This window comes from Scardinius erythrophthalmus, assembly GCF_964197995.2.
Source record: "Scardinius erythrophthalmus genome assembly, chromosome: 11".
Lineage (NCBI taxonomy): Eukaryota > Metazoa > Chordata > Actinopteri > Cypriniformes > Leuciscidae > Scardinius > Scardinius erythrophthalmus.
In genome coordinates, this window is record NC_138231.1 from 4,819,596 (window position 1) to 4,954,500 (window position 134,905).

General features: G+C 37.3%; 5 protein-coding genes across 5 annotated transcripts in view; 3 read left to right on the plus strand and 2 right to left on the minus strand.

Moving 5' to 3' along the window:
• The window catches only part of cfap61 (cilia and flagella associated protein 61), a gene marked incomplete at both ends in the record, with an annotated part of 30,477 nt that extends 9,024 nt beyond the window's left edge, over nucleotides 1-21,453 (plus strand). The window contains 11 exons of the mRNA XM_081378122.1: nucleotides 188-316; nucleotides 8,700-8,827; nucleotides 12,685-12,777; nucleotides 13,860-14,028; nucleotides 15,267-15,441; nucleotides 16,877-17,169; nucleotides 18,031-18,358; nucleotides 18,696-18,778; nucleotides 19,447-19,652; nucleotides 20,793-20,889; nucleotides 21,256-21,453. Of these exons, the coding sequence (XP_081234248.1) occupies nucleotides 188-316; nucleotides 8,700-8,827; nucleotides 12,685-12,777; nucleotides 13,860-14,028; nucleotides 15,267-15,441; nucleotides 16,877-17,169; nucleotides 18,031-18,358; nucleotides 18,696-18,778; nucleotides 19,447-19,652; nucleotides 20,793-20,889; nucleotides 21,256-21,453 (1,899 nt within the window). The remainder of the gene's footprint in view (nucleotides 1-187; nucleotides 317-8,699; nucleotides 8,828-12,684; nucleotides 12,778-13,859; nucleotides 14,029-15,266; nucleotides 15,442-16,876; nucleotides 17,170-18,030; nucleotides 18,359-18,695; nucleotides 18,779-19,446; nucleotides 19,653-20,792; nucleotides 20,890-21,255) is intronic.
• A 1,610-nt stretch (nucleotides 21,454-23,063) lies between these two features.
• On the plus strand, nucleotides 23,064-24,236 carry insm1a (insulinoma-associated 1a; the record flags this gene model as incomplete). The annotated part of the gene is made up of 1 exon (XM_081378386.1): nucleotides 23,064-24,236. The coding sequence occupies one exon, from the start codon at nucleotides 23,064-23,066 to the stop codon at nucleotides 24,234-24,236; it is 1,173 nt and encodes a 390-aa protein (XP_081234512.1).
• A 58,915-nt stretch (nucleotides 24,237-83,151) lies between these two features.
• On the plus strand, nucleotides 83,152-115,819 carry xrn2 (5'-3' exoribonuclease 2). The gene is made up of 30 exons (XM_081378723.1): nucleotides 83,152-83,375; nucleotides 83,906-84,033; nucleotides 85,416-85,527; nucleotides 86,166-86,277; nucleotides 88,089-88,147; nucleotides 88,263-88,352; nucleotides 88,444-88,516; nucleotides 88,718-88,768; nucleotides 89,355-89,512; nucleotides 89,597-89,671; nucleotides 90,236-90,369; nucleotides 90,446-90,503; nucleotides 90,692-90,799; nucleotides 90,934-90,978; nucleotides 91,717-91,854; nucleotides 92,683-92,724; nucleotides 92,865-92,959; nucleotides 95,621-95,756; nucleotides 99,101-99,208; nucleotides 99,330-99,419; nucleotides 99,818-99,890; nucleotides 99,978-100,061; nucleotides 100,895-100,992; nucleotides 101,184-101,263; nucleotides 102,327-102,383; nucleotides 102,797-102,865; nucleotides 103,017-103,148; nucleotides 104,457-104,614; nucleotides 113,970-114,009; nucleotides 115,538-115,819. The coding sequence occupies exons 1-30, from the start codon at nucleotides 83,301-83,303 to the stop codon at nucleotides 115,668-115,670; spliced, it is 2,811 nt and encodes a 936-aa protein (XP_081234849.1). The 5' UTR covers nucleotides 83,152-83,300; the 3' UTR covers nucleotides 115,671-115,819.
• Nucleotides 115,820-116,569: 750 nt separating this feature from the next.
• On the minus strand, nucleotides 116,570-119,200 carry nkx2.4b (NK2 homeobox 4b). Its single transcript, XM_081378388.1, has 2 exons — nucleotides 118,746-119,200; nucleotides 116,570-117,487 (listed from the first exon to the last, which is right to left on the minus strand). The coding sequence occupies exons 1-2, from the start codon at nucleotides 119,086-119,088 to the stop codon at nucleotides 116,928-116,930; spliced, it is 903 nt and encodes a 300-aa protein (XP_081234514.1). The 5' UTR covers nucleotides 119,089-119,200; the 3' UTR covers nucleotides 116,570-116,927.
• Nucleotides 119,201-129,999: 10,799 nt separating this feature from the next.
• nkx2.2b (NK2 homeobox 2b) lies at nucleotides 130,000-131,126 on the minus strand (the record flags this gene model as incomplete). The annotated part of the gene is made up of 2 exons (XM_081378263.1): nucleotides 130,000-130,508; nucleotides 130,937-131,126. The coding sequence occupies 2 exons, from the start codon at nucleotides 131,124-131,126 to the stop codon at nucleotides 130,000-130,002; spliced, it is 699 nt and encodes a 232-aa protein (XP_081234389.1).
• Between the last annotated feature and the right edge of the window lie 3,779 nt (nucleotides 131,127-134,905).

Below are 134,905 nucleotides of genomic sequence, written 5' to 3' on the forward strand. Positions count from 1 at the left end.
GCGTACTTCAAGTAAATATTAATGTCTAAGGGGTTCGTCTGAGAAACAACTTTTGGGACCCTTGCTTTAGAGTTTCAGAAGTTTGCAATCAAAAGTCTTTATTTCTGGCTCAGAGTTTAAACCAGGGACCTTTTCATTCCACGTTATCTGCTCAAACATTTCTTAATTTGTCCTTCTTTGCTCTCAGAATGTCAGTTATCACTCTCTGACAACAGTGCTGAATTACATGGTGCCGGTGAGCCCGAGACGACAGATAATCTACCCGCTGGAAGAGCTGGGTATCAACGCGCCGTCCCAGCAGATCACCAAACAACAGGTCAGACCGAAACCAGATTCCTGAAATATGAACATAATTGTGCATTTAAAGCAATTTTACAATTAAATACTGAAACAATGTAAACAATGGTAGCATCTAGTTCCATGCAACTCACCACCATAATGCTTGGCTGTTGAATTTGTATCTATATATGTAGCACAAACAGTGGCAGATTGAATAGACATGTTAGTCATCAAATTTTTGTCTGTAAGACTGGTCGTAACTTTTTTAAGTCAGTTGCATAAAACATAGATTGGTCTATAAGATTGGTCTAATTTGTATCCGAAAAGTAAGACTTAACTGGTCAGACTAGTTCTTAAAAAGGTCCTATTATGCCCCTTTACAAAGTCTTGATTTTGTTTTTGGGGTCTACTAGGTTTTCATGCTTGAATGTTCAAAAAACACATTATTTGTCCCATATTCTGCATTGTTGCTGCTCCTCTCTTCCCAGTCTGTCAGTAACGCTCTGTTTAGTTCCTGACTCTATGAAGCCCCTCCTTCAGAAAAGCACACTGTGCTCTGATTGGTCGGCTGGACCAATGTGTTGTGATTGGTCAAGCGCTTCAAGTGCATTTGGGAAATGTCCCACCCCTCACTATAACTGTGAGTTTCAACCATAGACTGTAAAAAAATATGGACGACGCCCCTTCGCTCTCTTCCATTGGTGAGAACTGAAGCCGCCAGAGTCCCGATATGGCGCTGACATATTGGAACTTGAGTCTGCGCAGTAGCGATTTCGGGACCAGACCTGCGCAGTAGTGAGCAGGAAGTAAAGCCGCGAAATCAACGCTCCACCAGAGCTCCACCCTCACTCTCGCAGGGAAAGTGCATTCTGCACACTTTTTAAAAAAAAATTGATTGCAGTACGACAAGAGGTTTGTTAAAATAAAGTAAATACAATCTCCTCAGTCCTCCGAAGATCCCGAAAAAAATGTCCGTTGGTGCTTCAGTGACCACTTCGCTCGGAGAACCTGTCAATCACAGCTGTCAATCATGACGTTACACCACCTCATCACGTAACTAACTAAAAACCAACTTATTTTGGAAACAGATACTAGAACTTACATCAGCGTGATAAAAACGACAGCAAATGAAAGAAACCACCTTTGGAAAAAAGATATTTGAAGTGTAATTTAATTATTTAGTTGGTCTCGCGTCCCGTTGAATAACGGGGAGGCGGGGCTTATGACCTATACTAGGACCAGTCACCGGGGGGCGATCGAGACGTTTTGGCTTCACTTTTCAGGGCTTGTGCGGCACGCTTGGTTTCAACACACTACCAGGCCCCGCCCCTTTATTCTGCGGATGAATTATTTAAATGAGAAATATTGTGACTTGTTCATTCCCGGAAGGAACTCAAGACTACAATGGAGGCGTTTCATGGAGTTCAGAAACACTGACACTGATATAGAGAATAACTCCCGCTGGAGGGACTTTGTGCTTTATAACTTTGCAGATATTTTTCATGCTCAAACAGCAACATTAAACAAGAAAGACAGTAGGGTTGGGAATCTTAAGAAATTTTCCGGTTCCGGTTCCGGTTCCCATTCAATAAAAAATATTAAAACAACTAATAAAAAATAGTAAGGGAAAAATCCACAATCCTTTTTGTGTTTATTTCTTATACTTGTCAAATGAGTTTAACAGACTGAACAAATTCAACATATTGTTAAGCAATTTTTGCAAAAAAAATATTAGTTTTTCTGAAGGAAAATAAAAATTTCTGCATTGTCTAGAATAATTTGGGACCTCTCAGAGCTTATTGTATCTCCAGCAGTGGAGAATACCCTCTCAGAAGGGGTAGAATATACTTGAATGTAAGATGTGTGTAGAACAGATTATTTTTTAAATCGTTTTGAATGATTGATTCATAAAGACTTGTTTTATTACTGGATAAATCAGCGCTCATCTAGCAGTTAATAAACAGAACTGCATGCGTCTTGCGGAAGAACATTGTTGCCGGAGCTACTTCTCTCTATTTATGTCTATGACGAGTCACACAGGTACTACTCCGCAGCGGCTGCGATCCGCCAGTTTAAAGTATAGTCCGAGTATAAACGCTTATTGCAGGCTTAACGTAGTAATTCTGGATAAGACAAAAACACGGTTTGAAAAAAAGGCATTCATGATCCACTCGCTCATTGTATAGGTGATTGATGCTACATTTTGTAAATTCTGAACACAAAAAAGTTACGGACTGCGTCTTTATGAATGTTTTGAAGATGTAATCGATACACTCGTTATTTGAAGGCAGCGACTTTCAAAAGGTGATTTACTCTATTTTGGTTGCTACCGTAGACATCAGTTTATACTCGAATTATAAACTTTTATCTCAGTGCTTCTGTGATCATTTGAATATTTGTAACAGAAATATCAATAGCCTAATTACTGTGTGATTGTAAAGCTGTTTCATTTATCATTTTGACAACTGCTCTCTCTGGGTCAACAACAGCGCAAACATTGGAATGTTCAGGGGTGAGGTTTTTGTAATTTAGGAATAAGATCGCGTGGGTGTTTGAATCGAGATCTTTTAAAGATTAATCATGCAGCTCTACTCTCTCTCTCTCTCTCTCTCTCTCTCTCTCTCTCTCTCTCTCTCTCTCTCTCTCTCTGTTGATATCTGACGCAAAACGTATTTTTAGTAGCGCGAGGGCTTTTCAGTGCATTCATTACTATTTTAATATGAGGTGAGACGTCGTTATTAAAGGATAAGCTCACAGCACTGAGCACTTCGCCCACACAGCGCACCAGAACCGTTTTCGGAACCGAAACTTAGGAATTTCGCACGGTTCCGGTATTTTTTCAAAAACACTAACGGTTCTGGATAAGAACCGGTTCTCGGTTCCCAACCCTAAAAGACAGACATAGAAAAAAGCATAATAGGCCCTCTTTAAGACACAATCTTACATAGTGGCTGTGTTTATGCAGCTGCCCCCAGTTTTGGACTAGTTACATGCTGAACTGTACTACAGGGATGGGCAACTTAGGTCCTGGAGGGCCACTGTCCTACAGAGTTTAGCTCCAACCCTGAAAAAATCACCTGCCTGTAACTTTCTAGTAATCTTGAGGACCTTGATTAGCTTGTTTAGGTGTGTTTGATTAGGGTTGGAGCTAAACTCTGTAGGACATTGGCCCTCCAGGACCGAAGTTGCCCATCCTGGGCTAGGGGTTTGTTTAACTCCCTAACCCTCAATATTTCAAATAATAATAACAATGCACATTGAGTAGATAATGATATGCCACAAGAGGGTGCTGTGCAGTAAATGAATGTGCCATGATCACACTTGTAATTTGACACACTTGTAACTCTCCATCCCTAAACTGTCAAGGGACAGCATGACATCTTTGTTTCTCACACTTACGTTTATCAATAATTAATGTTGTAGCTGTCTGCATTATTCCACTCATTATGCGTTTTGTGTATCAGAATCGTTAGCCGCATATGAAGCAGACCACAGGGCCGTTGTTGCCTGAGGTTATTGAACATCTAGTTGTAAAGAAACAGATGGATGGATGGTGGCAGATGGCGGTGAATGTTTACGCTGGTTTCTAACAGGTAAAGCAGCAGCGTTCTTATCCAGCCATCATCAGAACAAGCAACATCTGCTGTAGACGTGCTTGTGTGTGTGTGTGTGTGTGTACTCCTGAGTGAGATTCCACACACCCCTAGCCAGAGGGGGGATTTCACTTCACACAATGTTTCTTCATCAATACAATCTAAATGAGCTAAATTAATCATGAGGCGTTATAAAAGCACATTCAGCCCACATTAATTCACAGTTTTCTTCAATAAAACACCTCAGTAGAGCATGAATAGAGCATTTGAGGTGCTGTCTATCCAGCTGGCGAAACACAAACACAAGTCTAAAAGAGCTTGTATAGGTGGGTTGCAAACCCTAAATACCATTTTAAGGACTCATAGGTACGTTCACAACTTGTTTATGGAACGCTTTTCATCTGACGGTACTCAAATCACAGGGCGGACAAGAGGATATGCGTTTCATGCGTTGCGTTTATGTAACACAAGAAGAAAGACTTTTTCTCTGCTGACACAGATCACACATATACACATGCATATATCTCAGCATGAGATAGAGGAGGGGACAGCTTTCACAGGTAAAAGATGAACGACCCACTTATTACTTATTGGGAGGTCACACAACAATTATTAACTGAGCAAAAGGTATTTTCTTGTAGTCAGTCAGATGCTAAAGTTGCATCTTATTCATTCTTCACAAAGCCAATCGCTGCATGCACTTCTATGAAGTCAATCCAAGATGGTAGACAACATTAATGAAATGCTTATTATAAAAGCCATTTATTATTAAAAAATAGTTCTGGCACCTGAAATATCAGCTTTGCCATCGCAAATAAATTACTTTTTAAAATATATTCAAATACAAACCAGTTATTTTAAACTGTTATTACATTTGACTGTATTTTTGATCAAATATATGCAGCCTTATTGAGCATAAGAGACTTCTTTCAAAAACATTACAAATACGACAATGATTTACATTTAATAACGACAAGATTTTGGAACTGAGCTGCTGTGTCATATGCAGTTTTTTGTGTGTGTAGTGCATTAGCAAGAAACACAAGCTGTCACCCTTCAGTCCACTTTAGAAAGCTCCATTTGGTAGCGCAGCAACGCCGGTGTCCAGGCAGCCCTGCAGATAAGAGCGCAATGACTGCGTTAATCCTCCGTCTGGTTCAGATGAATTAATCAGAGTTAAAGCACCTGTTCGGTCTTCGTCAATAGAGTGTTGTGTTACGAAGGGCATTATGTCTGCATATAGAAGTCCTGCACGTCCACCAGTGTTTGATACGGACGCACCTGTGCTGGCCTTACCTGAGCAGAGAGGACAGGGTCAGCTCCGGTTTGACATCCTGTTACTGTCATATCATTATCAGGAGCAGATGAACACCATCTAAGAACAGTTTTGTAGTTTTGAAGAAATGAACAGAATCACAAAAATACGGGCCGTTTTCAAACACTTTCACAGTTATGTTAAAGATGTACAAGAGAGAAAGACACATCACAATTCAGTATGTAAACTATTACAATGACATCATATTTTACTTGGTTGAATATGATGAATCATCAAATATCATCATTTAAATTTTGAATACTGAGCATTCTATCGATATCAGTGGGTGATTTTCAAATGTTAGTCTTTAATCTCTTTTTTTATTATTATAAAAAAGAAAAGACCAAAATAGATAGAACAAAAATAGATAGCAAAATCAATATATGCATTCAAAAGTTTAGGTTAGTGAGAGCTTTAAAGAAATTAATACTTTAATTCAGTAAGAATACATTTAGTTAATCAAAAGTTGCAGTAAAGATTTTAATATTATAAGCAAAGATTTCAAATAAATGTTGTTCTTTTGAATATTTCTATTCGAAAGAAAGCTTTGATCACAGGAATAAATTACACTACAGATACAATTACACAGAAAACAGTTATTTTAAATTTTAATAATATTTCACAATAAAACAGTTTTTACATGTATTTGTTTTTTTATCAAATAAATGCATGCCTTGGTGAGCAGAAGAGACTTCATTCAAAAACATTACAAAATCTGAACAACTCCAAATTTTTAAAGGTAGAGTACGGTATATATATATATATACACACACACACACACTCACCGGCCACTTTATTAGGTACACCTTGCTAGTACACTGTTGGACCCATTTTGCCTTCCGAACTGCCTTAATTCTTCATGTCATTGATTCAACAAGGTGCTGGAAACATTCCTCAGAGATTTTGCTCCATATTGTCATGATAGCATCACAAAGTTATCAGTAGATGGTCCACTGTGGTCATTAAGGATGGACATGGTCAGTAGGAATACTTTTTAATAAATACATTTTTTTTGTACAATTCTTTATGACATTCAAAACTTCAGAAAATGTGTGATTTTCGTGCACATGATTCCTGTTGTGCGTTTTCTGATTTCTGCCTTCAAGTGGCCCAACATGTCCAGAATTTAAACCTCCTCGAGTCCCAGCCATTGATTACAGCAATTAATGAATGACTTTGAAGAGCCAATCATTGATGGCCGTGTAATCAGCTACGTTTCCTTAAATTACAATGACAATTTGGGCCTCTCCCTTCCCAGAGTCCACCGCGTCTCTATTCTTTCATGTTAAATCAGATAAGGTGTACCACAGAACAAATCCCTCAAATTATTCATGCTCAAGGGCCAATTAGAGAAGCAGAGAGAGAATGATTAGGAGAACACGGCAGCTGTTCGCTTTCAATTGATTCAGAGACGGCCAAACATGTCCCTCTCTGTAAATCTGCTCGAAGAATTGACCATTTCAATGCTTCATATTAGGTGCAGAGCCTATTGAAGTGGTCTACACTGTTTTTTATAGAGTGGGTTTCCATTCTTTCAATGGAACTCGGCACATTTCAATATTTTAGACGAGTTATAGTGTTCGCTAATGCAATGCTTTTTCCTGTTTGCTGGTATCTTTCTAGCTCAATAAGTGCTCAGTGAAACATACTGTCACTCTCGCGCTGATTAAACTATTGTCATGCAGGGAAACCCTTCCAAATGGACTAGTCTGTGTGTAGGACATCAGCAGTGCTTTTAGGAAAACTGCAATTACCGTTAGCTGCTAAGTAAGATTAGCTGTTAGCTGTTAACTCACTGGTTAAAGGACAAACATACACCTGAAATCCAACACACGACCATTTCGCTGCATTGACAAGCAAAGGCTTATGAGATTATCCAGGGTTCAACAATAAGGCCCGCTTGAGCTGCTAGTTCAAATGACCACAAATATGATAAACCGCGTGTTAGGAAAACAAATGTGTAGTTTTCATTATATTTTTTGTCTCTTCTGCTCACCAAGACTGCATTTATGTGATTAAAATACAATAAAAGCAGTAATATTGTGAATGTGAAATATTTCAATTTAAAAGAACTGTTTGAATTAGGGTGGTCGTTATTTTTAATGTCTCCAATTGTCATGCTCTTAACCCTTCAAATTGTTCCTTTATATAAGAAAATACAGCATGCCAATTTTTATGGCAGTAACATAATAATTACTGGTAGCTCAATAGCTTTAAACTTTCTGAGATTTTGATGATTTTCGTAAAAACAGATCATTTGAATTGGTATTGTACCTGGCTAGTAAAATTCCAAAAAAATCTCCATAAAAGCATCTAATGCACCATATATTCCTAAATATGTATTTTAGATACATATCTCAGTTTACTTATTGTAGAAACTAAATCCAAATTAATCCATCCATGACCCGGTTTAGCAGAATTACCTTTGCTGGTGGAATCAATACATATTTCTATTGATGATCACCTTGGTTACTGTTTGGGTTTAGAGCACATTTTTTGGTTTAAAAAATGACATTACGTTCCTTGAAATTGAATCAAGCAGATTATCAGGAGGCACAGGCAACCATACATGCAATGAAAGTAGTCAATGATCACGCCGAGAGAGGAGTGGCTCTGATTCAGGAATACAGTGACTATCTCACACACTTTGAAGAACAATTGCAGTTTCTCCTTCATGTGGTGGAGGATCATCTATCCAGACTGCAAAAAGTCAACACTGGCTGCTGAGCATCAGAAATGAGGGATTGTTGAAAACTTTGTGCTTTTTTTGAGATTGTTGTCATTGTTGTCATGTCAGTGTTGCTCTGATTTCAATAAAATGTAGTTCATTTGCAGCAACTTTTAATATTACTTGCATATCACAGTAACGCCGCACAGCCTAACATAGGCAATCTTCCACATGATTGAGCTACCTCTAAATATACATTTTTTTGTCAACATTTTTGCCTATTTCTAATTTTGAAGTTAAAAGAAACAGTTTAAGAGGTTAAGACACTAACATTTTGCAAAACAAATTTTAATTTATTATATTTATTATGTTAAATGTAATTTATTCCTGTGATCAAAGCTGCATTTTCAGCATCATTACTCCAGTGTCACATGATCCTTCAGAAATCATTCTAATATGATGATTTTCTGCTCAAGAAAAATTTCTGATTATTATTATCCATGTTGAAAACAGTTGTGCTGCTTCATATTTTTGTGGAAACTGGGATACCTACATTTTTCAGGATTCTTTGAATAGAAAGTTCAAAAGAACATATATTTTCAAACTTTACTGTCACGTTTGATCAATTAAATGCATCCTTGCTGAATGAAATTATTAATTAACATCCCATTTGCTGTAATTAAATTGAATTGCCCTTTATATATATATATATATTGACCGCCCCACTCTCTAGGTGTCAATATCAGCATTAGCCACTGAAAAACCCATTCCAGTTAACCACCGGTGAGCATTTATATGGGTTAGATGACACTAAAGATATTGTTTTCTCATTTGTTCCTCACAGGCTCATTTTGCCCTGTACCACACAAACAGAAAACTCACCATGGAGCCGAAGGTCACCATCAATGCCAGAATCGTGGTAGTGGGAGCATCTGACACTGGTTTAGCTTTTCTTGAAGCACTGACATTCAGGTAAGCATGCCGTTTTTGAAACGCTACTTCAATCAAATGGTCGACACAGGTAAAGAAGCCCTAAATAGCATTTATGATTTCTTTTTGAAGACACAGCAAGACATTTCTGTCTGAAACAGGGTTTTTTCCAGGGGGGGTGGGGGAACATCGTCTCAAGTGTAGTTATAATTAGTGAGAGTGACCCTCAGGGATTTGAGCGAAACAATGATTGCATGAAATCTGAGCTTAGGGCTTTATATAATAACACTCAGCCCAACACACGCCAATTAATACCTGTATTCTGGATCCTTCTGCCTCTGGACAGAGATCTCTTTGTGTTCTAAAGAAAGACAATGCATTGAATTTGAAAAACAGCCATTTATAGATTCTTCAAATAAAATATTGATTATCTTTATTAAAAGATGATTCCCAACCAAGGGTTGGTTCTGAGGGGAAAGACGGGAAATAATTCTGGTTTTAAAAAAAAAGTGATTCTAGATTGAGAGAAAACAGATATTTAAACAGTTATTTAAATGTCATTTTAGAAAAAAAGAACTGTTTTCTATTTGAATATATTGTAAAATGTAATTTATTCCTGTGATCAAAGCTGAATTTTCAGCATCATTACTCCAGTGTCACATGATCTTTCAGAACCATTCTAATATGCTGATCTGATGCTCAAGAAGCATTTATTATCAAGGTTGAAAACAGTTGTGCTGCTTTATATTTTTGTGGAAACTGTGATGGATTTAGTCAAGTCAAGTCACCTTTTCAAAGCAGCTTTACAGTGATAATAGGAAATTAAAGTAACAGAGACCGTCTTGGCTCTACAGCAGCTCCAGGATAAAGTTATTGTCCAGCTAAAGTTAGTTTTGATTGATTCACTTCCGTCGCAACGATCATTAGTTATTAACTTATGGGCCGCTAACAAGACACCCTTAAGTTCTCTCTGCGCAAACTTTAAAAACACGAATCTGAGAACGCTGATGGCGCACACATGCGTATCACGTGTTTAGTCTATAGGTATGCACGTTAGAATATATATGCAGGCGTGTAGTCCTTCTTTACAATCCAACCCTCAACAAACTACTTGTCTGGCCTTAAAATTTCTAATAAAGAATTTTTAGCGCTTCCGCATAGCCACGTGAACCGGAATTATCCCGACAACGTTTTATCTGTACAGAGGTAAAGGGAAGGGAAGGAGGCTGTCACAGGGGAGAGAGTTGCTGACACTTCAGGACTGCGTTGTGGTCATGTCCAGGCGCAGGTCCTTCATCAGATCTGGATACGGCCTTTACGGATTTAATAGGAAGTTCAAAAGTACATAATTTATTTAAAATTATAAATATTTTGTATCATTATAAATGTCTTTACTGTCGCTTTTGATCAATTTCATGCATCCTTGCAGAATAAAAGTATTAATTTCTTTGAGAAAAAAATCGTACTATTAGTGTACACAAGACATACGTTTAACTTTTGAGAATGTCATTTTATCGAGAGGATTTCAGGAGATGTCAGGAGTTCGAATGCAGCTTCTCGCAGAGCACTTGAACAAACAAAGCTGTGATTTAAGGCTGTTCTTGTTTCCTGAAAGCTGATAACTGCCTGGCAACCAGGGGTCGCTCTGCGGTTGTGTGTGTGTGTGTGTGTGTGTTAACTCCTGCTGCTTTGGCAGGCACTGTGGGCACGCAGCTGTCTAGAGCTGGCAGTGTGCGGAGGTCACGCGCTGGCCCTTTAATTAGCCCTGCCACTGTTCTCTAGGCTGCAATTGGTGTTTGCTGTCGCTAATGACTTGACTAATGAGGCAGTTAGTGTCCACTAAACTTATGGCCGGTCAGCCCCTGTAGAGGCCGCCTGACTAATGGAGAATGTGGAGGCCATGGCCGACAGCGCTTATCTGTCAAGCCAAAACCGTAGGCCCCCCTCACGCTCGCTCACTTGTCCTTTATCACCCCTGAGGATGGGGTGAAACGCGGGACCATAGAGGACCGATAAAGATGCTTGGCCCCTGCTTGGCCCCTAAACTTAGCAGTCAGACACTGGCCACAATAGAGGCCTGTCAGCTGCTGATAAGACCAGAACGCTGTGAGCTGGTGGTCAAGAACAGCCTGTGGAGAGAAAACACACACACAAGATTAACATTTCACATTGACACACATTCTGGGTTTCTTTTTTTCTAATATAAAAGATGGGCAAATTCTGTTCTTCAAGTAATTTTATAATTTATTACTGAGAGAATATTAATAAAAATAGTCAAAAAGTTAGTAAATAATCACATTTTCTTAAATTTTCACAAACCGTAGTGTGTACTGCATTTTTCAAGCTAAAAACAAACAAAACAAAAACACTTATTGTATGAAAAATTGTATGATCAAACAAATGTTTCTTTAAATTGTGTTTATCAATAACTACAACATTTGGTCCCAAACTAGCTAACTTCTTCTGAATATATCATTTAGGCTAAATGTGCAATTTTCATTTTATTTGTGTTAGTAATATTTTCATATATTTGTATAAATGTTTAAAAAAATTATTTGAAATTAAATTATTAACATTAAATGATTAAATAAAATAATTAACATTACTTTAAGGTTATTTTAGCAATAAACATTAATTTAACATCAATGTAGTGTATTTCTATTTATTATTAAGTGTATTTAGACATGTCCCAAATTAAATATTTTAATGTATACATGGTCTTAAACTTAATTTTAATGTTATTGATTACGTTTTATTGATTATGTATTGAAATATTTTAAATGTTATAATAGATACATATTTTAGATACATATTTTAAAATGTTAATGTTATTTTAGCAATAAACATTAATTAAACAATTTAATAAAACACAAATCAGTTTATTCTTAGGCATGTCCCAAATTGTGTTAACTATTTTATTTCAACCCCATATTAAATAAATAGAAAATAAAATGCAAAATAGAATGAATCCATTTGTTGAAAATAAATAAACTGACTTCATTTAAGTTTTAAACCCTATTTTGTGCATTGCTCGAGGTGCTGTTATAAAATGGCCATTTCTCTGAAACATTTGCATGTAAATGTTTGCGCAAAAAAATCAAACATGCAGGAGGGAGTTAAGTGAATGAAAGACAGATATCTGAAGATGACAGTAGCAGCTCTGTCTGTCTGTCTGCATGGCTTAGAGCGCTAGAACGCAGACCTGCGGGTGTGTGTCCAGCGTCTCCCGTCTGATCAATCGTGACGGTCCGCAGGCCTCACACACTCCTCTTTCTACACACGCTAGCCTGATTTCCTCTCCCGCCACTGATAGAGATCATGTCTTTCTTGCACATACAAAACAGGTCATTTACATGACAAGAGACCTTTTTACACTCCTGAGGGGACGGGAGGAGGGTGACGGGGGGAGACCTCTACACACAGGAAACAAAACAAGAGGGGGAAAAAAGACAAAACAAAAGGAAAGGCTTTTACTGTGATGGTTGGAGAAGAAAGCGCTTTAATGCAGGCCAGCGCTGCGCTGGAAATTAAGGGATTTCAGCATCTGTCCGTCGAGTGTTTGCAGAATAACCTCACACACCCCGCATGCTTTTGTTCAGACGTCGTCACTGTCCTCTCTTCATTCAATGGTATTCATTTCTGGACAGAAAAAAAACGAACAAAAAACTGGACAAAAATAGCCTCATTATCCAAAATGGACAAGATCTGTTCTACACAGGGTCTGTTCTTCAAAAGAGCACAAATCAAATATAGCCAGACACGTTTTCTATACCTGAAAGAGTATGAGCATCAGTGTTACTCGTTTATATAATGTCAAAATGCAGAAAGTTGATAAAAAGATGTTTGATTCTCACTTGTCTACTGTAACACATTTCTTTCTCGTGCTTGTATTGGACCAGTCCTCATCTTCGATTCAACAATCTCACTCTCATCTCCACTCACGGTCTTCCAGATCGCTGCTCTGATGATAACACAAGATTTCTGGCTACAAGGTGAGCGATGCATTACAAACGAGAGGCATTTAGACTCCGAGCGGCATATTTCCACTCTACTAGAGAGGGGGAAAAATGCGTTATTTCCCTTCTGTCATACAGATGTGAAGTGCTAAAGCATTAAAGCTGTTCTGGCACCTCTTTGAAGTCCAAACTTGAAATATTGACTTATATTTTAATATTGCAATCCAGAAAGTCAATTATTTATAATAAATATTATTAATAATTTCTTAGGAGACCAGTTTAGATGGCAGAATTGCATAGCTCTAAAAAAAAGACCCCCAAAAAAGTACCATAAAATAAGTGGAAAATTGCAAAAATGTATACAATTTGTTGACTGATCAAAATGCAGAAAGTTTGAAAATGATTTATAGTTTTGGACCGCTTTCATTAAACACATTTATACAGTGTAAAACATTTTTGAGTTTATGCCTAAAACAAGAAAAGAAAAAAAACAGTCTTAAGTATAAACTTAATTTTGAAAAAAAAAAAAAAAAAAATCAGAAAACAACACTTAAGACTAAGTCATTTGACTTCTTAAGTGTATCTTGACTAAAGAATGTTTAGATATTTCTACTGGAAAACATAATCATCATTTTTGGCAGAACATCTTGTGTTTTTCTTCAAAGAGGAACAAATAATACTTGGCTGGAACGGATAAATCAAGATAAAATTGGGTGAAGTGTTACTTTAAAAATGCTTTGGTCTCTCAGGAGATTCTGACCAAGAGGTCTTACCTTAAATTTGACATTAGTGCGGTTTCACTTCCTGGTGCTCGTGATGAAAAGCAGGAACTGAGCTGTTTATCATCACTTCTGTTAGTGGTTCTGCATGACTGGCACATCTAATCCAATCCACCGATCCAAACAACTGATAAGACACACTGTATCAGAGCTCTGGAGGAAGAGCTTAGACATGAACCTTGATTCTCAGCATCTCAATTATAGCGTGAAACAGTGAATGAGTCAGTTAACCTTGAGCATTGAGAATCTAAAGCGCTTTCCCTGAAAGATTTCCTGATGTCCTTCTGGCCGCTCTTGAAGACTGCTCTTTTCACGGATGCTGGATGTGTTCCTCTACAGTCACTGCTACAGCGATCAGGATCAAGCCCAGCTGTCTTTGCGCTCCTGGGTCAGTGTGGTGACGGGTAAGATGAAGGCCATCGACCGCGAGGACAAACACGTGGAGCTGATGGCAAATGGTAGAGTGAACTATGACTATCTGATCCTCTGCACCGGCCTGCAGTATCAGGTCAGAGACGCGCGACACAACATTAACAATTCAAATGAACCAAGATGTTGCTATGAATTATGAAATGTGTATTATGTGCCAGCTTAGCTCAGTGTTTGCAAATTAATGCAATGCTAATTTGTTATCCATGCCGAGCACAATAATTAGTACATGAGAAATCAGCTTGTGTGGATGCTGCTGTATTTGAGTCTGACAATACATTTGCAGAGAGAAGCTGGAAATATATAATCAATGAATTATATGAAATGAATTGAAATAAATTTTAAATACTTTAAATATAGGGAAATCATTTAAATACAATAAATATTTATGTTTATATCTCTCTGACAGCGAGTTGACACACATACCCTCACTTGGCTTGAATTTCAGCGTGGGATTGCGCATAATTTTACTCATTATTTTTCACTGCTTATTGCGATTCATGAGTCAAACACACACAAAATAATGTCAAAATGCCGATCTTGGCGAGTATTAACGCAAACACAGTCATTGTTTCAAGTGAACATAAACAGTTGAGATTGAGAAAGAAAACGCATATCTATACTTAATATGGGGATACTTAAATTGATTAATCGATTCACCAGTGCTATTGATCTGCATTACCAAACGTGGATGTTTTACACCAGAAACAAACACTGATGTACTATTTTATTTAATACTGTGAAGCTGCTTTGATACAATCTGTATTGTGAAAAGCGCTATATAAATAAAGTTGACTTGACTTGACTTGACATGTAACAGTATAATGGACCCATGCGCCAGGTCTTAAAGTGACAGCAGCCTAATATACCTGATGCCATATTATATTAAAAATATCTAAATGGCAGTTTTTCCCCATGGTATCAATATCAAAATTGTGGCCAGTGCAAATGCTGACCGGCTAGTAACTCTAGAAAACCACTAGCCTCAGTGGCTGGTGAGCAAAAAAGTTAATGTCAAGCCCTGTATAGATGTATATATATATATATATATATATGAGATAGAGAGATTTGGTTACACTTTATTTTAAGGTGTCATTGTTACAGTGTAATTATACATGTAAGTAGTGAGTAATATTAATTAACTACATGTATTTACTATAGGGTTTGGGTAGGATTAGGATTTGGCTGAGGGTTAGTTGCATGTAATTATTCATAATTTACTGTTATTACAATAGTAAGTACATGTAACATATGTAACAAGGACACTGTAAAATAGTGTTACCAGAGATTTTTTTATTTTTTCTAATGAACCTTCAGATGCCCAGTCTCACCAGTATCGACGTCATTGAACAGACCCCCAGCAGTCTGAACCTACATCATCCCAGGCACAGATCCACGTGGCCCGTTCCGTCTAACCTCTTCACCCTCAACGACCAGCACGACTGCTCAAACCTCCACCAGTGGCTCATGGACAACTTCGTGGAACTGACAGGTGCATTTATTGCCAATTTAAATAGAGCCGAGTCTAAATCAGTGTGACATGGCAGAACTCTCTCATGCATAATCTCATTCACCAAGCCACTGTTATTCTAAAGCTGCATCCAACTGTCAGAGCATAACAAGTAGCTAATTAGCGTGAGTGAAATCTAATCTCCTTCCATCCATTTACAGGGGAATATTAATATTAGCAGGGTGAGCTAAGAATTAATCTCCACAGGCCGAGATGAGCCACCGCTATCTGTCTGATTAAGCCTATTATATTTACTAATTACAGCATCCTTTAATAATCCGGGAAGTAGCGCAATTATCAGTGAATGCTAATTATACCGTCTGCATATGAAAGATATCAATTTAGTAGTATGAGAATTTGTATTTGGGTCAACCAGAGAGGCATCGCTGGGCCTGGCTCCGAATAAGTTGTCAACAGAAATGAGCTGATAATAGTTTTGGCAGGAATCCTGTAGTGGTTGAAAACATCCCTGTGCTCTGAGGTTGAGTGCTGTGCGATGTGGCTGTGGTTCAGCACCATGGACAGGGCATTGAGCGGTGCATTCATTCACCACACAGATGATATGTAAATGACCACCATTACATCATCCTGGCATCAATATGGCATTGCAGACAGAAGCTACAGGACTGCATGTGTGAGAGATGTGTAGAAGACAACACCACATTTATAAAAAGTTCTGGCTCTCAAATGTGATTGGATGTGCCACGTTCAAAGCCACACGCACACGCGTGACTGTTTTGATCCACATTCAATATTATTTTGTATACATATTTGTTTTATTCTGATAATGGTAACAGCAATATGATGCTTTAGTTTTAACACAGCCAAACTAATCCTCGTGTATAAAATGATTTTACAAACCAACCATCTGTCATTATACAGGATCATGCATGTGCGCTCTGTGTCATTTTGTTATGTGAGCTCAAACTGATTAGTTTTATACTTGAGGACTCTAATATTAACATCAAAGGCCGTCCTTCACAAAAGATCTCAATTAAATCAATCCAGCACTAAGAGGGTTTCTGACACTGTTTAGATGCAGCAGTGAAAGGACATCACTTCCTTCATCTTCTCTTCCTTCTTTCTTTCCTATCCTCAAACCTAATGGACCTTCTCCAGGTTGCTAAGTGACCCTTCTCTGTTTCATAGCCACTGATATTATCTCTCCAAACGGCCGTAATAAATTGCTTCCCCTTCCCCCTTGTGGAGGGTAAATGGCCTTAAGTTTATTTTACTGTTAAGTAAACCATCTTTCTATTGAAGGGAATGTAACTTGATGAATTATCTTTGGTGTGGATGTGGAGGAAGTCTAGTGGCTTTTTACAATTATGTTGTCAAATCAGGCCACTTTATTAAATGCGAAGTGTGTAAATGAAGCAGCACCAAACGGAATTGAATTGCGTGTGTCTGTCCGCAGGCGATGCTGTGGTATATGGAAACACCATAGACGTGTTCACCTGTGTGGAAACGCTCATGCGCCTCGGTGTCAGCGGCCGCCGGATTCACGTAGTCCATCCTCCCAAAGACGACACATCTTCCTGTTTCCATGATGGCTCAGTGGATCACGCAGTGAAACAGGCTCTGGAAAAGGAGGAAGTCCAAGTTCATCATGGCTGCCTGTTGAAGCAACTCAACGATGGACAACACACAGATCCTGTGACATCGGTGTCCTTCAGCACTGATGGTCCGACCCTACGGCTGGAGTGTGCGGTTAGGAACAGAAAACATTCTTAAACATCAGTTCACATGTATAAAGGAGTCGTATTACACATGTTAATAATGTTTGTAAAGGATTTGGTGCCAAAAAACACAGTACCATTCAAAAGTTTGGGGGTTAGTGAGATTTTTACTTACAAAAGTCTCTTCTGCTCACCAAAAAGCATTTATTTGATCAAAAATACAGTAAAAACAGTAATATTGTGACATTTATCACAATTTCAAGTGATTGTTTTCTATTTGAATATATTGTAAAATGTAATTTATTCCTGTGATAAGCTGAATTTTCAGCATCATTACTCCAGTCTTCAGTGTCACATGATCCTTCAGAAATCATTCTATTATGCTGATTTGCTGCTCGAGAAACATTTCTGATTATTATTGATGTTGCTGCTTCATATTTCCGTGAAAAACCGGGATGAATAAAAAGTTATTAAAAACAGCATTTATTTTAAATAGAAATCTGTAACATTAAATGTTTTTACTGTCACGTTTGATCAATTTAATACATCCTTGCTGAATAAAAGTAAAAATAAAAGAATCATACTGACCCCAAACATGTTCATATTTCAGTTTTAAGACTAAATTGATTTTTATTAAACATTTCCTTTATCTTCCTGCTGTGCCTTTAAAATATTCTTTCACCCAAAAATGGACATTTTGATTTGAACAGAATGATTTCATAGATCCTCAAAGTATTTTAAAAGATCAAGGACATTTACGCTCTTCATGATACGAGCTGTTGACATGCGTCCATCAAATCTTTGTGTAATGGTTGTGGGATGTTTAGTCCATCATGATGTGGAAAACACTTTAAATGCTGCATGTTTGTCACTTGCATTCAATTTTTTACAGGTGTTCTTCAGCTTCTCTTGTAAAACTGTCGACCGCGACGCCTTCAAGGCCGTCAATGATGCCTGTTTAGTGTTCGATGGCCGTTTGGTGGTAGATACCACCTTTCATACCAACGACCCCTCCATATACGCCGCTGGCCCTTTGACCAAATACTCCCGCCGTTACCATGCTGACCAATGGAGCGATTCCTGCTTTAATTCCAAGGAGGTGGGGCAGAGTTTGGCATCTGTTCTCCTGCCCTTATGTGACCCGACCCTGGAGCGTCCCGCCGACCCACCGTCTGATGAGGAACAGCTCATTCCTCTCTACACTCAAGCCAAGATCCAAGGTCACTATTCTCCTTCTGAATTTCTGAATCACAAGCCCTGTACATTCAAGCAGGCGTTTAAGACGTTTAGCATGTGTTGTGTCACCCAGTCCCCCCCCCCATTTCATCTAATTCTGACCGACACCACACTATTGACAGTTAATTTGCATAATCTAATCACAGGCTAAGTGATTAAAGCATAATGGACCATCTGTTACACAGAAACACAGTGTCTGATATGAGATAAACTGCTTTATAATCATATTTGTGGTGTTTGGTGGGGAAATGCTATTAATTCTGTGTTTGTAAAAACAAGAGTTATTAGGAATAACTTGTAAAAAATACTCTGAATTCACAGGGGGAAGATTACCAGGTGGCTACAATTATCTCCATGTCGCAAAACCGACATCCAAAGGCCACGAAGCTCCATCAGCTCAGAAAGTACGTTTAAATTCTGCAGGTCAAAATCAAATATTAGTTTGCATCATATCAGAGAACAATCCTAGTAGATTACCAGGGTGTGTTCACACTTGTAGTTTGTTTCTTTTGGTCCAGACCAAAAAAGAAAATGATACATTTAGGACTGGTTTACTAAGCATTCACAATGTCTTTTTTAACACCGAACCTAAAGATATAAAAATTAAAAGACAATGCTGTGTGTGGGGCTAAATGAACGTACATATGATGGAGCTGAGAATTCATGAAGAGCTTATAAACTGTGTAAAGGAGTCAAAATAGTGACAATCCCTCCGTCACACACACAAATGAAGATCTGCTGCGAGGAGACGCGGTTCTGATGCCTGTACCGAACTGTGATGTACTGAACTATGACCCTTTTTAGGGTCGCATCTTGTGACATGGTGTCCCGTTCTTGGTTTGTTTACATGTCATTGGTCTGTTGTGTTCATATCAAACCGCACAAGAGTTAGTTTGGAACCATCTTTACAGTGGTCTCGGTCCGTTGTTTGGTGCACCAGGGTTTGGATGGCAGCGTGAACCGCACTAACAGATCAATCGCAGCAGAGTCCGCTTTAATCGAACCAAACATGACAAGTGTGAACACACCCTAAGAGTTGCAAAAACATCCATCTTTATTATCTGTCCTGCAGGGTCGTGACATGGTGACGGGCCGCACTGAAACGGGGAACTACTTTCATCTGCATCTCAGCCAGGATGACGTGGTGGAGAGCATCACATGCCTCTCGAAGAATGCACTTCCTGTCTCCAACCTCCTGTGTCTCTACAGGAAACACCAGCTGCTGCTGAATCACCTCTGCTCACGCTACCACGAGGGTTTGGTCCATGACATGTACAGGTCCAGCCTTGTCACATAAATCTTGTTACAAAAATTCATTTTTCTGTTACAGTCTAAATCAGGCCTGATCCTAAATTACAAGGTACAGCTTTCAAATCAAAGACTAATTTCAAATCTACAAATGAAGCAAAATTATACAATGAAAATTCTACACTACAACATTCTTAAAACCAATTTAACATGATACTCACCTTATTCGTGCTGGAAAAACGAGGAATCTAACAAGAAAGTCAAATTTCACCCTAAAAACAAAAGGGGACAATTACAAATTTGTAATAGGTCTGGATGTTTTACTGATAAGTTATTTTAGATTATTCTCAGTGCGCATTATATACATATATATATATGTGTGTGTGTGTGTGTGTATAGTTTCCCCCCTTTTTTTTGTGGAGATATTTGGCCTACACATGTTCTTGTTAGATTCACCCTAGAACCAGTTTTGATTGTTCATTTCAATACGGAAACAGCAAATCTAACAACTAATTCCCTTGAATTAATGCACAGGATAATTTATGACACTCCAACCCGTAATCATATCTGTCCTCATCTGGTCACACTTTATATGAAGATTCATTTCCAACAGTGTGACCTCTGCTCCAAAACTTTCCCACCACTGACCCTTCACCACCAGAGCCTTTGTCCTGCATTAGTAATCTGTTTATGCAGGTGTGCAATCCGCTTCACCACACCACCAGGAGACAATAGTTAAGCCACCCACCCATCAGTGCTGATCACACTTATTAAAATGGGATTCTTCACTGGTCTTTTGTCGTGGCTGAATGTGGTCGGCGCTCAATGTCATTACGGAGAACGGCCGATCTTAAAGACGATCATGAACATAATTTATCAACCGTGCTGCTAAATGGAGGATGTTAGATGAACATTGTGAACATCCAGAGTTAAAGTGACAGTTCAGCCAAAAATTAAAGTTCTGTAATTATTTACTCACCCTCATGTCGTTCCACACCTGTCGGCTGTTTTCCATGGAATGCAAAAGGAACAATTATCTTTATACAGATATATCCAGACCATTTCAAACATGACATTACATGGTCTTTACTGTCACTTTAAATTTAATTCATCCTTGTTGAACATTTCGTTTAAATCCAAAAGTAACTTTTTTATTTCCTCTTTCCCCAGTTATTTTAAAGAGAGCTGGTGCTTGGCTCTTTATCACGACCGCTTTGCTGACTTTGAACAGGAGGTGCGCCAAATCATGGACTCGGCCAAACTAGAGGTCGGTTTGCTTTACATCTATGTTATCTATGTTTAAAGCATTTACCCTCTTTCCAAAACATCTGTTGAAGTCAGATAAACACGGTAATGCAAATACGTAACATGGTTGCACATGTACACGTCATGCACCGATCATTTTAATGCAATGTATTTTATGCATTTATCTCTGGTGGGCAGAAATGCAACCAGATCGGATGTTAAAAATAAAACAAACTACAGAATAAAAAATGTGTTTGTCCACGTCTGGCAAAAAATTGGGTCTTGAATATGGAAATAAATGTGTCACCCAAAAAAATTTTTTTTTTAGAAGGAAGACAAGATTTGCATATTTTAAAAACAAGACTTGTATTGTGTTTTGTCCTGACAGGGTGAGAGTGGTTTGGTGTCAATTCAAGAGGCTCTTCAGAAGATAGTGGACGATAAAGCAGAGTCCGATCAGCTGACGGGTCTCAGCGAGGGGTTTCAGAAAAGCGAGGCTTATTCTGCTCTGAGAAAGAGTGTTCTGGATTATCTGAGGTACAACAGATACCATCTGACTATGTACGCCCGGCCGGGACTGCTCTAATCAATATCCATTTTACATTTAGGGGCATTTATTCAGTACTTTATCTTTTGTTTCTTTATTTCTTTACATTTGCTGCACCATATGTTTGTGTGTGTGGGGGGGGGGGCACATTGTGGGGGGTTGGGGTCAAAGAAGTTGAGCAAATAAATAAAGCTTCTGGTTTTGTCAAATGCAAATATTCGGTGTGTACTGAGTGACAATTCATTAAAAATAACTGACTTTGCTGGTTTGAATACTCGGTGTATGTGCTATCCAGTATAGGGTTGTATATTAAGTGGAGATCTGAAGGCAGCAGAGATAAGAGCAGCAGAATGAGAGCGCAGCAGCAGCTGTATGATAATGAATGTGGGGCAGAAAATCACAGGCGCATGATCCAACAGTCCACCGTCATATAGCTCATGTAATGCAACCAGATCTGATGTTTAAAAAAATAATAATAAAATGAAACAATTTCAGATGCAACAAATGTGTTTTTCTAAAAGCTGGGTCTTGAATTCGGAAATAACTAAAAATGTAAAAGGGCAATAAAAAAAAACTACACAGGTTTCTCTAAAATCCAAATCAAGTGAAATAGTAACATAAAATAAAAGGTTTGCACATCAGATATCAGGTGCAACAAATGTGCTTGTCTAAGTTAGGCATGTAAACCATCTGGCCCCCAAAAAAGATCTTGTATGTGGAAAGGCAAATACGTTCCTCTAAAACCCTCACAACGAGTTATGAAATCACATACAACAAATGTGCTAGTCTGGAGCTACAATAACGCCGGAGACTACGCGAAATTCCGCTATTACGAGACCGTTGCATTGGAATGACATCATCACATGCACGAGCACAATGATGATGCTGCTGCTGATGATGATGGCACGGGTGAGTCTGAGACCGGAATGAGTCCGTTTGAACAGAAGGATGATGTGCGTCTGTCCCGGCAGCTCGCGCAAGCGTGTCTTTTGTGATGCAAACGAGAGGAGCCTCTTTTATGAATTATGTATGCGCGCAAAGAGTGATTAATACGTCCCGCATTCAACTGTCGCACATGTCCTAAGCCTGCAGGCGTCTGATTTATACATTTAATTAGTTTCGAGACAAATTACGCATGCACCTTGCAGCCCTTTTCGCCGCACAAACTGATTTCAAGACTGATTTTTGTTAAACCGCGCTGCTTGTCAAACGCGAGTATGGGCCTATTAAAAATTGAACATTGCACGACTTCTTTGTTGCCATTTCCCCCTTTTTAATTTGAAATTCTGATGCTCTAAGAGTGAAGGAGCCCCTAAAGGATGCTGACAAAGGCAGGGCACGTGCGCATTGACGGGACGCATCAAAGCGTGAAAAGAGGAGGAACCAGCGTGTGCCTAAAGCATCCTAATATAATAAACCTCAGGTACATCTGCCCGAGCAATCTGCAGACCCTCCCATCTCCAAATCCATAGGGATTCCAGCTCCATCTGATTGGACGAGGCAGCGAGGGGCGAGAACAATGTCATCATTCCTGCTTAAAAAGACTGCTGCTATGCCTCCGTGATGGAAAGATCACCGCGCGCGTCCAAATATAGTACCAGGTGTGCCTCTGATTTCAACCCGTCTGAAGTGCCTTTCAGCTGGCGAAGATGCCCAGAGGATTTTTAGTCAAAAGAAACAAGAAAGCGACACCTGTTTCCTACCGCGTCCGCTCGGATGAGGATGAGCAGGGCGCGTTTCCAGCCGCGCAGCAGGACGCGCTGTGCGCGCGCCGCCCGGTATCACCGGTGCAGTTCGGGAACCCCGAGACCGTCTACCGATCCATGTACAGCCCGACCCGGCCCGTGAGCAGAGAGCACGAGAGGGCATGTTTGGAAAGGCGCTTCAATCTCGGCTCGCCTATTTCAGCGGAGTCCTTCCCGGCGGCGCCCAACAGCTCCGATCTCGCGCCGTTCGCGCCCGTGGATCTTAAAATCGGCACCAGCAACAGCAACCGAACCGGCACCACGACAACCACGAAAAGACCCGCACCAGACGCAGAGCGCAAAGGCAAAGCCGCGTCCAAGAAAGCCAAAGCTATGCGGAAACTGCAGTTTGAGGACGAGATGACCACTTCTCCAGTGCTGGGCTTGAAGATTAAAGAAGGTCCACTGGAGCAGAAGCCCAGATCTCAGTGCGCAGGAGGAGACAAGCCGCTCGGAGAGTTCGTGTGTCAGCTGTGCAGAGAGGCGTACGCTGATCCCTTCTCTCTGGCCCAGCACAAGTGCTCCAGGATCGTCCGGATCGAGTACAGATGCCCCGAATGCGACAAGCTCTTCAGCTGCCCGGCGAACCTGGCCTCGCACCGGCGCTGGCACAAGCCCAAACCGGGGAACCCGGAAAGCAATAAGACGCCCGCGCCTGAAAAAGAGCACGAGACCTCCAGCGACAGGGACACTCCTAGTCCTGGACTTTCCGAGTCTGGATCGGAAGACGGTCTGTATGATTGCCCGCACTGTGGGAAGAAGTTCAAACGTCAAGCGTACCTGAAAAAGCACGTGACGGCGCTTCACGAAGCGTGCGATAAACCCCAAAGCCAAGCGCCTCTGAATCTCAGCGCGTCCGAGTGCCACTTGTGCCCGGTGTGCGGGGAAAACTTCCCGAGCAGACTGAGCCAGGAGAGGCACATCCGACTGCAGCACTCGGCGCAGGTGTACCCGTGCAAGTACTGTCCCGCCATGTTTTACAGCTCACCGGGACTTACGAGACACATCAACAAATGCCACCCGTCGGAGAACAGGCAGGTCATCCTGCTTCAGATGCCGGTGCGTCCAGCCTGCTGAAGCTGTGCCTTAAACCAGTGCTTCCCAGTCCCAGAACAGTGCACATTTAGGATCTGACTCAACTGTTTGATTATGGGAGGAAGAAGACGTCCAAAACGGGTCTGGAAGCACTGCCTTAACCCACAGAATCCTCCTGGATGAGCACCTGGATGCGAATCCGCACTCTTAAAAACAAAGGTTCCGAAAGGAGGTTTTCGCAGCAACCACCATTTTTGGTTCCACAGAAGAAGAAAAAAGGAAGAAAAAAAAAGGAAGCAGTTTTTTTCCTAGCGTGAAGAACATTTTAAAGTTCTCCATGATGTCAATGCAGAACCTTGATTTTGAACAGTGTAAGGTAGTTTATCTGGAGGAGGTACAACAGGTTAGACTGTTTGCTTATTTTTCTAGGATCTCCGCACAAGTGCTTTTAGCTTTTAGACCTAAGAATCCTAGAACATGCCTTGAATTCACAGGCTGTACATACGTTTCCATCGTTTCTAGCTTTAATAGAGCTTGTGAATCTGTGGACTTTGACTGTAGCTTTCAACACAACCTACTGACAAGGGTTTCTCCCTTTAGTGTAGCCAGAAATGCCTTGAGTTAGATCTCGACATGCTGTAAAACTGCCTTAATCATGTAAATGTTGGAGTGATTGCAGTTGCTGATATTCATTTTTATATTGTTATTGTTATTATTATTATTATTATTGTGTGTGTAAATGTTTGTGATTATTTATCTTATCATTATTATTTATTTATTTCAAATGTTTTATTTAAATTATTTGCTCGCCTAATTCATTTGTGATTGATTTTTAAATTTGTCTCGACAGCCAAATGTTTCATTCATTGATCTAAAGATCGATCTTCGTCTGCTGAAAGTCTGAAATTCACCTTGCATTAGATACAATCGTTTATTAATTTATTTGTTACGTTTTTCATGTTCGGCGCTTGTGTGTTTCTGCAGTTGCTATTTGTCCAAAAATGCTTAAAATAATAATAATAATAATAAACAGTCCAAAAAGTCAAAATGGGATCCACTTTTGATGTGACATTCCAGTGCGTGTTGTCATGTGGAAACCCAGACACTGTGAACACAGAGAAATATCATCATCATCTTATACAATGAAATGTGTCCAACTGGATTCTGTACCAAGATACGTCTGCACTTAATAAAACACATCAACCTAAAACAGTCTGTGTGTCCGTGATTAATGACATCCTCATCACAACTGATTATTAACCATCATAACTTTTGAAAACAGTTTTAAAAAAATATAGAATTCCAGTAGAATGTGTGACATCATATGGAGAACAAATGGAATATTTGTACTTTTTAAATGGCCAGTTAAAAAGCTGAAAGGTGATGGTCAGACGTTTTACTTTTCCACTGGTACAGGGCAGGAAATAGTTCTATTAAAGACGTTATTGATGCAATTCTTCATCTAAAACTATTTGAAAAATTTTTCTAATTCCTATAGAATTCGTGACATCATACGGACACTAAACTGAACTTTTTAAATGATACTTTAAAAAGCTAAAAGGTGAATAGAAATGGTGAAAAACTCAACGGTGGGCAGGTACAGTATTTCTATGTTAATTATAAACTATCCAAAAAATATTAGCATATATATTTTTTATTGAATAATTAAAATGATACATTTTTAAGTATTTGAATTTATTAATGATCAGTTAAACCATATAATGTGCTGTAATAATGTTAATGTACTAATGAAAGTTAATAAATGGGGATGCAGAGAAAATATAAAAAAATAATTTATACTGGTAGTTTTTGGGTTGGTTGGTTGGAAGAAGGGAAATTATGGTTGAAATTCTTTGAAAATACTGTAATGAAAACAGAAAATAGCCTTGCTTGGTGTCGGCATGCAGGGGACTTTCTGCAGATCTGAAGAGAGAGTTCACCATAGACACCAAATCCCACAATGCAGCACCTCAGACACACTGCTGTTATGCAGACGCCTCCCAAAGGTCATGAGTCTTCACACACACGCACACACTCACGGCCACAAACCTCCTCACTTCACAGCTGAGAAATAGAGCCTTACAGATCTGACAGAAACTCATACAAAAATAACGTTATATGAGAGCCCGGGGCTAGTTGTCACATTTTGAATCCCAATGAATGACTTTTCCACTGTTACAGGGCAGGATATGGTGATTGATCACATGTTGAGCCTTATACTGGGGCAAGTCGTCACAACAGGAGCATGCTGTTAATTGACACGGATTGGAGAAGAATTTGCTTGTTTGAAAAATGAAATGTTATCTAGAGTGTAAAACAAATCTCTGTGTGTTTAAATGTGCTGCCAGTTATTTAATAGCCTTTTAATCAAATATAAACAGTAAAACAAAAATGTAAACAGTAATACAATGAAGTGCAAAACTCGAATTTTAATAAAATAAAAAAATAAAAGTAAATTAAAAATTAAAAATCAAACCATTGATTTGGTAGACCAAAATTTGTGATTAATAAACTGTATAAAATGTACACATATAACACACAAGTGACATCTTGGCCCGGCCTCATATTTATGATAAATGTTCTCGTCTACTATTTAACCGAAAATCTGTTAATTATATAGTAGGCCTATATCTCGTTTACATTTACATCTTGTAGAAAACCTGTTAGTGTAAACAGCAAAAAAAACTGATAAGGATATTTAAAAATAAATAAATACTGTAAAATAAGTATTATCTTTACAAATAAATATTATTGTTCCACATATAATTTTATATGGCATTGTCTATATTAAAAATGTATATAAAAGTTAAGTACAAATATTCCATGCAGTCTCCTAAGTAGCATAAACTAAAGTAGCAAAAAACTATTAATATTAATCACTTGCATAAGAATTAAAAAAAAATGTTGTAAATCACTGCTTGAAATTACACATGCAATACTCATCTTCAGTATTAATTAATGTTTGCATGCATTCCATCAGTGTATTTTATTACAGAATGCAACCCTCTGCGACCCTGTAATCACAAACTCACAGACGCGCATGTATGCGCATGCACACACACACACACACACACACACACAGCTCAGACCACGAGCACCACTCCCTGTGTGAGTGACAGGTGGAGAGCAGCTGCAGAGCGGGCCGGCGGAGATAACAGCAGATAAAGCCTTTCACACACACACACACACACGGAGGCCGACATTTACAAACCAGAACAAAACAAGGTAAAGGCATCTGAAGATACAGCAAACAACAAGCTGGTATGATTTACAGCTGAAACCGATCACACTCACACACACACACACAGTGTGGCAGTGATCAATCAGCGTTAGTTCAGCATCATTGAGAGGGCTGGATGTTGACTTTACTTGCCTCTCTGAATGACTGGCCTGTAGTGTGTGTCCTAATGATTTAACTGGACACATTTCAGCTGGTATCCATCATCTGAGGCCGGATCCAGGGAGCTGGTGCATGCTGGGAGAGAGAATGAGACTGATTAATTGCACTTCCTTCACTAACAATAAAATACCAACAACCACCACGGTAGTACCATCTTTCTTTTTCCGTTTGGATGTGTACCACAAGTTTGGGGTCAGTAATTTTTTATTTTTTGAAAGAAATTAATTTTATTCAGCAAGGATGAATTAAATTGATCAAAAGTGACAGTGAATATATTTATAATGTAAAATAAGATTTATATTTCAAATAAATGCTGTTCTTTTGAACTTTCTATTAATCAAAGAATCCCGAAAAACAGTTTCCACAAAAGCAGCACAACATTTTTCAACATTGATTATAATAATAATAATAATAAATAAATAAAAAATGTTTCTTGAGCAGCAAATTCTCATATTAGAATGATTTGTGAAGGATCATGTGACACTGAAGACTGGAGTAATGATGCTGAAAATTCAGCTTTGATCACATTGCATTTTAAAATATATTACAATAGAAAACAACTATTTAGACTGTAATAATATTTTACAATATTACTGTGATTACTGTATATGTGATCAAATAAAAGCAGCCTTGGTGAGCAGAAGAGACTTCTTTCCAAAACCCCAAACCTGTGAACAATAACAAGAGCAAACAGCTTTCCGCATTCACTTTACAGCTCGACACTGTTATTGTGTGTCAACAAATATCTCATTTCTGTCTATATTTTATTCCCACAAGTACAAAAGTGATACAATGAAACAGAACTGAGATCAGCAATTAGCATCCTCCGCTATGAAAGCGCATTACAATGCATGCGTTTGTGATTGGTGTGTCACAACAATGTGTCATTATGAAAAGAAACGTGTCTGTTCATCTGAGGCGGTGTCGTGTGTGTAAGCGTGTCTTGTGCAGGTCACACCTGCCTGCTGCAGGTCACACTCGTCTGTTTGTCCTCCCTCTCTCCTCCTCAGAAGTAAACACTGGTCTGCTCTTATCTGGCCTGCGCTCAGACAAAGACACGGAGAGGAAAGTAAACACTTGCACTTTCAGGCTCACAGTAAAGCACACAAACCTCAAGGCATTTTCCAGTATGGCAGGTGTTGCTGTTGTGAACTAACACACACACACACACACACACACAGGCAACAAAAACTTACTGTATGGTGAAAATACACAGCATGGTGTGGCTGTGAAAGAGAATGAAGGCTTTTTTAGACACGGTATTTAAACTTTCCATCCGATTCAACATGCAGATAAAGGTGTAATTCACAGTGCTGTAGCTCAGAGATTCTTAAAAACGTGGATGGATGGATGAACAGACAGACGGAAGGACGAACAGAAAGATGGACGGATGGATGGATGATAAACAGATAGAGGAATGGATGAACAGATAGAGGGATGAATGAACAGATGGATGGATGAACAGATGGATGAATGGATGAACAGATGGATGAATGGATGAATGGATGAACAGATGGATGGATGGATGGATGGATGGATGGATGGATGAACAGATAGAGGGATGGATGAACAGATGGATGGATGGAGGGATGAACAGATAGAGGGATGGATGAACAGATGGATGGATGGATGAACAGATAGAGGAATGGATGAACAGATAGAGGGATGGATGAACAGATGGATGGATGGATGAACAGATAGAGGGATGGATGAACAGATAGAGGGATGGATGAACAGATGGATGGATGGATGGATGAACAGATAGAGGAATGGATGAACAGATAGAGGGATGGATGAACAGGTAGAGGGATGGATGAACAGATGGATGAATGGATGAACAGATGGATGAATGGATGAACAGATGGATGGATGGATGAACAGATAGAGGGATGGATGAACAGATGGATGGATGGATGGATGAACAGATAGAGGGGTGGATGAACAGATGGATGGATGGATGGATGGATAGATAGAGGGATGGATAAACAGATGGATGGATGGATGGATGGATGGATGGATGGATAAACAGATGGATGGATGGATGGATGGATGGATGGATGGATGGATGGATGGATGGATGGATGGATGGATGGATGGATGGATGGATGGATGGATGGATGGATGGATGGATGGATGGATGGATGGATGGATGGATGGATGGATGATGGATAAACAGATGGATGGATGGATGAACAGATGGAGGGATGGATGAACAGATGGAGGTATGAACAGATGGATGAATGGATGAACAGATAGAGGGATGGATGAACAGATAGATGGATGGATGGATGAACAGATAGAGGGATGGATGAAGAGATAAAGGGATGGATAAACAAATGGATGGATGGCTAGATAGACAAAAGGATGGATGGATGGATGGATGGATGGATGGATGGATGGATGGATGGATGGATGGATGGATGGATGGATGGATGGATGGATGGATGGATGGATGGATGGATGGATGGATGGATGGATGGATGGATGGATGGATGAACAGATGGATGGATGAACAGATGGATGGATGGATGGATGGCTAGATAGACAAAAGGATGGATGGGTGGATGAACAGATAGAGGGATGGATGAACAGATGGATGGATGGCTAGACAGACAAAAGGATGGATGGATGGATGGATGAATGAACAGATAGAGGGATGGATGAACAGATGGATGGATGGATGGCTAGACAGACAAAAGGATGGATGAATGAACAGATAGAGGGATGGATGGATGGATGAATGAACAGATAGAGGGATGGATGGATGGATGGATGGATGAACAGATAGAGGGATGGATAAACAGATGGATGGATGGCTAGATAGACAAAAGGATGGATGGATGGATGAACAGATAGAGGGATGGATGGATGGATGGATGGATGAACAGATGGATGGATGGCTAGATAGACAAAAGGATGGATGGATGGATGAATGAACAGATAGAGGAATGGATGGATTGATGGATGCTAGATAGACAAAAGGATGGATGGATGGATGGATGGATGGATGGATGAACAGATAAAGGGATGGATGGATGGACAGCTAGATAGACAAAAGGATGGATGGATGGATGAATGAACAGATAGAGGGATGGATGAACAGATGGATGGATGGATGGATGGCTAGACAGACAAAAGGATGGATGAATGAACAGATAGAGGGATGGATGGATGAATGAACAGATAGAGGGATGGATGGATGGATGGATGGATGAACAGATAGAGGGATGGATAAACAGATGGATGGATGGATGGCTAGATAGACAAAAGGATGGATGGATGGATGAACAGATAGAGGGATGGATGGATGGATGGATGGATGGATGGATGGATGGATGGATGGATGGATGGCTAGATAGACAAAAGGATGGATGGATGGATGAATGAACAGATAGAGGAATGGATGGATTGATGGATGCTAGATAGACAAAAGGATGGATGGATGGATGGATGGATGGATGGATAGATGGATGGATGAACAGATAAAGGGATGGATGGATGGACAGCTAGATAGACAAAAGGATGGATGGATGGATAGATGGATGGACAGACAAACAGATCTTTTTCATGCTCAAACAGCATCATTACACACTAAAGAAAGTTAAAAATGTAATAAATAAACTAAAACATAATAGGACCCCTTTAAACAAAAGTCCCTCCACGGCCTTGGAGAAACAAGTCTGAAATCAAAGAGATCATTTCTCTACAGAAGGCTGACATTCTTGAACATGCGTATCAGTAAAAATAACCTTATGTGTGTCTGTGTGTGTGTGTGCGCGCATGTGTGTGTGTGTGTGTGTTAAGTGTTGGCCAGTTTGGAGTGTCAGTTAAACGTGGCACATGTCTATTGTGTTTTGGGACCCCGGACCCTCGGCACAGTCCAGCAGGAGGTTTGCAGACAGCTTTCTGTGGGGGGGGGGAACAGCTGATCCACACAAAAGACTGGGACCTCCTGTTCACAAGCCGCACACAATACCCCGACCCTAATGCTTGTAAATCTATTCACTGATCAGAGTGCATGGCAGCACGCCGGTCCCGATGCACTCACCAAACCAGACCGCAGGAGCCCAGAACCACCACAGGACACACATTTCAAGTGTGAAAGCGTGTAGTTTCAGAAAGCGACAAACAAAACTAGATAACACTTTACAGTGAGGTCTCATATAGCTAACGTCAACTAACAATTAACACTACATTTTTTAAAGCATTTATTATTCTTTGTTAACATTAGTAAAAAAAAAGTTCACAGTGCGTTAACAAATGCCAACAAATTATTCAAAAATGTATTAGTAAATGTTGAAATTCAAGTATTGTTCATTGCTAGTTCATGTTAACTGATGTAAGGCACTGATTTAAGGCTGCTCTGTGCCGGCTCACAATTCTGTGGAAAGACATAATGCTGCGTAAAAGCCAGACTAAATCATGCCTTCTCTGACACACCTCAGCTTTTATAGTACAAAAGTAAACTATTAAAACTGCTGTGTAAATGCATTTATGTGTAAAGACATTGAATTGCCACTTCAGAAGCACTTCTGTGCCACCTTAAATTGTAAATTTAACAAATGAAATGACACTAATAGTAGATAAAACTAATGATAAAAAACCCTAGAACTGAGAACAACCTCAGAAGAATCTACAAGCATCAACACACACACACACACACACACACACACTCACTGCTGTGTGTTTCTGAGCTGTTCAGTATTCGGGTTGATGAAAGGTCGTCGGTGGGCGTGGCCTGTGTTTCAGGAAGCGAAACCATAATTATGCAGATGAACCTGGAGCTCCCGCCTCCTCCAGTCACTGTCAGACTGCACGCACACACACACACACACACACACAGATGAGGTCTCTCCCCAAAGTGCTTGGAGCGATTACATCAGACTATGTGATCCATGACATCAACCTGTGTGTGTTTCATGTGTTCGGTTTGGTTGAACATGCAACAGAGGCTGAAATGCATCTTGCCGAAAAAACAAAAATATAGAGGAAAGAGAGACATATTTCCACTAGCCTGAGGATAAAATGCTGATAAATCCTCCGAGGTCTTTATTATTCATAAATAAAAGTATATCATGCTTTTTCTTGCCTTTGTAAACTTTGGGGTTTAGGATTGTTGGCTGAGAAGTGTTTGGTATTTCCTCATTTACATACCTCTGTAAACGTGTGTGTGTGCGTGTGTGTGTGTGTGTGTGTGTGTTCTTTTCTCCAGTTGAGTTTCAGCTGCTGTTTAATGAATGCATGGAAACAAACACTCACCCGTCCGTCACCCCTCCTCTTCACCAGCAACAAAGAATTCATTACTCATTTACTGTACAAGAAAGAAAGAAAGAGAAAAAGAAAGAAATATTTAAACTGCTTTAAAAAAATTATTTTTAAAATGCAAGAGGTTGTGTGTTTTGAACATTTTATTGTAGTATCATTTATATACTATTATAGATTTTATTAATATTTTGAATTAGCTTTTTTTATCTAGTATTAAGTCATTTCTTTTTATTTGTATTTCACTTTCTTTTTATTTCAGTTTTAGTTTCAGTTACAAGAAAATAAGAAATGTTGTCTTACTGAAATAAATAAATATCTATTTTTTATTTTATTTTCACTTTATTTTAATTACCAAAAATGATTTTTAATGGTTTCAGTTTTAGACACAACACCACTGGTTTATAGGCACAATGCTCTTAGAAAACAGCAGCAACAGAAATATGATTCAACAATAAATAAATACTAGTTACATTATTAATAATAATCACAATAAACCACGGTTCTGACATTACGTGTAGACTATTTATAATTCCCAATGCATTCATGCAATAATAGGCCAATAGTATTAGTGTTTGTACCATTGTGTGTAAAATGTGCGACTTGCCTTGCCTTTGTATATCTATATTTTACAATGGCTTTAAGAGAGCCTCATCCAATCACAATCTAGAATCAGAATTATCACTTTTAATTATTATGGAACATTGATGAAACCATAAAGTTGGAAGCTGTGCCTGAATCTGACCTTGTCTCATCCCGACTCGAGCAAATGAACAGTCTGCAGAGCTGCAGGGTACAGCGTGCGTGTGTGTGTGTGTGTGTGTGTGTGTCCTGTGGGGGTTTCTGTCTGGCCCCTGTGCCTGCATCTATTCTGGGTAGGGGTTGTGTGTGCTTGCGTTGGCAGGGCTGGAGCCGGTGCCCGGGTGACAGCAGTGCTGGGCCGTCTGGCACACAGGGAGCAGAACGCTGTGGTGGAGATCTGGCACGTGCCGTCGCAGCAGGGCCCAACAGAACCGTGACAAATCGCTGAAAGAGCCGATTCAAGAGCGCAACACCATGCACCTGAGGACGCTGTCAGAGGAGACACACACACACACACACACACGTCAGAATTCCAGCATCATTAAAAACACATGCATCCTGTTCAAAAACACAAACCAGCCTAAAACTTGCCATGCATTTTTCATTCATATTTTACAGCTCAGAGACTGCTCTTTGATAGTCCATAATTCCTTGTTGGTTCTGTATGTAGTTGCACTGTGGGACAAAGAACTAAGAGAAAAAAAACATTGGTTTATTTGGTTGAACTTCATTTTACAGTGTCCTTGATACATATGTTACATGCACTTACCATAGTAATAACAGTAAATGATGCATAATTACATGCAACTAACCCTCAACCAAACCCTAACCCTATAGTAAGTACATAATTAATATTGCTCAGGACTTAAATATATAATTACACTGTAACAATGACACCTTAAAATAAAGTGTAACCCTTTATTTTAAGGTGTTTTTGTTACACCGTAACTATACATTTAAGTACTGAGTAATATTGAAGAAGTATTTACTATAGGGTTAGGGTTTGGTTGAGGGTTAGTTGCATGTAATTATGCATCATTTATAGCTATTACTACACCAACCACATGTAATAAAAATAAGTAACAGTGACACTGTAAAATAAAGTGTAACCAAAACATTTCACTTGCATCACGTGTACGTGACAAATAAAGAACATTATTTTAGACGTCGGTATCTTGGCAAACCCGAGCAGTTTGAGACAAGTCTGAAACCCTGTCCGAGACACATCACCAGTCTCCGAATGTTTCCTTTTGCTCGCCAACTAGGATAAATAACAGAAATTGTAAAGAGATCTCACTTGTGACCCGTCTTTCCTGCAGACATGCACAGACAGACTCAGCGGTGTGTCCTGAACACATTTCCACACAAACCTTTCTTCTTTATTAGCTGGGGGAGAACAGAATATCTGCCATCCATTGAAGACAGCAGACCAAAGGTTCACGACGGACCTCCCACCTAAAGCAATTTCATTAAAAATATGTTGCGTTCTGTTGGGAATGGGAAGTGTATCACTATCCACGCTGCCATAGCAACAAGGACCATGTCATAAAGGGTCATTTCCTGAGTACCGTGGTATTCAGCACAGAATACAATGTGAGGACAGCTGAAAGGGCTCTCACACTCACAAACAAAAAGCAATGCTCATTTGCTGATTGTGTCTTTGTTTTGAGTTTTATATATTTATTTATGCATTTAGTCAATGTATTAATGACTTGTGCTGCAACAGATTGAAAGCATCAAAGCTATATGGAAGTTCATTGTTGATTAAGTGCCTCGGTTTTAGAGAATTTCTGTAACATCTGATTCAATTCTATTGTGCTTGAGAAAGAAAAAATATTCTGTTTTAGAACCTTTCAAATGCAATAGTTTATGAATATGGTAATCATTCAGTAACCTAGCTTTTAATCAAAGTACTATCTGATACCATTACTATGTTATCACCAAACATTAAAGTCCCCATGAAATCAAAATTGATGTTTTTTGGCTTTTAGTATGATTATGTTAGCCTTACTGTTATCTATAAGAGTGCTCTAAAACAATTACAGAATTCGCATTTAAAGAAGATAAGCGTTCCAAACTTACAGTCTCTCACTCCCGCCAATATGGATCAATGATTTTGATGACATCACTTCACTTCAGCTTCCCATCAGATTTTCTGTCCAATCAAATGCTCTCTAGAATCTGAAGCTCCGCCCCTCACACTATAAAAGCAGGTGAAATCGGTCACTTATTCACACATTTACTATTTTCATGGTGAATGGCACATAGTGCACTATATAGGGGATAGGGAACGATTCAGACAGTGTAAATATGCTCATGGGGGCGAATGAAGTCTGGTTTCATGTTAGTGTAACGCGAACCGCAGAGCGGTAACACAGAGCGGATCATATGCGCGAGTCGGCGCAGACCACAAAGCGTATCAGACCCAATTGAATTCTGCACAAAATGTTTTATTTTAAAGTGATATGGAGGAGATTATGAGGAGAAACTGTTAGAGATTAGGAGGAAACTGCGGCTTTACCGAGCTCAACGACTCTGGCCGAGCTGTGATATAAACAAAACGCTATTGGCTATATTAAAAAGGGGAGGAGCTGCTCGATATGCCCCGCCCTGTCTTCCTATTTCAGTGGAAATTACGTCAACACACTGAATAAAGCGGAACGCATCTGAAATGTGTTGTAAAATGCTCAGCGTGGTCACAAGGGGCGCTATAGTGGCCATTAGTCAGTTTTCTCCTTTAGGTCAACTATTGTCATGGCAGAGCAATGGTTTGTTAAACTGTTGACATGTTTATATCTGGCTACCTGAATATCAACACATTATGTATACTTGGGTACCGACTTCAGGTACTGAAGTAAAGCACAAAAATGAATTACGAGCAATATTAGCTACAAGCAGTTTAGCAATTTCATCTCTAATTTGCTTGGAACAAAAACCAAGCCAGCTCTCTCAAAATGCGTAATTGCTAATTTTGTGAAAAGAACATTAAGGACTAAGGCTTAATTATCTTACACAGACCAGTACTTAAATCCAAATATTAGCTTCACTATTAGTTCTTTGAGTGAAATATACTAAGCATGCATGTAACGTTTCACCATGGACCATGGACAGCGCAAAGCAATGCATCCATTTACCATTACTATTGAACATATTTAAGTGAAGCAAAGCCCTTTGAATTCATTGTTCACTTCATATTGTTTGTCCTTTTGGAGATGGATGACTTAACGTTCGTGAGGGTCATGAAGGGTCAGCAACGGTCTACTCTGACATTCAATGTGGTCTAGAGTGGGTGTGTTGACCAGACGCAAGGCACAAGCCCAAGACAGAAGACCCTACAAATCTATTATAGATGCGTGATAGTTTAAGAGGGATAGCATTCAGAATACAAAGACGCAGCTATTAACAAAAAACAGACACAATTTTAGCAAAGAAGGTCAGGGCTCAGAGAAAAGGACTACAACATCCCAGCACATGGAAAAACGGCAGCTACCTTCACAAGTTATCCTCCATTGGATGAGGTCAGCTAATTAACCTCTACGGATCAAGATGCCCTTCCCTGGCGCTCCTCAACTGGGCCGACCTGAATCCCTGCGGATAATTGCCTTGTTGACATTCAGCCAATCACAAGATCCAAGCCTATGAGAATTGGGTCTGTGCGGACGTGCCACGCGTTCTGCCAGTCGCGAGATTTGCCCCTTCGAGTCATTAAAGCCACGCTGAAAGACTCCAATTAACCTCATCAGCTCCTGCTTCTTAACAAGGTGCTAAAAGCGGACAAGAAAATGCGTCCGCTGTCATGATGAGGACGGAATCAGAGCCTGCTAATCCAATCTCATCTCCATTACTCAAAATAAGCGCACTAATTACATTTTCATATGCATTTCAGGGCCGGTGTAGATCAGTTTACGGCTAGCACCAACAGGCACAGCTTGATTATGCAGCAAGCGTTTTCTTTTTTTCAGGAAGAAGTCCACGATGCGTCAGCACGAGGGTGAGTGTGTCGGGGAAAATGAATGCTGTTAAAGTAATTACACTCGTGAGTAATCACATTTGGGCTAAATAAATCTGACATGGACACCGCATTAGTCAGGGAAAGATGTTTTGTGCACGTACCTTAAAACATGACACCTCAAAACTGTGTGACTCATTTTCTCTCTCATGAATGACAAGGAGAAAGTGTTACCGTGTTTGTCCAAAAAGTTGCAGAAGACTCGGAGGACTCCGGTGCACTCTCAGAAAACACCTTTGCACCTTATTTACTCCATAAATAGCTTTCCTGTAGCTCAAACAGTAGAGCGTTGGCGCTTGCAACGCCAAAGTCATGGGTTCGATTCCCAGGGAAAGCAAGAACTGATAAGAATGTAAATGTGTAGTTTGAAATGCAATGTAAGTCGCTTTGGATAAAATGCATAAATGTAAATAAAGAGTGCATATTAGTTCCTCAAAGGTACATATCACTATCGAAAGATTGCATATTAGTTCCTTATGAAAGGGTAGCTTTTGTACCATTTTTTTCTGAGAGCGTGGGATGTCTGCAGGCTAGGAAGGTTTTGTCTTTGTCTCATTACCTTGAAATGGGGTGCATCCGGAATTGAGCTGGAATCAGGAGTTAGTTACCATTCCTGCTTTAGAGATGACCTCAGTGGGCATCTGTGGGAGGGGAGTGTCCCGCGGCCCAGTTCTTGCGCAGCGACGTCTCAGCGCTGTTCTGGCAGGCACTGGAGCCATCTAATTAACACAGGGGGAAGAGAGCACTGTGCTGGCAGGTTAATTGAGCCTATGGGGCATTCTCTTACAGTAAGGGCTGAGTCAATTTCCCAGAATGTTCATTCCGCAATGTGGAAAAGAAGTGAGGAAAAAGAGGTGGTTATGGTGGAGATGCTTGGTCTGAATCTCGAGACCAATTCCACCATTTTTGGTCACCACAGGTGTTTTTCCCCACTATATTATTTGGTCATCACGGCACCCTTGTGTCATCAACATGTGTGAGTGCCATTGTTTAGCACCAGCAGCAGCCGTTTACCACTGTAACTAGGTAACAACTCAGAGGGGGAAGACAACAGAATCCCATGGTTTTGTCTCTTTGGTTTAACTATCAAAACAAGCATCCTGAAATAGATGCAACCAATGCATTGTACTAAACAGGCAAATTATGTCATCAGAAGCACAAATTTCTTGCATACCAATTCAAGAGTCCACATTAATCCAACCTTTAACCAGTGATTCCTAACCAGGAGGTACTCGAGCAGGTTCCAGGTAAGATTTTGATATTGTTTAAACCTGTAAAACCAAGAGCACAACTTAAAGGGATAGTTAACCCAAAGTGAAAATTCTCTCATTATTTATGTCAGCCAGGGGTATTGAAGGACCACTGTCCTACAGAGTTTAGCTCTGACTTGATTCAACACACCTGCCTGGAAGTTTCCAGTATGCCTGAAGACCTTGATTAGCAGGTTCAGGTGTGGTTAATTGGGGTTGGAGCTGAAGTCTGCAGGACAGTAGCCACGTTTCCATTTTAGATTTAAGCAAAACTATTTTTTTTTTTTTGTCAATAAAAAGCTATTGCGAAAGAATGGCATTTTCATAAACCAATGTTATGCGACTGAAACATAATTTTTTCCTCTAGCGATAAGTCATTCCAAAAATCATGACGACGGATTTGGTAGGTTTACGAATAACGCAGCCACCGCACTAGCCATTATTTTTAATCAAAGGAGATGTAGGCTTGTTATCCAAGCATTAATGGCAAGGAAAGACCCTTACACTTGGGAGTGGCACATATGAGGTGTTTCTCCCTCTTATCTGCTTAAAGGTCTTGATTGTGGCATTTCTTTGTGGTTTAGAATCCAGTATTTACATTATTCTTTAATCTTTTATGAGTTTGATAAAGAGCTCTGTCTCGTCTTCTGTTCAAATATATGGCGCCATCTACGTCAGTAAATGCGCAAAATCTGTTTCCATTGCAGTTTTGCAAAATATTCCTTTTTGAACTGTCTGAAAAACCTCATGGGAGCGCAAAAACTTTTTTGCGATATATGGGAGTTTTTTGCGAAATTGACGTGTTTCCATTTCGCAATTTGAAGGGTAATGGAAATTCGGCTTGAGGCCCTCCAGGAGTAGTGTCACTTTATGCAATACAGATTGTTTCAAAGGAGCTTCACAGTAATAAACAGAAATAATAGAATGAATGATGCAAACTTCATCAAATATGAGAGTAATTCTGCTGTAACGCAGCTCTAAAAAGACAATAGTGTCATTATTCAGGTCAAGTCAGGAGCAGGATTGGACACCACGGATTTATGTAGATCCAAACCTGCATGACCTTTTCATTTTCGGAAAAGACACTTAACATTGGATACCATTGAAGTTCAGTGTATGGACAAAAACAATAAAACAGACATCTTTTGTGTTCAACATGACTGTGATTCAATGATGTCAGAATTTGTATGAACTATCCCTTAATAGTATAATGTCTTAATATTTATTTTTAGGTCTAGTTTCTCTATGGTTGTCCCCCAGAACCAAGGAAACATGTGATAGATAAGGCTGAAAAGGTGGAGGAAAACCTGATCCAGATACAGCTCAAAGGGTGATGTGCATTTGAGTTTGTAAAACAGCTTGCACACCAACCAGACAAACCGAACTCTGACTTCAAAATCTCTAGTGTGAAATCAGCCTGAGGCTAACTTGTCACCTTTATTTCTAGTTGAGTGCCTACCCATGATGTCAGTGGATGAAGAGGTGTGTCTGTGATGTCAGTAGGCCAGGCCTGTCGCTGAAAGCTCAGGGGACCGTCTCTGCCACCGCACCACATGGTCCCACGTCAGCCCAACGCCCAATGGACCACAGTGATTCAGCAGATGTGCGCATACCATCTTGCAGATGGTAAACACACACACACACACAGAGGCCAATTGACATGGAGTCTGCTCGTTAGATGGACCTAACGATGCCAGATTATCGCCCCTTCGGACCTGGCACCGCAAACCCAGCTCGATTTTTTCATTCCTAGGGCCTTTTGTAAATAAATAACAACAACAAACAGCAACAAGAGTGCTATCCCCAGCGGGGCTTCTTGTGACATATGGGATGTCCCTGCTTTGGCCGCACGGAGCGACACGGACACAGATGGCGGCTCTCAATATGGCCTCCCTCTCTGTCTCGCTCTGAAAGCCCCCCGTTCGCTGCATATTCAAATTAGCACGCTCGCGCTGACAACTGCTACCCTGCGACTGCGTTTCCAATTGTTGAGTGCTGTCAGAGGCTCAGATGGGTTAAACACAATGGCGAACAATTAGACGAACGGTTCTAAGAGCAGCGTTGCATTAAACACAAGTTGTAACGAGCTTGAAAGGACAGAGGAGAGGTTGACTCGCGTCTCTCCACGGGCTTTGACGGAGTCTCCCGAGGCCAGTGGGGGAAAGGGTGGGCTAACAAGTAAAAGCGCTGCGTGTTTGCAGAGACAGGGGTTGTCATTCTCACATTAAGCTTTAGACGGAGATCTCCAGAGGACCGCAGACATTACAGCACTGAGTATGGTGTTCACACCACTTACACACATGGATGCAGATGGCCTTAAAGTGCATTCACAATACAACACACACAAAAAATACAATACAAACACTTCTATGCACATCATAACTTATGTTGGTTGGGGTAAAAAAGTGCTATTCATTCTTTCCCCGCCATTGACAGAATTTTTTTGTCACTTATGAGACAACGCTCCCCTGCCATTGACGGGATTTTCCGACTTTCCGTGTTTCCACTGTTATACAGTAGAGGGCGCTATTACGCATCTTCTGAAAAAGTACCGAATCTCCTGATCAAAACACAGGTGAAGAAGCAAAAAACAATGATAAAAGCTTTGCTTATACACGTTGTAGTCTATGAAAAAAGAAATGCGATTTCCGAATGCGAATTTTTTTTTAGTTTTTGTGAAACTTACCCACATTCAAGTATTTATAAAAAAATAATGCATGAAGCTAAGAATAAAACATTTTGTTGTTGTTGTTGTTGTTGTTGTTGTTGTTGTTTTAAAGCAGAGGCTTTGTTCTTTATTTTGACATATTGCATGTTCAGATATTCCTGGGGCCACGAAAATTTCAGGCAGCGACTGCCAAGTTTTTTAACAAACACTGCTGGGGAAAGAGTTAAATGCTATTTTATATTGTTCATGAGTATCAAATTTGCTTAAGAGTTTCTACAAAAATTATTTAGGAGAAATGAAAACACAAATGAGACGATTCTTGACATGCAGTAATAAGTTAAGTGTATATAAAGCTATATAATTTGTACACAATAATCTGGTTTTGAGAGAACTTAAAGAGAGATTTGTTTGAGTTCATATTAGAATATCCAAGTTTTGATTCCAGAGTTTTTGGAGCAAGAGTAACCCATCAAAATCTCCAATTGAGCATTTTTTCATTCGTCTCGAGGTTCAGAGATTTACAGTCGACTGTATTTTAATGAGGTTAAGGAGTGTCTCGGTCTCCGATGAGTTTCAGAGTCATCAAGCTCGTAAACAGATGGAGCCAATATCTCGCTTTCTCAAAATCCACTCCAGGTCTCCACCTCCAGTGTATTAAACAATACGGCCGGGTTCTCTCCCTCTGTCTGTCCGCCCTCATCCCTAGGTCTTTCTTGGGAGGAGTGCCGGGATTGTGGAGGATAGGGGGTGGGGCGGGGGATCTTGAAAGAAAGAAAGAAAATGGACTTCTGTGTCAGCAACAGCGTCTTTCTTTGCTCTAATCCTCTCGCCCCAAGCCTCACTGTGCAGTCAAGCGCGCTGTTACATGGCAACAATTAGGAGAGCCGAATCTCAGCACCTGGTCCTCCCCAATCTACGGCAGCTGACTGTACACACACACACACACACACACAGCCAGGTGGCACCTCTTCAATCACATTAGCTGGCCACTGTAGGGTTAATAAAGACTCGGCCCCCTCCCTGATCTGCCTGCCGCCCAGCCTTTTCACCCCAGGGCAGACACTATGTATTCTTTACAGGCCCAGAAACAATGTTGTTTAAACCCGGTTGAGGAGCTGAAACCTTGCGAGGAGGGCCGGGCCGAATGTTTAAGGGGCCTCTGTGGTTTCTTCAGGTCTATTTATGCCAAGTGTACTGTATAACAATGAGGCCTTTACAAGAACAAACAAAACCTAAAACACTACATTTTTACATTTTCAGAAGAAAAGGTAAGTGGTGCTTGCCGTTAAAAACCCACTGGTGAAATCTGACTAATAATTTCCCCAGCATTCGTTAAATCCATCGCTAATAATTCTGAGTGGTTACTTTGGTGTTGCTAGCGTACTACTAAAGAGTTTCCAAGGTATTCTGAGTGGTTTCTAAGGCATTCGAAGGGGTTCTGAGTGGCTGCAAGGGTTTTCTGATTGGGCATTCCTCTGAATTTCTGGTAGGTTGCTAGGGTGTTGCTAAGGTGCTCTGACTGGTTGCTAGGCAGTTTCTAAGGCAGTCTGAGTGGTCTCTTTTCTGGGCAGTTGCTAAGCAATTGCTAAGATGTTCTGAGTGGTTTGGCTGTTGCAAGGGCATTATGGGTTGTTGTTTGGATGATGCTAGGTGGTCGCTAAGGTGTTTCTAGGGCGTTGCTTGGCTGTTGATAAGTAGATGTTAATGTGTTCTGATAGGGAGATTCTACAGATTTCTGGATGCTGTTCTGTGTTGTCGCTACGTTATTCTGGGTGGTGTTTAGGGTGTTGCTAAAGTGTTCTAAATGGTTTCTAGGCCATTGCTGGGTGGTTGTTAGGGTGACGTGGGTCATTACTGATCCAAATCTCTCTAATCATTCTAGGCTATGGCTTGGGACCCTCTTTCGTTGTATATCTGTGTGTTTATCTGTTGGACAAAAGTCATAAAAATAATGAGGTAATATCAATATACCATACTTTGAGAGATACCTTACTAATTTAACTTCATGTAACACGATATTTACATGGCATTCCAAGGTACTTCAAAGCATATTTTAGTATATGTTAAAAACATTGTAATTCCCCAGTAGACTACTTAGTGACACGGCCGTTGGAAAGTCATTACATAGAAATGTTAAAAGAATAAGCCCAACACCTTTTGTTTGACCTTTTGTTTCCCTTAGTTTTTTGTTTGCTTTCTTTTGTTTCTTGTCATTGCAATGAGAGCAGAGAGAACAGCGCTCATTTTAATAACAATACCTGTAGATTTATACGCTAGGGTCGTGATCAACGGCGATTTGTGAACACAAATTACAAGTGCGAATTAAGCAGCCTCGGCTTGAGCTGAATGCTATCGGCGATCAGAACGCCTGTTGCTTTGTGTTGCAGTAAGACGCCACAGAGCCAATGAATGAGTAAACAGACATACAGAAAGATTAATTGAGCAAACGAACCTCTCCTGAATGCTGATGAATTCAAATGGAAGCACAAACGAACGGAAAAAAAACACGGCTAATCCTTCTATCTGCCAGGCTGATGATATTCTACATGTGTCAAGCGCTGAGGGAACTTTAATGGTTTACACAGGCTGTGCGCTCCATTAGACCCATGATTCATTTCTTCACATGCATTTCTACATCCTCTCTGCTCTCCCCTGCCTTTCAGGTTGACACACACACACACACACACAGAAGACGCGCCATTTAACACATCAAAGCTTGGGGACTGAAAGCTGCAAGCTGGAGGACAGACAGATGCAGCGCTGCATCACTTTAATCCTCTTTACCCAGCCACGTGTGGAGAGAGAGACAGGGAGAGAGACAGAGACTAACAAATTCCACTCAGAGTAAACATGCTAAGGTGCAAGAGGTGAGGAACGCTCACACACACACACACACACACACACACACACACACACACACACACACACACACACACACACAGTCGTTTCACGAGCCTTTGAACTATGGAAAGAGGCATAATGCACATCCTATTAATGATTAATCAGTTCTGGTTCAAAATAAAAATTCGCTTTTGGCTTGTCAAGACAGAGAGACCATGTATGATGGATGGAAGGAAGGAAGGAAGGAAGGAAGGAAGGAAGGAAGGAAGGAAGGAAGGAAGGAAGGAAGGAAGGAAGGAAGGAAGGAAGGAAGGAATGGAGGGAGGGAGGGAGGGAGGGAGGGAGGGAGAGAGGGAGGGAGGAACGGAAGGAAGGAAGGAAGGAAGGAACAAACGAACGAATGAATGGCGGGAGGGAGGGAGGAAGGAAGGAAAAAGAAAGAAAGAAAGAAAGAAAGAAAGAAAGAAAGAAAGAAAGAAAGAAAGAAAGAAAGAAAGAAAGAAAGAAAGAAAGAAAGAAAGAAAGAAAGAAAGAAAGAAAGAGGGAGGGAGGGAGGGAAAAAGGAAAAAGGAAGGGAGGTAATATTTACCTTAAGTAAAACAATAATAATAATAATAATAATAATAAAAGTAATAATAATAATAAATAAATAAATAAAATAAAAAATAAATAAAATTGTTAAAAAGTGACAAAAAATAAACATGATAGATCACAACAGAACTTTACAATGAATAAATGTTAAATAAATCAATAAAATGTAAAAAATGTAAAAAAATATAAAAAATTTAAATGAATGTTTATTTAAATAAATAAATAAAATTGCTTAATTGTTAAAAATGTTATTAGATGCAGAGAAAAAACATCAATTGAACATTATAGATCATGACAGAACATTATAATAAATAAAGTTAAATAAATAAAATAAATTGAATTAAAAGAAAGAATAAATAAATGAATACCAGCAAAATTGTTTAAAAAAAGTTATTAGATGCAGAAACAAAGGATCAAAATTACAGAATATTACAGTGAATAAATGTTACTACATGTACTTACTACATGTATGACAGTGAAATTTGCATAATTACATGTAACTAACCCTAAACCTAACTCTAACTCTATAGAAAGAACATGTAGTTAATTAATATTACTCATACTTATCTGAGTATGTAACTACGTCACCTTAAAATAAAGTGTAACCAAATAAATTAATCAAATAAATTAATAAATAGCAGCCAAACCATAGTAACATTACCTCAACCAATGGTGTGAGATTGGGCCATGGGGAAAGTGTTCAGGAAACCTATATGAAAACAGTCATTAATTTTGAGATTTTTGACAGAAAAAAAGGCTTTTGAATATCAGTCGTGGATGAAGAAAGACCTTCAGTGTGACCTCAGACGTGTGATGACCTCAGATGAAACTCCTCCAACTGTCTCCCAGAACAGGAGTGTGTGGAGACCTCTGCGATCAGCTGTGCTGAAGCTCTCGCTAGAAGAAAGACAAGACAATTCCATCAAACCAGGAGAAAAAAGCACTCAGGGTCTCTGTGATAGTCACATGACAGAACAGCGGCCTGTGAAGAGGAGAGACAGAAGACAGATATGGTCAAAATAAAAAGAGTTATTGATTTATACCACAACAGATACGCAGCATTCACCAGATTAAAAAATTATATATTCAATTCTTCAGCCCTAAACCATCTTTGCTAATGCATGTAAAAATATGATCACTGACAAAATATGAGCATCCTTGACATAATGATAACATTTTAAAAAAGGATTAAATTTGTTAACAATAGTTAATGCATTAGGCATCATGAACTAGCAATGAAGACCAATTTTTTTTCCAAATACTTTCAAATACTAGATGACCAACTAAATTTAATATAGGTCAATGCTAATCAATAAACATATATTCAAAGTTTAGTTTTTGAAAGAAGTCTCTTGTGCTCACCAATGCTGAATCTATTTAATCAAAATTACAGCAAAATTAATAATATTGTGAAATATTATTTCATGTTAAAATAACTGTTTTCTATGTGAATATATGATAAATTGCATTTTATTCCTGTGATCAAAGCTGAATTTTCAGCATCATTACTCCAGTCTTCAGTGTCACATGATCCTTCAGAAATCATTCTCATACACTGTAAAAAATTTGCTGTAGTTTTGCAGCTGTTTGCCAGTAACTTACTGTAGATTTAAATTGATGTTATTTACTGGCAACAGTTTGTTCAAAGTTAAATGAACATTAAACATTAACAAGTCTTTGTCTTTAAAGAATAAAATTATAAAATGACAATCTAATGCAAAGCATTCTGGGAACCAGAAATCTTCATCAACCTTTTTCTGTTTTTTTCCTTCAGATTTTGGTTCCCAGAATGCTTTGCATGAGGATGTTATTTTAGTTTTATTCTGTAAAGATAAAGACTTGTTAATGTTTAATGTTCATTTAATTTTGAACAAATTGTTGCCAGTAAATAACATCAATTTAAATCTACAGTAAGTTACTGGCAAGTAGCTGCCAGTAATACTGTAATTTCTACAGATTTTTCTAACAGTGTACTGTATGATGATTTGATGCTCAAGAAATGATGTGCTGCTTTTACTGTGAAATAGGATTTCTTTCTTTGTCACTTTTGATCAATTAAACGCATCCTTGCTTGAATAAAATAATTAACTTCTTTTAATTATTTGAAAAACAAAAACTCGAACCTTTGAAAATTAGTGTGTATATAATTATTCACTGTCATGTTTGCGCACACCACATCAACTAATGTTAATTTATAGAACTTGAAATGTTAGAAAAATGTATGCGTATAAACTAACGTCAACCAAAATGAATAAATGCTGCTAGCAACCACAAATCTGATGTTAGTCTCACAAAATGAAGAACCGGAAGAAACACAAAGCATTTGCAAAGCATCCATCTGAATATATCTCTCACAGGCTTTTGTGCTGATTAAAAATTACTGGAGTACGAGCATCTCCTTCAGTGAACCAGGAACGGGCGACAGCGAATCCATTTCACATGGCTGTGATTTCATTTCCAACACAGAGAGAGAGAGAGAGAGAGAGAGAGAGAGAGAGAGAGAGAGAGAGAGAGAGAGAGAGAGAGAGAGAGAGAGAGAGAGAGAGAGAGAATCCCAGAGGAATAACAGCGCTCCACTGGCAATGACAAGTTTGACAGCTTCAGCCACAGAGACAAAGACAGGACAAAAGTGAATAATGAGTTGTTCACATGAGGGGATTCCTGTGGCTGAAGGTGCCAGCGAGTCAGAGCCACACACACACACACAGGTTTCTCCTCCAGCTGCCTTCTTCACCAACATGTCCTCACACGCCATTCCAACATGCTCTACGACACGCTGCCATGCTGTTCCTGACAGCAAACACACAATCTCTGAACTCCAGCATGAGGGAATAAGCAACTCAATCAGCAACACTACTTGACTTATTCTGGAGCTTTCCAGGAATAAATGAGTTGTGTAGTGTGACAAAAGGCTGGTTTTTATGCTGCAGAAACATAATGCAACCTGAAGCAACAGTCAAACGCACGTCTTCTCTCAAATGTAGTCCTGGAAGGGCCAATTCATTTAAGAGATTATGGTGCTTAATGAACTGACTCAAAGAAACGATTCAGTGATTTATTTGGGTCTCTGCACAGCATTTTACATGTGCGTTTTGTCAAGAATTATGGGTCCAGTTGAGATATTTATTTATTTATATATTTATTTTTATATATATATATCAAGTAACTTTCTCCCGCTCAGTGTTTTTATTGTTACCTAAAACTATTAAAAATAAATTAATAGTTATTTTTATAACTATTATAATATATAAATATTAAATGAAAGTCCCTCTGTGGTGAAAATCAAGGTTTTAATGTTGTTTATATGTCTATGTGGTGTTTTTAATATGCTTCAAGACAAACCATGTGTAACTTCATAAGTCGACAGCATTGCTGAGTATTTTCTCCTTAAAACTGCAGTGAACCAAAGACAGTCTCAAAAACACGCTTTGAAATCGCTGGTGTTTCTGACGTCACAAACTACCTTGTAACCAATCAGATTAACGTGTGATCGTCAACCAGTGGATCTCTGAGCTGAGTGAGTGAGTGGAGGCGGGGCTCATTTGCATATTCATAGAACCGCGTATACTAAATGAGGCAAGGGTGTCAAGTTACATTCAAGCTATTTTAAGGCATTTGTTTTCAAGAAAAAACATTTAAATATGTCATTTTGGTGATCAAAGATGAGTTTTAAGGAATAAAATTATTGACTACAGAGGGACTTAAAAAAATTAGAAATGCCTAGGCAAATAACTGAAACATACAATAAAATAAATAAAAGCTAAATAGAAATATAAAAAGGCTAATAAATGACAAAAGCACATATCAAAATTACTCAAACTAAAATATAAAATAAAAGCCAATTCAAAATATAAATAAATACTTCAATAGTATAATAATATTACTAATAATAGAATTGTTCTGTTAGTTTAAACTTCAACCTGCATCACGGCATAAAATGATTTCAAACAATGGCGTGTGTTTTGATCTGTTGGTCCGACCAAAGGAAGACAGGGGAATATTGATTGAAAACAATCATAATTTTGCCTGTCTAGTAATGCTAAAGAAATTATTAAAAAAATTAATAAAAAAAAGCATTGCTTTAATTTAGTTAGCTACTTTTATTAGAAGCAAACTATATTTTTTAAACTCAACTACTAATCTTCCCAAGATAAAAGATAAAAGCGTAAAGCAGCAAACTCGGGAAGAAGCCGGCTGTTGTCCAGGGAGAAATCAGTGCTAATTTGAAAATTGGCCCCGGTTCAGATGGACTGACACGTATCTCGGCTGATCCGTCCTTCCTCATGGACTGCGTGTTACTTCATACAGGGGATTTTCCACTTAGCCGGGTGGATTTCGCATCATTTCTTGACAGTTTGCTTTGTTTGTGTGAGGTGAGCGGACGTGCGTCTACGAGAGACACTAATCTCCGTCTCATCAGAGCGACGGGTGCGAGGCATTTATGGCAGATGTCCATTAGCAGCCGATCAGCAGGGTCTGTCTCCACAGGGGCCGTGACAGGTCTGAGTGTGTGTGTGTGAGAGAGAGAGAGAGTGTATTACGGATCCGGCTCTGTGCTGGTCCTGTGGAGTTCTCTCTGGTCTCGGACACAAGCTGCCGTCCCCCCCCCCGCCTCTGAGATCAGGAACCCACTTATCCAGCCACGCCATTGTCTAGTGTGTCCACACACATCTGTTATGCTTGGGCAACACCAACGCTGACAGACAGTCCATTGTTCCTGTGGCCGGTAGGAGGACGCAGTCACAGTTTGGGGTAATTGCCGCTCCTAATTAGTTTAAGACACACACACACGAAATTGCTTTTTAATTAAAAGCCATCCAGCCTCTAATGAGCAATCAGTATCAACCAATAAAAAGAGAAAACACATGCACAATCAAAGTGGGATGAAGCATATAGTGTAGAAAGCTTATGTAAAAGTAACTGCCAGGCATTCCAGTCGGTTGCCAGGGTGTTGCTATGCAAGTATTCTGTTTTTAGAGTGTTGCTATGGTTTTCTGGGTGGCTCTTAGGGCGTTGCAAGGGCTTAAACATCTCCTAAGGGATAGTTCTGTCTGTAATTCTGTCATCATTTACTCACCCTCATGTTGTTCCAAACCTGTATGAGTTTCTCTCTTCCGTTGAACACAAATATATTGCCTTGGTGACCAGGCAGTTGACGGTAGCCATTGACTTCCATAGTATTTTTTTCCTTACTATGGAAGTCAATGGCTTTTTGGTTACCAATACTCTTCTAAATATCTTCTTTTGTGTTCAACAGAAGAAAGAAACTCATACAGGTTTGGAACAACTTTAAGGGTGAGTAAAACTTACATTTTTGGGTGAACTATCCCTTTAAGCACATCTTTTAAAGAGCAGATTCAAATGCATAATCATATTAATAAAAACATCTCAAAAGCATATTGGATGTGACGTATTAGAATGATTTCTGAAGGATCATGTGACACTGAGTAATGATGCTGAAAATTCAGCTTTGATCACAGGAATAAATTACATTTTACAATATATTCAAATAGAAAACAGTTATTGTAATATTATTTCACAATAATACTGTTTTTAGAATTTTTGATCGAATAAATGCAGCCTTGGCAAGCAAAAGAGACTATTTTCCAAAATCTACCAGACCACAACATTTTAAACAATAGTGTATGTAAAGAAAGGAGAAAGAAAGAAAAAGATTGAGCAAGGCTGGTCTCGCTTAATCCCAGAATGCCAATATGTCCCATGTTGCCATGGATTCTGTAACCTGATAATGTGAACAGACTGTACCGTCACTGTGGGAATATGGGCGGCTTTCACCTCATCTCACAACTCAGGTCCTCTCTGAACTCCCTCTGGGCCGCTGGCTGACACAGACCTGCTAATGATGACGGGAACCGGAACCTGTGGAGGATAGAGGGAGAGAGAGAGACAATCTGCACACAAAATCACAATTAATATGTAGCTTTACAAGCTCATTATTTAATGGATAAGCTACATGTTACTTTCAAAAAGTAGTTAACTAAATTAAAGGTAAGGGAACAATATATTTTTAAATGTATCAGATGATGTTATTTATATTTTTTACAATTAAACAAAAAAACAACCATCCAAATGACACAATTAACAAGGACAGTCTGTTGTGTATTGTACACATTATGGCAACACAGCAAGATTCAATGTGATTAGTTGGCTTTCCACAATTCCCAGAAGTCTAGGCTTGACAAGGTAGCAGGCGGAAAGAGCCCTTCTTAGGGAGAACTAAGGCACTAGATATGCACAGGTCATTTGAAACATATTAAAAAAGTTTAGTTTGAGCTGAGGTTGTAAAGATGACCAGTCTGCCTATGCGTAACTATGAGCTGTTTTCCAGTGGTCAAACACATCAGAAAGCTCTCTAGACCGGGCAGATTTTAAGAGGGTCACTACATGCATTGCTGCACGGATTCAGTTTGTGAATTGTAGTGAAACTGCAGTTTTAAATAGTTTGCTGTTAAACTTCTGTAAAACTGTGCATGGTATTCTGACCAAAGTGAGATTTAGGAGTGAAGATTGAAGCCTTCGGTGTGCAGTCTAAGACATCTTGTGCATATACACCTGACAGCCGTTCACAGAATCGGCCAGCAGAAATAAGCCTTCACCAGTACAGTTGTATTTGGAATGACCAGCGCTCATCCAGGAGGAAATTCACAGGATTAACTGTGGTTTTACTAGTTCCCGTTCTGTAGCTCCCTTCAACAAAGAGCAATGGTGGCGGAACTAAACCCTCAAATGGAACGGTGATAAAATTGCAAATCCTTGAAAATTCTATAATTCTTTGCTTGCTTGTGGCAATTCTGATTTCCTGGATCTCTGAGGCCTGTTTGATAATGCCACAGCCACACTTTCCAGTACCTCTGATTATGTATTAGACTATTTATTTATGATATAATGTTATGCGAGTAAATAAAAATATCTTTTGAGCATTTAATTGATAATCTTAGTTTCAGATTGAATAATGAATCTCTTATACAGTGTTCCCAATTGTCCCCAAATGGGTAATTAAATTGGTTTAGCAGATGATATTACTGTAATGTATGAATGTTTATGGAATCAATATGTTTTAAGTATTTAAAATGTAAAACACTATAAATATATCTTTTTGAGGCAATGCATTTTTATATACTTCAGAATTACCATACTAGTTTCAATATCTACAATAACCTTCAATTCAAACTAAATCAAGTGGCTGACGAGTGCAATATCTCAAACCTTCTCGGTCTTCTAGGAGGGAAATAGCTCTCAGGCCAGCACAGGTGAGGTGATGCTCCAGGTGTGGAGGTCAGTGAAGGTCCAGCTGAACATCTGCCCGTGTGACGGCTCGCAGAGATCAGAGGATGTGAGAGAGTGGATTCAACATGAAATCAGACGAGATTAAAGCCAAAACAGCAGCAGCGTGCCAACACTGAGGAGAAAAAGAGGGGGGGGGGGGGATGAAGCAGACAGAATGTCAGAACGATCGAAAGATAGAATGATTGATAGATAGATCAACAGATACAGACAGACAGACAGACAAAACGACAGAAATAGATAGATAAAACGATAGATAGATAGATAGATAGATAGATAGATAGATAGATAGATAGATAGATAGATAGATAGATAGATAGATAGATAGATAGATAGATAGATAGATAGATAGATAGATAGATAGATAGATAGATAGATAGATAGATAGATAGATAGATAGATAGATAGATAGATAGATAGATAGATAGATAGATAGATAGATAGATAGATAGATAGATAATCAGATCTCAGCTCTGTTAATGGATCTTCACATCTCTGATCAAAGGTGTGCATGTGTCTTATAATAATCATCTGTGTTTTTCCTCGTTCATGTTGCGTCTGCTCAGTGTCTGCATGTGTGTGTGCTGGACCAGCAGAACCACCAGACGCCACAAACACACGTTCAGGACATTAAGTGTGCAAGATGTGTTCTGAGCGCACCAGTAATGCAGTCAAGTACAGAGAGAAGAGAGGCTGCGCTTCGACATTAAGATCCTCTGGGTTTTCTCAATACAGACACAAAATGACATCAGTCACATCACCGTATGCGTCTTCTGCTTTCAGAGATACACTATATATGAACGAACCCAATGGCTATTTCAACTCAAGATCAAACTATTTGCACTACATTCTTGGACAATGTGAATAAATAACAAGCAATATAAACATAGCGCCTGGAGCCAGTCTAAATAAACCATTCATAGATGCATATTAGGGTTTTCATTCACAAGATGAATACAGTAAGTGAACAAGATGATTATAGTAAGTGAATGGAAGTTGTAAATATCAACAAATAACACATTCACGATCAATATTTCAGGTTAAAACTACAGAGGGAAGAAGTAAAAATGCCTTGTTTTTTCTAAACTATCATTATTTTTGTGGGTTATGCAAAAGCCAGATAGATTGAAGCTCCTGGATGTTTTGCGCCCTAAGGGAGGATTGCATTTAATCCAGGCTTTAGAGAGAGGCCTATCGGAACATAATCTCCAGATTAAAAACACAAGCGTTTCATTCAGAGCTCTTTCACAGCCTCTCTATACCATTCAGGAAATATTAGAGAGGCCATTCATTAATGCACATACACATAATTCTACATACAGATGGACAATTGACTGAAAATCGAATATTTCTTAAATACTTCTTCAAGCGGTTTGACGCATGTTACAACATTCATCACATGTTGTAGAAGATCTGATCATGTGACAGTGGATTCTGCATGTGATGGTAAAGACATTTATTTTTCTCTTTGGAGATATGGCTCACCGGTCAACTCTCATTTCCATCAATATTTATTATCTATTTAGAAACACTACAGCAAACAATTATAATATAAGGGATTTAGTATCAGTCTTAAATGGCATAAAATAGCAAGGGTTCTGCATATTAAGGTTGCCCTGATTCTACCTCATACTGTGAGACACAGGGGAGAGCATATGTCTTATCTGAGGTGCTTGGTTGTTTGTCCTTCCTTCAGCATCTGCGCGCGCACACACACACACACACACACACACACACACAAATCAGGGTAGTTAAGTGTGGTGCACTTTTACTGCAGCTTCAGTAAATACCTGCTGTGCACCTGGAGAACTGGTGCTCGGACAAATCTGACTAAATATTTTAGTTCAATACTGTTTTTTATTTGATATTTTGTTTTAAATAAAGTTAAAACAAGACTTAAGTTAATAAAGCAAAGTTCATTAATAGTAGTAGCACAAAAATAGTAGGCTATATATTTTTCAGAACATGTTTTATTCTAAAACTGTGAGAAACTCAAATCCATAAATCTAAAGTTGCGTGTCAAATTTGAGGTTGATATCTCAGAAAATTAGCTTTCAGTAAGATTTTGTTGAGAGATGAAATTCATTTTTGTGGTCATTGTAACTATTTGTTTCAGGACTATTTAACCTTTTCGAATCATATCCATGATACTGATCTCATTTTGTGTTTATGGATTATATATAATAACTGCAAATTGTGGATCAGGGTTATTATTGTTAAAACTAAACTAAAATTATATGTATCAAAAATATATTTTTACTTAAAATAAAATAAACATTAGCTACTGTAACTGTCTGAAATAAAATATTAAAAAGTTAAACTTATTTTATTTCAGCTAGTTGCCAAAGCACCATTTTTCATTTTCATTTACAGTTTTTTTTTTTTTAATTCGCTTTGGTACTATTTTCATAAGTTAGGTGTACATTTTCAAAACTCGAAGTACTAATATCACAACAGATCGTCAAAAGTGCACTTTTCAGCATGTTTTCAGTTGTGTTTACACAATACACAAAATCACGAAGTATCCTTTTCACTCCACAAAATAACGATTTCATCTACTGTATATAAACGTTTCATTTACAGTAACTGCTTTTCATGCCATTACTATCAAACTTTTCATTTGCATCTCTTCTAATTCATTTGACTCCATTTGTCTATTATTTAATCCAACTGATCTTAATGGTTAATCAATGAATCATTTGGTTCATCTATAGATTTCTATAGTTTCTACTTGTTTGAAATTTTAAATACTGATACCAAATGTAATAAATTCTTTTTACATTATAAGCGATTTATCTTAGATTATAACCACTATGTTCAGAGTGTGCGTGCGTGCCTGTGTGTGTGTGTGTGTGTGTGTGTGTGTGTGTGTGTGTATAACATCAGATTGATCAGAGATGCATCAGTAGAAGGGAGACAGATGGCATCAAATACAGCATTTTACATTACAGTATGTATGTCATGTGATACTGTAAACAGATTACATGATGGAGACTGCCACATTACTGTAACTCACCCTTATAAAGGTCAACTACAGTATAGATTCAGTCATATGGCACAGTGAGAACATTTACTGTATTACCCGAATTATTTCAGCAACAACGGTGATTTGAAACATTTCCATTAAATGAACTGATTGTTAAAAGTACTAAATTGTAAGAAGATTACCAGCTACTGTTGTGTTTCTGTGATTAAACCAAATCTTATATCATTACATATTACAATAATCTTGTGTTTGAAACAATGATTATGTGGACTGAAAATGTCATAACTGTAATGAAAGCACGAGATCAGGTTTTGAAAGAATGACTATGGCTGTGTTACAAGTGTGATCAAGAGCTTTGGAAATGTACACCTTGTGAAAATAGAAGTTTAATAAATATAGGCATATAAAAATAATAGCCTAATAAAAAGACAAAATAAATCAAATAGAGAAGAAACAGAAAGTTTATAAAAAAAATAAAATCTATTTCGAAATATTAACAAAAACTACAATAGTATGATACTAAAATAATTGCACGTTATTCCAAAGAAAATTTCTCTATAATAATGTCTTCAAAATGTATTTAAAAATGTAGTCTGTGACTCTCTGTAATATAACTAAACCAACTCCCCAGACTAAGGAAAGGGAGTGAGTGTGGACAGAAGACCTGTTCACGACAGGCCCGTCTGGCTGGAGCTTTCAGTGCTAATGGATAATGAGCAGCAGCAGCACCTGGTCCTTCATGAAGATGAAGATGATGAAGGTGGTGCCAGAGATCTGATCTCAGCCAAAGCTCGATAGCATCAGACCTCCTGTGGCCCTCCACACACACACACACACACACACACACACTGAGATCCACACACACGATACCTTCACGAGGTGCTGGATCAACAGAGGAACTCGACTCACCAAGAACCTCTTAAACGGTCAACGCCAAAGTTACTGGCAAAATAATCAAAGTAATCTAAATTAAGTCACAATTATAGGGTTCAAGTGAACAAAATTGACCGAAATTACCAAATGTGACAGAATCTACTGTGCCGTCGCTGTGGATAAAAGTTGTTTTTGTGAAAAGCTACATTTCAACACACAGTTAAAGTTTGTTTCAGTAATGGCGCCCTCTAGCATTGGAAAATAATATACAATTATCTCTTATTGTCCTGCTCTGTACTAAATTGCATCAGGATTTGTTGTTATACTACCTTATAGGCCAAGAAACTATTATAGGGTCAATTGTAGGGTACAATATGTCCTGTATATATAAGACACCAACAATAAATTGTTAATTAAAAAACAATTGTGATTATACTCGTCTGTCTGTTGTTTTTCTTTATAATTGTTGCCTAGGTAGTTTTAAGAAATGGTTATGGTTAGGTTTAGGGGTAGGATTCGTGGCTCAAACTATCTTTTAATGCCAAAACAATCTTCAAGTAATATCTTAATTTTGCTGACTTCAGTTTGATTTCCAAACAACACAGCAACTTTAAACTTTAAAATCAGTCTCTTTTTCAGTATATATGAGTTGAGATGTTTTATAAAAATAATAATCTATTTAATAAAAATAATTATACAACATCCCAAACAAATCTTTTCATGGCTTTTTCATAACCATTTTTTATAAGCTACATGTAAAAATGTTTCTTATCCATTTATAATTCATGTGCTAATACTCATATACTGAATATATAAGGGTAATAAAATATAACACATCAAGGGGTTCCTATCAAGGGTCATTTTATGTATTTAGTTTTAGCTCATTAACTTTGTTTTAATATTATCACTCGAAAACATTGAAATAGCCTAACTGTTAAACATGAAGGTATTGTGCACTCATTTAAGACATTTCTCCTTATAGAGAACCTTTTTGGAATAAAAGGTTCTTTAAAATTGAGTCAAGAACCCAAGAGTTCTAATTAGAACACTGAGAAGAACGCCAATGGATCAGATCTTCTCTTTTCTGAGGAGCCGTGTTTCACATGGATCACAGTGCCGTTTGTTTGGGATGGCACATGGCCAGACACTTTGAACAGGAGCCAGGTGCATGTTGGGATGCTTTAGACGGGGTGAGAATGACACTTGCTGTGAAAGCAGGTTGTGACAACCACCAAGGCCATTTAGCCGAAACCGGTGAGACTCCACGGCCTGTGTTTGTCTCTAGTGGTATTGCAACTATTAACACGTTAAAACAATAGCAAGACTCTCATCACAACCGCACTCGGGTTCAGAAATGATGGATCGGGTCTCTCCGGAGACAAAACTCACAAGAGAACGACTGATAAAATCCAGACAGACAGGAAGCATGTGATTGAAAGCATTTGCTAGCAGCCTGATGGAAGGATTCAGACGTGAGATGAGGATAGTCGAATAAGAGGAAATAAGCCTGAACAACAGCACCACCTGGTGTTCACTGACGGGTCCTGCTGCTGACATTTGGGCAGATTGGCTGCTGTAAATATAAAAGGTCACCAAATGTCACATTAAGACATTAAAGGTGAAGTATGTCAGATTTTTTTTATGTTAAAATACATTCTCTTAACCCAGTTTGGTGTTTGACTACTATTAGTATGTCATTAAAGGGATAGGTCACCCAAACTTGAAAATTCTGTCATCATTTATTGACAGAAAATGTTATCATCATTTTTTTTTCTTCTGCTGAACACAAAAGAAGATATTCTGAAGAATATGGGTAACCAAACAGTTGATAGGCCCCATTGACTTCCATAGTATTTTAATTTTTTTTTCATACTATGGAAGTCAATGGGACATGCATCAACTGTTCGGTAACCCATATTCTCCAAAATATCTTCTTTTGTGTTCAGCAGAAGAAAGAAATTCATACAGGTTTGGAACAAATTGAGGTTGAGTAATTATGTAATGAATGTAAATTAATTTTCATTTTTTGGTGACCTCTCCCAAAAGTGTAAACATCATTCAAAACATTGAGAGCAGAGATGTGTCAATCACTTTCCAGCTCAACCTATAGTGTGAGTTTGGGGGCGTGGCTTCTGTAGCAGGAGGACCAGGGTGGGACCATGACTGCATCTGAAAACACATACTTCCCTACTTACATGTGCTGAACTCTTGCATTGTCAATACAAGATCTTGACCAAAAATGTATGCACCTCTTAATGGAAATAAATGTTGTGATGTTACAATTTTTGGTCCAGATCTTGTCCAGCTCTCTGTAAAGTCTCCTCCAGCGCATCACAAAGACTTTCAGTGAATTTAAAGGGCCGTTTGCAGAAAATGCGAGTATACTGTATTTGCTGAAATTATGTAATTCTGCTATGGTGCCACTAGTGTTGCAGAAACTACACTTCACATTAAAACATCTTTTGTTTATCTTTTAGGAAACAGAATGTGTCTCGTTAACATCTGAATGAACAGATGACAATTAACTTTTAATACATAAAACACATTTCCCATATATTAGCCTCTTTTTCCAAATCTAGCCATTTAAATTGAATTTTAAAATGTTTATTTTCTGTTTATATAATTATATAATAAGATATTTGTTATGTTTTTTTTAAAGAAGTACAAAAATACAAAACGGCAATATTCCGAAATATTATTATAACTTAAAATAACTATTTGAATTTAAAATATTTTATTGTAATATATTTTATATTTTTAGTATTTTCAGCATCATTACTCCAGTCTTCAGTGTCACATGATCCTTCAGAAATCATTGTAATATGATGATTTGATGAATAGAAAGTACAAAATCATTTATTTGAAATAGAGTAAATATGTTACAAAAGATGTCTGCCACTTTTGGTTTGGATTTTAGTTGAAAACATATCACTTGCTATAAATATGAACTGCAACATCTATTACATTGTGACATCTTAAATATTAGGCATATTTTCATTAGTGTAGCATCATTCTCATCACCTTGAATATAATAATGTATATGATGTAAGAATTTGTGTTATGATGTTGTAAATAATATCGACTAAACTAATAATCCACAGAAAGCTTTTTCAGAAATAATATCTTGTAAAAAGACGTTCCATCTTTGCAACAAAAGTCAATAGTTGCTTCAATCTCATCCAGAAGCGAAATAATCTTTCCAGTCTGCTCAGGGTTACACTTAGAGGTCACGGAAGATAACATACTGAAAGATGACAATAATATATTACAGAAGGTTTTCCCTCACTGTGTGTGAAAGCAGTTTTTGTAGAGGAGGGTTTCGATTAGCAGTGAAGGGCAGAAGGTCAGAGGTCATAGCTCTGGCTTCAGTTTTGCGATTCAGCAGCATCTGAAGGTCAAGCTCTTCCTAAAAGAATCTCAGATGGAGGCAGAACGACATAAGGACTAGGGCTGCACAATATATCGAAATTATCGAAATATCGCAAATGTATATATCGCGATGTGCATATCGCAACGGCTTGCAATAACTGTGTTCATGAACAAAAGACAAAGAGAAAATCATGAACAAAAGCTCTTGGCTGAATAACTTTTGTAGCTTTAATATGAATCATTATATATATATATATATATATATATATATATATATATATACACACACACACATAAGCAGAGTTTTAATTTTACATTTGATTATTCAGTTTCTGTTGTTAAATAAACCTAATGTCCTAAACCCTGTGGCTTACACTTATGCTACAGTAAAACACTGCTGTTCACTTTCAGAAGCTATAGGGATGTTTTCTAGTCACAAAAAGAAACACGTATGTAGGTTATATCATTTTAAATAGATAATTTAAGTTTATTTTACACACTTTAAGCATTATTGTATCGCATATTGAAAATCACATTATATAATGAGTTATCGCATATTGCATTTTTCTTCAATATCATGCAGCCCTAATAAGGACACAAACATTCAGCTTAGTTCAGTTTATTTATGAGCAATCTGAAACTGGTGGAGCCTTTCAGAGCCTTTCAAAAAAAAAAAAAAAAGGTCATATTATTGCACTTTAAATAGAATTTTCAGATAAATGTAGGCCTACAGGTGCAATAAATAGTAAATTGCATTTGGCTTTCAATCAAAATTGAAAGCATTACTTGTAAAAGTAGATCTTTTCGAAAGAGCTGAGTTAATTGTGACCACTAGGAGGCAATAAACTTCCACCAAAAAAAATATATATAAATTGCCAAAATTTAATATATAAACTAAGATCAAATAATTACATAAATGTCATTAATTATTATTTAATAAATTATTATAATGTATAAAATATATTTTTTTAAATAACAACAACAATTTTGATACAATTATATTACAAAAGTATATAAATTATAACATTTGAATTATAGTGTGTACAGGTAAAATGTTTAAAAATTAAAATGACAACAACAACAACAACAAAAATCATTAATATTAATATTTATAAATTACATTATTATGATCAGTAATTTTCATTTTATTATGATTTGTAAACAATAAAAAGAAATACCTTTCACACCTGAAAAAATACTGGTATAGATATAGAATCATATATTTAAAAAAATATTCAATGCAACACATAAGTTATCTGACTTATATCAGGCATTCATTAATTATACTTTCTTATATGAGAGACTTTTACACAACTATTACAAAAGGCTCAAACATTCACTGATGCTCCAGAAGAAACCATGATGCATGAAGAGCCGGGGGTGAAAACTTTTTGAATTTGAAGATCAAGGTAAACTGTACTTGAATATACTTGATCAAAGTATATTCTGTAGCTTCTGAAGGCCAGTATTAAATGAACAAAAATATCTTTAAAAAAAAAAAGAAAAATGACAAATCTTCATCTGGTTCAAAAGTTTTCACCCCCGGCTATTAATGCATCGTGTTTGCTTCTGGAGCATCAGTGAATGTTTGAACCTTTTGTAATAGATTTTTTTTAGATTTGGAAAGGGTTCAAATATGCAAAAGATGCTGAAAAAATAAAAATAAAAAAATGTGCGGGACCTGGAGTATTTTACTGGAGAACAATGGGCAGTTTAACTGCTCAGGACAAACAAGGGACTTAAGAACAACCATGCACAAAAAAAAAAAAAAATATATATATATATATATATATATATATATATATATATATATATATATATATATATATATATATATATATATATATATATATGTATAGTTGAATGTGCTGGATTTTTGTGCTGTGGGCTGAAGCTGTTTGCTTCATTTTCGTGTGGGTTTCCTTTGGATGTGAAGGTGGACAGAGTTAATGAGCATAAAATACTTTACAGACACTTCTCTCAGCAGCGTCTCTGATTCTCACGAGCCTCCACAGATCATGTCTGCATCGAATGCAATCAAAAGTGTGGCCACATCTTCATGAATCCAACGGAAACTCTCGTTATCTTAGCATGTGTCAGCCAAATGTTTGAATAATTGACACTTTAATGAGGCTAAATTAATTTGCCCCTAATGACCCTGCGCCTAACCAGAAGCACACTTGACACGCTCCTCGAATTCACAGCACAGGAAATCTGTCCGTTTCGCTGGAATACAAGTGTTTGTGGGTTTTAGAGGGATTTCAGGTTTGATGAGATGGAAACAATGAAGTAGAGGCTCTTGAGCAAATGATGATGAATTCTGTGTTTTTAAAGCAGGCAGAGATCAGCGCGTCAGGAGCTGAACTCTGTGGAAACATCTCACTGCCGGGTTAAGATCTTTTGTGTTATCAGCGTCAAATAAATAAATAAATAATCCATCGCATAAAGGATCATTCAGTCTAATCCTGTGTGTTTTATTCAAGTAGTGTTATGCTGAACTGAAACCACGCAAATCCATTCAAGCACTCTGTATACAGCCTGTTTATTATTCAAATTAGTATCAGTATTGTTGTTGTTCTTATTTTAATCGCTGAGGTTAACTGACTGAAACGGTGGTTTAGAGGCTTCGTTGGATCTTATAAAAGATGTTTTCATTGGATCGACAGAGATTTTGCTGGACATCAAATATTTGCTTTCATTCTTTGCCCTCCGTATTGATTTATTAAAGTTATATATACGTTTCTACAAAAAGAGTTGCATTATACTAAAGGGTCCATTATTTTATAAGGGTGTTACTTGGATTATTTCAGATAATGCGATGGCCTATATCTTTAATGTTTAAGTAAATCTAAAAACAGATTGAGAGTAATTGAGAGTATTTGCAGCGCATTTATGCATTTAGTTGCATTGTGAGTATTTGCAGCGCATTTATGCATTTAGTTGCATAGTGAGTATTTGCAGCGCATTTATGCATTTAGTTGCATTGTGAGTATTTGCAGCGCGTTTATGTATTTAGTTGCATTGTGAGTATTTGCAGTGCGTTTATGTATTTAGTTGCGTTGTGAGTATTTGCAGTGCGTTTATGTATTTAGTTGCATTGTGAGTATTTGCAGTGCGTTTATGTATTTAGTTGCGTTGTGAGTATTTGCAGTGCGTTTATGTATTTAGTTGCGTTGTGAGTATTTGCAATGCGTTTATGTATTTAGTTGCATTGTGAGTATTTGCAGTGCGTTTATGTATTTAGTTGCATTGTGAGTATTTGCAGTGCGTTTATGTATTTAGTTGCGTTGTGAGTATTTGCAATGCGTTTATGTATTTAGTTGCGTTGTGAGTATTTGCAGTGCGTTTATGTATTTAGTTGCGTTGTGAGTATTTGCAATGCGTTTATGTATTTAGTTGCATTGTGAGTATTTGCAATGCGTTTATGTATTTAGTTGCATTGTGAGTATTTGCAGCACATTTATGCATTTAGTTGCATAGTGAGTATTTGCAGCGCATTTATGCATTTAGTTGCATTGTGAGTATTTGCAGTGCGTTTATGTATTTAGTTGCGTTGTGAGTATTTGCAGTGCGTTTATGTATTTAGTTGCATTGTGAGTATTTGCAGTGCGTTTATGTATTTAGTTGCGTTGTGAGTATTTGCAGTGCGTTTATGTATTTAGTTGCGTTGTGAGTATTTGCAATGCGTTTATGTATTTAGTTGCATTGTGAGTATTTGCAGTGCGTTTATGTATTTAGTTGCATTGTGAGTATTTGCAGTGCGTTTATGTATTTAGTTGCATTGTGAGTATTTGCAGCGCATTTATGTATTAAGTTGCGTTGTAAGTATTCGGTTGCGTTGTGAGAATTTGCAATGCGTTTATTTAGTTGCATTGTGAGTATTTGCAGGGAGTTTATGTATTTAAGTTGCGCTGAGAGTATTTTCAGCGCATTTATGTATTTAGTTGCATTGTGAGTATTTGCAGCGCATTTATGTATTTAGTTGCATTGTGAGTATTCGGTTGTGTTGTGAGAATTTGCAGCGCGTTTATGTATTTAGTTGCATTGTGAGTATTTGCAGCGTATTAATGTATTTGATTGTGTTGTTAATATTTGCAGAATGTTTCTGTATTCTGTTGCGTCGTGAGTATTTGCAGCATGTTTCTGTATTATGTTGAGTTCTCTCTGCCACCGTAGAAAAGACTGTTCAGGATATTTTTCAAGAATAGAAGAAAGAAATGTATACAGGTTCAGAACAACATGATTGTGAATAAATGACAGAAATGTCATTTTTTGGTGGGAGAGCGAGAGATTCTGCCTCAAGGTTTAAGGTGAGCTAAAGCCTCTTATAAAGATGCAGCTGTCCCTCATTTGAGATTCCCAGGCCTAAAAAAAAGACATCCATGCTGTAACCTCCAGGTGTCCACGGGTCTTTCAGCTCTCAGAGTGCTCTGTGAAACGGCGCTACAGATGGAGACAAGATAAGAAACACACTCATTGAGGGGGAGGGCTCATAAAGGAGAGACAGAGAATGAGTGGCACATGAAAAAGACGAGTGACGTGATGAATCAATGCAATGAGTCGCTGCACACAAAACAAAATGCGAGACCCTGTCTGCCATTTACGTTCAACGAGATATTCACTCACACACACACACACACACGGGCTCCTGTGTACATTTAAACACAGAGCACTTTTAATGAATGAACGCCTGTTGAAAGCCCAACTGTGAGTCTCGTTCAATAGTCGTATAAATATATCTGTCTAAACAGACAAATCTGAAGAAAATGTGAGTGCTTGCTCATGCAAATGTTGCCCGCCACAATGCTAGAACATTGCTAGTTTTCCAGGGCGTTCTGGGTGGTTGCTAGAACGCTGATAGAAGGTTACTAGAGTGTTCTGGTTCCTAGAAGGTTTCGAGATGGTTAATAGTTTGACATAGGTGGATAGATCATAGGTTGCTAGTTGCTAGTTGGTGTTCTGGGTGGTTGCTAGAACATTGCTAGGTGGTTAATAAGGCATTCTGGGTGTTTCAGAAACATTGCGGTTACTAGGGTCTGCGTGGCTGCTACTGGTCCAAATCAAAAGTGTCACCTCAAATTATCTATGATATTCTGGGCACTAAACTGTAGGGCTGTACACGCATGTACATATCAGGTTATCGCAACGCATATGCGATATGTACATCAAAAAATGGTTCTTTTAAAGGGATACTTCACCAATTAGCATTAAGCTTTGTATCAGTAGAAACCCGGTAGTAATTTGGAATGACAGTGCTTCCCTCCCTCATGTCCCGCTGAGACGAGAGATTTCTGTATTATAAAAAAAACCTCAGATGACGCAAAAATCGTCATTTACTGTCATCAGAGGCTTTGTCCAGAGGCGAGAGACTACAGCCAGTAGGAGGAGCTCGTCCCACATGTCTTCAACCCGCCCATAGGGGGATCTCACGATAAAACCGCGTCTTTTCAGTTTTGAGTCAACTAGTAGCCTAGTTGTATAATTTCTTCCCATACTGCCCTCTGTAACCGGTAGGGCGTGGCTTGGGAGTGGCCCCGTAGGGCAGCGAAGCAAGTGCATTCTGGGAGTTATTGTCTTTCATCCACATGAGCCAAAAATACATTTTCTGGCTTTTCTCAGTCTAGAAGGCACCAACTTCTAAAATAATTTCACATTTCTACTACATAAATGACCTAATTTAAATACACATTCATCTTTCCAGCGGTGAAATATCCCTTTAAGAACTATTCACTGAAGGTTCTTTGAGGATCTAAAAACGGTTCTGCGAAAACCCCCTTTTGGAACCTTAATTTTTGAGCGTGTACAGAGCAATATAGTCTTTACAAACATTTCTGAATTTTATGATTGTTTTTTTTTTTTATGACATCTAGCTCTTGTTTTCGTGACGTCTCGCCCTAAGAGCAGTTCAAATAATTTGTTTGAGTTCAGCCCTCACATCTGTCACATCCACACTGGCTGACCTGACTCTTTCTTTCTGATTTAAAAACAGGCAAGACATGATCCTCTAATAAAGACAAACTAGCACTTCCACCCGACAGCACGACAACTAAACAGCTTGCTGCAACAATGCCAATTACATTTCCCTGTTTGAGCAGGAATGGTGTCCCGGGTTACACTAATGGATGTTTAGTTAAACCCTCATTTACTGGTCCTGACCTTTCAATGTCCCTCTCGACAATAGGAAACTCTTAAAGATTCAGTCATGACGTCAGAAGAGGAGCGACTTCTGATTGGCTGAAACAGATAAATACCAAAGTTTTAAGTTAGATACAACCAGTGATTTTTTTTATGTGTCACAGATGAGATATTATTAGTCGGTGCTGCCAACTTAGCTATACTTTTCAGACCCCTTTAGTGACTTTTTTCAATTCTAGTGACTATTTGGACTGCTGGTTAACATGTAGTCAGTCACTATATCAGACTCCTTCCATTGTCGGGCAGAAAATATGTAAATAAGCTTTATTGGACATTTAGCTATTATATTAAAATACAGTATATGAGCATGGATTAGGAGAGAAAACAGATTGTGTGTAACAGATGTCATCTAGTGACTTTTGTTGCGCATTTGTCTTTTTTTCATTTTTCTGTCAAATTGATTAATTGCGATTAATCACATCTAACATAAGTGTGTGTATACATATATAAACATATGTATACATATATATATATATAAACATATATTAAATTAATTATATTACATATATTATAAGTTTGTGTATATATATATATATACACAAACTTTTATGTTAAATGCGATTTGTCACGATTAATCGGTTTGACAGAACTAGCTTATATATTTTTTTTTTTGTATTTTTTTTTTTTTTTAGAAATTTTTATTTCAGTTTTAGTTATTTTAGTGCATTAAGTTGAAATAAATGAGAATTAAATGAAAAAGAAAAATGTTTCCTTGGCAGCTGGAAATAAGTTTTTGTATATTTTATTTTATTTCAGTTAACATTTACTTTTTTTCATATAATGACTTTTTTTGTGGTTTTAGTTTTAGTTAACTATGATAACTATCCACAGTATGTACTATTCTCTCAGTTTGAAAGAAAATAATAAGAAAAATACAGAGAATCTGTACAGCACTGAATTAAAGATGAAAAATAAACAATAAATACAATTGATTACAATGATCCACACTCACATTCACACAGTCTGGCCACAACAAAACTTAAACATTCCGCGTCTAATTTGTAATACTGACTTTGACCATGACAAGCTATATCTTTCAACTCACGACTATTTAAACTTCCACATGATACAGTAGACTGCAGTATGCAATGCATTAAACATTACAGTCCTTTCCAAAGCCTGTTTCTGTGAGCAGCATTCTGCACACTACTGGACAACACACACACACACACACACACACACACACACACACAGCACTAGAGATGCATTTGCGGGTGTGTGGAAAAGAGCAAACCCTATAAGTGGCCATTAAAATAAGCTGTAGCATCACTTACACCTGAACACTTACAGGACACAACAGTGAAGCTCTCTCTCTCTCTTACACACACTCTTTCACTCGTTGTCCATCTATCCATCCATCACACATTCACACATATCTCTCTCGTTCTCTGTGTGTGTGTCTCTTCATGCTTCAGTCTATTTTAGGCTGTTACAGTTGCTGTTGTCACTTATTATGTGAGGATTGTGGCACTTTCTGCTTTATATCTGCTAGCTGGTCATCACGATTATGTTGCAAGCATGCCTATACCCTGTTTGTTTCTTTCTACGCTGACAGATACCGGAGACCAGAATATCACAGGGACTTGAGGAGGGACTCTTGATGTGGACCACCAAAAACCACCTAGCAACCACCCAGAACACCCTAGCAACCACACAATCAAATGCACTCTGAACATTTTAGGAACGAAATAGCAACACACTTGCAACCAACTAACACACCAACATTGCAACAGTGAGTTTTACACAGACAGACTACATTTTCCAATCAATCAATCAATCAATAGTTTTTGCTGCTCTGTACTATAAAAGTCATTATAGTCGGGCAAAACCTCACTACAAGATCAAAATTAAGTATGACTGATCAGAATTTTTAATACAATATTTTACTGTTTGAAAACATTAGCTATATATTCGAACTATAGTGTCAAATCGATTAGTCATGATTACTTGCATCTAACATAAGCATTTGTGTGCGTTTGTGTGTGCGTGTGTGTGTGTGTGTGTGTGTGTGTGTGTGTGTGTGTGTGTGTGTGTGTGTGTGTGTACATGTATATACACAAACACATATTATATATTTACAAAATTGTATGTTAGATACGATTAATCGCGTGACAGCACTAAATCTAACACGAGGAACATATTACATCTCATAATGTTATGGCAAATATATGGCAAGATTAGGTAAAGGTAAAAAAACAGCACATCAAACCCAAAAAGTTGAAGTCTAAGGATATTAAAGAAAAAAAATCATCTACTAAAGATTTCCTTGTTACTGTACATAACAGAAAATCATTACTGCTCGCCCTCCAGGCATTCACAAACTGCTCTCAGATCAGTATGAACACACATTACTCTAATAAAACTCACATTTCTGGTTTCCAAAACAACAATATGTCTGGAAGATACACAAAGAGTATTACCCAGTTATTATGTGCGTTTCATTTATCATGATAAAAACCTGCTTCATCGCAAACATTTTTAGTAAAAAAAAAATATATATTTTCCCAATTGTATCTAAAGAACTAGTTCCCTAATTAAGAAAGCACACACATCTTTTGATATTGATTTTCAAAGAGACAGTTTTCCGTCTGGTGATGGTGTGCAGGCGTGAGAGGATACACAACTCCATTACGAGGGGAATGGGAGACATGTTTTTAATAGTTTTAGTAATGATCTTCTGAGGGACATAAAAAGCTTTGGCCGTGTGGAACTATATTGGAAAATGCGACTGGAATTGAACACAAGAAAACCCAAAGATCCCAAGAAAATGCACCATAGAAAACAAGCGTTTGACTGTGAATTCTAAAGACATACGATCAATACTGGATATCATTTCAGATCTCCATGAAAGCAGTATTCGGCCTTGGAAAAAAAACTAATCTAAATGGTACAAATGTTTAAAAATGTACTGAATAACTAAAATTGTTTCAACCCATGCATGTTTAGGTCAAATATGGACAAGCCCAACCGTTGGTTTACATTTTTAAATGACATTTTTAACCCCAGCGGTTGGGTTTGTCCATATTTGACCCAATCATTGGTTGAAACAACCAAGTAATTTTTAGAGTGTAAATAAATCAATAAATAAAAATTAACTTTTAGGTCACAGCATAATGCATACATTTTGTCATACTTTACACATGTACTTGGCACAGACAACCAGATTAAGCCATTTAGTGCCCTTTTCAGCTGGCATTAATTAAGATTCTTAATTAAGACTTTATCATGCATTACAAATTCTGTCAGAATATAGGTTCAGTCCTGATATTCTGATCACTATGGCTCAAGTCCCTCCTTCAATGTTAGTCTAAGGGATCACTCACATTTTCTTTTTCTTTTATTTGACATACTTTCACTTAATTTAATACAGAAAGATTTACGAAAATGACTTCACATATGCTGACAGTTACAAGTACAGCAAAACCAAAGCCAAAAAAAATTATTCATTAAAATAATCATTTATAATTTATTTGTACTGTAAAGTTATTTTTTGCAATAACACTACACGACTTCAATATGCTTAATCAGCAAGCCTTTCACGTGATGCTTGTGCAAAGACCATGAATTTATTGTGTAATTAACAATTTAATTCTGTTCTGTAATCTCTGTAATTAAGCCTAATAGGTTATATATTTTAATTATTTACTCTGAATTATAAAAATAAAAATAAAAACAGGCCCATATGATTTTCTTTAATGCTTAAAAATTTATATTTATATCATTATTTATATAATATAATATAATATAAATGCAGTTTGATTAAACCTGCAAGCTTTCATTTTGTATGAAGAAAGATCTTTGTGTATTTTACAACATTATTATTATTATTATTTATTCCTTATTCTTTACTCCACTGTTTCTCTTTTCACCAGAAAAGGAGCCAAATATTGCGCATTTGATGGTATTTCTTTAAGAGATTACATTTCCCTTATTTGGATGACTGAAATTTTAACCACACAATTATTACAGTTATCTCAAATAATTGTGATTAGATAGAAGGATTAGATAGAATTGTGACCAGACGATTAATAAACAATGGTGGCATTTTTTATACGGATTTGAAGTTTCATTCACGTGCATCCAACAGAAAAACAGTGCAGAACGGTCCTAACCCCAACTCAAAGTTTAATATTTCGTTCCAGAGGTTTGATTACATTGCTAAACCCAAGTATGATCAATAGAAATTTGTCGGCTAATTAAATTGCTTTTGATAACACCAGATGTAAAGTCCAGCAATGCATCATTAAACAGAAAAGTGTCCTTTAGTGTGCGTCTCTCCCACAGCTGGTTCCTTTCAGCGATCTTACGGATGAGCTCAACGCCCCCCCCCCTCACCCCCCAGCACCTGCCCTCCATTACTGTCCGTCTTCAAACATATGTTTTCACATGCAGGCCTGCGACACACAATAACCCCAGCACACGGGGGCTCAGGGGTGAGGGTATCTATCTCTAATGAGCCCAGTGTCTTGTTTAGGGGGCAGCTCTGGGTTTGTCGAAGAAGGCGCACAGGAAACACACTAATGCTGCTGGGCTAAATGGAAATCCCTGGAGTCGGAGGGTACAAAGACTCCTCTTCGGGTGCCTTTGCGCTTTTGTTTGGGTTTGTTTACTCTGTCTGCCGGCCGGGAGTGTTGGTGGTCTGCCCCGTCACGGCCCCCCGGGGACAGTTTTACACTCACACACACACACACGGCTCAGAGGGATCTATTGTGATAAATGAGAGGGCACACACTCACTGGCTGGGGTGAGAGGCGCTGTGCACCAACATACGCAGGTATTCGGGTTTGGTTCTGAACGCCATTTCAAGTGTGTTCATGAAAAGAGATGGAGTGTGTGTGTTTGCAATGATGTACAATTTTAGCCATTCACTCACTGATAATCTTCCCCTCTGTCAAAACTTGAGTATAACCTTACCGTTTACTTTATTATTGTTAGAAAACTATGTGCATTTCTTTCTTCTGAAGAACACAAATGAAGACATTTTGAAGAACATTGGAGCCCAAACTACTTTGCAATAATGTACAATTTACTGATTATCATCTCATCTGTCAAATCTTAAATCTAACCTTACTTATAGTGCGGTTTGGTTATTTTTGACTGAAAAAATAATCATTACGGTTTGTTGTTTTAATGTTTTTCATCAGAATGGCACGAAACTTGGTATAGGTTTTGGCACTTGCTATGCGAACCAAAAAAAAAATCATGTACATGATTCAAAAAGGTTAAATGGTCCTGAAAAAATTGTCACAATGAGCGGTCAAAAATGAATCGGTGATGAATCGGAAGCAAATTTCATCAAGTGGAAACGTTTGGTACAGCGCCCAAACAAAATCGTACTGAAAGCTCATTTTCTGCGATATCAATCTTAAATCTAGAACACAACTTGTTTAGATTTATGGCTTTGATTTTCTCAGTTTTAGTGTAAAAAACGTTTTGGAAAACATATTTAATATACAATTTTAAAATAGTATTTTCATAATAATAAACATTAACTTATATAACTTTTTTTTTTTTTTTACTTTTTTTTTTCACTTCAGCAATAATCTGCCATGTGTCGTCTTTAAAAAGAGACCAAACTTAAGTCTGTGCTCCAAAGCATTCAAGATTTACATTGGAAATTAGATTTTCAGGTCTATGCTCTAAAATCATTATAAGGTAATAAATGAATCATATTCCTTAAATATATTTTAGTACCATAAAATACAAATTATTTAATTGAAAAAAAAAATGTTTGACTGCCGTGAGAGCAGCACCAGAGGTTAAAGTGATAGTTCACACATAAAATTAAAATTCAGTTATTGTTAGCAATCTCCATGCATCCTCCATTCATTTGAAGAACACAAAAGATGATATTTTGATGAATATTGGAGCCTAAACAACATTGCAAAAATGCAATAATGTAACATTTTTGTTTTTGCCATCAACTGATAATCTTCTGAAAGAGAAAATTGACTGCAGTAGAAGAGTTTACACTAATGTCCGCAATGATGAACTGCCTTGTGACACATTACAAAATGCAAAGAAGCATTTGTGTCCACACATGCATATGTTAACTGCATGAACAGATGACTAAACTATTTTCTAACCGAACATTAGTAAAGAGAGACAAATCCAACCTGATCTCATGAGAAAATGCACCTCTGTTATGGGGTTACCATTCGCATGAATTCCATCAATGAGATTTGTCCAGAAATTTATAAAACAAAACATAAACATAATTGTCCACCCCAACCCTAAACTAGCAGTCAGTGGGGCGTAAGCAGATCATACAAAAGTGAATGAATGAGATTGTAAAAATTCATAGCCACTAGTCTACCAAAATGTAAAATAGTTATGAATTGTTATGAGTGTGTTGGGAAAATTGCATGCATAATTATTTCAAGCACTGCAATTCTAGTGATCTCTCTCTCTCTCACACACACATGTAATGATTCTGGTAATAACTTCGGCCTCTTCTACGTGTGACAAAACACAATCATTACTTGGGTGATATAATCCTTCATCCTTTCCAACTAAATGAATCTGCTGATGCTCATATGTGCAGTTTTCAGACAGATTGCATGTATATGTGGCAATTTTCTCAATGAGACGTTTTGATAGAAGAGTGAATCGTGTTTGCTTGCTTGTCTATTAGTTCAACCAATTTGACTGTCATGCCTCTTTTCCATTTTCACTGACATTATTTTTGATGATATGTAATATAATGGTGGCCTTAAAATGTATTTGGACACTTAAGACATGCTTCAAAGTGTCTGAATGTTGCTGAATTAGATAAGACAACACTAATAATAAAAATAGCATCTCCACTCGAATGCTGCTGCATTTCTTCACTTTTCTTAATAGTTTTGAAGTCTCAATGTCTTTTTAGTCAATGTAACAAGGCAATTCTTCTCAAGTTCACACAAATACACGATCAACACCAACAAACAGATCAAACAATACTATCTTCACTTTCAACACTGCATCTATTGTTAGTATCATTCCACCTATCAACATTTCCACGTATGTATTAGTAGTCCGATGCTTTACCCAAAGCGATTTACAATGCATTCAAGGTAGGGCAAATATGTTATTATTCTTTAAAATAAATGCCACTTGGTTTGATGATTTACAGTATCATCCAATAAAGTCATTTGTGCATTTTATGTAACAACAAATGCGGATAAAGAAATGGGTTATACTTTATTTTAAGGTGTCATTGTTACAGTGTATTTATATATTTTAGTACTGAGTAATATTAAGCAACATGTGCTTTCTATAGGGTTAGGGTAGGATTAGGATTTGGTTGAGGGTTAGTTGCATGTAATTATGCATAATTTACTGTTATTTCTATGATAAGTGCATGTAACATAACAAGGACACTTTAAAATAAAGTGTAACCAAGAAATGTTTTGCTATGGTCCAGATCTGGGCATCAATTAACTTACAATACAGGTTTAGACAACATTTTGTTCAATCCTATTTCTACTATAATTTTTTTCATTGTTGAAGAGAGAACATAAAACGAGCCCACTGTTGGTCCTTCCCGAGAGAACAGACAGACAGAACTTGACCTGTACGATAGAGAGCACGCAGGCAAGAGCGCTAAACACTTTAGAGGATTTCTGAACAGCTCCATTAGCCCCAGTCTGATGGATCGGCTCCATCTCACATGCACACCGTTCTAATGAGGTCTACCTGCGCTATTGTGTCCCATAAATGTGTCATTGGCGTGATGAATGCATTTCGTGCCAATCCAAGAATTAAGAATGCATACGAGACAAAAACAGAAAACATGGAGGATGATCAGATCTATTATTCATGGAGATGCTTCTGTAATTGAGTTACATTGCCATGTTTTTATGAAGAATGGGGCATTTAGAGATATGTAAAGTATATCTGAATTGTGCCATTGTTCATTAACAGCACTTTTGTTAGATTTACCCTGAAGTGATCTTGTTATTCTGAGCGGAAGCAAACAGAACGAACATGTAAGTCTGTTGGATGCAGTCAGTGTCCTCAAAGTAGGCCTATTTAGATCTTAAATGGATAGTTCACCCCTAAAATGAAAATTCTGTCATTAATTACTCGCCCTCATGTCATTCCAAACCCGTAAGACTTTCGTTCATCTTCAGAACACAAATGAAGATCTTTTTGATGAAATCTGAGAGCTTTCTGTCTCTCCATTGACAGCTACGCAACTACCATTTTAAAGCCCCATGAAAGGTAGTTAAGACATCAAGCCAAAATGCAAAATAAGACAAGAGTATTGTGCCACTTTGTGCTTGTCAAACATTAGTTAAATGTGGTAAGGGATAGTTCACACATTAACCCAAAAATAAAAAATTCTATCATCATTTAGAAGATATTTGAAAAAAGCTTCCTCTACACTGACTTTCATTGTTTGGACCAAAAAAAGTGAGAAGAATGAAATGCATAGAGGTCTGGAAAGAGGTTGATAAAAGGTGAGAAAATGATGCTGACAGTATTTCATGACCTTGAGGAGAACTGACTATATACATTACATCCATCCAATAAAAATCACTAAAACACCAGTTGAATTAAAAGACACTGAGGCTTCAAAATCCTGCAGCATTTGAGACAGGCAGATACAGACACTTGACTTGGCTTCAGTGTCCACATAATCTTGATGTAACAGCATGTTCCTTGATAGACCAGCTGTCTATCAAAGCTGTACTATTTGGCCAGATTGTGGAGCGTATGAGAGAATTATGACCATGAAGAGAAACATAGCGATTCGCCCACCTCTGCAGCATTTAAATGCACTTATCTTCCTCTCAAGAACACTCCTCAAACATATTATGATTGCATTAATTTTCAAGGCAAAACAATGTGACATCCCTTGACATCAAACCAACAAGACAAAAAGCAGCCTTCTATCATCAGCTAAATATATGTAGTAATCATCCACTCACAACAACCTAGCAACTAGCATAGCAACTCCCTGGTAACAATACCCAATACAAATCCAATGTTCTTTGGAAAGAGAATTATTAGATATGTCAGATAAATTGTTACTCGACATAAAATGAATGAAGGAATAAGCATGTTTTAAACAAAGTAAAGTCAAAACATTCAAAAGTATGGTGTTTTTGGCACACAAAAAAATTGGCAAAAAAAACTATTGAAAAAACTGAATTCATGCTCAAAATTGGAATATAAAGCAGTAGTGAATGAAGCAGTGTTTCCATCCCATGTGTTCAAAAGAACCAAATTGTCACTTCCTGGGAAATTGGCACTAAATATCTGTATATTCGTAGATATTTGTGGCCCGTCATCTCTGCTTGCAGCTATATTTAATATTTTTGTCAAGGTTTCGGGAGCTTTTGGGGCCCTTAATATGCTCAAAAAGCTCAAAATTTGCACACGTTAGAATCGTCAGCCATTAGGGCCGAACCAAAGCTGGTACACGGGTGTGGGCATTTCATGTTTGGCTCAGGCATTTCAGAATGATCAAACGATGAACGATTACATCCTCTATTGAGGAAAAGTCATGTGAGTTTTTCATTGCGCAATAAGGGATTTATTCGGTAAATGTGTTTCCATCGTGGTTTATGTGCATGTCTTCTTATCAGATAAAAAATGTATCTGCCCTAAATTGAGCACATACGTTTTTATGCGCATTTTTAGAATTTATGCACATCTTGGCATTTCAGTATTTTATTGCAATATCCAAATGTGCATAAAAAAATGTGGAAGGAAAAATATATAGCTAATGTCATAAATTTGAACTGATATATAACTCATTGTGGAAAAAAATATTTTATTGGTTGTCCAAATATAAAAGTAAAAAAACACAATATATCAATATTACAGCATGATTTTTCCCCCGTCTTTGTCAAAGTGCAAATATTCATACAAAATTACTGCAGGAAGATGATCTAACAAATAATTTTCTTAAATTCTATAAGTTTATCAATAACTATGACCAAATTTTGTCCTGACATAGCTAGTAACTAACGAGTGAATGAATGAAGAGCACTTTTGGCATTAAGTTCTTATAAACCTATTTTACCATGAAAATCAATAGGTGAAATATGCGGAAAATATGATGAACAATAATGAATGAGAAATGCTAACCACACAAGGTCAGCACATTTGCTCTGGTTGAGGAGAATGCTTCAGATGTGACCTCTGTTACTGAAGGTCAGCAGGTAGAGACACAAGACACCGAGACGACTGAAGGACAGAGACATTATTCCACACCAGAGCTCAGCTGGACAAAAACTAAGCGATATAATCCTTTTAATAGTGCAAAACGACATAATGGTTAGAAATACAATAAGGACAAACTCCTTTAAAATGTTTACATTGCAATGACAGCCGTTAAGTGAATGATCCACATCTATTTGCACTTTAAATGACAGAGCTTGACTCGACTGTATAGCTCAGAATCTCATTAAAATGAGTTGGAACTTTCACCCTGAATCCTTGAATAATATCTCATCGTTTGTATATAGCGGCCTTCAGGCTCTAAGAATATAATCGTGCAAAGCAAGGCAGACTTCTGTTTAACAGCCCTTAAACATTTTTAACCAAGAATGCAATTAGATTACCAGGGGCATTTTGCACTGGAAAGCTAGTGAATGAATGAATGAGGCATTTTATATAGCGCTTTCATATGTACTACTGTACACCCAAAGCACTTTACAATCATATCAGGGGATCTCTCCTCAACCACCACCATTGTGCCGCATCCACTTGGAAATAGTAACAACTATACCACATATCTGTGTTATATTAATGAGTTCTGGGTGACCCTGTACAATTTACCATTGTTTGAGTATAAAATCTTACACAATCAACAAAGTATACACTCAGTTTTTATCAGTTTCTTAAAATATGCTGCAAACTAAAACTGTGTTTTGGTTCAGGATTATGGCTAAAATGAGCTGAAGTAGTCTATGCATGACAAACGGCCTCTGAACATGTTTGACTCCCTCTTGTGCTGGAGACTAACGGGAAAATGTGTTTATTATTAAAATCGTGTACGGGCGGATCCTCACCCTTGGCATCTCTATGCTAATGCGCAGGTAAGAGCCCTTGTGCTTTTGTGTTACTGGGCACAACAGGCCGCCTGCCAATGCGGTGTCTTGCTTTCAACTGAGTGCTTTCAATTCTCATCAATTTAGCCCAATTAAAGCGCTCTGCCTGCACGAAGAGCATTTTAGAGCCCTGTTACAAACCCACTCTTTTCAATTAAGCTAAAAGATAAAGATCCAGGTTTCACTGATGTATTGAAATGCACTGATGTTTCTGTGCCATACCCTACCGTGAGGTCGGCGCACTAATTCGGCATTCAATGCTTTAGACTTCAGTCAACCATGAATGCTATGAAGTCACTATACTTGAAAAACATTAACATTATTTGCACTATTGGCTAAAGATAATAAACACAATCATAACGAAAATAACCAATGTTAAGAACACCGCTGAAACGTTCAAAGCATTACATCCATGAAATAGTTATATGCTGCTAGTGTACTTCTAAACATTGACTATTCGTAAAAAAATAAAAAATAAAAAGTGATAAAATTTACACTCTTTCTTATGGACAACAGACTAAAAATATTGGTGACTCATCCTGGACCTCACATATTTTTGTCCAATCAAATGCTGTCTAGCTGACAATTAGCTAATCAAGGATCACAGCAATTTGATAAAGAGAGTGGAAAAGGCCCAAACCCTGTTTCAATAGGAAATATGTTAACTGTTCTCATCAACTGAATGAAGACCTTGGTCTTCTGCCTACAAAAACTGTTTTGTAATTTACGTTATTATTACAAAACTTACGTTTCCAACAAAAATTGGCCACTCCGTTTGTATATTCTCGATGTTTTATGTGTATTTTCTAGTGTCTTTACGCAACGCACATGTAAAGTCAGACTGGAAAATTTTATATGGATCGGATTCGGAGCGTTAAAGATCAAAGCGTTTTATAATCACTCGCTTCCAGATCCATTCCGGGTTTCCCATTTAATTTCCTTACCGGGACTTGGGCTTCTCCTCTGAACGATCGTGGAGCAAGAGAAAACAGATTTTCAAAAGCCCGTTCCTGGCTGCAGGTATACTTAAAAAAAAACTCCTTTCGTTTCCATTCATAACTTCGCACATATCGGAAGTTCGGAACGCCATAAACACCATCACAAAACGTGCGGCGTCCCAGTTCAGTCAACGCTCTCGGAACGTCGGCCGATCAAATTTGAATAAAATATTACACGGCGCTCTACATGGTTTTGATTGGTAGATCGGGTTGCCGCCAACGCACTAATATCATTCCACGCTCGATCTATTTTCACCTTGATATTTCATGTCCATTCATTTATTTATTTAGAATATTTATGTAGCCTATTTATTTGACGTAGGCCTAGGCCTACTAGCGGAATAATTTAGTGACCCTTCGCACTGTCGCAGGTTTAGCAACTATGACTGCTGACTAGCTATCCTTTGCTTAATTTATTATTTTTATAGCCTATGTAGTGTTATTTTTACCTGTCAGTAGGTATTTGTTGATTGTTTGTTAGAATGATAGTTGATTTACTTGTCACATCTGCTGTTTGTTCGAATAGTTTTAACATTTCAACAAAGTTAGAAAAGTTAGCAAATAGGCTACATATTAGAGCAATTGTTTACAGCAAAACTCTATTATTATTATGCACTGTCTTGCCAAGTTCGCAAAAGCCAATGCGCTCATTTGGGTCATATTATTTGCTCAAATGTCCTCTGGCTTTAATTAACACATCCCTCCTGATTGGCTTTAATAACACTTCTTCTTCTTTTTTTTATCTCAACACAGATCAAAATAGATGTCATTTCCCATTCCAAATCTACACTGATTGAGTTTGTGTAATACTGTCGAATCAAGGGCAATTATGCTGTTGCCATTTATGTTTGTATCTGTGCTCCACTGTACTGCCATCAAGATTTTATCAAAAATATTTTTTCGGTCAAAATTATGACCTGAACAGTATTGCTTTAATTGGTGTGGGTCAAACTGACGCTTTTATCCTCCCCAAAAATCTCCTTTAGTCTGGCAATTTAGCCCAAATGTTATTTTGTATGTTTTTCCTTCATTGCTAATTAGTTGATGCTTTAAAATCCGGTCAGCTGCAGATTTGTTGGGAAAATTTTGGTATTAGATTTTTGGACATTTTTTTTTTTCTGCTGTTAACTATTGGGTGATCATCTCAACAAATCCTTAATGCAAACTCCTCATTCATTTAACATGGAATCCTGCTAGAAGATCCTAACTGTGATGGCATGAATGTCAGTTGGGTGTTGGGTAGGATTGCTTTTCGTTATCCTTTTGTTTTTGTTTTTTTAAATAAAAACCATCTTGAGTGGGCTTCTTTTCTAAGGCATTCTGAACGAGGCCCACGGTTCAAGGCCCGCTCTCAGCCTTGGGTGCGTAAAATGATCCTTTGTAGCATGTGAATTGAGATTGAGCTTTTCATGTGTTCGCATTCCAACATATAAATGTGAAAAAAGACAGAGAGAGGTCTCAAAACTCTGTGTTTATTGTAATTGTGAAATTTACGAGGAGTTGAAACATCTCACAGAACATGTCATTTCACCCCAAAATCTAAAAAAAAAAGGAAATATGAAATTACATTTTGCGTGATAATTTAACATCATTTTTTGAATATTAAAGGCATAGGATACATGTTGAATTGATCAAAAAGGAATTTTAGAATGTAATGTTTGTCTAGTGCACATTCGTGCAACTGCTCCTGCCTAAATGCATCTATATGCTCATTTTTAAGGAACCTCATTATGTGTTCATTAAGTAATTGGTCTGTGGTTGTTAATGTGAGTGTTAAGGTTGTCTATTCAGGAGCCTTTGAGAGATGTATTGTTGTCAGGGTTCATGTTATGAATCCAGAATGAGATGTTGCAAGTGAATCCTCATTGGCCAAACTCGGTACTACACTGAAAGGCCAAAACACTTTGCATGCCCTGAATGATAATAATGCCAATAAAACATGAGGAATAATTTACTGGGTCCTCCACTATAAAGAGCAACCGTTTGCACATTTGCCATTGACATATTTTATTTCATTTCATCGGTACAAAGAATTTTAATTTGATGTTCAACAGAAGTTTGTGAAATGAAAAAGTTCACTGTTAAACTAGATATAAATCCAAATGAGATAAATAACTTGATTTTGAATTCAGAAAATATTCTGTTCACAATTTCCTCTATACATTATGAATGTGTTTTTTGTCTGGTGTATTTCCTAATTTTTATTGCTTTACATGGGCTTGATCAAACATAAGAACAAATGTTGTGATCTATTACAGGGTTAATGCACATTGCAAAGATACTCAATAATATTGAGTAATATATTGAGTCAATATATATATAAAGTTACATACCTATATATTTTGAGATGGGACATCAAAACAAGTAAAGCAAAGTGCTGTCCAGCAGAGGACGCTGTTCTTCAAGCTGTAATATTTAGCTCTTCTAGTGACACACTAACCAGCACACCCATCTTGAGTCAGAACTGTCAACATTTAATTGTAGTGAACGGTTTATTTATTTGAATATATGTTTTAATATATTTTTTTACATTGTCTTTTTATTATGTTCACTTTTTAGAATGCTTATTTGTTGTAAAAATGCTTAGAGTAATTACATTTTTATGCAATACATTTATGCAAATGTTTTATACTTTTATGAAGTACTTTCATTAATTTATGCGTTCATTGTATTTGTGAGCATCAGATGATTCAGTTTAAACATGTTTTTGTTTGCTCTGAAGCTGTTCATTTTTAATGAAGAAAAATCCGCATCTCGATTTATAAGAATTGTGTCCCAAATGATTCAGTACAGGCCCTAATAATTCAAATAAAATGAATAGGTTAATAAATGCTGTAAAAATGTATTGGTCATTGTTAGTTTTTTTTTTTTTTTTTTAGTTAATGCATTAACTAATGTTAACAAATGAGGCTTTATTGTAAAGTGTTGCAAAAAATATTGAGTAAAGAGAGGCATCTGAAGTGCCACAATCCACCACAAGGGAGCGGTGCGATTATGAAAGGCAATGCAGAATAAATGCAGGAACTTTAACACAGAAAACTGAGCTGTAGCAGAGGTTTATTTCTTTGAAGGGATAATTCACCCAAAAAAAATGAAAATTCTGTCATAATTTACTCACCTTCAAGCTGTTCCAAACCTTTCTTACTTCTGCTGAACACAAAAGAAGATATTTTGAAGAATTATGGGTTACCAGACAGTTGAATGGGAAAAAAATACTATGGGAGTCAATTGGGCCATTACTGACATTATTCAAGATATCTTCTTTTGTGTTCAGCAGAAGAAAGAAATTCATACAGGTTGACGATGACGGAATTTTCATTTTTGGGTGAACTATACCTTTAATGTTTGATGAACTGGAAATTGAAATAAGAATCCTATTTTTAACTGTTTAACCGCCGTTGCAGTGAGATTATTAAGGCCTGTTAACGCCAATGACAATAACGATAAAGATAATGTTTTTATTTTTTCAGCTGATGAACGATAAAAACATTGACAGCCAATCAGAATCTATCCTGCTTTAAAGAACTGGAGCCTTTGAAGAAACAAAAAAAATACACTTGTAATAAACAGAACGAAATTTTCTGCATGTGTGGACACTCATATAGCCTAGTTATCATTATAGTTCAGGGGTGTTTGAAAGGCAAGACAAGCAGTGCCTCCTCAAAAAAAATGGATGAGAAAATAATCCATAAATAAAACAAACACATATATTACACAATGTGATATTAAAAACTTTATAAATCACTAGTTTTTCTGAAGTAACACTGTCCAATAGCGACAACCAGCCACAGGTGAAGTGACAGCATGGACTGAGTCTCTCTTGCCCCCCCTGAGCCAGTTGACTTTTAACAGACCCCCTAAAGGTGGTTTCAGTGGGGGTAACTGAGAATGGGTCACGTAAGAGGAGACAATGCCTCCATCGCGCTGTGATTGGATGTGATTAGGCCTAGTTATCTTGTTTTCGTGCATTTTCCACGTTCATGAATCAGTCTGAATGAACATAATGTTGGCCCTAATGGGAAGACTAATTAAAAAGTATGTGAACAACTCAGCCATGTTGGAGATATCACCGCTTTGTCACGTCAAAATCAAACTTGAAATGGCCAAATGAAAATCAAATGGAAATGGGGGGGGTTAAAAACACTAACTGGATGTGATGAGATTTATACTTGGTTTTAATAAATAGAACATTAATAACATTGTTCACGTGAAAATACAGAATAGCATTTGGTTTCCTTTTTTTATGTAATGTTTATTTAACCAGAAATATATGACAACATTAAATGTAACTGGGACATGAATTTACATTTCATATGGGCCTAACTATACATATATATTCTTGTCCTTGGTGTGAACAGGCCTTTACTTATATGGAAAACAATATTGAAATATTGAGCTTCAAATATTGAGCTGAAATATTGAGCTTCAAGCATCACATTCTTCAAAATTGATGTTTTCCATATGCCTACATATTAGACCAATTCAGAACAACATGATTTGTGTTATGTTTCTGGAGAATTATATGACTGAAAGTGTCATATCTAGCTCCGACTGAAAATGACTTGCTTATGATGGTTATTTGCCTTCTGAAGAGCTGATGAGGAGCTGATGGATCTTCCTAGGAATGTTGAAGGCTGTTTTCTGCATGAAATATGTAGTTACACAGGAGGTAAACATGATTTGATTGACATCATAAAAGATTGCACTCTGCAGTGTGTCCATTTTTTCAAGAGATCCAATGCATGTACATTTAATGTGGTTTTTGGTTTAAGTAAACGTTTGCTTATTACTCTGGTTGTATGGAGGGCTGAATTATATGAGCCTATGTGATTTCACCCTCAATTTCATAAATGTTTGTGTGTGTGTGTGTGTGTCTGTGTGTGTCCATGTTTGTGTGACAAGAGGCTTCATCAATGAACAAGCCGCTGGATTGGTGGACATAATGTGAAGACTCAAGAGCAAATGAAGACAAGGACAAACTACTGAATTTGCATCACCAAAGATCAAACAGCTCTTCACAGAAATCAGCTGAATACTTCAAGTCTCCATAGATTGTCATATGATGCTCATTTGCATTGGAAAGGAGCTGCAGAAATCTGCTGCTGTGTGGTGAAATAAATGCAATTAAAAGACAAACTGATACTAATACAAAATTCTCTTTGTGTAAGTATGAGTTGTTAAAATCACTTCAGAATTACAATAAGTCTTTGTATCTCTTTTCCATTACTTTGTGCTCAAGGACAACTTTAAGTTAAAACCACTGATCTAAATGATATTTGAAAACCATGATAAATTATTTAATGATATATATATATATATATATATATATATATATATATATATATATATATATATATATATACTGTATATAGGCCTATATATTATTTTAATTAATGATCATTTACATATATCAGTGGTTAACACTGGTGTATATATTATATATATAATAAGTCTAAGTTTTATTGGTTTGTTATTATTTATTTGTTATAATTTCTCAATTTTACTCTTTATTGCAGGTTTTGATTGTTGATTTGGAGGTGCAATTCTCTTTTTAGCCAGCGCGTGGTTGGCTTCTTTCTGCGTCATTTCCTGCTAACCCGGAAGTTTTTGCTGTAGTAAATCAACTGCGTGCTCTGTGTTTGCTGGTTGTTTTCCTCCTACTGCGTGTTTCGCTGTTTTTAATCGTTTTTAAAGTTGCTCTTTCGTTTAAAAGTGCAGAATTTTTACGGGAGATGGGAGTCCCCGCTTTTTTTCGCTGGTTGAGTCGGAAGTATCCGTCGATAGTAGTGCACTGTCTGGAGGAGAAGGTAAGACACAAACACAATAGCATCTGAAGGATTATTTATTTAATTAATTATGTAACTAATCATTTACTTGCACTTAAAATGGTTATAATGAAATAAGCTTTACAGTCCTGACGCTCACATGTGATCGAGTTTGTTTTTGTGCAGATTGTTTTTGTGTTTGAGTGTATGTGGTTTTACTTTTATTAAATGTAATCTTTTTGGCTGAATAGTCTACATGTTTACCCTAATTAAATTAGAGATCCGACTTTCTGGTCGTGTCTCAAACACCTTGAGAGGTTACTATCTCTTCTAGACCGCATTTTAGGGAGACTAGATATGCGAGACCGCTCGAACGAGCAACCAATCACAGAGAAGTATGCAAATTTTCAGCCGATTGTGAAACTGAAGGTGCTTCAAGCATTCAGATTATGCTTCTGAATGCAGCTCTGCCATGTAAATAAATGTAGTTGGGCAGTTTTTAGACTATGAAGACTAGGTAGATTGGTCAGTAAAGTTTAAAATCTTTATCCATATACATTTCTTATTTTCAGGCCAAGGAGTACAATGGAATTAAAATCCCAGTTGATACCAGCAAACCGAACCCAAATGAAGTCGAGTTTGACAACCTGTACCTAGACATGAATGGAATTATTCACCCCTGCACACATCCTGAGGACAAGTGAGATTCTCTCTTGTTCTTGACATGTTTTGATGTATTTAAAGGGATTGTTCACCCAAAAATGACTAATCTACTCGCCTTCAAGTTGTTCCAAACCTGTATGAATAAGATATTTTGAATTTAAATTCCCCGTGAACCAGAAGTTGCAAACGACTTTTCTCCAGTGTTGTGACGAAAACTTTTCAGATTTTGATTAAAGATTACCACGGCAAACAATTTTTTTTGGTGTATTAACTTGCACGGATTAATTGTTGACCACAAGACTAGTAATATGCGCTAACAAAGGAAATAGGTTCAATTTTGATTTCATGTCGACTTTAAAGAATATTGGTTACCAAACAGTTGAGGGGCACCATTGACTTCCATAGTATAACATACTATGGAAGTCAATGGTGCCCCACAACAGTTTAGTTACAAACATTCTTCAAAATATCTTTCTTTTGTTTTCAGCAGAAAAAAAATAAATTTAAATGGGTTTGGAATAGTGCTGGGCGGTTTACCGGTTCATACCGAATACCGGTGTTTATTTTTGTTACGATATGAATTTTTAATATACCGCAATACCGGTGTATGTCGCTTTAATCGGAACGCGGCGCTGCGCGACACAGTCTCACCCCTCATTTACAACACACGTCTGCGGCGCATTACAGCTGCGACAAGGTTTTATTCCGTCCTCCACGCGGTTCGTCAAAATAGACTTGGCGCCTATATTTAGCGAAGCGGCGCGGAGAGCCGCTTCTGGGAAGCTTCGATCTGAAACACAAGCATTGACTAGAATGGGCACGAGACGTGTGGGGGTGAGAGTGTCTTTTTTCTCGCGGCGCGCGTGTTTTTATACTGTATTAACGTATCTGAAGTGAACTGACGGTCTTTAGAAAAGTTTCTTTGTTATTACGATTGAATCTTTCTTTATCTTTCCTGATAAAGCAGTGTTTATGAGCGTTGCTGCTTTGTGTACAGCCGTTACCGGGGAAACCACTGGAAAGCGCTGGAAAGCGCGTCCTGCTGGCACCTCTTTGTAAACAGCCTTGCAAACCTGTATTATTAATATTAGTGTGGATTTTTTCTATAATATTCACTCATGACAATAAAATATGGCATTATAAGTAAATCTACTGCAGTATTTCCTCTCTCACTCAGTAGAAAATGTGGTTAACACCCATCATGCTTGAAAAAAAAAAAAAAAAACCGTGAAACCGGTATAATTTAGAAAAAAATCGTGATGTTGATTTTTGGTCAAACCGCCCAGCACTAGTTTGGAACAACTTGAGGATGAGTAAATAATTTTCACAATTTTTAAAGAGACACAATTTTCATTTTTAGGTGAACTATCCCTTCAAGTGACTTTATTAAAACTTTAACATTTTTTTAACCTTTCGCAGACCAGCACCTAAAAATGAAGATGAAATGATGGTTGCCATTTTTGAATACATTGACCGTCTCTTCAACATTGTTCGACCGAGACGGGTTCTGTACATGGCAATTGATGGTGTGGTATGTATCATCCTTCATAATCATCTTCATATCTTCTTTATTAGGCCAGTTTGACTACAGCACTTACACTCAGTATTACTGCTGCATCTCTGTAGAGAAAAACAAGTCAATTCTGGATCATTGTATTGAAAATGCACATAAATTCAGAAGTGAGCCACTGGGAATTATTACAAACTTTGTGGTGAAATGGTTACGTTTTTAACCACCATTTTTTATGTGTTAGAAACAATATTTTTATTTTTCATTAAATGTTCAATTTCTTTAAAGTACTTATTTATTTTAGTAAATTAAATCTGAAGTTTTTTTTTTTTTTTTACAAGCTAGAAATTATACGGCCATAATCTGTTTCCATAACAGCTATAAATTCATAAATATTTCCTTGAAGATGATGGAATATATATAAGCTGGAATAACAAATGCACAAACTATAAGATAATGACATTCATTTAAAAATATTACTATGTAGTTGGTCAACAGTTTTCCAAAACTAAAAAGGTTTAGGACTCGGGTAAACAACGTGACTGTCCATCATTTCTTTAATGCTCTGAAAATTAAAATAGTGCATGCATGAATTATGCACACTGTAGTTGACCGTTTCAGTAAGCATTTCTTGTGCTGCTCATCGGTATTGTTTGTAGGCTCCTCGTGCCAAAATGAACCAGCAGCGATCAAGACGTTTCCGGGCATCTAAGGAAGCAGTGGAGCTTGTAGAGGAAAAACAGAAAATGAGAGAAGAAGTTATTCAGAGAGGTGAGAACAACAACATTCACTTATCCAGGGATTCCCAAACTGGGGTTGGTGAACCTATTGGGTATGTGATGGAAATCAGTGGGTTTGTGAGTTGATGAAACGCTAATAATTAAATAGTTAAAACACAATTAAAATAACTATGGTTAAAAAAAAATTAAACACTTACCTAAAAAAAATGAATGTTTTGTTTACCTGCATGTAGTGTTGTCACGATACTGTAATTTCCAACTTGTATATACCTTGAAAAATATCGATATTCAATACCACGGGGAAAACGGCCATAAAACCTACACCGCCATAATTTTACCGCCGTAATTTTGTTGTAATAGCTTACACACAGCACAGGGAGGCTTTTTTTATCGTTGAACTACATTTACAAAATAAATGACAGGTGAACAGTAATAAAATAAGAACAAATAAATTGCAAACGGTAACAAATAAATACAGATTTCAGGTGGGTCTCAAATGTAAAATAACACTGGATAGTTTTCATTGTGAAAATTAAATACAGATTAATACTTACAATTAAAGGGGTGATGAACTGAGAAATCAAATTTTCCTTGAGCTTTTGACATATTAGAGGTCATCATACTATAAGAATATCCTGCAAGTTTCAGAACTGAAAACTTCCTTGTTAGTCCAATAAAAGCTTTTATTGACACCAGGCACAGCGAACAACAGGTTTTTCAAACTGGGGATCTATGAGGTCAAAGGTTATCAAACACCGCCTCCGCAGAAGAAGATCAACGCCTACTTCAACACTGCCTGTTTAGCCCCGCATTACATGAAACTCATTATAATATGCAAAACTGTTATCCAATCATAGCAGTGGACGTTTACTTCCAAGTCTTCAATGTGGCACGCCCATAAAAAACATCTCATGAGCTAGGCTCAAAACCAGGGTAGAAAAATATTCTATTACTTATTAATTTTGATGTTTTTGAATGTAAAAACCAAGCGAACATCATAAGTTGACCTCAGACAACAATATAAAAAATATTAAAAAGCCAGTTCATGACCCCTTTAAAGTTAGAAAAGTCAAGAGCAGCGAATTATTTCCTTAGTTTTTTTTATCAACATGACATACATCAGCAGGTTTATTAGGCTGCTGTCACTTTAAGAGCTTATGCACTGATCCAATTTACTGTTACACAACATGGGTTACTTTTCTCAACTATTTACGTTCAAAAACGTACTGTATTTACCTGAATACTCGGCAAGTCAGGCAGTTTGACATAATTTTTCATGTATGACCATTTAAGCGCAATAAGCCACAAAAAATAAGGCAATTTGGTACTTGTGAGCGGAGAGGCGACTTTATGAGAGCGCCACTATCAGTGCTGCACGCACTTTTGGTGTGAGCGCGAAACCTGCGTGGATGACCATTCACCCGGTGCGAATGAGACTAGGCAGGTTTGTGCCAATTCGACCGACGTAGAGAAGAGGGAGCGAGAACGTGCAGCTGGTATCAGTGTATCGATATTGCAGAAATTAAGGAGCATTGGAGTTATTTCAGTATCGATACATATCTATTATTTGACAACACTACCTGCATATCATCTGTCCATTAACAAACATCAGAGAACCATGAACATGCAAAATGTTTTAAATTATTGAAATATTAACTTAAAATCTTAGGGTGTACTTCAAATAAATATTTTTAGTGAGTTTTGGCTGACAAATAGTTTGGGAATCCCTGCTTTCCTGCACTAATATGTTCAAGTTGGACTTAATTGGACTAAAATTTTATTTGGTGTTTGTGACGCATTGATTCTCTAGTTTCCCTGCTTGATTAATGCTTCTCTTTTTAGGTGGTTACCTGCCACCTGAGGGCATTAAAGAACGTTTTGACAGTAACTGCATCACCCCTGTAAGTGTTCATACTTTTGGGATGGATTAATGAAGTTATGTGTCCTCTTATGTACTGGCCAAACAGCATGTCATCCTGATTGTTTTACTATTGACATCTACTGTTTTGTGTTTAGGGAACCGAGTTCATGGATAATTTGGCCAAATGTTTGCGATATTACGTCTCAGACAGACTGACCAATGATCCTGGGTGGCGCAATATCACAGTAGGCCATACGACTACTCAAATGAACTGCAATTAAAACGTTTTTATTTTGCTGTGGGATATAATCAATAAATATCTACTTTGTCCTGCAGGTTTTCTTGTCGGACGCCAGTGTTCCTGGTGAAGGAGAGCATAAAATTATGGATTTCATCAGGAGACAGAGAGGTAGAGCTGAGAACTCAGATTTGTGAAGGTCTTTTGAAATATTGCTTTGATTTGTGGTATGATTGTTATTTGAAGCCTTTTCCTCTGGTGTTCTGTTTTAAATAAACAACTATCCCACAGATGCTTTAGAAAAGCCTAATATTAAGTCTAAAATGTGGTTAGAAAAGAGCTTCACTGGTCTAATGTGTCATTCTTTTCCAGGTCAGCCAAATCACGACCCAAACACGCATCACTGTCTCTGTGGAGCTGATGGTAAAGTGTTTTTTTTTCTTTCAAAAGCATTAAAGTGAATTTGGCCATTTAGTTTAAACTTTAGTGAGCAAAATTCTGAAAGTGTGTCCTTAAATACTTGTTTCCAAATGTCATTGTAACATCGGCATGAAATAATAAATTCATCCATGCACTAACTTTACTCTTCCTGTGATATGCTCACTTGATGTCATGTCATGCTGACTTTAAGCTACAGAACATGATTATGAAATCATGAGAGGGATTTATTAAAGTTATTTGGGTTTATTAGTATGTATAAAGGGATGTAAAACATTATGGCTGTAGTATTAATGCACTAAGTGGATGAATGATGAAACCCATATTGCATCTGATTAGTCTGGAGAGAAGATACTTCAAAATATGAATCTGACTGAAAGCTGCCATTATTAACGTTTATGAAGAACATTGACTGCATGTTTGTTATACAAGCGTTTTATCTTTGTACTTTCTGGATTTGCCATTATCTGAAACTTTTCTTGCAACTGTCTATAATAAAACACTTTAGAAGAATTTAATTCAGTAAACTTAATTAAATGTTTAACTGTCTCTTTTTTTTTTTCCTGTCTAGCTGATTTGATAATGTTGGGTTTGGCGACACATGAACCCAACTTTACCATTATAAGAGAAGAGTTTAAACCCAACCAACCCAGACCCTGCGCCCTGTGTAGTCAGATGGGCCACGAGATCAAAGACTGTCAGGGACTGGCCCGAGAGAAACAGGGCGAGGTAACAGACTCGTCCTCTCCGTCCCTACGCCCAGAACTTTACCTCAATTTATTGTGAACGTGTGTTTTGTGTCTCCTCTCTCAGCATGATGAATTTGCAGACAAAATTCCAGTATCAGAACAGGAGTTCATATTCATCCGACTGGCTGTGTTACGAGAGGTGTGTTCCAGTGTTTTTAAGCGTTTTATGCTTTTAACATTGTCTAAATTTGTCGGATTATTTTGCTAGTTTTAAGTCAACAAACGGAAGTTGCAATAGTCTTTTCCTCCCTATTGTGATGTATATCCGAGTGAAACGGCTTCTGGAACAAGATGTAGGGCGGGGCTTGATTTTGTCTGTGGTGAATTGATTGGATGGTTGTGGTTTGCGTTTGGTGGATCTTATGTGAGTGACAGGTTGCTCCGCCCTCATCATCAGAGAAGAGATGTCGCTGCAAGATTACAAGGACACATCAATTAAAAAAATGCACGGATAAATAATTTATAATAAATACTGCAATATTTATTAACAAGTTAATAGAATTCTATCAAAAGAAGAATCCATTTTGATTTCATGGTCACTAAACTAGATTTTTATGCTTTATAAGGAAAATGTTTGTGCAAAATTTGCTGCCGCAAAGCTTGGGTATTGTGAATTGTAAAAAATACCAAATTGGTGAAAAAACAGATCATGTATATTTATGTAAACATGTTTGTCTGTATATAATGTTTCTTTGCTCCACAGTATCTGGAGAGGGAGTTAACGATGGCCAGCCTGCCGTTCCCATTTGACTTCGAACGAAGCGTCGATGACTGGGTGTTTTTGTGTTTCTTTGTGGGAAACGACTTCTTGCCCCACTTACCATCTCTTGAGATCAGGTACGCTCGCAGAAGCCACTTTTGTTGTTTCATTGTGCACTGCAGTGAGTTCTGACTCTAGTTTGTCTTCAAACAGAGAGGGTGCCATCGATCGTCTGGTTGGCATCTACAAAGATGTCGTTCACAAGACTGGGGTGAATATTTACACGTCCATATATCCCATGCTTGAAGTCGACATGAATTTGCATTCATTTAATATTTTTTACGATGGTGTGAAATATATAATATAATATATACACTATATTAAGGGTTTTTTTTCTCTCTCTCTCTCTCTCTCTCTCTCTCTCTCTCTCTCTCTCTCTCTCTCTCTCTCTCTCTCTAGGGCTACTTAACAGAAAACGGCTTTGTCCATCTCGAGCGAGTAGAGCTCATTATGCAAGCCGTAGGGGTGGCGGAGGACAACATCTTCAAAAAGCGCAAAGACGACGATGTGAGACCGCACAATAAATGTTGTTTGCTGTCACCACTGTGCTGCCGAGGGCTTGTGACCTCTGACCCATTACACTGAGTTTGATACAGAAATGTGCACTTCATCAGCTCATCATAGGCTTTTATATCCTGCAGGAGAGTTTTAAGTGGAGAATGAAGGAAAAGAAGAAACGGATGAAAGTGAGTGAAAATGTCTTTTTGTTGTTGTGGCAATTAAAAAAAAATGTTGAGGTTTCTCAATAATTCCTTTTTGAAATGTCAACCCAATATGTATAAACCCACACTTCCTTTGAAAGCCAGTGAGTTGAATCAATTCACAAGGTCATTTAATTCAGCTGACAGCGGCTGAATAGTTCACTCACGTTGAATGTGCATTTACATCATGCAAATAACAGATTTTTATGGGGGCGTTTAGTAAGACTGGATAATAAAGCTAAATATTTTTTTCCCCCCAAAGATTTTTTTATAAAACAATTTAACACTTTACAATAAGATCTTGTTTGTATAAATTAGTTAACTAACTAGGAACAATATATTCTTACAGCCTTTTAGTCTTTGTTAATGTTAGTTCACAGATAAAACTTTTGATTTTATACATGTATGAGTAAATGCTGAGATTAACATTAAGATTAATAAATGCTGTAGGAGTTTTGTTCATTGTTAATGGTAACAATGCAGTTACCAAATGAAACCTTATTGTAAAATGTTACCAACAATTTTTATGCATCAATATAGCAAAACATAAATTAATATAGCAAAAAATATGTAGGTAGGTATGTAATTTGCTAGTTAAGTTGCTTAAAAATCATGATTTAATTAAATTTTACCAGCAAAATCATAATATATTAATACCAGCATAATAAATAGACATAATCATATATATAACTTTTTTGTTAATTATACTTGCACTCTTCCCAGGCGCAGCAGGGTCCATCGTTTGTCCCTCGTGGTCAGTTTGCCCCTCAGGCCCTGGGCAGCAGAGACAGACCCATGGCAGTGCAGAATGCCAGACATGCCGCGTATGAAATGAGGATGCAGGGCAACCAGCGCAATCAGGTCTGCTGTCACACTGCCTCTGTGATTGTCAATATGGGATACAGTAGCTTAACATGAGTGCAGCTGTGAACACCAGTCTTTTCATCCCATCCCTAGACATAAAAAAAAAACAAAAAAAAAACTTCTATAAAGAGCAAAGATGTAACTTTTGAACTTTTGAGAAGGCAAAGTAAGTACTAGAAAGCTGAACTAGAAAGCTTTTCAAATTATGTACACCGTTGTTCCAAGTCAGTAAGATACAAAAAAAAAAAAAAAAAAACTTTTATTCAAGCATGTATCTATTAAAGTGATCAGAAGTGATAGTAAAAACATTTATAATGTTACAAATTAATGCTATTTTAGTTTTTTCTTTTTTCTTCTGTTTTCTATTCATCAAATAATACAGGAAAAAAAGTATCTCACTGTTTCCATGCATTAAATTAAGATGCAAATCAGCATATTAGAATGATATCTTAAGGATCATGTGACACTGATGCAAAGCTGAATTTTCAGCATCATTACTTCATTACAATTACATCTTACAATATATTCACATAGAAACCAGTTATTTTAAATTGTAATAAAATATTACTGCGTTTACTGTAGTTTTTGATTGGTGTAGGATTTTGGGTGTTTCGGCTATTAGAAACGATATCTTAAAGTTTTGGTCACAACTTGTTGCTTAAACAACCTCAAGCTCATTTGTGTGTTTTGTGCGACCTGTACATTACTGTTAATCACATTCTCTTCACTTGCAGAACTCATCTGCTGCAGTCTATTGCTGCTTTTGTATGACTTTCATGCTTATTTTGTCACCTTGGTTGAATGAGCTGTTTCTGTATTTTTCAGGAAGCGGCTCAGTCCTTGAGAGCCATGATCAAAAATGGGAAGGCATGTATTTTTTTTCTCTCACTCCTGCTCTTTGTACAACATTTTTGAAAGGGCTTTATACTTAAGCTTTTGACAAACCACCTCAGAACATGACTGTCATTGAATTAGTGTATAAACAGCATCACTGTCCTTCCTCTCAGAGTGTTGCTGAAACCAGTGACAGCGTGGATACTCGTGGTGTGAAACGCAAAGCCGAGGACAGTGACAGCGAACCAGAACCAGAAGATGTCGTCCGGTAACAACACAACTCTTGGAATTCAATTCAATTCATGTTTATTTGTGTAGCACTTTTCACAATACATACCGTTTCAAAGAAGCCTTACAGGAAATGCGTGTTTCTACAGGCACCTTTGATAATAAATTACTCTAAATTGTATTGTCCATATCTACAGACATGTACACAGGGTTCCCACAGGTCATTGAATTTTATTTATTTATTTTTATTCAAAAACTTTCAAGGCCCTGGAAAGTTTTTGAAAATTAACGTACAAAGATACAGGTCCTTGATTTTATTTTGTGCAATAAGTTCTCAAATTCGGACGGTAATTGTTTCTCATGGGGTCGTAAGGTGTTTTCATAATTTACATGGGTTGGTCTGTGATTTTGTTGCCTTCTGAATCAGAATGTCAGTGTTTTTCTCCCACCACCCACGTAAAAATCCCTGGCCGAATTACCTAGCCTACTGTTTATTGACAAACAGGTCGTGTGGTGATTTAATTGCCGTCCGAATCCACATTTCTGAGTTTGCAAGAAGAGATCACTTCAAAATTCACTGTTTAAATCCTTTTTGATCTCTGCCGATCACCATACGTACGATAACTGTTGCGCTTAACTGTAATTCGCATGCATTTTAAAGATGTACTTTTTTTATTACTGAAATGCTGGAAAGTATTTACAAGACCAATATTTCATTACCCGCTCCACCTCAGTGAACAAAAAGGAGAAAGAGGAATGGGCTGTTATTGTGACAGCGATATATATGATCCAATTTTAAAATGTAGGCTATTATGCACAACATTAAAAATACAAACCATGCAGCTTTATTTTTTACCTTAATGGTGCATTGTGTAATATTTAGGTGGATCTATTGACAGAAATGCAATATCATAAACATGTTTTCAGCGGTGTATAAAGACCTTACTTAATGAACCGTTATGTTTTTATTACCTTAGAATGAGCCACTTGTATCTACACACACCGCAGGTCCCCTAACATCGACATGTTTCTACAGTGGCCCTGAACGGACAAAGGCGTTCCGTCACTGTTGTTCTTCGTGCAAAGAAACTAGCTAAAGTCAGCGAATAAAACACTGACACAATGATGAACAAGTAACAATAATATTCACAATAACGTATCGTTTTACTGAATAATTAAGTAAACCTAATTTCTTAATTGATCTTTGTAAAGAAACCTCATTGCTTAACCGGCTACTCTCTGCCGTCTCAGACGACGACATCTTTCCTTTCACTGAAGAAAATATTCTTAATTTTAATGCAAAACCGAAATACGACAAATAGAATATCAGATCTCTGTCATTGCCAAAAACAAAAAGCACAAAAAAAAGCTTTTCTGCATAGTTTTTGACACATGAAACTGTAACAATGTATCTTACAAGGTAACATGATGTAACCTTGCTCTCACTTGAAATGTCTCCCCACATTAAGTCCTTGATTTTGAGGGTATTGGACCTGGAAAGTCCTTGAAAGGTCCTTGAATATGAAGTTAACCAAGATGTGGGAACCCTGTGTACAGTTCTAAGATGATACAAATCATGCAGTTAGCTAACATGCATTTATTTAGGCAGTCCGTTATTAAAGCAATTATTACAAGTTGTATTTAAGGATGGTCCACAATGTTGAGTAGCTGTCTAATCATTTTTACTTTGGTAATATTTTCCTATGGACTCTTTTCACATTTCTGGGGTCCTCAGAAGCAGAAGTCATCATAGTTGGATAAATTTCTATGGTGGTGAAAAGAAACAAAATATAATATTTGCATTTCCATTTGCTCCAATAGGAAAAGAAAAAACCCACAATAGCGTTTCTATGACTTTTCAAAAAATGTGTTTTTTTCAGTGGTCAGAAGAGAGAAAGATGTCATGCAGCAGTATCAACTAGTTTTCTGTCATTTAATGCCAATATAGTGTATATTTGTTTTTCTGTTCTGAATAGAAGAGCGTATCATATGTAAAGTCCTACTAAACCCTTCCAGTTGTGGTTTGTTGAGCCTAAAACAATCTTAATTATACAAGCCTTCCTTAAGACTCCTTTTTTTGACTAGTCGTTAATGACACTATTGTCTTAGAGCTGCATTATTTGAATGAAGTTTGCATCATTGATTCTGTTACCTACCTGTTTATTATTGTGAATCTGCTTTGAAATTATCTATTTAATAATGTTCTATAGAAATAAAGGTGACTTGACTTCCACAAACTTCACACAAATCTCCGTGCGAGTCGTGCAGGGGTCTCTCGATGATGCGTGTCCGTACAGCCAGTGATTAATACAGCAAATGTTTCAGTGATTAGCTTTCCAACGCGGTCTAAATCGATTGGGTTCAATTGGTATTCATGGAGGTTTTCCGTGTCCCCGGTGGGACGCTGTAGAGGTTACACTAGACAGATGCAGCTCATCCTTGATTATGTGAGCTGCGTTTCCAGAGCATGTCAAAATATCCTGACCAGCGCTAAGGTGGAAAACAAGTTTCCCGTCGCCCCTTAATGGAGCCCGTCAAAGTGGGAAATTCTCATAGGCGTGCATATGCATAAAAGTGAACCCCGCTCAATTTGGCACAGGAGAGGCTGGTTTGCATTTAATGAATTCAGGCCTTTCTTTGGAGAAGACGACAAACTCAGAGGCGTGTGTATCTGTGACGGTGTTATAAATGTTTTTCACAGGTTATGGGAGGACGGCTGGAAACAGCGTTACTACAAAACCAAATTTGATGTGGATGCGTCAGACGATGAGTTTCGTAAGAAAGTGGTGAAGTCGTACGTGGAGGGCCTGTGCTGGGTGCTCAGGTACTACTATCAGGTAAATCACTGGTACACACACACACACACCTGAACCTGAAGGGTTATAGTCTTTAGAGTTGACCAGTCATTACAGCTATTTTCATGCCATTTAATGGATATTCTGCTTCATGCTCTCCTTGTGCATATTGATGCCTATATAATGCATGCATACTTTTTTGTGTAAATATGGATTAAAAGATTAAAAAGTTCCTAGACCAAGTAAGAGGCAGAATGTTTATGCAATTGTGAGCCTAAGGGATAGTTCACCAAAAAATGAAAATTGTCTATTACTCACCCTAAATTAAATCTGTACATCAGATAAAGCGATCATGCCTCTTCAGAAAATTTGGACTAAACCACTCAATTCATATGGAATAGTTTTACGATCTCTTTATGAACCTTTTGAAGCATCAGTGTGGCAGCTGTCAATGGAGGGACAGAAAACTCTCAGATTTCATCAAAAAGATCTTCATTTGTGTTACGAAGATGAACGAAAGTCTTATGGGTTTGGAACAACATGAGGGTTATTAATGACAGAATTTAAATTTTTGGGTGAACAAACAAGCTCACAATTTGCTGGTCCACAGCTCAGCTTCTGAAGCCATCATGAATATAACACATGGAGATGCACCGGTTTGCCAGCCATAAATAGGAACTGGCCGGGTTTTGCCCAAAATAATTTTTTGCTTACAAACTGCATTGCTATCATTTTCCAAAATGTAATTTGTGTGGAAATATTACGAAGTGTGTCACCTAGACGTTAACACAGGCCACAAATGAGACACGCCGAAGACAAATGCAAAGAAGAGAAGAGACACAGCAAGCTCACTGTTCACAATGCCTGAAATATCAGAAGAAAAATATAAATATTGATGGGGGTATATGAATGTATCTCTGAAGGAAACTGGCTGTCTTCAGAAAACTTTCGATGGCATTTTCTTTTCCTCTTACATCCATATAAATTAGTGTTTATAAGCGCTGCTGCTTTTTCTTACAGCAGTACCTAAAGAAACTCTTGCGGTTCCATAAGCGCCACCTACTGGCAGAGTTTTCATTCAGTCCGTCTGCTGTTTTTGTTTTGCGCAGGTGTGTCTTATGTAGCATAATTTAACAACTCTAAAGTCAGACCATTGTGTTTTTGCTTTAATCTTGAAATTATACAAAATTGTACAATTTAAATTAGATTTAATTTAAAAACAACTGCTCATACTACGTGTGTAGCATCTTTGTTTGGATCATGATTACATTGTGGTTGCCTCTAATTTTAAATGGCTACAAATATTTTTTTGTTTAAGGTCAGTTTGGCATGTTCTTGAGCAAATAAACAAATACTTTTGTTTAAAGAAAAAAAAGGCAATCGGAATTTGCCAATTTGCTTGTAAAAAAACTGAATTGCCAATGAAAAATCATGATCGGTGCATCATTAATTACACACTTATTTCCTACCTTTTATTCTTTTCTCCTTTTCACTTATGAGTTTGCACATTCTGTTTTAAAATAGATCCAGGAAATGTAACAGAATATCCCCTGCTTTATCTGTTTGTTCATCAGATCTAGGATCAAACAGCTTTGCGCTGTGTTTGCGCTGCTCTTTGAGCCAGTTAGTGTTATGTAGTTGAGTTTTAATGCAGGGTCTTGATCTTTAACTTTAAATTCAGTCATTAGAGCTCCGTTCTCTTCAGTAGATCTCTGGTTGATTAGAGTTCCGTGTGCAGGGATTTGTCCGCAGTAATTGGAGCTCTATATATATGCGTGGCCTGCACTCGCTCCATGTGCTCGCGGATGAGAGCCGTCCCAAGGGAACCGCTGAACAGATTCGTTATGGAGTCTCGCTGCTGTGTGAGATGCGTTTGCTCCTTTCAGCCACACATTCGCTGATTTACACACACACACACACACGCTGCCAAATGGTAGATGTTCAGGGCCAGATCTCCACATGGCTTTTATTTACCCATATTAGGGTGTCTATTTTTTCATTTGAGGTGTCACGAGTATAATTTCTATTGCATGGATTTCGTGCACCTTTTTGCCACTTGACAATGTCAGTTCTAATGCAGGAAATTAATAGATCGGTTGACTCTATAAAGCAGAAAGCTGCCACTGACTTCACCAGAGCGCCAAAGAGATTTCCAAATGCGTTGTCTCATAAATTTGATTTATCCAATTTACTTTTTTATGTCAAAATTGTTAGTGATGTTTATATATATATATATATATATATATATATATATATATATATATATATATATATATATATATATATATATATATATATATATATATATGTATGTATATGTATAAAAATGGATCACAAAGGCCCAAACGTACCATCATAAAACAATCACTAACAATTTTGACAAATTTATTGGATATGGATTGATTTATTTTTATTTAGAATATTTTAAAGCAAGACATTACTGGAGAGCTTATTTGTCTTTTTTTTGTTTTGATATAAGGTAATGAACTATTATACAGTTTATACAGTTAAAAGAAGGCCTATAAATAATTAGATAATACAATACAGTTTGAAGCATAAATATTTTTTTTAAAAAGTCCAATTTAATAAAATAATTGTGATTGTTGAGTATTTCTCTGTCTATCTCTCTGTCTATATATAAATATATCTGCTAAATGCGACAAAGGCACGAAGATATTAAGCAATTAACATTATTTTCTATACAGCTGCTTTTGAAACTGTTTTGTGAAAAGCGCTAGACAACCTACATTTACCTACATATGTTGTTTACAGAATGTAACAATGCCTCACATGGACTTCATAAACAGCTTTGAGTGATGACTCGGATGAATCATTGAATCTTTAGAAAAGATTAATTGTAATGTACCATTTGAAAGAACTGATTTTCAGAAATGAATTGACTGTAAACCTCAGTAGAAAAAGTGGCAGAAGTCTGACTAACAAAATTGCCCCTCTTTTCTGGTTGGTTTTGGATCAGTTTTGGGGGGATTGTACATTTTAAAAGCGGATCTACTTTAAAAAATAACAATTGTAAATGTTTGAGTGCGCTAGCATGTTAATGACCTGAAAGGTAATAGACATGGACTAAATCCACAAATTTGGGTGTTTCATGAGTGTGTTTGTGTCTTTCGTTAAAGCCATTTTGGTTCTCTCTTAAACTGTCTGGCCTAAATATGCCCTCTGGAGTGTTAATTGAGCTGCAAATTTGATGGTGTATCAAGGTCTCCCATTGAAAGGGCTAATGGAAGAGGTCTTAAAAATGACTTGGGTTGAAGGTCTTTCAAAATCGAGCATTTCTGATTGAAGTAACTGAAGATGTATTTAACTTGTCTTTGTGTGGTACGACAGACTGTCTCTGAGTGTCTGGGTTTTTTTATTTGTCACAGGGTTGCGCATCCTGGAAGTGGTATTTTCCCTTTCATTATGCTCCGTTTGCCTCCGACTTCAAAGACATCAAGGGCATGTTCAGCGATTTCGAGAAAGGGACCAAACCGGTAATTTGAAACGCATTGCATGGTCACACAAACTCTGTTATGGGTGATTTTTTTGTTTTGTCCTTGTGTTCCTGATGTGTTCACTCCCGATTTACACAATGTCATCATAATTCATCTGCAGTTCAAACCTTTGGAGCAGCTCATGAGTGTATTTCCTTCTGCCAGTGGAAACTTTCTGCCGACGACATGGAGAGCTCTGATGACTGACCCAGTGAGTGGCAGATTTACCTCTGACTTTGATTTACCTGAAATTGTTGGGAATTTGATTTGAAATAGACATGGATCAGCAGATTTATTCAACATTCATACATTTAAATTTAGCTATATCTATCATTAAATGTATGAGACAAGCAATTGGAAATTCTACTTAAAATATGATTGAAAAGTTGGCTTAATTTTTTTTTTTTATTCAATCATTTTACATGATTTAAATGTCTTTTAAAAATTATTAAACAAACTTTTTTTTTTTTTTTTTTTTTTTTTTTTTTTTTTTAATGCCTAGTCCTCCATAGTCGTGCACAGTAACACCAAAGACATTTGAGAGTGTAAAAAAACGTTAATTTCTAAATGTTCTTTCTCTTTGAAACTGTCTTTATCTGTCTTTAACAGGAGTCCTCAATCATTGATTTCTACCCTGATGACTTTGCCATTGATTTGAATGGGAAGAAATACGCCTGGCAGGGTCAGTGCTTAGCCTTGAGCTTCACAGAGTGCCATGAGTGCTGTATTGTTTTCAGTCATTGTGATTTTGGTCTTCTCCTCGTGACAGGTGTTGCTTTGTTACCGTTTGTGGACGAGCGGAGGTTACGCGCAGCGTTAGCAGAGGTCTACCCTGAATTGACCCCAGAGGAGGGTAAGACATATACCTTCATAGCCAATAAGCAGTCGAGCAGAAATACTTGCCGATCCATGTTCTGTCCTTAACTCTTTCCCTGCCATTGATGGAATTTTCCATCATTTGAGACAACGCTTCTCTGCCATTGACCGAAATTTTCTGCTTTCCGTGTTTTCGGTTAAACTATTATGCATCTTCTGAAAGAGTACATTTATGCATTTTGGCAGATACTTTTATCCAAAGCGACTTGCATTTCAAGGTTCACATTTTTACATTCTTATCAGTTCTTGCTTTCCCTGGGAATCGAACCCATGACCTTGGCGTTGTAAGCAGATGCATATGTAAAATAATGCGATCATCGACATTAAACAGAATATAAATCAAAACGGCCTAATGTTACTGAATGAAATGTCGATCGAGAATGAGCTATAGGCCTGTGAGGCTTTGAACTCGATCTACTCCATCTGTGTTTTGATCATCATTGGTATTAATTCCATCCAGATGTAGTCTTTGATTTGTTTAAATTGTTGCTTTTTGTTTATGAAACTTACCCACATTCAAATGTTGATTCAAAAAAAAGAATGCATGAACCTTGAATAAAATGGTTTTGTTGTTTAAAAGCAGAATGTCTGTTCTTTCTTTGGATATATTGCTTGTTCAGATATTCATACAACAAAATATTCTGGGGGTCAGAAATTTTTGTGTGTGAGAAAATGATCAAAAAATGCTGGTGGTGGCTGGCAACTTTTTTTCAAAAACCCTGGCGGGGAAAGAGTTAAATTATTTTCTGCTTTAAAGTGGTTTATCTTTGGTGTTATAATCTTACTGTACCATCTGATGGTTGTTTCCAGTGAGAAGGAACAGTCTGGGAAGTGATGTCATGTTTGTTGGGAAGTCCCACCCCCTGTGCGATTTCCTCCAGGAACTCTACCGTGCAGAATCTCATGAGGTACTGGTCTTCCTCTATATAACCCAAACTTATCGTCCAGCTGAAAAGTGAAAGTTTTTGATCAATTAATTATGATAATTATAAACTGCCAATAAATATAATAAGATTGAGATAAAATGAAAGATTCTGTTTCTGCAATGTTCTCATTTAAATTCTCTCAGTCTGTAAATGTCCAATGCTCTCTCTTCAAGGCCACTGAGATCCCTGCCGAATTTTGCCATGGAATCCAAGGTATATTAAATCTAGATGAAGACCCTATTCTACCAGATAAGTAAGGAGACAACACATTTATCTTTTGTTTCTTTATGACTTTGTGTTTTGCCTAGGGGTGGGGGGGGTTGGAGAAATCAATTCACATATGAATCACATATAAACATATCACATGTAAACATTTGGGAGCAAATCGGATGTGTAACATTATATTAGATTATCCTGTTGCCATCTGTTTCATTAATTCATTAATTCGACTTTTGTAGTATTTCTTAAGACATTTTAAATAAAACTAGGATGCTATACCTGAAAAACTTATTTGATTTAATTTGTGTATATATATTTTTTTCTATAGTATTTGTCCTGTTGTTTTATTTTCATTTTATTTACCAGTTTTTGAACACCACTGTTACATTGTAGTCAACATTACTATTGACGTCTTAACATATATCTCATAGTGATGATACATTTTTGATTAAAAAAATAAATAAAAGGATTAAGCCAAAAGAGGTAATAGAAATCAGATAGAAGAAAAAAAATACAATAATAAATGTTAAAAAAAAAAAAAAAAAAACACATGGATCAAATGTATAGTTTTACAATAAGCACCACGCTCTCATCTGGTAGCAAAATATTGCACGTATTTTCATTTCGCCTATATTTGCAAAAGTATTTTTTTCTATCAAGGAATTTTATTTATGTACTAAGTTGATATTCTGTCTCTCTCAGGGCTGCCTTCCTTTATTACAGAAGAGTGCCAGTCGTGTGTGTAATGATTGCAGTCATCTAAATAAACAAAATCCATTTAAAGGTTTACAATTAATTCAGTGAGATTGTTTTTCTTCTTAGACCTATTAAACTGTCTACCGCAGTCAAATAAGAAAAGTAACACAAACCAGTAAACTACAATCAAATCCATACATGTATCGCATTAAAATGAGAATCTATTGTTGTTGTTTTTTGTTTTTTTTTATCGTGACCTCAAGAATCAATTTGAATCGAATCGTGAGGGACCAAAAGATTTCCACCCCTAGTTTTGTCATTACCTGGACAATGTCTGTTGAGGCACTTGAGACTAAAGCTTTACAAATCCTGTGAAACAACATCCTTTTTGTTTTCCTCAGACCAGTGGAGTCACCCATCCCAACACTGAGAGACATCCGCAGCAGCTGTGCTATCGGGTAAGACAATTATCCGCCAATGCGCATCAAATAACGTCTGATTCACAGATCTGATCAATATTGATTTATTGCTAGTCGTTTGCATCTTTCAGCCCTTCCCTTTCAGTTGCTGTTTTCATTTGGTTTATTAGTTTGTGGATCAGGTTCTTTTAAGCCCTATCAGCTTCTCAAGGGCTCATATGTGTGTCCTTCCAGAGACACACATGACCACCATCTCAAATAAGCATGGTTGTACATTTGTAGTGTAACCTGCTGATATTTACTGGTTCCTCTAGAGGTCAGACGCTGCATGAAACCCAGAGATGTTCAACACAAACTTGAGACTTGACTGATGCAGTTTATCTGAATGGCTCTGCAATGAGATGTTTCCACTTAAAGTTTGTACTTAAATAGTGATTGTTTCTGGTTGGCAGAATCAAATTTCAGGATCCGCAGTATGATGACGGCTTTGTGTTCAAGGCTGTTATCCTACCAGGGGCGAAGTAAGTGCTGCACTATTCAATGAAAATGCATAAATATCAAGACCTATTGAATAATCGCATAAAAGCGAGTTTGAATATATCGAATGGGCTTTTCAGTAATGCAATGATGTTTGAATATTTTATATTTATGCATTACAATTTCTCACTCCAGGATTCCTAGCAAGGTTCTGAAACCTGGTGACTTTGAACAGAGTAACCGTGGCCGATCATGGAGACCTCAACTGGGATTCAACCCAAACCGCCAACAAGCCCATCTGGACCAATCCGGTTTCAGAAAGCTCAAGTAAAGAAAATCCCATAGAATCCATCAGTTTATTTGGTTGAATTCTTGCATTTAATGTTTTTAAGTGGTATTGTGTAAAAAGAAACCAAATTAGTGCAATAGTTTGTATAAAACGGGCTAATTAAACATCTGGTGAATTCAGGCTTCAATGAGGAGAGATGAATTATGCATGGTGTTTAGGGGAGATGTATGCAGATGAAGGCCCACCAAAGACTTAATTTCTTAATGAAAGCAGTTTGATTGGATGGCGCAGACAGGTGTCTTCAAATAGTTCTGTGAAGGTTTTTTTTTTTACACTTTAAACCCTCTAATTTTCAATGTTTCTTTGTCAGAATATTTGACATTTAAGGGATATTTAAATATTTTAGATCAGGAGTTATCAATCTTTTCCCACCAAAAGCAGTATTAATTATGCATTTATATACTATTTATATTCAAGATTTGGTAATTTTGTCCATGCTTTTGTCATTTATGGTAGTTTTTTTTTTTTTTTTTATCAAATAATTTTTCAGTTTTAGTACTCATTAGCCAAGGCAGCATTTCTAATTTTAGTTTTTCATATAGAAAATTATTAAATTTATTTCAACATTATTTCACTTAAAGGAATAGTTCACCCAAAAATGAAAATTATCCCATAATTTACTCCCCCTCAAGCCGTCCTAGGTGTATATGACTTCTATAATATATTGCTATATTGCTATATATAAAAATAATACATATTGCTCCAGTGGGTTAAGAAAGGCCTTCTGAAGCAAAGCGATGTGTCCACTGTCCGGTTTTCTTTCTTTTGGGGCTTTTCTGATGACAAGGCATCCAGTGCAAATCACAGTAGCCATTGTTCGTTGCATAGTTTCGCAAGATGGCAACCGGTCATTTGTCGGGAAGCAACGTGTAGTCTGACATGTCTTGTTGACAACACAAGAATATAGGAGTCAAAATTGCGTAATCTGACACAGTGACTATCGTAACAGACAAAAATATCATGTAGTCTGAACCCAGCATTATACTTTTATGAAAAATGGATGTGCTTTTTTTTTTTTTGGAGCTTCAAAAACCCAGGCTCTATTCAATGCTATTACAAACACCTAGGAAGACCTGAGGGATAATTTAAATTTTTGTGTGAACTATTCCTTTAACGAAAAAATATTTTTTTATACTTGTGTAATAACCCAAAGACCCCCTCTGCCAACTTGAAAAGCTTGCAGTGTAACCTCCAGGGGCTAAAAACCCTGATCATCAACATATAAAAACTTCCAACTTTTGTAAATTTTTCTCATCCCTCTCTCTCTCTTTCTCCCTCTCTTTCAGTCACCATGTGGGCATGAATCAAGGGGCAGGTCATTTTGGCCGTGGCCAGTCTTTCGAGGGTCAGCATAGTGGCGGTCAGTACAGCAATGCCCCGCCACCCAGAAACTACAACCAAGGAAACTACCGTCCACCCCGAGGCAATTACCCTCAAAACCAGTGTGAGTTTAAACTTTCCTAGAGTAAAATCAACTTAAGATAATTGAAAAACGATAACATGAACACTTTTTTTTTTTTTTTTTTTTTAAACTGATGTCTATAATTATTAGGGTTGGGTACCGAACTCGGTACTGTATTTGGGTACCGATTCACATTAAATCAATCGGTGGCAAATTTCGGTGCCTGAGAACGCATCTGGGCGCGAGACTATTTAAATACAAATCCTGCATGTTCTGCGTGTCTCTGTGTGAATGAGTGGTGCAGACGTGCGGTTTCATTTACCACACACACACACACACACACACACACACACACTGAGGCACGCGTGATGCTCGCAGTGTTTTTCAGCCTCTGCAGTCTCAATATATGAGAACATGAATGCATTTCTAGAGCCGCTCTGAGAAGTTTATCAGCATTTTACTGTTTCATTTAAGAAAAACTATCGTTATATCATTAACACACAAACTCAAAGGTCTTCACCACATCCCGTCAAAATAAAAGTTTGCTTTAACTTGATAATATATAACTTGTACAGTAGATTTTAGATATCTACAACAAAACCTTTCATAGAAAAAATAAAATAAAAATTAATTACTAAAATGGTTGTTTTTATTAATATTCAAGCATCACAGACAATGGCAGACAGCGACCAAGGCAGCTCTAGCATAATGTCAGTAACACTTCTACAAATGACTTTACAGTTATTGAGGTAAATATGCCTAAAGTACCGAAAAAAGGTACCGGCACCGAATTTCAGGTACCGGTTTAAATGTGAACGTACCCAACCCTAATAATTAGCCTAAAAAATATTGGTTTACCAAATATTTGCTGCTGGTCTGCTAATCTTTTTTAGGTCATCATGGCAGCATGAGCCTTCAGTTCCCTCTTTTTGCACACGTTTTTGTTTTCCATACACAATCAAGATAATTTATTAGTTTAACTTGATATGAAACGCAATTCCTTATCCGGGCTCTACATTAACGCTTGTCCGGAACAAGTGGATTTTCTGAAGGGGCAAGTGAAAGAGCATTTTATTTGCCCGACCGGACAAGTAGCCTGATTAAAACTAAAAAATTCTGATTGAATTTATTGACCAAATTTAAGAATTTGAAGTGAAAGATGAAGCATATATTTAATATGATTAGGGGAGAAAATGTCATTTATAAAGTAAAAAAAAATGCACCCAGGGTAAATATCACAAATATGCTGATAGAACACTGAGAATATTTCTTCAGAATAAATTATATTTACACCACCACCAAAAAAATAAATAAATCTGTACAAGCAATATTTTTACTCATACAAGTGAATGACAAATTTACTTGTTTGAAGGACAAGCACATGACAAGGCTTAATGTCGAGCCTTGCTCATACTATTAGGCTTTTTCACACAGTCCACTTGTATTCCAGTGGTTCAGAGACAGGCCTTTGTGTCTGGGCAGCGTTTAATACAGTCGTTTGGTGACACCAAGGGACAGGAGTCGCTCTTGATGTGTACAGTGATCTGTGTTCGTGAGCAGCTCCTGCGCTGCTCTCCTCCGCCGTCACTTTGATGTGCCAATTTGCAAGCTGATGAATAATGGCATCTGTGGGCGAATGGAAGCCGCCCTGCTGCCACTTGATGCAAATAGATGTTTGGGGGGTTTTGCTGATCACTGCTGCTCTTCAGTGGCCTGTGCACTCCGGCCCTGATGCAAAACCCTCCAGTTAAACATGCATCACAGTAACCGTCCTCAACGGTCTTCATGTTTCTATGAATAAAGCCGGGTTCACTGTGCGATTTTGGCTGGGGTTTGACCGTTTGATACAAATGTTGAGAATCTTAAGATTCATTTCAGGGCTAGTCATTAACGCTTTTTTATTTTTATTTTTTAAGGGGAAAGTGAAAGAGAATTTTACTTGCCAGACCGGTCAAGTAGCCTGATTAAAACGTCAATAACAACAAAAATCACCAAAACGCAAGAATGAATCTGATTTTGTTACATTTAGCGTAAGTGGCGATCGATAGTGTATAATGTACTGGTAAAATGGTTGTGCTTTTAAAGGCTCGCGCAGCCTCTCGAGGAGACATCGAAACAAATTAGCACAACAAAGAAACTTGGTTTACAGTTTAGGCGACATCACATGACCAAGAGTGCTGTCTTCCTAAATACCATAATGATTGAAAATGACACTGACATAATGTTAACTACTTGTTTATTCCACTGATGTATGAAATCATTTACGTTTTTAGACTCCATATTGAATTTTTGTTCTATTTCAGCAGTGAAAATATTTCCAAACAAAGATCACAGCAGATCCATAACACATCTCACAGCAACACTCGGCCATGTTTCATTCCTGAATGATTCAACGTTTTGAACGAATCGGTTGAGTCAAGGATTTAATGACCCATTCATAAACAACTGCCTCATTCTTTAATGAATCAGCCGTTTGAACGAATTCTTTGAATGAATGATTCAATGAAGTCTTTGATCACTAGATTGACATGTTCAACGACGGCCAATTAATGAGTTGGACAGAATTTCATCGGAGATAAAATTTGGTTGCGTGTCAGAAGATTTGACGCACAGTCCTGTAGTCTGGCTTCTCCTACGACAACCGTCAAATCAAAAACCAATAGGAACCTGATGACGCAATTAGCTAGACATTTTTTTTCTTTTTTTCTCTCAATTAACGCTACAGATTGTTTTTGTTTGCTAGCCACTGTTTCGTTCGCTCATGTAATGCAGCTCAGAGTCGCTGAATGTGTCACGGATTGATGTAAAACCCCGGACGAGTCTTGTCCCCAAAATGGTAAAGTATAGCTTTGTCTGATATTTAAGCTGTAATATCCTTTTATCCGCAGATCTCTATTGCAGTCGCACATAAATGTTATTAGTCGCGTTTTCCATTACCCTTTAAATTGCACAAATTGCGATTTGTAAATACGCCCAATGGAAACACGTCAATTTCGCCAAAACTCCCGTTTATCGCTTAAGTTTTTCCGCCCGCATGAGCCGGTTTTTCAGGCAATTCGAAAAAGGAATATTTCTCAAAACTGCAATGGAAACCGTTTTTGCGCATTTACAGACACCTGACTTAGAAGGCGCGGTGTGTTTGGACAGAATACAATACAGAGTTCTTTATTAAATTCATAAAAGACAAAAGAATGACAGAAATACTGGAAAATTCTAAACCTCATAGAGGTGCCACAATCAAGACCTCGGAGCAGAAGTGAGTGAGAAACACCCAGAAACACCTCATATGTGCTGCTCACAGTAAGGGTCTTTCCTTGCCGTTAATGCTTGGATAACTTGCCTACGTTTCCTTCCATTATTATTATTATTATTATTATTATTATTATTATTATTAATAATAATAATAATAATAATAATAACGATGTCTAGTGCAGTGGCTATTTATTTATATATATCATTTTTATCAAGCTCATATATTTAAGTTCAGTAATTTCAGTAAATTACATTTAATAGGTAATTTTCATTGCCATTTAAGTGAAATTGCTGAACTTAAATACAAGCTTGATAAAAATTATCATTCTAGAAGAAAATGTCAGATGGCACAAAGAGGCTTTTGCATCTGAACTCTACAGACGGACATCTGGACATCCGTTGCCATGATTTTTGTAATGACTTGGCGCGAGAGGAAAAAAATTACGTTTTAGTAGCATAACATCAGTTAATGGAAACGCCGTCATCTCGCAATAGTTTTTTATCGATATTTTAAAAAAATCACAAAAGTTTTGCGCAAATCTGTAATGGAAATGCGCCTAGTGATACTGTTTTTCTGAGATTAATGACTTGAATTGTTACTTACAAAAAATATTAAAACTTCAATATGTAATCCAGGACTCATGTATACAGTTTTTATGGTTCTGCTTTTTGTCCTTGGAGCTAAAACAGCCACAGTCTCTTTTCACTATTCATCGAATAGAGCAGCATGCGCATTTCCGCAAACATCTCCTTTTGTGTTCCATCCAAAAATGACACTTTTCTGCAATTTTATGTTTTATCAGTCAGCTAGTTGCATCGATAACCTCGTGACATTTTTTTCCCATGCTGCTATACTGGAGCTTTGTTTCTCTAGTGGAGTGTGTCTGTGTGCCAGAGACCAAATCCTCGTTAACTTTTCCCAGCTCGCTGTCCTTCTCCCTCTCCCTCCTGCGGTGTCGGTTCAATGCGAAGTTCCCGAGACGCGCTGAAGGCTTTTGTTAACCCTAATCAAAACAGCTGGTGCTAAAGGACCAACTAGTGTATTACAGTCCTGCGGTCTTCATTCTATGGATATTGATAAGCTGTATTGTAGAGGTTCATTACGGGCTCATTACAGAGATCAGGGTCCATCTGTGTGTGTACGTCTGCGCTCTGGGACGATGTAATCCCTGTGTTAAGTTAATGAGAACACTGTTTACTGTTGTTTTTAATGCGTAATCCTATTTGGGCTTTGTGTCAACTGGCTTTAACTTCCCAACATTCAGTGTGTGTGGACTGCAGTTGGTGTTTATTGAGAGCAGGATGAATTGGCTGTAATTTTGTCTTTCGTTTGACTGGTTGTGAGATGAGCTGGGATGAATTAGTGCTTGATAATGGAGGTGTAAGTGGGTGGTCCAGCCTCTTTCTCTCTCTCTCTGGTCATTAGATCTCACACTGCATTTTGGAGGTGTTTATTAGCTGCCAAATTAAATGTCTAGTACATCTGACAGCATCTGTTGCATGCTGTTAATCACCACAGTAAATTTGGTCCTGCTTTTGTATAGTATGGCATATACAACAGACGTCATCAATGAGGCAAGACACTGCAGCTGAAATACGCTAAAGTATAGCTACAAGACAAAACATTATGGTAATATAAGTCTAATGTCATTAAAAATGCTCTGTATATTCAACTTTACATATCCATTATGACCAATTTAAGCACTTATACTGTGTTCTTTAGCTTGTCAGAGAAATCCCATTAGATAAATTGGAACCCCATAACACAATCTTTGGCAGTGGCGTACACATAATTTGAATCACTTTAAATCTTGATTAGATTATGTAATGATTGTTATGAGCTTGATGCTTTGTATACTTAAATAACCAATAATAACCAATGCTTTTTTCTAAAGCGACTTACATTACATTCAATGCAGCTTTTGACGGTGAAAAGCTAAATTGAATAAATCTATATGGGATTTACATAAAGCTATATGGGATAGAGCTATATGGGACAAAGCTATATGGGATAAAGATATATGGGACTTGCATAAAGCTATATGGGATTTCACTGACACAAACTGCAATGACAGAAGAAAAATGTCAAATGCTGACAGAGAACTTAACAATTTGAGTGGAGACCGTTTCGTTCTTACCTTTTTATAAAGTAGTTTTAAAAATCCATTCAGTATAAACTTAAAAATTAGTAGTCGAATATGCAATGTGTTTATGTAAACTGGTCGCGTGCTGCGTTCATCCAATCAATGACACAGCAAATATGCAAATAAGAGCGTTTAGGAATATACTGTGTGAAACTGCAGTCTATGAATACCCAGTTTTATTGTAGATTATGAAGCAGTGTGAGTCCATTTACCTGGAGTTTTAGATGACCCAGGGTTGACCATTTCATGTGAAATGCCCTATAATTAATTAATTAATGCTGTTGTTGTTTTTAATTGATGTGCATATGATAACATCTAATAAAAAAATTGCTTTAGGTGTCCGTGACCCTTTAAAGCCATCTGTGCACTTGCCCCATAGTCGTTCTTTGCGAGTGCATGCATTACTATAAATGCAGTTATTATTATTTTCTATGGTAAATGTCTTTGCATCGACACCTAGGTCATTCTTTTTAAAGCCGTAAAATCCTGTTGGCTTCCAAAGAGGGATTTCTTTTTTCTTTTTTCTTTTTTTTATCTTTACTCCACCTTCAAGCCTACATTTGTAAATGACAGCTTTTTCTTTTGCGCTGAAGTTCTTGTCTTTGTCCCTCTCTCGCACACGCACACACACACACACACACACACTCACACACATACACACACACACACACACACACACACACACACTCACTCATCTCTGCTCCTGCCCCTATAAAACAAACAGCTCGGAGCCCCGCAGCTGGTGATCGCCTTGGCAACGGTGGATCAGGAAAGAAGCTGCTTGCTACTTTTTTTAAAGTCTGTCTTTGTGAAGGACCTGCAGCGCTGGAACTAGAGCACTTGAGCTCGCCGCAGCGCCGGCTGATGAATGCTTATTTCATTTAGCACGGGAAGAAATGCAAATGTGCCACTTTTGACGTCCCCCACCCCCCCTCCCCAACACTAAATCTTGTTCATATTACTGAACAACACAATTCACTTCATCTCTGAAACCATTTTCCTTGAAGTTAGAAGCTGATACAAATTAGGTTAATGCATTTTATTTTATTGATTTTATTTGTTCACTGTAGCTTGGTTTGTGGTGGTAGTTGTTTTGGTTTGTTTTTTTTCCTCCCTGAAAATGCTGCTTAATGTCAGTGGAATTGGATCAGTTTGATTTTAATAAAAACATCCCACTCAAAAGTGCTTTATACGGCATTTGAGATATTATCTTGTTTGCACAGTTGTGGCACCTCCTCAGAAAATCATTGGAGTTTTAAATTCAAGGTTCCACATTAACACAAATAAATTAATTGTATTTTAAACTAGAGCTGCCCGATTCTGGACCAATTGAGAATCACGATTTTTTTATTATTATTATTTTTGCTTCAAACAGAGATCATGATTCTGAACAGACAACTAAACAAAATGATACAACTTACTAGAGGTTCTGACAAATTGTTAATTGCTGTAGTCCATTTAAAATGTTTAATGAATCGTTATTTTTAAAAAATCAGTTTGAACGAATGATTCAATTAAAAAAAAAAATCTATAAATTGTAAATAAATTCTTTATTTGAAGCACCATGTTACTTTCAAAAGGTGATTTGGTCTATTTTGATGGCTACCACTGACATCAGTATTAATATCTATAACTATAAGCTTTTTTTCCCAGTGCTTCTGTGATCAATTGAATATTTTGATGTTCCTAAGGCGTTTTGAGTGATGCTAAGTGATGGCTAGGGCATTACTAAGGTTTTTCAGTGGTTGTTAGTGTTGCTATGTGATGGCTATGGTATTTCAGTGATTGCTAGGGCGTTACTAAGGTTTTTAAGTGGTTGTTAGTGTTGCTGTGTGATGGCTATGGTATTTCAGTGGTTGCTAGGGCGTTACTAAGGTTTTTAAGTGGTTGTTAGTGTTGCTATGTGATGGCTATGGTATTTCAGTGGTTGCTAGAGCGTTACTAAGGTTTTTAAGTGGTTGTTAGTGTTGCTATGTGATGGCTATGGTATTTCAGTGGTGGCTAGAGCGTTACTAAGGTTTTTAAGTGGTTGTTAGTGTTGCTATGTGATGGCTATGGTATTTCAGTGGTTGCTAGGGCGTTACTAAGGTTTTTAAGTGGTTGTTAGTGTTGCTGTGTGATGGCTATGGTATTTCAGTGATTGCTAGGGCGTTACTAAGGTTTTTCAGTGGTTGTTAGTGTTGCTGTGTGATGGCTATGGTATTTCAGTGGTTGCTAGGGCGTTACTAAGGTTTTTAAGTGGTTGTTAGTGTTGCTATGTGATGGCTATGGTATTTCAGTGGTTGCTAGGGCGTTACTAATGTTTTTCAGTGGTTGTTAGTGTTGCTGTGTGATGGCTATGGTATTTCAGTGGTTGCTAGGGCGTTACTAAGGTTTTTAAGTGGTTGTTAGTGTTGCTGTGTGATGGCTATGGTATTTCAGTGGATGCTAGGGTGTTACTAAGATGTTTCAGTGGTGGTTGGAGAATGCTCATTTCATTTAGCACAGTTTTATAGTGGTTGCTAAGGTGTTTTAGTTATGCATGTAATGTGGTATTCTATTGGTTGCTTGCTGTGGTGTTCTAGGTTGTTACCAGGGCGTTTCTAAAACTTTACAATAAGGTTCCGTTTGTTATGTAACTGGTCCACGGACTCCACGCAAACATGAACTATGAACAGTTGTTCACGTTATGTTAACTGAGATGAATAAAAAAACTGTAACAAATGTTTTGCTCATTGTTAGTGAATGCATTAACTAACTAATGGAACCTTTATTGTAATATCTTGCTGTGTTTTTGTTTTTTAGCATTGCCATGTAGTTGCTAGGGTGTTATCAAGGTGTGTCAGTGGTTGTTAGTGCTGCTATGTGGTAGCTATGGTATTTTAGTGGTTGCTAGGGCGCTACTAAGGTGTTTCAGTGGTTGTTAGTTCTGCTATGGTATTTTAGTGGTTGCTAGGGCATTACTAAGGTGTTTCAGTGGTTGTTGGTGAATGCTTATTTCATTTAGCACAGTTTTATAGTGGTTGCTAAGGTGTTTTTGTTATGCATTTGCTGAGGTATTCTATTGGTTGCTAGCTGTGGTGTTCTAGGTGGTTGCCAGGGTGTTTCTAAAACTTTACAATAAGGTTCCATTTGTTAATATGTTATGGCTCCATGCAAACATGAACTACCAATGAACAGTTGTATTGTTAACGTTATGGTAATTGAGATGAATAAAAACTGTAACAAATGTTTTGCTTATTAAAGCATTAACTAATGAGACATTGTTGTAAATTATTACTGTTTTCAGTTGGGTTTTGTAATTGCCATGTGGTTGCTAAGGTATTCTAGTGGTTGCTAGGGTGTTATCAAGGTGTGTCAGCGGTTGTTGGTACTGCTATGTGGTAGCTATGATATTTTAGTGGTTGCTAGGGCATTACTAAGGTGTTTCAGTGGTTGTTAGTGAATGCTTATTTAATTTAGCACAGTTTTATAGTGGTTGCTAAGGAGTTTTTGTTATTCATTTGCCAAGTTATTCTATTGTTTGCTTTGTATGTGTTCTAGGTGGTTGCCAGGGTGTTTCTAAAACTTTACAATAAGGTTCCATTTGTTAAATATTAAATATTATATATTGTTAATAGTAAACGTATATTTAATGGATCTAAGTTAGAATGAACAGTTGTATTGTTAACGTTATTTTAACTAAGATGAATAAATGCTCTAACATACATTGCTTGTTGTCAGTTAAAGCATTAACGTTAACTGAGACCTTAAGTGTCACTGTTTTTTTGTTTTTTAGCATTGCAATGCAGTTGCTAAGGTGTTCCATGTGGTTGCCAGGGTGTTTCTAAGGTGCTATGCAGTTGCTAAGGTATTCTGTTAATTGCTGTGGTGTTCTATAGGTCGTGTCCCATATATCTGGGATGATTTGACGCATGATTTGAGAATTGCTTCATGTCTGGATCGCAGATGTGCCTGAACTAGAGTTCTGCTTTAGTAAACGCCACTAATAAAACTCTAATCGCCTGTTTTCATCTTCACAGATTCCTGGCAGACTCCGGCCAGCTCCACACCATACACCAGGTAAGATGTTTTCTATACACTCACGGCCACATGTATTTAGTCCCGAAGGTCATCGCAAGGTGCTCCCACAATGCACCTGTGACATACGTCTCTTAATGCATTCAAGAATCCTGAGCCACGAAAATAGACTCGAGTTACCTTTTCCCTCCCGCTGTTCGCCGTCTTCCTGTGTAGGATACGAGTTATTGATGTTCTTCCTGGGGGGGCCGGCCTGGAATTAGTTTCTCTGCACGCTAAACAAATGTCCTGGTAAAGAGGTTTGCAGGGCTTAATGAGGCAGCACTAATGCGGGTGCAGTTCACCGTCTCTTGTGCGCAGGGGCCGCACAGAGCCGCCATTGATTCTGGCTCCAGACCACTTCAGGGACTAATCAGCTTCTTTTGGTTCAACTTTTTGGGCCCGGCAGCCCATTGTGGCCCTGTGTCACCTTAGGTCAGTAGTTATTAGAGCAGAGTTTCTTTAACCGTTCAGGACGGAGCCGAATGAAACGCACAAGGAACCTGGAGGAGGGATTATGGATTCCTCAGGAAGACTGTGACCTGCGTCAGTAATGAGGGATGCCTGTCTGTCCCGATGGTTTCTTTAGAGACCGATAGATGTTTGGGAGGAGTGGGTAGGTGAGCGCTGGGTACGGACGTGTTGTTCGAAGCGTTCGGGAGACTTTAGTTTTGATGCGGAGGAGCGAAGTGGAAATCAAAGAATGAACTTTAAAATGCTGCTTGAACGCCTGTTTGTCCTGCCTTGGGTTTGAGCTTTTCGCAGTTTCAAATGATCTAATGAAAGATTAGGTTTTTCTGATGTCCAGGAAAAAACAGGAAAATACGAGTGGATGTCAAAAATGTGATTATCCAAATCTCAAGAAAATTGTGGGAATATCTATAGTTTAATAATAATAATGGAAAAAAAAATAAAATAAATTTTATTACGTAAGACAACATAAACTTATGACAAAGGGAATATCTAGTCTCTTCTGCTCACCAAAGCTGCATTAAATTGATCAAAAATACAATAAAAACTAATTTTGTGAAACATAATTGCAATTTAAAATATATATATATAATTAAACCGTAATTAATTCCTGTGATCAAAGCTGAATTTTCAGCATCATTAGTCTTCAGTGTCACATGATCCTTCAGAAATCAATTCTAATAGGATGATTTGAAACATTTCTGATTATCAGTTCAGTTAATAACAGTTCTGCTGCTACAATTTTTTATTTTTTTTTTTGTATTCTTTGATGAATGGAAAGTTCAAAAGAACAGCATTTATTTTCATTTTTTTGTTACATGTCTTTGTCACTTTTAATCAAATTCATGCATTCTTGCTAAATAAAAGAATTAATTTCCTTCACACACACACACACACACATCTTATCGACCCCAGACTTTTGAACCGTATTATTTATAAGCTACTTTACCTTTATAACACCTGTATTATTTTTGTTCCTGCTCTATCAGGTTGTATTTTTTCTGAAGCTTCCCGAAGACTCTTTACTTTAGTTTAAAGTGCCGATGTTTGCTGTCCACAGGTTCCAGCAGGGAGCTCAGGGCTGGGATCAGTCGTACCAGCAGAGCCAGCAGAGAGGACGAGGAGGCTGGAGACCCGCGCACGGCCAGCAGGACCACCGCGGAGGAGGAGGAGGACGCTACAACTGGAGCTGAACGCTGCTTCTTTTCTATTCCAACATAACATTGTCTTTTTTGGGCTGTTGATTTGTAAAGTTTTTCTTGTTTTACTGACAAAATGTTCTTATGTACTGATTTTTAAGAATATGCCTGTAAAACTTATGGAATACACATAAGAGACAAGACTGCTGAGTTTGATTCATTTGTTGTGCGTGTATGTGCGTTAGGCATTCATTAGATTCTCAATTCTAATGGTTTATTTTAATGTTGCTCTATTTATAAACTCCTAATTCATAGCTGAGGTGAGCCCAATTTTTTTCAGTGTATTTTAATCTTTAGATTAATATTCATAGCTTATCTCTTGGCAATTATAGATGCAGATGGACATTTTGAGAGTGTTTAAATTGAATTAATTATAAGATTAAACATTAATAAAACAGAGTCGAATGGAATATATGACAAATGATGAGTAAATCTGCTCCTATTTTAATAGAAGCTGTGCTTTCAGTTTTAATTTTTCACCAATTAGATCATTTTGAATCATGAAAAGATTTTCAAGATTTGCTTGAGCAACGCAAAAACCCAAATGTCAATTTACGCGTTTTAATAAAAACACTTTTAATATTAATTTGGGTAATAATGGTCTCTTAAATGTTTAACAACAACAAAAAAATGCATATCATGAACGCTGAAAACAAAATCCTGCTGTATATTGAGACAAATTATTTTGACGTCGCAAGATTGATAGCAAACAATAACATGAATTCGATGTGCTAAAAATAATTTCTGTTTTTAATCTAAATCGCATCAGTTAAGATCTTTAACAAGTGTATTTCCGCAAGTCTGGTCGTTGAGATTTCATAAATGCAATGCGAATGATTGTCGCTTGGTTTGCTCAAACTATCTGAGGAACAAAAAAGGTTTCTTTCATATTTGCAGCACTCATATTTATTGATTTCCTTTTTAAACTTACAAAAAACTTAAAGAAAGCATTATTTGTCCAGTGTTAGATATTTACACAAAACATCTCTTCATCTACAGCTTGTATCTTACAAAGCAACAAAAATAATGTCGGATTAAACTAGCCTTCATCACACACACAAACACACGCGCGCACGCACGCACTCTCATCCGCGTGAAGCTTTTCATTCAATAATGATTTAAAGTTACAATCCATACAATTCACATGAGGGTCCTGCATCAGTTTAAAAAATGCGTTTTAAAAAAGGTCTTTGTGGAAATGCACGTATTGATCCGTTTCCCGGGTGATGGAGGTGATTGACGTGTGAAGTGTCACCATGTTCTGCCGTACAGCAGGTTGGAGCTCACCATGCTGTTCGTGTACTCGATGAGCGCAGCGTCAGTCATGAGAGGAGGACTGGGAGACATCTCCTCCAGATCCTCCGCTGATCCCAAAGCTAAAGTCTCGCTGCCCATCACGTTCTGGACCGGTGTCGGTGTGCTGGAGCCGTTCTGACACGGTTTACCGTCCTTCACGAGCACTGGCACGGCCACGCGCCTCGGGGACTGTTGCGCGCACAGGTTTGCGGTGTCCGGCTGCTGGGTCGCTTTATCCTTCGCCTGGCGCTTCATTTTATACCTGTGATTCTGGAACCAGATCTTGACCTGGGTCGGGGTCAGGTGAATCATGCTGGCCAAATGTTCCCTCTCCGGTGCCGACAGATACTTCTGCTGCTTAAAGCGCCGCTCGAGCTCGTACACCTGCGCTTGAGAGAAGAGCACGCGCCGTTTCCTGCGCGGCGCCGCGTGTAAAGTCACCATAGATTTACTCGCGTCCATGCCCGGTAATGTGCCCATGTTCATGCCCGCCGAGGGACCCATAAACCTGGAGACTTGAGAGAACAAGCACATTAATATTAGTATTAATGATAATAATAAACTTTATTTGTATAGCACTTTTCAGGCATAAATGCAGTTCAAAGTGCTTTGCATAAAAAGGATATAGTCAAATATCAACAGCAACATCACATTCGATAAAAAAAACATAGACTGTAAAAAACGTGCATCAAACATAAGAGATCAAATAAATTAAAAGCAAAACATACAGGATAAAATATTTAAACATATGAAGGACAAACATAAACGTAAAAATAATTTGCTACCACACATCTAGGAAATGCTAAAACATATAGGAGACGATTTATTATAAACACAATTCAGAGTAACTCCAGTTAAGTTTCTTTAAAAAAATACCAAGTGTACTAGCACATCTGAAGTGTTTGACGCATTATACAGTTCAACTCATAAAAGCCTATTATTTTGTATGAAACAAAAAATATTGGAATTATTTGGTAGATATATATAATTTTCTATAGCATATATGCCTGTAGCAGTTTTAAAATGATTTGCTGTTTTACGGAAGATGTAAGTACAAAACATCCACTTATTATAAATGAAACCGAATACAAATAAGAATTAAGCAAATGAAGAGATTTAAAAGAGAAAAGAATCAAAAGAAATTCTATATCTCTGTACACTGAAAAAACGCATACGATTTACTTATTTTCACTCATAAAATGCATAAATTGAAATAAAAAGGAAACGGCTAGAATCAAGGGTGAAATTTTCGAAAGACTGAAATAATATTTTCTTGTAAAACGTACATTATTTTTAACTTATAAGTCTATCTATCCATCTATCTATCTATCTGTCTATCTATCAATCTATTTATTTAGGTTTCTGATGTGTGAGCAATCAATGCATTATTTGTGTTATATAATCTAAAGAATGCATGATGCAAGGAAATTTCATAAGCGTCGTGACATCTTGACAGTATGTAAACAACACTGTAAAAAACTATTTTCTTGGTTTATCACCTTTTTTTTTTAAATCAACTTAAATAATTTATGTGGTTCAGATATTTTGAGTTTGATTAAACCAATATCCTTCATTGTTTTTCAATGAACTCAAAATTTTAAGGCGGCAGGTTACTTTTTAAGTTAATCCAACAATCATTTTTTACAGTGAAATAATAGATTTTTTTCTCTCTATATGCTATTCTAAATGGCAAAATATATATATTTTTAAATGAACGTGACAGCTTTTTAGTTTAAGGCATACAGAATGAACGATTCTTTTCATCTGACTCACTCGTCGGGTATCTGGGCTCCGGGTTCGAGCCGTACCAGGCCGTGGCGGTCGCGCCGGTCCTCATGCTCTCCTGGTAGGACGGCAGGTCCCCCATGGCCCCGATAGTCCCGTTGCAGTATCCTCCCATGGCGCTGTGCGAGAACTGCGAGTGCGACATGTGGTAGGTGTTGTGGCCCATGCTGTGCTGCTGAAGATTCGCCTGAGACACCTGAGTCTGTCTGTACAGAGGAGACGCCAGGCTCACGCTGCTCTCCATGGCTGCAAACTTCCGGAAGGTCTCCTCGATCGGGCTCAAAATATCGCTCACTGAGAAAGGCGTTGAATGTTTGGGGCTCAAGGACATGGTTCAGCCCGCGAGCGAGTTTGCTGAAGCTGCCACAGGCCCGTGGATGATGTGCGACCGCCAGACGCCAAGTGTCCTCCGTGCGTAACCGCGCTCTCTGAGCTCCGACTGTGCGCGCTGGTGAGAGGCGAGTCCTGGACGCTCTTATTTCTGCCTTATTCCCGTCAGACTGCTGCTGTACGACAAACACGAGGGGCGGAGCAACGAGCCAAACGAGCCATTGACATCCTAGTAATTGAAGAAAATACTCACGGAGCAAAAGATACACAAAGAATGCCATCAGAACGCAAATTTGTATCATTTTGAGCTTCCAAGTGCGTGGCGTCAGCTTTTTTTTTTTTTTTTTTTTTTTTTTTTTTTAACATAAATCTATCCAAGCTTTCGCATTATGATAAGTGGCGCTCACAACCTGAATTCTCCTCTAAACGTCGGAGATTTCTCTTTAGACAAACTTGAGAGCTCAGTTTAACATGTGATGCGTCAGTTTAGGCTACAATTTCATTTTCACAGTTTATGCTAAAAAATCAGAAGGATGTGATAGGTCTATATGAACTATAATTCAGTGTGTTCTTATTAAATCGAAGCCAAAGCTAATTGGCTGTATTTAAATGACATATTTATTGTTTAATATATAGAAAAGTTTGAAACCGCTTTTACAAACTCTCCAAACTATAGTGGTTTAGTAAATGATTGCACGCGTATTTGCTTTACTTACAACATGAAATCATTTATATTTCAAATTCGTGTGGTATTTTTCAGTATGCAAATGGAGGACCTCTTAACCCTGTGGAATATGAAGTCAGAGGGCATGGCCAACAAGCACAAAACACAGCAGTGTGTTTCCAGATCCACAGTCCGCACAGAGCAACCTTTAAAAAAGAGCGAATGAGGGAAAACTTTATACATTTGTGAATATTCGCATTTCCTGCATTTATTGCCTTGGAGTCAAAGGAGTCAAAGGCAGAAGTTCGAAATGAAAGCGCACAAAATATACCAGGTAATCAATCGATATGTGCTAGTTTGTAGTTTTAGAATAGCGTAAGAAAATGTTCTGTGAACTCACAAAAACAAAGCAGGTCAGAAATGTGTTTATTCGAATTCCTTCTTGATCATTTAAATTCAGTCTGTTTTTATTTGAAAAGGTCTTAACTTTGGCACGTTCTTGTGATTCAAATGAGTCCATATGGAAGAGTATTAAGCATTAACAATTAAACCTTAGAAACGTTTTTTCGTAAACTGACGAATATGCCGCTTTTTCTCTGGCCGTGTAATCTATTAAACACGCACGGTAAAGAACTGAGAGACTCAGATTTATTTTTGTATTTAGTCGGCCTCTAAAAAAGCAAAAGCAAAACAAATCATGTTTAAAAAGCCACTGAAAGTACAAGTCTCGGAACAGTTGCGTTATTTCCAAATACGCCATGAAACATGTGGAAAGGGTCAGAGGAGCGCGTGCACGGCGCGCAGTGATGTAGATCAATCTTATGCGTTATCTACATTTGAAACGCAGGACAGGGCTAAGGGGACTTCATTTTACATTCATTTAATGTGAAAAAGCAAACTGGAATTGTGCAGATTTAGCAGACTTTCCAAAACAACAAAGAACGGATTTTAAATCATTGCGTAAAATACAATCAGAACAAACTGACATTCATTTATTGCCTATGTTATTACTTTATTATTTTTGTTTATGTTCTTGCTTTAGCTTTAGTATTTGTGTGTAATTGGATGTATTTTGTATTAAAGGTTTATTTGTCGTGAAATCGTAAAAAGTGGTGATCTGTGGCTCAGAGTGGCTCCACATCGGAAAGCGCGCAACAGCGAGAGTTTCTTTGTTGAATCTGCTTGATTTGGTCCTCAAAGGCTGTGTGTGAATCTCCAGGTGTGCATGTGGCTCTGTGGCGCGCTCGAGGACGCATTCCAGCCTGTGATGAGGTGAAAGGTCCAACGCAAGTGACAGAGCACTTAAACAGCCTTTCTTCTGCTGTCTCCCGCAATTAATGTTATTGAAGGACTGAAATGATGCTAATAGTTAGGCAGAAAGCCTCTGGCTGTGTGGAAATATATGTATCTAATCAGTTTGCCATTGCATTTTAATGGAATCGCGTTGGTAAAAATGTGTAAGTTAAAAAGAGCATCTGAAGAATTCCCTGCAGTGATTTGAGATGAGGTCTGAATGAAAGATAATAAAATCATTAGCCTTTGCCTAACTGTTTTAATATCTCTACATATTTCTTTATGAGCTCCACGAACAGACTTCATAAAGACTCGAACTGAATTGTATAGGCCTGTAGTTTCATGCTTATTTCATTTGTCATGTCTTATTAACTATAAAAAGACAAAATATTGTTTGTTTTATTTCTAAACCTTTTTTTTTTTGCATGACAAAAATGTTTTCAAACAAAACTCTAACGAAATTGAAATGGGAAACATTAAATCAAACTTATATTTTCAAAAAAAATATGTCAATAGAGGACTTTTATATATTTAATTTCTGCTTGCGCTTCTTCCTCCTCCTCCTCTTCCTCTTCTTCTTATTCTTCTTCTTATTATTATTATTCATTTATTCTTTATCCTTTATCGCTAAATGGAAAATCGTTTTTATTTTGCCACAAAACTCCAAATAGCTATTATTTACTTGTGCATGTTATTACGTTTTTTCTTTCCTTGTAAAACATATATACATCTTAAATATGTCATATATAGGCTAATTATATTACAGATTATAACATGTGCAACTTGCATATAAATAAAGTTGACATGTTTAATAGTCTAACCAAATATGTCCCCAGTTTGTTTTGTTTTTATCACGATAATATATATAAAAAAATTAGGCTAATTATTTATTTTTAATATAAATGCTAATTATCCACAGTGACGTGTCAGGTAAAACACAAAACACTCAAGATACACTGTGCGTTACGGGGCAACATAGTGTTCAAAACGCGTGGCAATTAGATATTTTGTGACACGAAAGAATGCACAAAAACCAGAACCATCACCCCATTTTTTACATAAGCACCATGAAAATATATTTAATTCACGGAAGAGAAAACAGAATATTTATGCTTAAATCAAATAATACATGATAGGCTATATTTGAATGGTTATGGTTTCAGTCTGTGATCGTTGCACGTTTAAGTGTGTCCGTGAATTAGAAACGAACATTTCATGAAACCTTTACTGTGCGCATGACACACTAAACAAAGACAACATATCGACGATTTCCAGGTTTTTATATAAAAGAAAAAAGAAGAATCCGTGATTGTGGTGATGAATTGATTTGATTTGATGATTGTTTTTTATCAAAGCTTTCATTGTATTTCATTTCTGTCACATTGCAGCTTACATTTTAGCAATGTGTTTTACATGTCAAATAATTGTATTCTGTCAAAGTAAATTGATCTATAAGGTTGTTGTTACAGTAAATACATATATAAATGACAACAACCTTATAGATCATTTACTTTGACAAAATAAAATAAAATTAAATACAATATATATATATAAATATTATAAATTATTCAAAGCAAAAAAAAAAAATTCCCCCAGTCCAAATATATCCAAAACAAAATGTAGGGCTTTTAGGCTGTGTTCTCTGTTGAATTCACATCTGACCTTTAATCTCCTCCCCCTCTTCAGTTGAGCTTTACATCAGTTCTTTCTCACATACCTACCCACCTCTCTCTCTCTCTCTCTCTCTCTCTCTCTCTCTCTCTCTCTCTCTCTCTCTCTCTCTCTCTCTCTCTCTCTCTCTCTCTCTCTCTCTCTCTCTCTCTCTCTCTCTCTCTCTCTCTCTCTCTCTCTCTCTCTCTCTCAGGTTTAAATGAGAGAGCAGTATAGGCCAGCTGAGCTCCTGCAGTGTTTGAAGAGGCGACCCACTCTGCCCAGTTTAAAGACTGGGTTCAGACCACCTGGCAGACCTATATCACCCCATCAAACCAGTCCCTTTTTAAAGTTTGCTGTCTGGTTTTACTTTAATCCATATTAAATTGAATTAGCTTTATATAAAATCAGCGGATGTCTGTTGCATGTCCTCATTCAGATAGCTATAGCTTTAGCTTGCAGTGTTTCTGTTCTGGCAATTTTGTATGCTGATGAATTAGTATATACAGTACAGATACACTGATGAGACATAACATTATGACCAGTTCAAGGTGAAGTGAATATTGTCGATCATCTCCAAAGGCCACATATTACAGTTTTTCTGAATTGCTAAAACAATAAACCCCATTCTCTGAACCAAATTCTCAATAGCCTAAACCAATTTGTCGAATAAATCACTCTTTCTGTAAAAGTTCAGGTAGTTACAGTTTTTCTCGGTCGCTTTGGTGCATTTCTCACATCACTATTTACATTTGCACAACAGTTAATGCAGTTCTCAGAACAATTAGTACAAACTGCAAAACCTAGTTGATAACCTGCAAAAGCGTGTCACTTGCTCAAAATGCATAGCCCATTCCTCAAAAGCAAGTATTTACGTCAATGAAAGTGTCAGTGTCATCAAGATGAAGAGTCCTGACACCATCGTTTATGAACAAGATAGTCAAATGGCTTAGTCATGTTTTCATTATGACAGTTTACTCTGTAAATGTTTTCCAATGCAAAAAAAGTCAGATCTTGGTGACACTACCTGAAAATGCTCAATACAGCACTATATACTATTTGCACAGCCATTTGAAAAATACAGTAAAGTTACACATTACTGTATTTATGAGGTAACTGAGTACAAGACACTGAATATGTATGTTTCACATTTTTACTGCATATGCTCTTTGCAATTCTAATTTGTTCACAGCATTGTGCAACAGAAAAAAATACACCTTTATTTACAACAAACATAAACTCCCTTTGGGTAGAGCTGTGCACAACTGTACACAATATTGCAGTATATTGGAACTGAACATACAACATACATGGTACTGTAATCATTCATGCACATCCAGACTTTCCTCATCAGTGAAAGCTGAGATTCACCTGAGAGAAATTGTTCAATTTAGGAGACATTTTCAGAAAAAGAAAAAAAAAAAAGATTTTAAAAAATGTGTAAAATTTGCTTGACAGATTTTGACAACTAGTTCAACATTTTTGCATGTGATGACTCAAGCAATGAAATGAGGACTATTAGTTTTATATGGAATGACTATTCAGCATTCACAAGTATAGTTAATTTTGACTGACATGACATAAGCAAATGATAATGTTATAAAACAGCAGAGAGTTGTATGAAAGTAATTGATGCATGTCCAAAAGCATTTGCAATTTGTTGGAAGGAATGAGAAACTGCTACTATGATGTGCACAAATGACTAAATGTTGTGGAGGTTGAACTAACTGTTGTGCAAATGTAAATAGTGATGTGAGAAATGCACCAAAGCGACTGAGAAAAACTGTAAACACTGTTTGCAAATCTCATGCACTCTTTTTGCAAAACAGTTGTCATCATTTACAATGACTCAAAATTGTTCACACTTATTTCCAATGATGTGATGAAAGCAACTGTACAAGAAGTCAGTTCAGAGCCATGTTCAGAGTATGTGGAAGAGGATGAAGACGAGGAAGAGCGAAGTGTGGAGAATGTTGCACAACTCTTCAGAGTGACTAATATGCTTTTCATTTACAGTTTTATACTGTAACCTTTTTGGTTTTTGTAGTTGGGTCACTGTATTTTCACAGTATGCACGTGTTGAATATACAGACATTCAATACAATATTCAGTACAATATTTGCAGTGCATACAGTATACAATTTATTCACCTTAGTTCTTGTGATTAAAATACTTTTTTACATAATTGCAAAATTTGTTTACTTTGTTACAATATACTTTTTTTCTGTAACCGCATGCTTTGGTTTGTGTGTTCTCCATTTTATGATGTAGTGTCTACCGAATGACCTGTAGTGTTTATAATATTGACTCGATGTGTGTATGATCTGAGAGCAGTGTTTGATTTTGAGCACACATAAAATGGTTTGAACATTTGGCTTTGTGTTTAAGGTTTTGAGAGAGTGAGTGAGTGAGTGATGGTTTCAAGAAATGTGTTTTAGCAATTCAGAAAAACTGTAAGAGGTAAGATGGAAAGCAAACAATCAGTTCTCGTGATTAAAATGTCAGATGCAGGAGAAACGGGCAGGAATTAAGATCTGAACGACTTTGACGAGGGCCAGAGAGTTAAGGCAGAGCGACTGGGTCAGAGTATCTCTGAAACGCCGAGGCTTGTGTGTCGCTTCATGACAACGGCCTCTTTCAGCGGGATAATCACAGTCACACTGCACACACTGATCAGGTTTGAGGAACATGATGAAGAGTTCAAGGTGTTCCTCTGGCCTCCAAATTCTCCAGATCTTAACCCAGTCGAGCATCTGTGGATGTGCCGGACCAACAAGTCCAGTCCACGGCGACCCCACCTCAAACTACAAGACGTCTCGGTGCCAGAGAAGATAGATAGTGCTATCTATGGTGATAGATAGATAGATAGATAGATAGATAGATAGATAGATAGATAGATAGATAGATAGATAGATAGATAGATAGATAGATAGATAGATAGATAGATAGATAGATAGATAGATAGATAGATAGATAGATAGATAGATAGATAGATAGATAGATAGATAGATAGATAGATAGATAGATAGATAGATAGATTTTTTGAATGATAAGGCTCATTTATGCATCTATGTCAACACTACAGCAATTAAGGATGTCAGGATGAAGTGACTTTTGCTTTCTTTGTAATATTTGCTGAGGTAAGCAGATGTTTTGTGAAGACTGTCTACAGAAGAACCCTCGAGAAAGCTTAAAGCACTCAGGTGCGTCCACACACAACTAAATGACATCTGACTTTCCGTGGAGACGTTCAGGTTCAGCGAAGCACACAGAGAGACGTTCTGGATCAGCAGAAGAACAACATCTCTCCCACTGAAATCACTTGAGAAAACACGACTCAGAAGAGCCTCCTGCCAAACACTTCTCATGTGAGATCTGAGCTTGAAGATACAGAATATAAAATCATTAGCTTCACAATATTGTACCAAAGCAACTAAATGAACCAATTTTAAGATGAAAGAGAGTCTTCTGTTCTTTCTCAGTTTGGATCACTGTGAATGATGATCTACTGTTCTGGAATGGCGCCACCTCCAGGCCAAAGGAAACAGAATGCGTAATAATCCTCAAAATAACTGTTTTTTGTGAGCATAGTTTCTCTTCAGTCCAATGTTAATAAATCTGCTGTGCATATGTTGCACTGACTTGTTTGGTAAAAAATAAAAAATAAAATAGATGTTTCAACAGCATGTGTGTGTATCTGCAAATATGTCTGTGCATGTGAACAATCTGAAGAATTTTCTACAATTTGAACTATTTTAGTATTATGGCAAAGCATACAAAAGATGAGAGTGCTTTTCATTATGCCCAACAGTGTGTAGTTGATTAGACACAAATCTGCTAATATGAATGCAAAAGTTTGATTTTGATAATGCTATATGTAGATTTGGTTGCAGTGCTTCATTGTATTTTGATAAAACCATCAGCCTAGTTTGCACAATTGTGTGTTAGCAATTGGAAAAAACTGTAATAATCCTCAATATTCCATTTACTTTCAAAGAATTTAAACTGTTTTTTTGTTTGTTTGTTTTTTTACTTATATGTGTATCTATGGAAATGAATAAGTGGTTCACCTAAAAATATATATTTATTAATGCTTGAATAACAATAAAGAACATTGCCAAGGGATTATATAAAAATCATCACTACAATATATAGATTGTACATAATTAACACTTACAACAAATTGAGAATAGTTTCAATATTTATTAAGAATAACAGCAATAGAAACACACACACACACACACACACACACACACACACAAACATACATTCACAGAGATACAAGTCCTTTGTACCATAACTTTTTGAAGACAGAACACAGATGAACAGTTTTTTGGTAGAGAAAAAACTTCTGAATGTGAAATGAGACTAATAAAATTAACAGATTGATTACAAAAGTGTCCTTACTCACACTGTTATGATACTTTAAATATCCAAAAATTACATTTTCAAAATGCAATTCAAAATTGAAGAGTAGCCTACCTTTACATTAATAAACATAGACACATACCATAATCTTTCACGTGACAATAATGCCAGAAAATGCGGGGTACTGTCGTACAATGAGCAAAAAGAGCAGTGTCTTTCTTAAACTTACTAAGGAAATATTTGACAGGGTAGAATTTGTGTATTATCTTGAAAGAAGTTTATTTTACCTTGTTTGTAACAACAAAATAATAATAATAATAATAATAATAATAAAACTATGAGGTAATAACCACTTTCCCAATCAAGGTCAATGACAAATTTAGTCCAATAAGCAGAGCAAGGCTTGGTAAATAATGAAAATAAAACCTCCTTTAGAAACAGAGCACGAATAGATGTGTTGTTGTTTTAGACCTGTAAAATACTGTATCAGTTGGGTTAATGATGCGAATATCACATCTCTCTTTAAGTTACACCAGAGGAATGTGTTTTGTACTTTATTTTACTGTCTATGGTTTTGTATTTGTCACACAAGTTTTGCGACGTTTGCGCGTCACTGTGACGTCAAATCCTTCCCATAATTCCAAAACCTTGAGCTCATGGCGTCTTCATGAAGAACTCTGCTGAGAAAAGGTCAGTTTTCTGGGCTGTCACTTTAAAAATCTGAACCTCAAGTCTTTGAAGTTTTAATTAAATATAGTTAAATAATAGAACTTTACCTTATACACTTTGCAAAGGCCGTCTTTGAATTCAACTTGACATTCCTTCAAATAAGATGTGATTACACTGCAGTTAAAGACTCATCAAATGCCATCAAATTGATACTCGTTTTTATTTTATTTGTATTTTTATAGACCTGTCCATTTGGAAATGTAGTCCAGAAGGGGAACCATGATCTTGAGTATCTAGGGAGTCCACTGCACGATTACAGCAAATGGGCATGTGGACTTATTAGCATGATCGAATGCATTGTAAAGATTTAAACAAAAACAAAAAAAGTTTATGTAAGAAAGGGTTATTTACATTTCTGTTAATATGGACAAAACTAATTAACTAATGAGTTGAAATCTAAGAGCTATTGATCCTGTATTTTTTTAATGCGTCCTCAGTATCTGTAGGTCAGGGGTGTCCAAACTCTGCTGGAGGGAGGCAGTTCTCACACAGTTTAGCTCCAATTCGTCTGGAAGTTTCTAGTAGGCCTATGCCTAGTAAGAGCTTGATTAGCTGGTCCATGTGTGTTTAATTGGGGATGGAGCTGATCTCTGCAGGACAGTGGCCCTTCAGGAGCAGGATTGGACATCCCCTGCTCTAGATGCTCGAGTAACCCAGTGTTCTTCATTAAATCGTTAGAATAATCCACTGCTGCCACCAAGCGGTCATTGAAGAGAATGCAGCGCGTGTGCGCCTCGAAATAATCATATTTACCAGCTCGTCAGTTCGTAGATCATTTTCGTAAAATAGTGACTTCGCAGTGACCTCGATTTCTTTCGATATAATTTTTTTTTATTTTGCTACATGGCAAAATAAAACCAATTACCTGATTTCACAGCAGCACCGAAAGTTATTAATACATAATTGTATTTACAATATAATTTCTTTAAACATTTAATATATAAAAATGTTCCTTTAAGAGTCTTTTCTAGACTATCTTGTTTGTTTAGTAGGCTTAGTGTTTGTGAAGCGGCTCAAATCAGCTCCGGAAACAGTGAGTGTGCAGAAAACATTCGAAACATATACAAATAAATAAGTAGCCTATTTATTTTTTATATGTGGTTAGAACAATGCCCTTGGAAATCAGTTCTGGGGGCCACGTAGGCATACCTTAGTCAAAAAGTTAATTTCAGTTCATTCGGGAAAGATATGAATGATTAACTAGGCTACGGCACATTTTTGAATTTCGGAACATTCATAACTTTCAAAAATATTTTTGAAATACATTAAACTGCACATTTAATCTAGCCTACGTATTTGTAGCTATATTTTTATAACTACTGCACACACACACATTGTATGGGGACTTTTCATTGACATAGCCTAATGATTTATGAATGAATTATACTGTATATTCTCTCCCCTTACACCAATTCTACCCCTCAGAAAACTTGCTGCATTTTTACATAAAAAACTCTTGTTTTTTCAACGACAAAAAAGTTTGTTTCCCTCATGTAGACTAAAATGTCCTCACAATGACAACTTTCTGCATTTTTACATTTTCATAAAACATCACGTAGTATGATTTATAAGCTGTTTTCCTCATGGGAACCAAAAAAATGTCAAATGTCGGATATTGCCATCTTTGTGAGAACATTTTGTCCCCATAACGTAGGATTTATTTACCAGGACACACACACACACGCACACATACATGCCTATGTATATCTATAGCCTATAAAATGAAGGGGAAAAAAAGAAAGAAAAAAAATCAATAATATCGCTTTTGTTCAGAAGAAAAAAAGTTTATTAAGTTCATTACAGGTTAGTCAGAATAATTTCAGTATAAAAACAAAATCGAAAACAACAGGGGACAATTCTCGAGAACTATTCCCAATGAATTTCTTAGGCTACTTATCGTGCTCTTTCTAAATTTAACGAAAGTAACTTATTTGATTGTTGAATAAATGACATTTACTGATCAACACAATGTAAAATTTCCAGCATAAATAACAGCACGAGATGGTGATGACGATGATGATGATGATGATGAAGTCCCATTGTGCTATTTCTGTTTCATCCAATATAAAACAATCCAACGGGGAGAAAACATTAGAACATTAAAACTCATTTAAAATATATTTCCACATTGTAGAAATATAATTAATGATGCAACATGCGACGAAAACAACTTTATATATTGAAAGTTCCGCCGCGTAAAAGCTGTGTTCACCAGGACCAGGGCTGCATGTGACCCAGATGACTGACAGGTGACAGATGTGTCATGCAGATGTTAGGACTGTGATGAATCTGGGGGAACTGCTTGATATTAAAAGCAGAATAGGGTGCCGCTGTAGTGATGTCCTGGGGACTGAGAACATGACACGCTCGTCCGTCCCTCACCAGGACTGGGAAAGAAACGCGCCGTGGAGGAGAGAGCAGATACGGGTCCGTTCCTTTCTCAGCCCGGGCTCTCTTCACTTTATACCGGTGGTTCTGGAACCAAATCTTCACTTGCGTTGGAGTCAAATGTAAGAGCTTAGCGAGATGTTCTCTCTCAGGAGCGGATAGGTATCTCTGTTGCCTGAAGCGTCTCTCCAACTCAAACGTTTGCGTCTTTGAAAACAGGATTCTCCGTTTGCGCTTTTTCCCCGAGTCCTCCGAACTCTCCCTATCCCGATCCACAGACTCATCCGTGGACAGTTCTGGATTCAAGTCCTCTGGAGATGCTGATGGCACTGCTGAATATAATTATAGTTAATAACCTGTGTGCGGGACCAAATAAATAACCAATTTTGATAATAGACCATCATGCACTATATAAATAAAGCTTTCAAAAGGGGGGTTTCGTAGCGATTCAATAATATTTCAGTAACCAGTTCTTAAAATAACCATTTTTTAATATTTAAATAATCTGAATAGCCTTTTCCCAATATAAAGAACCTTTGTGCAATGAAAATGCTAAATGTTCTCCTTGGAACTATCGATGCCATTAAGGAACCTTTATTTTTCTAAGCGCAAAATTGCGTAAAACCATGACAATTTCTATTAAATTCCGACTTTTTTTGTGCAATTTTTATTGTTTTATTTAATTCGAATAAAATACTGAAATAGGACAACAGCTGCTTGAAGTATTTTTCTAAGTAATTAAACTGCATACACGTACTTGGATATGTGTGGCCACATGGAGATCCGAGCCAAAGCGCATCAGTGGAGGACGCGTGCTGCTGGTTTCCAGAGAGTCCTTCATCAGCCTCATCTTCAGTGTCTTCAGTCACTGATCCTTCGTCGCTCGTGTCCGGGAGGTCTAAAATATCACGGACAGAGAACCCTGACTTGCAATTCCTTAGGGACATTTTCCAATCCAATATACAGTGACAGTGAGGTCTATCCAAAAAGCGTTCTGGTGAGTTGTAAATGCAGATCCGTGGGATTGGACAGCGCGCGTGCACACGGATCCAGGCTCAGATCACAGATGCTCCTCGGATGCTATGCAGTGCTTGACCCAACCAATCCATTAGTCTGGTCCATTTAAGGTCGCAGGTGAGTGTTGGACCTGCAGAAAAGCGTCCCAAAAAGGCCTTGACGATCGAGGGCGGATCTCTGGAGTCAAGTGTGAAATAGTGAGTTGAGCTTCTATCAGCGGAACACCAGAAATGCATGAGTGGGATGAGGTGACACGACTAAAATGGGAGAGACCGATCCCCCCCCCCCCCACACACACACACACACACAACTCATTTACATATCAGAAGCGTCCGTGGCACAAATGGAAACCCTCCGTTATAATTATCTTTAAAAACGCACGCTTAGGTGGGATTCATCGTAAGGTGTGATTGGTCGGAAACATTGTATGATGTGGACGATGAGCTGTCCGTGTTGAAATGGGATTGTTTAAAATGGCAAGTGGCCAAATTATGGAAACCTTTTGGGTCAATATTTTGCTTAGAGCTTAAGTCAAGTACCAAATTCATCAAGCCACCGACCCATATTTGCCGACAAGAGCAGAATCCTGTTACTGACCTCCTTCAGAATTCATGTTATATGCTGTAGGTCATTGATGCTTAAAAGCTTTTCGTTGATAATGATGCATTCAGATGTTTGAAATTAATGGAAGGTAAATCGACATACTTCACTGCACACTTGTTTTAGAATGATCACAAAGCGTTTCTTTTTAGACCGAAAAACATAATTATATTTACAAAATATTTTACAAACGAGTTCTGAATCTGTTGCAGCTTTTTGGTTCAATTATTATGGTAACATTTTACCAATGAAGTTTCATTAGTTAACATTTGTTAATGTATTAACTAGCATTAACTAATAATGTTAAAACATTTGTTAAAATCAAATCGATTAATCACAATTAATCACATCTAACATCAATGTATTTGTTTTTATTTGTGTGCGTGTATATATATATATATATATATATATAGCCTATATATATAATGTATATGTGTGCACAACACAACCATTTAAGCTAGACATGATTAATCACGATTAATCGATTTGACGGCACTCATTTACATTAATAAATGCTGTTAATTCATGTTAACTAAATGTTAACTTTATTGTAAATTGTTATCATTATTATTATATTTTTTAGTATAACAGTTAGTGCAATTAGAAGTTATGTTAGTAACTCTTTACACTTTATAAGTGGTTTATTTTTATTTTCTTATTTTTTCTATTGCTTTTTTTCTTTGTTGTGCGTCTTTCGAGAAAAAGACACTTACTTTGCACAAGCTCTTTTTTAACTTCATTAAGACGTTCTTTTTCATGTGCATATACAATTTTTCAAAGATTTTAGTCGATCTAAATAGGAACGATTTTCTGATGATCATTTTGCCCTTTTGTGCATTCGGAACGCCTAAGTTAGGTATCTCTCCAGATCTATCCAGTGGGATGATTTGGTGTCTCTGGCTCCTCTCTTTGACAGTGTGTGTGATGTGAATGTTCAGTGCGCTCTGCGCGCGTCATGGGTGGTCGGACTGTGCAAACACATCTACAAACCAACAGCTAAGCTCTGGACAATAGAGCAATGAAAGGCTCCCTCTGGAAGTTTTTGTGCTAGATCAGGTTTTGCATTTATTTGGGGCGCAGAAATAATGGTTGATTGACGCCCTCACACAATACACCCAAACTGGTCAAATAAAAGTGAGCGCGCTCCTTGTTGTCATGGTATTCAACTGGCCTCAATGAACGATTCCTTCATTCATGTTTAGAGCTTCGACTGTCGCATAAGAAAACAAATTAGACATTCATAGCGAAATATTTTAAAGTTTTTTGTTTTGTTTTTGCGGGGGCTTTAGATATAATTTCGCTCATGCATGCATGGGGTTTTCATCACCAACGACCTGACAATGAGTTACTGGAGTAAGATCTGAAAAAGACGGCCGTGCTGTAATGAATAATACAGCGAGAATGAGGACTCAGTTCTTTGAAATGTACACAATCTCTTAAAAATATCCCAAGGATGTGTTTTAAACAAGCTGTAAATAGGAACAAAGAAGTGTCATCTGAAATGGACACAGCTGGAATAGGAAAAATCATTTAAAATATAGGCCTAACATAATAGTCCACGCATTTTTTGGACAGTATTGTTTTCCGATGCATGTAGCAATTGCTATTAAAGTTCAGTTTGTTAGAGTTAGTAGCCTAGTCAAAACGTGCTACAGATTTGCATATTGTTCTTTTACCCGTAGTTGTGTTATGATAAAGCACGACAGCTAAATATAGAATCGAGAAATGTAAAGATTTGTGTGAGCGCGTGCTTCATGTATTGTGTGAGAGCGCCATCTAGTGAGTGAATGTGATGCTTTGAATTACTCTAAAAGAAAAAGAAAAATACTGTTCCATGGAATCATACTGTAAATGTAAAATCATTATAAGTTATGTTTGTAACATTTATCCGTATAGCTAATAATGCATGTTAGCGTTTGGCATGCTTTTGTTAATGTTGATACATTTGTTTAGAGTTATATTAAAGACACTACTTAATGCGATGATATTCAGTAACAAGTAGCACTGTTAGTCAATAAGGACTTTAATTTTACAGAGACATCCACTGAATATTTTGCTACTCTCACATTTATCATGTGAGAACTTCTTGACCCATGATGTAAGTGAAAATTAAATTTGTATATTTATTTTGTCTTTTAAGTTAAACGAATATTATGTTTATGTTTCTTAAATTGATTAATAAGAATAGGCTATATTTATGTTTTGTTGTGGAATGCAAACTCTTTCTTTCTCATGTTCTCCTTCTTCTGGTGCAGTCTGGTCTGTACAACCCTCTAATGAGGACAATTTGGACAAACTTCTCTGATATCTCTGTGTGTGTGTGTGTGTGTGTGTGTGTGTGTGTGTGTGTGTGTGTGTGTGTGTGTGTGTGTGCGTGTGTGCGTGCGTGCGTGCGTGCGTGCGTGCGTGCGTGCGTGCGTGTGTGTGTGTGTGTGTGTGTGTGTGTGTGTGTGTGTGTGTGTGTGTGTGTGTGTGTGTGTGTGTGTTTAAGAGAGAGAGAGAGAGTGAGTGAGTGTGTGTGTGTGTTGATATGCAGTAATGAATCATATAGTCTATATTCATTACGTAAGCATATTAATAGAAAAATATTAAGCATTTTCGTTTATTCCTAAATAAAAAATAAATGCCTAAATCTCCCTTGAAACCTAGCCTATAGGGTAGGCCTATATTGAAAATAAATAATTTCTTTACAGCAGTGCCCTTGGTGTCTCAGTTGGCCTTTACATGTCTTGTATGTTTTGTCTCTGTAGGCTACTGATTCAATATTTACATTTTGGAAAAAATTAAATATCAATATTGGATGTTTGTAAAACCACTTCAAGCATAGGCCTACATGATATATGCTTTGTTGAATTACAGTAGGATGGCAGTTAATTTAGTGTCTTCTGTGAACGGCAAACAAATACACCATTAAAACGGTGTGTAATGAATTAGCCTGTAGCCTATCATCGCGTTTCACTTGATGCGTGTAATTCCTAAATGAACCACGAGATGGCGGTGCTGTCAAACTTTTCCTCTTCGAGTTGCTTTCGTCAAGAAGTCGAGACTAAATTACAACTGCGTTTGTGACAATTAAATGCAGTCACTTTTTCGTGTAATAACATTTATT

Bases quoted from the DNA above. Each gene is read 5' to 3' on its own strand.
- xrn2 (XM_081378723.1), top strand. From the start codon at position 83,301: ATGGGAGTCCCCGCTTTTTTTCGCTGGTTGAGTCGGAAGTATCCGTCG. The intron at 88,769-89,354 runs GTAAAGTGTTTT...TTTCCTGTCTAG, and splicing joins CTGTCTCTGTGGAGCTGATG to CTGATTTGATAATGTTGGGT. The intron at 89,672-90,235 runs GTGTGTTCCAGT...TTTGCTCCACAG, and splicing joins GACTGGCTGTGTTACGAGAG to TATCTGGAGAGGGAGTTAAC.
- nkx2.4b (XM_081378388.1), bottom strand. From the start codon at position 119,088: ATGTCCTTGAGCCCCAAACATTCAACGCCTTTCTCAGTGAGCGATATT. The intron at 117,488-118,745 runs GTGAGTCAGATG...TGTTCTCTCAAG, and splicing joins GGAGCCCAGATACCCGACGA to TCTCCAGGTTTATGGGTCCC.